Source organism: Panulirus ornatus, chromosome 63 (assembly GCF_036320965.1).
Source record: "Panulirus ornatus isolate Po-2019 chromosome 63, ASM3632096v1, whole genome shotgun sequence".
In the NCBI taxonomy this organism is placed as follows: Eukaryota; Metazoa; Arthropoda; class Malacostraca; order Decapoda; family Palinuridae; genus Panulirus; species Panulirus ornatus.
The window spans coordinates 2,211,264-2,324,543 of NC_092286.1; the positions used below are offsets into that span (position 1 = coordinate 2,211,264).

At 40.2% G+C, this 113,280-nt stretch overlaps 2 protein-coding genes across 2 annotated transcripts; both read right to left on the reverse strand.

Annotated features, from left to right (window-relative positions):
- Positions 1-26,245: 26,245 nt before the first annotated feature.
- Positions 26,246-95,946, reverse strand: LOC139745897 (eukaryotic translation initiation factor 3 subunit G-like). The gene is made up of 9 exons (XM_071656558.1): positions 95,833-95,946; positions 79,987-80,030; positions 79,042-79,133; positions 66,684-66,830; positions 62,483-62,647; positions 49,661-49,820; positions 43,769-43,926; positions 34,656-34,738; positions 26,246-26,363 (listed from the first exon to the last, which is right to left on the reverse strand). Exons 1-9 carry the CDS (start codon positions 95,847-95,849, stop codon positions 26,345-26,347), a joined length of 885 nt encoding a protein of 294 aa, XP_071512659.1. The 5' UTR covers positions 95,850-95,946; the 3' UTR covers positions 26,246-26,344.
- Positions 89,248-90,136, reverse strand: LOC139746034 (uncharacterized; the record flags this gene model as incomplete). Its single annotated transcript, XM_071656846.1, has 1 exon — positions 89,248-90,136. A coding segment is annotated over one exon (672 nt), but the record flags the coding sequence as incomplete, so codon positions are not given.
- Positions 95,947-113,280: the final 17,334 nt, after the last annotated feature.

Below are 113,280 nucleotides of genomic sequence, written 5' to 3' on the forward strand. Positions count from 1 at the left end.
CATTTGCTCTCAACACCTTCCTTTCATATTAAACCTAATTTTGCTTTTTTTCACATTTACTCTCAACACCTTCCTTTCACACCTTCTTCCAGCCTCAGTCACCAACTTCTGTGGTTTCTCACTTGAATCTGCCTCTAGTGCTGTATCATCAGCAAACAACAATTGACTTGCTTCCAAGGACCTCTCATCCTGTACAGACTGTATACTTGCTCCTCTATACAAGACTCACACATTTACCTTCCTCACTGTACCATCCATAAACAAATCAAACAACCATGGTGACATCAGATATTCCTGCCACAGACCAACCTTCACTTGGAACCATTCGCATTCCTCTCTTCCTACTTGAACACATGCCTTACACCCTTGAAAAGAATTTCTCTGCTTCTTGTAGCTTTCCTCCCTCACCATATATTCTTCAGGCTTTTCATAAGACTTCTCCATTAACACTCATATGCTTTCTCCAGATCCACAAGTGCCTTATACTGTTCCCTCTGTTTCTCTTAAGTATTTCTCACACATTCTTTCAAGCAAACACTTGATCCACACAAGGAGGAGGACTTAAAACATTCATCCTTCACACCATCATTCTTTAAAGCAAACACCTGATCCACACAAGGAGTAGGACACAAGACACTCATCCTTCACACCATACCTTTGACCGACACTAATGACACCACAAAACACCTCGCACACAATGATAACACTTTAAATATACAGTCCATGAATATAAAACTTTGCCGTACCAACCACAACATATTCAATCCTCTACATACCTTTACAGATACACTCCCTACTGCAGAATCTCACCCAGCATTCCACATGCCTATCTATGGAGATTTTCAATGCCCACCATTCCACTTGGCTTAACTTATACACACCCATGGTAACACAAGGTGAATTACTCATAAGCCAACTGTAATCTTTCAGTATCCTTAACCTGTGCAACCAGATTCATAACCCACCACTTACAGCAACTAGACATTACATTCTGCTCACCAGAACTACACACAAGGACCAACTGGAGCACACTTCATGAACTTTCAACTGACCACTTGTTCATCTTGATAGCACTCCATCTAGCCCACCCACACAACACATACTCAAAAGAAACTCACACAAACTACAGGAAAGCAAACTGGCCAGTCTTCTTAGTACATAGAAACAAAGTTCAAAAACTTCAGTATGGATTGCTTCTCATTCTTAGATCTTGCAGTCTCATACATCATTATCTCCAACCAAGCCAGCAAAAAGCACATATCTCAAGGAGTCAGAAAGAAATATAACCAAAATTTCTCCCCACAAGTTACATACCTCATAAAGCAAAGAAACCAGCTCATGGCAACCACTTACCCTCAGTAGAAATCAGAAAGCAGATCCCCACTTTAAATAACACTAGTACGGGTACACCACCAATTTTCCGGGTCTCTTGGTTCCAAAGCCTTGCTGGATTAACCATTTTGCCGGACTGACTGTGGTCACATAATAATAATTCATTAAAACACCTTTAACCCACTAATTATACATCTCCCATGTGTCTATAGTATACCATGGACTGTTAGAAATTTAAATTAAACAAATATTAAATGTTTAAGCACCCTAAGATTTGAATCCTGTGGAGTCTTCTTCGTCTTCTGTTGTTAGTGTTTTCCTAGGTGTGCATTGCCAGAATAATGCAGTTTCATCTGCATTTTATACCTGCTCAGGACTGTGTTGCTCGTCTGTTATGAGTTTCCCAAATTCGTCCACATACTTGGCAGCTCCTTCGTGGTTTGCAGACCGCTTTTCTCCTTACACTTTATTTGTGGAAATTCCATGAGTCTTTGAAGCCATCCTTCTCTATAGTTACGCTCATGTTATAATTTAAGTTCTTTATGGAACAACTTAGCCTGGTCCATAATGTCTTCTCCCAAAGAACATGCAGACATGGGAAACTATTCATAAATCAGCCACAGACAAACCTTAAACAGGAAAGGCATCAAAACCATACGCAAAATCTATTCAGAAATATCCCACATTTCATTCCTTCTGATACAAACAATGCCATTAAAACATCAAAGAACTTAACTGCAACTGGCCTTGATAACATGTTGAGTTTTCACCTAAAATGCTATGGCCCATTTGCAATCTAAACACTTACAGATATCTTGATTGGCTTCACAAGAAAATCCCTAATATCTAGAGACTTGCCGACATAATACCAATCCTAAAATTATCCAAGCCACCTTTTCTTACCACTCTACATCGCTTCAGTCCTCAGTATCCGTGCTTTGTGAAAGTAATGATCCACAGTTGATACAAACAAAACTTGCACACAAAACTCTTATCCATGTAGCATGATTTAGCCTAGACACACTAGTCTCCAAGCTTACATGACATTTATAGATGGATTCAGACAACCATAACCTCCCTCCTGAACAGTCCTGGTGGCAGGAGATATCAGCAAAGCATTTTTTTTTGGTTGTGTTACATCCCCAAAAAATATTTGACACTACCTGTCATAGCAGATGCAAAAAGTGGTTGGCTTATTTTATAGCCAGCCACCATGCCAGTTACTCACAGTGGCTTTACCTCTGAAACTCTCAAACTCTACAGTGGAGTTCTCAAAGAGCATTTTTCTCCCAACTCTCTTATGTCTCTTCCTTCATGATCTTCGATTACTTCAGGCAAACCTCTTCATGAAAGTCGTTTTATATGCAGACGACCTCAAAATCACATCATAAAACCCTGCCAAATTTTTTTTTTATTGTTGGCTACTCCAGTCACGGACAAAAGTCCACATCAAGGCCAGGCTTTGATTGAAATATAATGAGGATAGTGAAAGGAAAAAAGAAGAGACAAGGATAAATATTTACAAAATTTGGAGTGAGTGCAAAACCTGACTTTTCAACAGTGCCAGGTCATAGTTACTGGGAAAGGGGTAAATGGTTTCAAAGCTTCAAAACAGCCCTTTTTGAGTTTCCTGTGACCACCCTGTAATCATGTGATGCAGCAGCCTGCTGAGTATTGCATAATCTGACTAATGTTGGGGGCACACAAGCAGCCAGTTATTAGAGCAAAAACCATAGTATGTAATACCTATAGAAGAAGGAAAGTGACAAACATCGCAGTGTAAGGCAAGTGGATTAAGTTTTGAAGGTAGCATGGAAATGTTGATAAGTCGAATTGCTTTCAAGCTAACCCTGTCAGGTAAGGAAGCAGGGCTAGAACCACCCCTGATGTGGGAGTAATACTTTGTATTAAGTGAGCAACTGTCTGGAAGAAGACATTTTGACATCTAAACAAGAATCCCAGTATCTTAGAAGCAACCATTTTTGTGATGTGAGATTTCCCAGATAGTGTGGATGTTACAGCAATACATAGTATGTTGGTTAAGAATTTTTTTTTATTTATCTCACTTTGTCGTTTTCTCCTGCGTTAGCGAGGTAGCGCAAGGAAACAGACGAAAGAATGGCCCAACCCACCCACATACACATGTATATACGTACACGTCCACACACCCAAATATACATACCTATACATCTCAACGTATACATATATATATACACACACAGACATATACATATATACACATGTACATAATTCATACTGTCTGCCTTCATTCATTCCCATCGCCACCTCGCCACACATGAAATAACAACCCCCTCATGTGTGCGAGTTAGCGCTAGGAAAAGACAACAAAGGCCCCATTCATTCACACTCAGTCTCTAGCTGTCATGTAATAATGCACTGAAACCAGAGCTCCCTTTCCACATCCAGGGCCCACAGAACTTTCCATGGTATACCCGAGACGCTTCACATGCCCTGGTTCAGTCCATTGACAGCAAGTCAACCGCGGTATACCACATCGTTCCAATTCACTCTACTCCTTGCATGCCTTTCACCCTCCTACATGTTCAGGACCCGATCACTCAAAATCTTTTTCACTCCAACTTCCCACCTCCAATTTGGTCTCCCACTTCTCATTCCCTCCACCTCTGACACATATATCCTCTTTGTCAATCTTTTCTCACTCATTCTCTCCATGTGCCCAAACCATTTCAAAACACCCTCTTCTGCTCTCTCAACCACACTCTTTTTATTACTACACATCTCTCTTACCCTATTATTACTTACTCGATCAAACCACCTCACACCATATATTGTCCTCAAACATCTCATTTCCAGCACATCCACCTTCCTGCGCACAACTCTATCCATAGCCCACGCCTCGCAGCCATACAACATTGTTGGAACCACTATTCCTTCAAACATACCTATTTTTGCTTTTCGAGATAATGTTCTCGACTTCCACACATTCTTCAAGGCTCCCAGATTTTCGCCCCCTCCCCCACCTTGTGATTCACTTCTGCTTCCATGGTTCCATCCGCTTCCAAATCCACTCCCAGATATCTAAAACACTTCACTTCCTCCAGTTTTTCTCCATTCAAACTTACCTCCCAATTGACTTGACCCTCAACCCTGCTGTACCTAATAACCTTGCTCTTATTCACATTTACTCTCAGCTTTCTTCTTTCACGCACTTTACCAAACTCAGTCACCAGCTTCTGCAGTTTCTCACATGAATCAGCCACCAGCACTGTACCATCAGCGAACAACAACTGACTCACTTTCCAAGCTCTCTCATCCACAACAGACTGCATACTTGCCACTCTCTCCAAAACTCTTGCATTTACCTCCCTAACAACCCCATCCATAAACAAATCAAACAGCCATGGAGACATCACACACCCCTGCCGCAAACCTAAATTCACTAAGAACCAATCACTTTCCTCTCTTCCTACACGTGTAGTACACATGCCTTACATCCTCGATAAAAACTTTTCACTGCTTCTAACAACTTGCCTTCCACTCCATATATTCTTAATACCTTCCACAGAGCATCTCTATCAACTCTTATCATATGCCTTCTCCAGATCCATAAATGCTACATACAAATCCATTTGCTTTTCTAAGTATTTCTCACATACATTCTTCAAAGCAAACACCTGATCCACACATCCTCTACCACTTCTGAAACCACACTACTCTTCCCCAATCTGATGCTCTGTACATGCCTTCACCCTCTCAATCAATACCCTCCCATATAATTTACCAGGAATACTCAACAAACTTATACATCTGTAATTTGAACAATCACTTTTGTCCCCTTTGCCTTTGTACAATGGCACTATGCAAGCATTCCACCAATCCTCAGGCACCTCACCATGAATCATACATACATTAAATAACCTTACCAACCAGTCAACAGTACAGTCACCCGTTTTTTTAATAAATTCCACTGCAGTACCATCCAAACCCACTGCCTTGCCGGCCTTCATCTTCCGCAAAGCTTTTACTACCTCTTCTCTGTTTACCAAATCATTTTCCCTAACCCTCTCCCTTTGCACACCACCTCGACCAAAACACCCTATATATGCCACTCTTATCATCAAACACATTCAACAAACCTTCAAAATACTCACTCCATCTCCTTCTCACATCACCACAACTTGTTATCACCTCCCCATTAGTCCCCTTCACTGAAGTTCCCATTTGTTCCCTTGTCTTACGCACTTTATTTACCTCCTTCCAAAACATCTTTTTGTTCTCCCTAAAATTTAATGATACTCTCTCACCCCAACTCTCATTTGCCCTCTTTTTCACCTCTTGCACCTTTTTCTTGACCTCCTGCCTCTTTCTTTTATACATCTCCCAGTCATTTGCATTATTTCCCTGCGAAAATCGTCCAAATGCCTCTCTCTTCTCTTTCACTGATAATCTTACTTCTTCATCCCACCACTCTGTACCCTTTCTAATCTGCCCACCTCCCACGTTTCTCATGCCACAAGTATCTTTTGCGCAAGCCATCACTGCTTCCCTAAATACATCCCATTCCTCCCCCACTCCCCTTACCTCCTTTGTTCTCGCCTTTTTCTTTTCTGTACTCAGTCTCTCCTGGTACTTCCTCACACAAGTCTCCTTCCCAAGCTCACTTACTCTCACCACTCTCTTCACTCCAACTTTCTTCTTTTCTGAAAACCTCTACAAATCTTCACCTTCGCCTCCACAAGATAATGATCAGACATCCCTCCAGTTGCACCTCTCAGCGCATTAAGATCCAAAAGTCTCTCTTTCGCACGCCTATCAATTAACACATAATCCAATAACGCTCTCTGGCCATCTCTCCTACTTACATACGTATATTTATGTATATCTTTCTTTTTAAACCAGGTATTCTCAATCACCAGTCCTTTTTCAGCACATAAATCTACAAGCTCTTCACCATTTCCATTTACAACACTGAACACCCCATGTATACCAATTATTCCCTCAACTGCCACATTACTCACCTTTGCATTCAAATCACCCATTACTATAACCCAGTCTCGTGCCTCAAAACCACTAACATACTCATTCAGCTCCTCCCAAAACACTTGCCTCTCATGATCTTTCTTCTCATGCCCAGGTGCATATGCACCAATAATCACCCTATGTCTCTCCATCCACTTTCCTTTTTACCCATATCAATCTAGAGTTTACTTTCTTACATTCTATCACATACTCCCTCCACTCCTGTTTCAGGAGTAGTGCTACTCCTTCCCTTGCTCTTGTCCTCTCACTAACCCCTGACTTTATTCCCAAGACATTCCCAAACCACTCTTCCCCTTTACCCTTGAGCTTCGTTTCACTCAGAGCCAAAATATCCAGGTTCCTTTCCTCAAACATACTACCTATCTCTCCTTTTTTCTCATCTTGGTTACATTTAGACACCCCAATCTAAGCCTTCGAGGAGGATAAGCACTCCCCGCGTGACTCCTTCTTCTGTTTCCCCTTTTAGAAAGTTAAAATTCAAGGAGGGGAGGGTTTCTAGCCCCCCCGCTCCCATCCCCTTTAGTCGCCTTCTACAACACATGAGGAATGCGTGGGAAGTATTCTTTCTCCCCTATCCCCAGGGATAGTTAAGAAATGGAACTATAGATTCATCAAAAATGACAGGAAAGTCATAGGAATTTTTCGATTGAGAGATGGGCAGAAACTTGTTCTTTGAGTCATTAAACTTAATCAGATTTTTTTCTACACTATTGAGAGATTTTGTTCAATTCTGAGTTTACTGAGAAAGTTGTGTTAAGATGAGATGCAGATCAAGTGAGAGAAGAAGGAGCATATTTGAAGAATGTGGAGGATTGTAGTGTTGAGTCATCAGCATGTGAGTGCTTTTGGTTATTTGTAGAAGAGAGGAAATATTGATAAAAAGGAGAAAAAGTGTAGGAGGCAGGACAGAACCCTGAAGGTCACTGCTGTTAATGAGGAAAGGGGGAGAGACTGATCCATCAACAACTATGGAGATGGATCAGCTAGAGAGGAAGCTAGATATGAGAGAAGAAAATGAAGGAGGAGGGTTTCAAAGAAATGAGATCCCAATGACAGCCTGTCAAAAACCTTAGAAGACAAGGGCATTGAGATAAGATTCCCCAAATCTTTCAAGGTTGATCACCATACATTTAACAGAATAGGGAAGAATATTACCAGTGGATCTCACCTTATGGAAGCCATAGTGGTGATCAGAGAGAAGACTGTGAAATTCAAGATGGCTAAGGATATGGGAGTTGAGGAGGGATTCAAGGACTTTGGAAAAGTTAGATGTCAAAGCAACAGGAAGATAGAGCATGTAGAACGGTCACCCTACTTAGGAATGGAACAGTGGCTCATAGACTACAAAATGTTTGCATCCCCACAAAGTCTTCAATCACTTGTCAAACCCCAGACAGGCATAAATTGAGCTCACACCTTCCTGTCACCATGAATGGACAGTCCTTCCCCTCTTAGCAAAACATCATTTAGGCATCACAAATGACACACACAGCTTTCATTTCCAACAAGAGAGCAACACACAAGGCAATGCCCTTAGAACACTAACTAGCACCAGATTTGGGCAAGAAAAACCTCATAGCATCCTTTACAAACATTTCATCAGCTCCACTATAAAGTATGCTTCACCTGCCTGGTGTTTCACCCTCTCAAAAGTAGTTTTAACAAAGCTGCAAACCATATAATGTAGTGCACTCAGAACAACCAATGGCTGCCTAGACACCACAAACACTCAACATCTTCACATGCTCCACACTCAGTTCTTTACAACAGCATATGGGCCCTACCACCATTCCACAGTATAAAGACCCACCACCAAATATGAATAATAGGCTTGCCCCTGTATCACACTTCAGTAACCTCAACTCACAGATCCTCCCACTCCCAGCTTATGTAACAGTGACAAAACACATACTGAAATGACTTGACAAGCACTGTACAGTTGACCTCCCAACTCAGTCTTAACTCCAACCCACTAGATATATACCCATCGGAAGCCACACTCCCTAGACAAATGTGAGTCATCCTCTCGCTCTTATGCTGTGGGCATTATCCATCACTATGTAGTGTAACACTACAAGCACTGTTTTGAGTGTATCCCAAGACACTTCATGCCCACAGTGTAATGGCAATACAGAAAGCATGGAGTACTTATTTCTCATTTGCTCTGTACTCTGCCCATAGATGTGCTTAACTTTATGACTTGTGGTCCCAACTGGTGGATGTGGCCAGCTTCATGAAGGCTTCAGGAGCCTAGTGAGGTTAGAAGAGGTTCCTGGAGTAAGTAAAGGCTTACGTGGAATAGGGTGGTTTACTGGGGTTTATATGCTGTCAGTGGACTGAACCAGGGCATGTGAAACATTTGAGGTAAACCATGGAAAGGTCTGTTGGGCATGGATGTGGATAAGGAGCTGTGATTTCAGTGCATTATACATGACAGGTGGAGAGAGACTAAGTGTGAGTAGATGTGGCCTATTTTCATGTTTCCTGGCACTACCTTGCTGATGCACAGGGTAGCGGAGCTGTTTCCTGTGGGGCAGGGTGGTGCTGGGAATGGATGAAGGCAAGTATGAATATGTACATGTGTATATATTTATGTACATATGCGTATGTTGATAGGTATATGTTTATATGCGTGTATGTGCCTGTATGCATGTATGTGTATATATGAGGGGATGGATCTTTCTTTGTCTGTTTCCTGGTGCTACCCCACTGACTTGGGAAACGGTGATCAAGTATAATGAAAAATATGTATAATAATGGTAATAATGATAATGATGATAACAATAATAGTAATATTGATAATGATAATAATAATTATTATTATTATTATTATTATTATTGTTATTATTATTATTATTATTATTATTATTATTATTATTATTATTATTATACTTGATCACCAGGAAACAGACAAGAATGGCCCATCCACTCATATACACATATATACATATACACATATACATATCAACATATGCATGCACATACATAGACATATACATATATACACATGTGCTTATTCATACTTGCTTGCCTTCATCCATTCCTGGTGCTACCCCACTCCACAGGAAACAGCATCGCTACCCCCTGTTTCAGTGTGGTAGTGTCAGGAAAACATACAAAAAAGTGGCAAAAGGCCACATTTGTTCACGCTCAATCTCTAGCTGTCATGTGTAATGCACCAAAACCACAGCTTCCTATCCACATCCAGGCCTCACAGACCTTTCCATGGTTTATCCCAGACTTCACATGCCCTGGTTCAGTCCATTGACAGCACACTGACCCCAGTAGACCACATCATTCCAATTCACTCTATTTCTTGCATGCCCTTCATCCTCCTGCATGTTCAGGCCTCGATCCCTAAAAATCTTTCAAAATCTTTTTCACTCTTCATCCTGCCACCTTCAATTTGGTCTCCTGCTTATCCTTCTTCCCTTCACGTCTGACACATATATCGTTGAGTTAGGGGAGAAAGTACTCTACCTCTGTATTCTCTGCGTGTCTTAGAAGGACAAGAGCTAGGGAAGGAGTAGCACTAATCCTGATGCTGGAGTTGTGAGAGAGATGATAGAGTGTAAGGGGGTAAATTCTTGATTGATGTGGGTAAAACTGAAAGTGGATGGCGAGAGATGAGTGATTATGGCACTTATGCACCTGACCATGAGAAGAAGAATCATGAGAGGCAAGTTTTTTGGGAGCAACTGAGTGAGTGTGTCAGCAGTTTTGATGTGCAAGACCAGGTATTACTAAGTGTTATGAATGGAAATGATGAAGAGCTTGAGGAGTTATGTGCTGAAAAATGACTGGTGACTGGGAATGCCTGGTTTGAAAAGATATACTCAAGTACACATACATCAATAGGAGAGATGGTCAGCGCGCACTATTAGATTATATGTTAATTGATAGGCATGTGAAAGAGAGTCTTTTGGATGTAAATGTGCTGAGAGGGTCAGCTGGTGGGATGCCTGATCACTATCTTGTGAAGGTGATGGTGAAGATTTGTAAAGGTTTTTGAAAAAGATGAAACAATATCGGAGAGAAGAGAGTGGTTAGAGTACATGAGCTTGGAAAGGATACTTGAGTAAAGAATTAGCAAGAGAGATTGAGTGTAGAATGGTAAAAGTTGTGAGAGTAAATGAAGCAAGGAAAGTGGGTGAGTAATGGGAGTTATTCAAAGAAGGAGTGATGGCACGTGCCTGAGATGCATGTGAAATGTGGGAGGTGGGCAGATAAGAAAGGGTGGTGTGTGGTGGGATGAAGATAAGTCGCTAGTGAAAGAGAAAAGAGAGGCATTTGGGCAGTACTTATAGGGAAGGAGTGCAATTGATTGGGAGATTTGTAAGAGAAAGTGGCAGGTCAAGAGAAAGGTGCAGGGGTTGAAAAAATGACAAATTAGAGTTGGGTTGGAAGAGTATTGTTAAACTTTAGGGAGAATAAAAGATGTTTTGGAAGGAGGTAAATAATGTGCAAAAGACAAGAGAACAAATGTGGAACATCAGTGAATGGGGCAAAAGGGGAAGTGATAACAGGTAGTGAAGTAAGGAGAGGATGGAGTGAGTATTTTGAAGGCTTGTTGAATATGTTTTGACGATAGAGTATTGTTAAACTTTAGGGAGAATAAAAGATGTTTTGGAAGGTGGTAAATAATGTGCAAAAGACAAGAGAACAAATGTGGAACATCAGTGAATGGGGCAAAAGGAGAAGTGATAACAGGTAGTGAAGTAAGGAGAGGATGGAGTGAGTATTTTGAAGGCTTGTTGAATATGTTTTGATGATAGAGTGGCAGATGTAGGGCGTTTTACTTAGGGTGATATGTGAAGTGAGAGTCATGGAGAGTGGTTTGGTGAAGGGGGAAGAGGTGGTGAAAATCTTGCACTAGATGAATTGTAGAAAGGCAGTTGGGGTGAATGGTATTGCAGTTGAATTTATTAAGGGGGTGACTGAGTTGTTGATAAGTTGGTAAAGATATTCAATGTATGTAATCATGGTGAGGTGCCTGAGGATTGATAGAATGTGTGTATTGTACCTTTGTATAAAGGCAAGGGGGATAAAGATAAAGTGTTCAAACTGCAGAGGTATAAGTTTGTAGAGTACCCCTGGTAAGTTGTATGGGAGGGTATTGATTGAGAAGGTGAAGGCATGTACAAAGCATTAGATTGGAAGGGCAGTGTGGTTCCAGAGTGGTAGAGGATGTGTGGATCAGGTGTTTCCTTTACAGAATGTGAGAAATATTTTGAAAAATGGATGGATTTGTATGTGGCACCTATGGAACTGGAGAAGGCATATGATAGGGTTGATTTTGTGGAAGGTCTTAAGAATATGTGGGTGAGAAGTATGCAGCTAGAAGCAGTGAGCAGTTTTCATCTGGGGTTTAAGGTGTGTGGACAAGTAGAAAAGAGGAGAGTGAATTGTTTCATGTGAAGTTAGTCTGCGGCAGGGGTGTGTGATGTCTCCATGGTTGTTTAATTTGTTTATGAATGGGGTGGTGAGGGAAATAATTGCAAGAGTCTTGGAGAGAGTGCGAGTATGCAGTCTGTGGAGGATGAAAGGGCCTGGGAAGTAAGTCAGTTGTTGTTTCTCAGTGATACAGCTCTGGTGGCTAATTCGAGTGAGAAACTGCAAAAGTTGGTGACTGAGTTTAGAAGAGTCAGTGAAAGGAGTAAATTGAGAGTAAATGTGAATAAAAGCAACATAATTATGTTCAGCAAGGTTGAAGGACAAGTCATGTAATGCAGTGCTGCACATTCAGTGTCCACACTCAGTCTCTAGCTGTCATGTGTAATGCACTGAAACCACAGCTTCCTATCCACACCCAGACTCCACAGACCTTTCCTTTATTTACCCCAGATGTTTCACTTGCAGTGGTTCAGTCCTTTGACAGCCCACCAACCCTGGTATACCACATCGTTCCAATTCACTCTATTCCTAGTATGCCTCTCACCCTCCTTTATGTTCAGGCCCTGATCACTCATAATCTTTTTCACTCCATTCCTCCACCTCTGGTTTAGTCTCTGCTTCTCCTTGTTCCCTTCACCTCTGACACATATATCCTCTTTGTCAGTTTTTCCTCATTCTCTCTATATGTCCAAACCATTTCAACACACCCTCTTCTGCTCTCTAAACCACACACTTATTTCCACACGTCACACATCTCTCTTACCCTATCATTACTTACTTGATCAAACCACCTCACACCGCACACCTCAAACATTTAATTTCCAACACATCTACCCTCCTCAGTACAACCCTGTCTGTAGTCCATGCCTCGCAACTATATGATATTGTTGGAACTACTGTTCCTTCAAACATACCCATTTTTCTTTTCAAGATGATATTTTCTCCTTCCACGCATTCTTCCCAAAACCTTTGCTCCCTCCCCCACCCTGTGACTCACTTCCGCTTCCATGGTTCCATTCACTGCTAAGTCCACTCCCAGATATCTAAAACATTCCACTTCCAATTTTTCTCCATTCAAACTTCCAATTAACTTGTCCCTCAACCCTACTGAACCTAATAACCTTGCTCTTATTCACATTTACTCTAAACATTCTGCTTTTACACACTTTTCCAAACTCAGTCACCAACTTCTGCAGTTTCTCACTTGAATAAGCCAGCAGAGCTTTATCATTGGCAAACAACTGACTCACTTCCCAGGCCCTCTCATCTCCAAAAGACTGCATTGCATACTCGCCCATCTCTCCAAAACTCTTGCATTTACCTCCCTAACCACTCATCTATAAACAAATTAAGCATCCATGGGGACATTACACACCCCAGCCGCAGACCAACCTTCATTGGGAACCAATCATTCTCTCTTCCTGCTAGTACACATGCCTTACATCCTTGGTAAAAGCTTTTCAATGCTTCTAGCAGCTTACCTCTTACACCATATACTCTTAAGGCCTTCCACAAAGCATCTCTATCAACCCTCTCATATGCCCTCTCCAAATCAATAAATGCTACAAACAAATCCATCTGTTTTTCTAAGTATTTCTCACACATATGCTTCAAAGCAAACACCTGATCCACACATCCTCTACCACCTCTGAAACCACACTGCTCTTCTCCAGGTTGGTGCTCTGTACATACCTTCACTTCAGTCAATACCCTCCCATGTAATTTCCCAGAAATACTCAACAGACTTATGCCTCTGTAGTTTGAACACTCACCTTTATCCCCTTTGCCTTTCTACAATGGCACTATGCGCGCATTCCGCCAATCTTCAGGCACTTCACCATGATCCATACTTACATTGAACTACCTTAACAACCAATCAACAACACAGTCACCCCCTTTTTTAATAAATTCTACTGTAATACCATCCAAGCCCACTGCCTTGCAGGATTTCATCTTCCGCAAAGCTTTCACTACCTCTTCTCCCTTAACCAAAACATTCTCTCTGGCCCTCTCCCTTCACACTCTATCGCGACCAAAATGTCCTACATCTGCCACTATCATCAAACATGTTCAACAAACCTTCAAAATACTCTCTCCATCTCCTCACCTCATCACTGCTTGTTATTACTTCCCCACTTCACCGATGTTCCCATTTGTTCTCTTGTTTTACACACGTTACTAACCTCTTTCCAAAACATCTTTTTATTATCCCAAACTGTTTTATGATACTCTACCATCCCAACTCTCATTTGCCCTCTTTTTCAACCCTTGCACCTTTCTCATGACCTCTTGCCGCTTTCTTTTATACATCTAGTCATTTGCACTCCCTCCTTGCAAGTATTGTCCAAACATCTCTCTTTTCTTTCTCTTTCACTAACAACTTTACTTTTTCATCTCACCACTTACTACCCTTCTTACTCTGCCCATCTCCCGTCTTTCTCATGCCATCTTTTGTGCAAGCCATTACTGTTTCCCTAAATACATCCTATTCCTCACCCACTCCCCTCATGTTGTTTGCTCTCACCTTTTTCCATCCTACACTCAATCTCTCATGGTACTTCCTCACACAAGTCGCCTTTCCAAGCTCACTTACTCTCACCGCTTTCTTTTCCATAACATTCTCTCTTCTTTTTTGAAAACCTCCACAAATCTTCACCTTCTCCTCCATAAGATATTGATCAGACATCCCTCCAGCTGCCCTTCTCGGCATATTAACATCCAAAAGTCTCTTTCTTACACGCCTATCAATTAACACATAATCCAGTAATGCCCTTTGACCATTTCTCCTAGTCACATACGTCTCTTTTTGAACCAGGTATTCCCAATCACCAGTTTTTTTCAGCGCACAAATCCACTAGCTCTTCACCATTTCCATTCACAACACTGAATACCCCATGTATGCCAAGTATACTCTCAACTGTCACATTACTCGCCTTTGCATTTAAATCACCCATCACTAATACCCAGTCTTGTGCATCAAAGCTGCTGACACTCACTCAGCTTCTCCCAAAACACTTGCATCTCATGATCTTTCTTCTCATGACCAGGTGCATATGCACCAGTAATCACCCATTGACTCTCAGTTTCACCCACATCAGTCTAGAATTTACTTTCTTACACTCTATCATACACTCCTACAACTTCTGCTTCAGGAGTAGTGCTACTCCTTCCTCAGCTCTTATCCTCTCACCAGCCTCTGACTTTACTGCTAAGACTTTTCCAAACCATTCTTCTCCTGTACCCTTTGGTTCGTTTCACTGAGAACCAGAACCTCCAGGTTTCTTTCCTCAAACATATTACCTGTCTCTCCTTTCTTCTCATCTTGGTTACATCCCCACACATTCATACACCCCAATCTCAGCCTTTGAGTACTTGTTCCTACTCATTTGCCTTCATCCATTCCCAGCATCACAGGAAATAGCATCGCCACCCCCTGCATCAGTGAGGTAACGCCAGGAAAGCAGACAGAATAGGCCACATTCGTTCACACTCAATCTCTAGCTGTCATGTGTAATGCACCAAAACCAAAACTCCGTATCAACATCCAGGTCCCACAGATCTTTCCATGGTTTACCCCAGACATTTCACATGCCCTAGTTCAGTCCATTGATAGCATGTCAACTTTGGTGTACAGTATCGTTCCAATTCACTCTATTCCTTGCACGCCTCTCCCCCTCCTGCGTGTTGAGGCCCCGATCACTCAGTATCTTCTTCACTCCATCCTTCCATCTCCAATTTGGTGTCTTGCTTCTCCTTTTACCCTCTACCTCTGACACATATATCCTCTTTGTCAACCTTTTCTCACTCATTCTCTCCATATGTCCAAGCCATTTCAGAGAGAGAGAGGACTTGGTGGATGTAGTCAGTAGGAACATTAGGTTGGAGCCTCTGCAAAAAGTATGCTACATTAGCCCTCTGCCAGTGGCATGTTAAAGGTGAGGCACTAAAGGCTAAGAAGTGGTGCTGGAGTTCACAAGTATTGGAGACTATTACAATGGCCACCCCCTTGAGGGAGTTTCAGAAGGGAACATGCTTCAGAGGTATAGATAGTTAGATACAGATATATGAAATGCAGGTATTTGTATGTAATTTTCACTGTAAATATATGTGTTCTTATTTTATTCTGAATTTCTTTTTTCATATTGTAAGGTATGGAATAAGTAATGATGATTTAAAGTAAAAGATTTATTTGTAATAAAGTTTACATGACAAAGATTTTTTACTGAGATTAATGTATACAGATTGCAGTTTCAGAAATTAAGTGTGGAGAGTACAAAATATGTTTTTTCCTAATATCTTTTACAACAGTGTTGTGTAAGAGAAGCTTTTTTGAAATGAAAGTTTAATGCTAATGAATGTGTAATTGCAGTAGAAGTTTTCCAGTATTCTGCACTCCTAAGTTTTTTACTTTGTCCAAGTTTTTTACTTTGTCCTAGCTCAGTATCTTCTGAATGAGTGCATTGTATTACACCCTAGCGTAAGTAATTTTCCCTTTTCACTTGTACAGTGATATGTACGTTAACTTTTACAATATTACATGTTTTCTTTGCATAATGGTCTATGCAGTACTGAAGCCTTACAGTTAGGTAGGGTATCAACAGCAACCTATTTTACTTATGTGGCTTGTTTTACATTGCAGCTTTAGTAGATGGTTCCCTTGCCATCAGCTTCTTCCCTGTTTACTATTAGAAATTTTTGGATGTTTCTTATAAACTTGACATTAACAGTTAGCAGGGAGCAGTTGTAATTTATGCATATCCAGTCTGCTTTTTTATGTGCTTAAAACAGTTAAAAACTATTTACAAAATGTAAAGTTTGGAATTGTGTAAGACATAAAGCTTTTCTGTTTAGTAATGTAATAACCATATAAAGCTTATGCTTAATTTTGTTGTTCTTGCCTATAGGAAGTGTGGTTGTCCAAGAATTTTTCTCAAAAAATATTTGAAGACTTCTTAGTATATAGTGGAGTTCTGTTTTCCATCTCTTTTTTCCTTTGGTTACAGAAATATATTTTTGCCATGCCAAGCAGAAGCGCCTCTATGTAGGAGTGTGTGTGGGCTGTAGATTACAAACAACGGTAATATAGTTTTATGTTGATTTCTAGTTGTTGTAAAGACTAATGGATACTCTGCTTTTTTGTAACTAAAATAATGTTTATGGAAATTAGAGAAGATTAAGAAATATTGGAATATAATTGTACTGTACCTGTTATTTGATAACAATTACTTAAATGAGTCATTTATTATATTTTCCCCTTTCCAGTTTTCCTTTGAATTTTAGGTTTTATAACACCTCAAGACATCAAAACTTTTGCATTATGATTGCATTTAAGATAATTTTGAACTGCATACAACAACTGAATCAGAGGAAGAGTTAGATAAAAGGCTGGGTCAGTTTGATGGTGTATGTTGCAGGAGAATAGGTAAATGCAAATAAAAGTAAGACACCAGTTTTTGAAAGGGACGAGAGATAAGATTGTAAGATACAAGGCAGAGATGTTGACCATTGAAAAGATGGATTATTGAAATTACATTTTTCCATCTCTTTGATGGTCAGCTTCACCTTGTACCTTACACTGTACCACTGTCAACCTTAATGACCAGCGTACCATCTCCTATGCATAGAACTTAGTGAGATTAGGGCCAAGGATGTTTTAGGTGAAGATGGTAGAGAAATTGTAAGAATTAGATACAGTGGAAGCATTTAGTGTATGGAAGTGGTTTGAGGTGAAATAGTGGTCTCACTAGATGTACAAATGGAGAGTGTAAAGTGAAAAAGAAAGATTCACCATCTTGAGAGAGGAAGTCTGTTTCACTTTAACAGATTGTGCATTGGTTGAGAAGGTGTCTTTTTCTGATGTTTAAAGCCTGTATTTACCTGATCTATCCCATTAGATTGGGAATGAAGTAATGATGGTATAAGATAAGTTTGTAACTCCTTCGTTCTGCATGCTGAGGCAGAAAAATGTAAGAGAATGAATTCTGTGTCATCTATGTTATCTTTAACTCTCCTCACTTACATATGGTGGATTAAGTGCCTATAACCTTTCAGTTCTCTAAAGCAAGTAAAAATGAAAAATGGACTTCCATGCAGAATGTAAGCACATAGTAGTTTTCACTATGCATGCAGGATTGATTCACCAAGGAAGAGTAATGTCAGAATAGAAGCATATCTTAGTTCTCACCTTCCATGCTGACTTGTTTCACTAAGGGAGAGTGCTGTCTTCAGTCACACCTTGAATTTTTTCTTCATCAAATTTGAATGCCTCATAATCTTTTGATAGTTTTCTTTGCAGTGCTAAATATGTTCCAAAATGTTACTATATGCAGTGATGACCAAATCATTCTATAACTTTAGAACTACACTGCTCGTAAACATTTGGGAACTCACAAGAAATCAAGAGTTAATAACTTTGGTCCAGGTGTGCTATCCATTGCAGGCCAACTCATAGATGATAGGGATTTGTTTCTTGATTTGTGTTATCCATTGGTTAGATTGGATGGGGTACACAAAATCTTGTTAAATTTAATGCCTCCAAGACCCAATTTCTGTCCCTCTCTATGGAAAACTCCTCACAACACTAATCTCCATTGATGGTTCTATAATTCCACCTCTTGACTTAGTGAACATACTTGGTAATACTGTATCATCCACTCTTTCTTGGAAACTCCACATTACAGGAATAGCTAAGTCTGCCTCTAAGAAACTGGGTGTCCTGTTTAGATTTTGAAACTTCCTCTCTTCTGAAGTTGCTTTGTTTATACAAGGGATTGATTTGTCCTTGCATGGAGTACTGCTGTAAGCTCACATTAAGGGTAGTTCTAGCTCTGTATCCTTACCTGATAGAGTTGAGTCTAAAGTGGTCTGACTTTTAAACTGTCCCAGGATAACTTAGAAACTTGACCCCCTTGCCCTATGCCAGTGTTGTTTCACTTTCCTTCTTCCATAAGTATTACTTAGGTTTTTGCTCCCAAGAGCTGGCTGCTTGTGTGCCTCCACCACTAGCTAAGCTGTGCAATATTTGGCAAGTTGCTGCAGCACATGATTATTGTATGGCCATTGGCCGTACAATAATCACGTTGAATCTATGGAACTCTCTACCATCTCGTCTTTCCGAATAACTTTGACCTAGCACATTTCAAAAGATGTTTTTCACTTTCACAAAAGTTCATATTTTCCATGGTCTTTTCTTTTTGTTTCATAATTCTCTCTATATTTCAGTTAAGGCCTGGCCTTGATGTGGACTTTTGTCCAAGACTAGAGCCTTCAACATTAAAAAAATAGAAAAAAAAAATCTTGGATGTAGTTAGTAGCTGGTAGGCAGCCAATGGTCAGGGAGGAATATTACCAGTACTACCCACCTGGTTATCGGGAGGGTTAGTGACAGCTGAGTAGTGAGCCAGCACTTTGGTGGTTGTTATGTTTCGCTCCTTTGAACCAGGTAGCTGTCTTTCTGCCTCACCCACACGTGGATTACTGGCAGTTTGGTGGTTGTTATATTTCACTCCTTTGAACCAGGTAGCTGTCTTTCTTTCTGCCTCACCCACACATGGATTACTGGCAGTCTGTCCACAAACATATAATCTCTCATTGTCATATATGATACCGGACAACACTTAACTCACACAACTCATTCTTCATTACTTTAAATTTTCATTTTGGCAAAATGGTAGGAGCAATAGATAGTAATTGGTACAGGCATTTAAGTTGGAGTATTAGGTAGTAGTATTAGGTTGGATCATTAGGCAGAAGTATTAGGTAAAAGTAGTCAGTAAGAACATTAGGTGGGAGTCTCTGCAAACACTGCTGGAATAGCCCTCTGCCAGTGGCCTGTTAAGGGCGAGTCATTGAAGGCCAAGAAATGGCACTGGAGTTCACAAGTTATGGAGACTTGTTGTCATGGCCACCCACTTGAGGGGCTTTCAAAGGGGAACAGGCATGAGAGATATTGATATATAGATTGATGAACATTTTGGTTTGTGAATCTGTAGGTAGTACTATCTATACTGAATTCTCAGGATCCACGTAAGTAATTTATGTTTCATAATACTTGGATAATTTTTTGGAACCAGGGTATGAAATGCCTGGGGTAAACCGTTGAAAGGTAAGTGGGGCCTAGATGTGGAAAGGGAGCTGTGGTTTCCTTGCATTTCACATGACAGCTAGAGATTGAGTGTGACGGGATGTGGCCTTCTTTCATTGGTTTCCAGATGCTACCTCGCCAATGCAGGGGATGGTGATGCTGTTTTCTGTGGGGCGGGCTAGCACCAGGAATGGATGTAGGCGAGCAAGTATGAATATGTACATGTGTGTATATATGTAATATGTATGTATGTGTGTGTATGTGAATATGAGTGGACCGGTCTTTCTTCCTCTGTTTCCTAGCACTACTTCGCTGGGGATAGGAGAGAAAGAATACTTCCCACGCATTCCCTGCATGTCATAGAAGGGGACGGGAGCAAGGGGCTAGAGACCCTCCCCTCCTTGTATTTTAACTTTCTAAAAGGGGAAACAGAAGAAGGAGTCATGCGGGGAGTGCTCATCCTCCTCAAAGGCTCAGATTGGGGTGTCTAAATTTGGTTGGATGTAACCAAGATGAGAAAAAAGGAGAGATAGGAAGTATGTTTGAGGAAAGGAACCTGGATGTTTTGGTTCTGAATGAAATGAAGCTCAAGGGTAAAGGGGAAGAGTGGTTTGGGAATGTTTTGGGAGTAAAGTCAGGGGTTAGTGAGAGGACAAGAGCAAAAGAAGGAGTAGCACTACCCCTCAAACAGGAGTTGTGGGAGTATGTGATAGAGTGCAAGTAACCTCTAGATTGATATGGGTAAAACTGAAAGTGGATGGAGAGAGATGGGTGATTATTGGTGCCTATGCACCTGGGCAGGAGAAGAAAGATCATGAGAGGCAAGTGTTTTGGGAGCAGCTGAGTGAGTGTGTTAGTAGTTTTGATGCACGATACCAGGTTATAGTGATGGGTGATTTGGATGCAAAGGTGAGTAATATGGCAGTTGAGGGAATAATTGGTGTATATGGGGTGTTCAGTGTTGAAATTGGAAATGGTGAAGAGCTTGTAGATTTGTGTGCTGAAAAAGGACTGGTGATTGGGAATACCTGGTTTAAAAGAGAGAGATACGTATGTATATGTGTGTAAGTAGGAGAGATGGCCAGAGAGCATTATTGAATTATGTGTTAATTGATAGGCGCATGAAAGAGAGACTTTTGGATGTTAATGTGCTGAGAGGTGCAACTTGAGGGATGTCTCATCATTATCTTGTGGAGACAAAGGTGAAGATTTGAAGAGGTTTTCAGAAAAGAAGAGAGAATGTTGGGGTGAAGAGAGTGTTGAGAGTAAGTGAGCTTGGGAAGGAGACTTGTGTGAGGAAGTACCAGGAGAGACTGAGTGTAGAATGGAAAAAGTGGGAGCAAAGGACGTAAGGGGAGTTGGGGAGGAATAGGATGTATTTAGGGAAGCATTGATGGCTTGCACAAAAGGTGCTTTTGGCATGAGAAACGTGGGAGGTGGGCGGATTAGAAAGGGTAATGAGTGGTGGGATGAAGAAGTAAGATTATTAGTGAAAGAGAAAGATGATTTTTGCAGGGAAATAGTGCAAATGACGGGGAGATGTATTATTGAAAGAAAGAGGCAGGTCAAGAGAAAGGTGCAAGAGTTGAAGTAGAGGGCAAATGAGAGATGGGGTGAGAGTATCATTAAATTTTATGGAAAATAAAAAGATATTTCGGAAGGAGGTAAATAAAGTGTGTAAGACAAGAGAACAAATGGGAACATTGTTGAAAGGGGCTAATGGGGAGGTAATAACAAGTGGTGGTGATGTGAGGAGATTTACTGAGTATTTTGAAGGTTTGTTGAATTTGCTAGATGATAGAGTGGCAGGTATAGGGTGTTTTGGTTGAGGTGGTGCGTGAAGTGAGAGGGTCAGGGAGAATAGTTTGGTAAACAGAGAAAAGGTAGTGAAAGCTTTGTGGAAGATGAAAGCTGGCAAGGCAGCGGATTTGTAGGGTATTGCAGTGGAATTTATTAAAGGTCCATAGCCTTCTTAGGAAGAAAAGAAATTTTGACATCTAAACAAGCCTCCCAGTTCGAGGCAGTTATCTATTTCTGTAAAGTGGAGATCTCCCAGATAAATTGGATGTTACAGTAATAGCAAGTATGTTCATTAAGTCGAGGTGGAATTACAAAACTGCCAAAGGAGAAAGTTGAGGAATTTTTGGTGAAAATAGCTCGTATGTCTGAGGAGTTTAGTTTAGATGAGTGCATGTCTGATGGGGAGGTGTTTAGGACTGAGTGAGGAGGGCATTTGTTATGTGGCTGTCACTATGTTTACGTTTTGTCATTGTTTTGTTTCTCTTGGATGGGGATATCTCTTAGTAAAGGTTGTTGAAGTGTAAAGCAGGGTAATCTTTTTATTTCTTGGGTGTTGGTGGTGATTTAATGGAGTGGTTTGGATGGGAAGGGTCTAGTTCTTCTTCAAAGAATTGAGTACCAAGTATAATGAGGTGGGATTGTATTGGAAAGATCTTTTTGTTGTTGTTATGTAGGTGATGAGTGTTTTTAGGGGCTAAGCAATTATAGCCGCAGTGCACGAATCTGTAGGTTTCATTTTGTGTATATGATATGATATGCATAGAAAACAGTTGTATGTCATTTGAATGGCCAAATATGCAGGCAACAGTGACAGGTACTGTCAGTTATAGTTGATTTTGAGTTTAAAGAGTAAATACTGTCGCAGACTAATGTTTTGTTAATTTATAAGGTCGCTGATTATAATTCATAAGGGGCATGAACACTGCCCTCTGTGGACCAAAGTAGTGCACTAAGTTTGTCTGCTACAGTATTTATTTTCTGAGACTTAAAACTGAGTGAATTAAATGTATTTGTCATTACTGCCTGTATATTTGGCCATTCAAATAATACCGACAACTGTTCCCTATGCGTATCATGTTATACACAATATAAGATGCACTGTGGACTGGGAGGTTGCTAGGGCACGATAATGAAACCTTCAGACGTGTGTTGCAACCATAATACAGTAATTGTTTCAAGTTGCTATGTTCTGTGTGGTATGCAGCTTGTTAGATCTGTTTTTGACAAGGTATGTAGGTAAGGCATAGTTGAGGATGGAGTGGAAGAACTCTTTGTAGAAAAAACTAAGGGGGTTCTTTTTCTTGTCTCTATTTGTTTCAAGTTAATTTTATGGGTATTTAATATGTTTGCTTTTTTGTTGATGTTTGTGTTGTGGGGAGTGAATGTCATTTGTGTCTTAATGTGATGCCCAGAATGGCATTTGGTAAAATAAAAGTAATTGACTATTCAAGATGATTGGAAGATGTAGGCTGGATTTGTGTCTTTCTGGGAACAGATGGGAAACTAAAGAGATGTAAGGATACATTTTGTTTTAAATGAGCCACTATTCCCATTGTTTAGTGTGAATATTTTTTGTTGTTTTTGTGGTACCAGGGTGCTGTGATGTGATTGTAAGGTGTTCTGTATATAAGAGGATCTTCACTTTATTGTTTGGAGAAATCATTGGGAGGTCTTGTAGTAAGAGACTGAAAAGGGTTGGAGTTATCTTAAAAGAAAGAACTGTTCCTTGAAGATCTCCATTGTAGAATGTAAAGGCTTTAGAGGTGTAATGTTTGTCTGTGACTGCTGTGGCAGCCAGCTCTGAAGTTTGCCAACTACATCAAGGTTGCCCCTTCATTGAAATATCAAGAGGATTATGAAAGGGAAAAAGAAGGAAAGTATTTACAAATTTTGGAGGAAGTGAAAATCCTCTTTTAAAATGTGTGGCAGGTCATAGTTATTGGGAAAGATATGAGTAGTTAGAGAGTTCCAAAGCTTTGAAATGTAGGGAAAGAAACAGTTATCAAATGGCCCACCCTTGAGTTGCCAATGGCCACACGGTAATAATGAAACACAGTAGCTTGCCGAGTACTGTGTGGTATAGCTAGTAGTGGGGGAACACAAACAGTCAGCTCTTGGGAGCGAAAACCAAAGTAATACCTATAGAAGAGGGAAAGTGAACCAACGTTGTGGTGTAAAGCAAGAGGGGTCAGATTTGGAAGTTAGCCTGGGAGAGTTTATAAGTCGGACTGCTTTCAAGTCAACTCTGTCAATTAAGGACACCGCAGATGTTAGAGCAGTACACCATACAAGGATGAATCAATCCTTTGTGTAATCAGAGCAACTTAGAAGAAATTTCACCATCTAAACAGGATTCCCAGTTTCTTCGAGACAGACTTACCTATTTCTATAATGTGGAGTTTCCAAGAAAGAGTGAATGTTACAGTAATAACAAGTATATTCATTGAGTCATGAGGTGGAATTACAGAACAGTCAAAGGAAAGATGAGAGTTGTGAGGAATTTTCAAGAGAGATGGTTAGAAACTGGGTCTTAGAGGCTTTACTACTAGATTTTGTTTAACCCACAGGAATATACTATCCCAGTCTGATTTTATTTAGATGCTGTGTCAAGATGAGATGCAGATCAAGTGAGAAAAGGTGCAGAATTGAAGGATGTGGATGAATGCAGTGTTGTCAGCCTATGAGTGCACCTGGTTATTAGTTGGAGAGGAAATCAATAATAAAAAGGAGAACAAGTTTAGGGGACAGTACAGAACCTTGAGGGAAACTGCTTTGTATAGAGAAAGACAGAAGCTGGTCTATCAACAACCACAGAGATATGGCTGGAGAGGAAGCTAGGTGTGATATCCTGATGCCACACCCTGTCAAAAGCTTTGGATATGTCAAGGGAAATACACGACTTCCCAAAATCTTACTACTTGCCTTTAAGTGAGTAGGTTAGTGATGGTTTTGATTAGAGTTTGGATTTGATCTGTGATCTCTAGTGATTGTGAGAGGTTTTGTCTGAGCTGGTTTCTTTGTTTTATGAGGTTTGCAACTTGTGGGGAGAATTAATGGTTGCATTTCTTTATGATTTGGGATACTGTATGTGGTTATTGCTGGCTTTATTAGTGAAGATTGTGCATTATTACTCACTTGTACTGTATAGAGAGGAAATGTTACACCAGTGAGGCCCCATTTCTCTGCTATCATACAGCCTCTTAAATTTATGTATACTGTCTGCATTAACCATGTCCTCAGTCAATCTGTTACCTTCATTTACCACCCTTATACTATAAAAGTATTTCTTTTAATCCTCACTGACAAGTTTCTTACTTGTTTCCTGTTATATCTTCTGATTGCTCTCTCCATCCATTTAGATTCCAACCTTTCCCTATAACTTACCTTTTTTAATTCTGGTTCCATTAATGTTGCCCTCCTCTAGACCATCTCTATGAGCTCTTTCGGCTTCTTTAGGTACAACAACCAAATCTGAGAAGCATATTCAAGTTTTGACCTTATCTAGGATATGAAGAGCTTGCTAAATATTTCCTTTTCCATACACTTGAAAGCTATTCTGATATTTGCGAGCAGTTTATTTCAACTATTCTCCTATAAGGGGCTCTGGTGACAAGTTAGGGACAACGTATGCTCCGAAGTCCTCACTCACAGAATCTTGATGCTTATTTCCTGCTAGGTAATAATCATACTGCAGCCATCTTTCATATTATCCCATCCTCATAACTTTACATATGCTCAGGTTGAATTTCATCAACCATAATTCCGATCAACTTTAGAGTCTGTTTAGGTTCCCTTGTAAGCAGATGTAATCCTTCTCACTTTTCACTTTCCTCATGACCTTTACATCATATGCAACTTATTTAAGTAGAATTCCATACCTTCAGGCAATTCATTAATATAGATGAACAAGAGTAATGGTCCCAGAACCAAACCCTGTGGCACTCTACTAGTCACCTCAACCTTTTTGGGAAAGATTCCTCTGATATGTATCTTTTGTTCCTTCCACTTACATTGTCTTCTGTCCATTGTATGGGTTTTCCCCTTATTCCTGATTGGTGATCCAGCTTCTTAATCTGCATTCTGTGTGGTACTGTGTGAAATACCTTTTGGTATTCCAGATACACACAGTCCATTCAGCCTTCTCTTTTGGCTAGAACTGAGCTCTCACACTTGTAAAACAAGGTATACAAAAGTTCCTATTGTACACACCAATCAATTAGCATGTAATCCTACAATGCCCAATCACCAGTCCTTTATCAAGCACACAACTCCACCAGCTGTTTACCATTTCCATTCACACTACTGAATACCCAGTTATACTCTCAACCACATTACTCACCTATGCATTTGAATAACTAATCACTAATGATCTCTTGCATTAAAACTCCTAACACACTCTCTCTGCTGCTCCATAAACACCCCTCTTTATCTTCTCATGGCCAAGTGCAAAAGCAGTGAAAATCACCCATCTCTCTCCAACATCAATTTTACCCCATCAGTTTTCAAAAGCCAAATTAAGTTTTCAAAATAACAATGTAATGGAACTTACAGACCGCATAGTAATCTCTAATGAAAATGAAGCAACAAATGGAGACAATTTTAAATAAAAGCAAGTTTTAGTTATCAATAACTTTATTTCAAACAAATGCTCAAGAAGTGGTAACACAAACCCTTCCCTGGCATCCTATGGAAGATGGAGGTACACATCTAAGCTCACTGGGTACCAGAAGGCCTGAAAAGTATTAAGTATGTTATCTCAGTTAAGAACAAAGGAATCATGGATATAGGCTGACTGAAATTGAAATACATTTATGTTCATTACTATAAAATCCTAGAAACTCTTTCATGGAGTTCCTACACCTTTAAAGCTGAACTCCAGCAAGCAGGGAAATAATGAATTCCTCTCTACGTGGTTCGATACATTACAGATGTTTGGGTTACACGATTTTTCCACACAGCAATGTATTTCATCTTAACATGTTTGCAGAGAAGCCATCAAGTTCAAATGCAAGTTATATCACATAAAAAAGTAACTGGCAATCTCAAGTCACCATGAAATTGACTTTTAGCCAAGATATCAGTCATTTTTTAATAAATCATACGAGTCACTCGTGAGAGAGAAATGCTTACTAATCAAACAATAAAACTCAAGAAAAATAAATCACTTACAACTGTATGCGAATTATATAAACCAAAATGTTTATACAGTTTGTTATGGGTCCATATCCACAATTTTTTCATGAGGGATGGCAAGTATTATTCTGTAAAACCTACTGCAGTCATGGATGAAATATACATCTGTATCACTGATGAGCTGGAAATGAGATGTTTGAGGACAATATGTGGTGTGAGGTGGTTTGATTGAGTAAGTAATAATAGGGTAAGAGAGATGTGTGGTAATAAAGAGTGTGGTTGAGAGAGCAGAAGAGGGTGTTTTGAAATTGTTTGGTCACATGGAGAAAATGAGTGAGGAAAGATTGACCAAGAGGATATATGTGTCAGAGATGGAGGGAACAAAGAGAAGTGGGAGACCAAATTGGAGGTGGAAAGGTGTGCAAGGAATGGAGTGAATTGGAACGATATGGTATACCGGGGTCAACGTGCTGTCAATGGATTGAACCAGGGCATGTGAAGCATCTGGGGTAAACCATGGAAAGTTCTGTGGGGCCTGGATGTGGAAAGGGAGCTGTGTTTTCGGTGCATTATTACATGACAGCTAGAGACTGAGTGTGAACGAATGGGGCCTTTGTTGTCTTCCTAGCGCTACCTTGCGCACATGAGGGGGGGAGGGGGTTGTTATTGCATGTGTGGCAGGGTGGCGATGGGAATGAATAAAGGCAGACAGTATAAATATGTACATGTGTATATATGTATATGTCTGTGTGTATATATATATATGTATACGTTGATACGTATAGGTATGTATATTTGCGTGTGTGGACGTGTATGTACATACATGTGTATGTGGGTGGGTTGGGCCATTCTTTTGTCTGTTTCCTTGCGCTACCTTGCTAACGCGGGAGACAGCGACAAAGCAAAATAAATATAAATATCACTGTTATAAATGAAACTGACCATATCTTACCTGTACTATGGTCAAAATGCAACAATACTCTCAAATCCATAAGTATGGTTGGTTAACAAAATGTTACAATAATAGTGATCCACCTGGTGCCAGTTCCTCAACTAGTTCTCCAACAATAAAAAAGCCGTTTCAATAACATTATGGTAAAATTATCAGTTACATTTCAAAGATAAATGTAGGCTATGTTTTGTCACCAATACCATAACCACTTCACTCACCACATCATTTCCTTCATTATGGTACATTTTAACTCATGCATCAGTCATAACACATTCGCTGTCTGCCAAGTGATGTGCACCACCTCCACTAACAGCCAAGACACACGGTCAACCCTGTTAAGCCTATGTTTTCCTGAAGTACATTTTCCATTCACAAGCCAAATAAGCAGCGTATCAAAATGATTATGGTGTAATTATCAGTAAGCTTTTACATTCATATCAGTAAGCTTTCACACATGAATGTAGGCTTTGTTAACAATACTATAACAACTTAACTCACCGCATTACTAGTACATTACAGTATAATTTCCAAGCTCTCTGAAGCCTGGTCTGAATTCATTTGTCAGGTTGGGTGCCACATTCGTATCATGTTCCTCAGACACTGGTGGGTAAGGCTAGGAGCCTGGTTCCTTTTAGATATGTTCATATACTTTTAAATAATATTCTTAGTCACATGGAGAGAATGAGTGAGGAAAGACTGGCAAAGAGGATATTTGTGTCAGAGGTGGAGGGAATGAGGGGAAGTGGGAGACCAAATTGGAGGTGGAAGGATGGAAAGAAAAAGTTTTTGAGCGATTGGGGCCTGAAGATACAGGAGGGTGAAAGGCGTGCAAGAAATAGAGAGAGAATTGGAAAGATGTGGTATACCGGGGTCGACGTGCTGTCAATGGATTGAACCAGGGCATGTGAAGCGTCTGGGGTAAAACATGGAAAGTTTTGTGGGGCCTGGATGTGGAAAGGGAGCTGTGGTTTCAGTGTATTACACATGACAGCTAGACTGAGTGTGAACGAATGCGGCTTTGTTTTTTGTCTTTTCCTAGTGCTACCTCGCACACGCACATAGGGGGAGGGGGTGCCATTTCATGTGTGGCGGGGTGGCGTCGGAAAAGGATGAAGGCAACAAGTATGAATATGTACATATGTTTCTTTTCTTTCTTTTCTTTCAAACTATTCGCCATTTCCCGCGTTAGCGAGGTAGCGTTAAGAACAGAGGACTGGGCCTTTGAGGGAATATCCTCACCTGGAACCCTTCTCTGTTCCTGCTTTTGGAAAATTAGAAAAAAAAAATGATGAGAGGGGAGGATTTCCAGCCCCCCGCTCCCTGTTTGATATATTTGTGGTGAAGATACATTAGATAAATAATACTGTAAGGAGGTAATTGCATGCATCAGCAGTATAAGCTACTACCACTAGAAGTCTGTCAGTCACACTGTCATAATTTAATGGTAGTGATTCATAGTTCAGTTTCAGTTTATTCTTCTTGAAATTCTGGATAATAGGCATGCAAAATAATTTGGTTGCGAGGAATGATAACTGAAGTTTGCTGGCAAAGTGAGTTTGAACATCACATATAGTATGTCATTTTTTTGCTAATTGAAAAGTTTTAATGAAAAGGTTCAAAAGAGCTACCCTCTAAACACTGTCAGCATTTGATATGTAGTGGTACATTTCCTACTGACAGTTTCACAAGCTGTTATCAATACTACAGATCTAAAAATTACTGTACTTTTGTCAATATTCTATGGTCATACATTAGCTTAGTGTGTAAGCAATAATATGAGAACTATTTGACTTCTTGGACATTACTGCAAGTTAGGATTTAAATGGGATTAGCTATTTCACCATGTTAATGGTGGTAGACCCACTGTCAAATTGAGATGAGTACACCCTGCAAGCAGCACATTTGTTAGTGGAGGAGAACTTTTTAATGCACGGGACCAAAGTTTTGCTGTCTGCTCAGATCATGCTTAAACCATTTGAGCCTTTTTTGGACATCTGACTACCTGGGGATGGTCTCGCTGGGGTATGTTAACAGGGAATCCAAGTTGCTTCTTAATGTAGCGAGACACCAATAATTGAGGGTATTCCTGCCACTTGTTCAGGGTTTCCTTTGGTGTTGAAACCTGGTCTCCATGAAGGCGATTAAGAAGTGTAACACAGATGACAGCACCTTTAATGCCTGCATGGTGGCACAATGCAGCAAAGCACAGAGACTCCATCTCCATATACATATGTATATATCTGTGTATGTATATGTATATATACATTGAAATGTAAAGGTATGTGCTGGCATGGGCATTTATGTATATACATGTGTATGTGGATGGGTTGGGCCATTCTTTCATCTGTTTCCTTGTGCTACCTTGCTAACATGGGAAACAACAACAATAATAAATAAATAATAATATTCTTTCCTGAAGAGGTCTTGGAAAATAGACAAAACCTTGGGAAGATATTCTTCCTTTTCTCCAATGAAGTGTGAAGATTTTGCATACCCCACATTACCATTGTGGATAACATTATTACAATACACGTTAACTTGTGCATCAGCCAGAACACTTACTAGCTGTCTGTGAAGTAGTGTGCACTACCTCTGCTACCCATCAAAAACACAGCTTCTTAAATGGAACACTGCTTCCTCCCTGGCTATGGGCATGTTATTTTCCTGAAGTAAATTCTCTGTTAATAACCCAAATAATGTATATACCTGTGTAACTATCAAATTTCTGACAAACTTTTTAGTCTACAATTGGGAGGATGACTCACAAATACCATTTTCAAAAGTATGAAATACATAACCAATGACAGTCCACAAAAAAATTTAAATGTGTCCAGATGATATGGAACAATAATAAATGGAAGAAAAGAGAACTATAACCATTACTTAACATTATTAAAAAACCACCACCATTTGAAGTCCTTTCATTACAAGAGCCAAAGTCTAATAGTTCTCCATAGAATGAGATGAATTGCAGTTGATATCAAATAAGACAGATATTTCTTAATCTAATTAATAGTAAATAAAAGTAAACATGGAAACATATTCATTATCAAAGTGTTGCAGTTTTTTCATGAAAGACTAACAGTGAGATGTTCTGCCAATAGGTGGTGGTGGTGCCAGTGTGGAGGTACCATGGATGAGGAATTTGTTTATAAAATGGCTTATGATGTGAGACCGCAACATCAAAGATATACCTTATGAAGTTTCAACAAATGTACACAAAATGTACACAAGTAACTTCCAGTAATTCACATACTTGTTCAAGACTGTGATGACTGTTGCATTAATTAACATGTACCATAATGGATGACTAATGTGAGAGAAATGCTTATGGTAGTGGTGACAAAACATAGTCTACATTTATATTCAAAAGCTTAATAATAACTTTACTGTAATGTTAATGATACACTGCTTATTTAGGTTATCAAAGGAGGACTGTACCTGTGGAAACCAAAAGGCTCATAGCTGGGATGCAAGCAGTGTTCCATTAGAGAAAGTAATGTTCCTTGGAGAATGGCGGAGGTGATGCACACCATTCCTCACACAGCAAGTGTGTATGACTGATTTGCAAGTTAACATATACTGTAATGTATGATAATATGGTGAGAGAAGTGCTCATGTCATTGGTGACAACAGCCTAAGATTATCTTCGAAAGCGTACCAATAATACTACCATAATGTTATTAAAACATTGCTTATCTAAGTTACTAATGGAGAACTGTACTTAAGGAATACAACAGGCCTGTAGCTGGGAAGGAAGAACAACGTTTCCCTAGGGGAAGCAGTGACCCTTGGGAAGTAGCAAAGGTGATGTGGACCACTCCAAACACAGTGACTGTGATGACTATGTGAGTTAACATATACTGTACTGTAATGCATGATTACTGTGGTGAATGAAGTGGTTATGGTAGTGCTGAAAAAACATAGTCTACATATATCTTAAAAAACTTACTGATAACCATAATGAAATCTTAGTGAAACATTGCTTATTTAATTTACTAAATGAGAACTGCATTTCAAGAAAATAACAGGTCTGAGGCCGGAAAAGAATGAGCGTTCCTTTGGTGGAAGCAGTGTTCCTTGGCAGGAAGCAAAGGTTGCCACACTGCTCCACCTAAGTACAAATGTACTTTAGCTTTGGTATGATACCTGAATGATCTTTTTGTTCTTGCCCAAGTCATATTGTGATGAAAAGTGGCAAGCCAAAAGTGTCTATAATAAATGAGTTAGAGGTTTTAGTTGAAAACTTGGCACCATGGGACCACCAGTAAACCATGTAACAATTTATTTTAAGAAATTCGACTGCAATACCATACCCTCCAGCTACCTTGCCACTTTCATCTTATGCAGGGCTTTCACCACCTGTTCTATCTTAACCAAACCACTTCACATATCTCCCTAATTAAAACACCCTAAATCTGCCATCATATCATCACACACATTCAAAAATCATTCAAAACACTCACTTCACCTCAACACTACCTGTTACCACTTCCTCATTTGCACCCTTCACTGATTTTTCCATATCTTCTTTTTTTTCTCACAATTAACCTCCTTCCAAAACATATCATTCTCCCTGAAGTTTGCTGATACTCTCAAACCAACTTTCAAATGCCCTTTTTTTGCCCCTGCACCTTCCTCTTGACCCACTGCTTTCTCTTGTACATCTCCCAATAGTTTGCACTCTTTCTCTGGTAAATGTTGTCCATACACCTCTCTTTTCTCTTGAACTAGCAGCTTTGCTTTGTCATCCCACCACTCACTACCCTTTCTCAACTGTCCACCTCCTGTATTCCTTATGCCACACTTCTCTTGCACTTGTCAGTATTGCTTCCCTAAATACCTCCTATTCCTTGCCCACTTCCCTAGCTTCATTTATTCTCATCTTTTTCTATTCTGCACTCAATTCATTGTGGTACTTCACACAAGTGTCTTTTCCAAGCTCACTTTCACAATCCTCTTCCCACTCATATCATTTCCCCTTTTCTGAATTTTTCCCCTTTTCTGAAAACAAGAAATTTTCACCCCTGTATTCACCAAGTAATGATTAGACATCCCACCAGCTGTCCTTCTCAATACATTCATGTCCAATTCATGTTCACTATCAATTAGTAAGTAATCCTATAATGCCCATGTATCATCTTTCTTACTCACCCATACATACTTATGCTTGTCCATATTCTTAAATTAGTTATTCCCCATCATCAGTCCTCTTTTAGCATGCAACTCTACAGCTATATTCACTTTTTCTGTTCACCTTACTGAAAATCCTGTGCTCCCTTATACCCTTAACTGCAACATTACTCACTTTTGCATTTAAATCACCAATCACTAATACAAGATCTCTTGCATCAAAACTGCTGACACAATTACTCAGCTGCTCCAGAAAGACTTTCCTCTCTTAATTGTTCTTCTCGTGGCAAGATGCATGAGCACCATTAATCACCCATCCTAGTAATTCACTTCCATTTTTACCCACATCAGTCTAGGGCTTACTTCATTACAATCTTTCACATATTCTCACAACTCCTGCTTTAACAGTGTTGCTACCCTTTCTTTAGCTTTTGCCCTCACACCAACCCTTGACTTTACCCATAAGACATCCCCGACCTGTTCTTCTCCCTTACCCTTGAGCTTTGTTTCAGTCACAACACTTAAGTTACTTTCCTCAAACATACTACCCATCTTTCCTTTCTCTTCTTAGTTACATCAACATTCAGACACACTAGCTTGAGCCTTTGAGGAAGATGAACACTCCTTACTTGGCTCCTCCAGCTGTACCATCTTTTAGAATTGATATACACAAGGATGGAAGGATTTCTAGTCCACTTCTCTGGCCCCTCTTGGTTGCTTTCTATTACACTCTGGGAATAAGTGGGTTAAAATCTTTCTCCTCTGTCCCTAAGGATGGTTACATAAAAAATGTAATTACAGTTTTGAAGATATGACTATATCAGTGGAAAAAAAAATCTCAAGTATATTTCACCAACTGCTATCACTGATAGATATGTTGAATTTTTGTGTGTCAGCACAACACACTAAAAAGTGTGGGAGTAAGGCTTGGGAGTCATTTTCTAGTTTATTTCACCTTCTTTAAAAGATTAATTACTGACTGTCATTATGTTTTATCTGATATATCTTTTCTTATAATCAATCTGATTCACAGCTTTGCATGACAACAAAATAATGTTTTTAAAATAACTAGCTACACCAATTAGATGTAGTGTTGTCAAGGTCAGGCTGGCACTGGAAACAATGCTTCCAGTTGTGATAGAAACATCGTCTCCTGCCTTGATTAACTTTTCATGCTGGAGGAGTCGGTGTCCATAAAATCTTTCTTCACACAATCTGAAGACATCATCATAATCAAGTACTTCAAGATTATGCCTGGTCCTCTAAAACCAGCTAAAAGCAACTATATTTCCTTTCTAAAAACTCACAAGAAAGTGTTGTCACTAGTGTGGCTGCAGGATGAATATGTGTGGGGAAAAAAATACTGTGCAATGATAACTCAGTAATTACCCAGGCTCAGCAGGTGGCCTTAAAATGATAACTTGGTAAGTACCCAGGCTCAGCAGGTGGCCTTAAAATAAAGGTGCAAAACTTGAGCTTAAACTTATATCTAAAGGAGTTGCTTACCTTGCACAAATAACCACTTAATGGTGGTATGGGATTAAATAATATATGAGTTGTGGGAAAACAGCTCCACTAAGGAGATATTCCAGGTACTGCAGGAAGCAGGAAATGTTATTCTGGAGGGCCCTTCATACTTAGCATTTTGATACAAAATGCTTTGACTATTTATTCCCACAACAAATGCATGCAGTTATAAAATCAACAACAAACCTACAGTTACTTAGGACAGGCTCATTTCATGTATTTGAAAGAAATAATGTACTTTTTTTTTAATACTGGTTATATGTGTGTGTGTGTACTCACTTGGCCCATTCTACACTGAGAATCAGGTGGTCATAACCATAACCATTGAGCACCTGGATTGCCTTTGCAGCATCTTCCCTTTTCTGGAAAAAAAAAAGAGGATATATGTGTTTATGTATATACATGTGTATGTGGGTGGGTTGGGCCATTCTTTCATCTGTTTCCTTGCACTAGCTCGCTATTGCGGGAGACAGCGACTAAGCTATTTATTTTTCATTTATTTATTTATATTTATCATACTTTGTCGCTGTCTCTCGCGTCAGCGAGGTAGCGCAAGAAAACAGACAAAAGAATGGCCCAACCCACCCACATACACATGTATATACATACATGTCCACACATGCACACGTACATACCTATACACTTCAACATTTACATATATATACATACACAGACATGTACATACATACACATATGTACATAATTCATACTTGCTGCCTTTATTAATTCCCGTCGCCACCCTGCCACACATGAAATGACACCCCACCCCCTGGATGCATGCAAGGTAGTGCTAGGAAAAGACAACAAAGGCCACAATCGTTCACAGTCAGTCTCTAGCTTTGTCGCTGTCTGACATGTTAGCGAGGTAGCACAAGGAAACAGACGAAAGAACTTCCCAACCCACCCACATACACATGTATATACATAAACACCCACACACGGACATATACATACCTACACATTTCTATGTATACATACATGTACACACACAGACACATACATATATACACATGCACATATTCATACTTGCAGCCTTCATCCATTCCCGTCACCACCCCACCACATATGAAATGGCACCCCCTACCCCCCTCGCTTGCGAGGTAGCATTGGAAAAAGACAACAAAGGCCACATTCATTCACAATCAGTCTCTAGCTGTCATGTATAATGCACTGAAACCACAGCTACCTTTCCCATCCAGGCCCCACAAAAATTTCCAAGGTTTACCCCACACGCTTCACATACCCTGGTTCAATCCATTGACAGCACATAGACCCCAGTATACCACACCGTTCCAATTCACTCTATTCCTTGCAAGCCTTTCACCCTCCTGTATGTTCAGGCCCTGATCGCTCAAAATCTTTTTCACTCCATCCTTCCACCTCCAATTTGGTCTCCCATTTCTCCTCTTCATCTCCACCTCTGACATATCCTCTTTGTCAATCTTTCCTCACTCATTTTCTCCATGTGATCAAACCATTTCAATACACCCTCTTTTGCTCTCTCAACCACACTCTTTTTATTACCACACATCTCTCTTACCCTTCATTACTTACTCGTTCAAACCACCTCACACCAAATATTGTCCTCAAACATCTCATTTCCAACACATCCACCCACCAATGGACAACCCTATCTATAGCCCATGCCTCGCAACCATATAACATTGTTGGAACCACTATTCCTTCAAACACCCATTTTTGCTCTCCGAGACAACGTTCTTGCCTTCCATACATTCTTCAACTCTCCCAGAACCTCCATCCCCTCCCCCACCCTGTGACTCACTTCTGCTTCCATGGTTCCATCCCATGCCAAATCCACTCCCAGATATCTAAAACACTTCGCTTCCTCCAGTTTTTCTCCATTCAAACTTACCTCCCAATTAACTTGTCCCTCAACCATACTGAACCTAAGAACCTTGCTCTTATTCACATTTACTTTCAGCTTTCTTCTTTCACATGCTTTACCAAACTCAGTCACCAACTTCTGCAGTTTCTCACTCGAATCAGCCACCAGTGCTGTATCATCGGCAAACAACAACTGACTCACTTCCCAAGCCCTCTCATCCACAACAGACTGCATACTTGCCCCTCTCCCCAACACCCTTGCATTCACCTCCCTAGCCACCTCATCCATAAATTGAACAACCATCGAGACATCACGCACCTCTGCCGCAAACCAACATTCACTAGGAACTGATCACTTTCCTCTCTTCCTACTCATACACCTGCCTTACATCCTCGATACAAACTTTTCTCTGCTTCTAGCAACTTACCTCACACACCATATACTCTTAATACCTTCCACAAAGCATCTCTATCAACTCCATCATATGCTTCTCCAGATGCATAAATGCTACATACAAATCCATTTGTTTTTCTAAGTATATATGCCTTCTCCAAATGCATAATTGCTGCATACAAATCCATCTGTTTTTCTAAGTATTTCTCACATACATTCTTCAAAGCAAACATCTGGTCCACACATCCTCTACCACTTCTGAAACCACACTGCTCTTTCCCAATCTGATGCTCTGTACATGCCTTTACCCTCTCAATCAATATATATTTTTTTTTTTTTATTATACTTTGTCGCTGTCTCCCGCGTTTGCGAGGTAGCGCAAGGAAACAGACGAAAGAAATGGCCCAACCCCCCCCCCATACACATGTATATACATACGTCCACACACACAAATATACATACCTACACAGCTTTCCATGGTTTACCCCAGATGCTTCACATGCCTTGATTCAATCCACTGACAGCACGTCAACCCCGGTATACCACATCGCTCCAATTCACTCTATTCCTTGCCCTCCTTTCACCCTCCTGCATGTTCAGGCCCCGATCACACAAAATCTTTTTCACTCCATCTTTCCACCTCCAATTTGGTCTCCCTCTTCTCCTTGTTCCCTCCACCTCCGACACATATATCCTCTTGGTCAATCTTTCCTCACTCATCCTCTCCATGTGCCCAAACCACTTCAAAACACCCTCTTCTGCTCTCTCAACCACGCTCTTTTTATTTCCACACATCTCTCTTACCCTTACGTTACTCACTCGATCAAACCACCTCACACCACACATTGTCCTCAAACATCTCATTTCCAGCACATCCATCCTCCTGCGCACAACTCTATCCATAGCCCACACCTCGCAACCATACAACATTGTTGGAACCACTATTCCTTCAAACATACCCATTTTTGCTTTCCGAGATAATGTTCTCGACTTCCACACATTCTTCAAGGCCCCCAGGATTTTCGCCCCCTCCCCCACCCTATGATCCACTTCCGCTTCCAGGAATACTCAACAAACTTATTTACTTTTTATTTATTATACTTTGTCGCTGTCTCCCGTGTTAGCGAGGTAGCACAAGGAAACAGACAAAAGAATGGCCCAACCCACCTACATACCCATGTATATACATACACGTCCACACACACACATATACATACCTATACATCTCAACATGTATAGGTATGTATATGTGCGTGTGTGGATGTGTATGCTAGAGACTGAGTGTGAACGAATGTGGCCCTTGTTGTCTTTTCCTAGAGCTACCTCGCACACATGAGGGGGGAGGGGGTTGTTATTTCATGTGTGGCGGGGTGGCGATGGGAATTAATAAAGGCAGACAGTATGAATTATGTACATGTGTAAATATGTATATGTCTGTGTGTGTATATATATATATATATATATATATACGTTGAGATGTATAGGTATGTATATTTGCGTGTATGTATATACATGTGTATGTGGGTGGGTTGGGCCATCCTTTCGTCTGTTTCCTTGTGCTACCTGGCTAACGCGGGAGAAAGCAACAAAGCAAAATAAATAAATAAATAAATAAAACATCTCAACATATACATATATATACACACAGAGACACATACATATATACACATGTACATAATTCATACTGTCAGCCCTTATTCATTCCCGTTGCCACCCCGCCACACATGAAATGACAACCCCCTCCCCCGCATGTGTGGGAGGTAGCACTAGGAAAAGACAAGGGCCACATTTGTTCACACTCAGTCTCTAGCTGTCATGTATAATGCACCAAAACCACAGCTTCCTTTCCACATCCAGGACCCACAGAACTTTCCATGGTTTACCCCAGACGCTTCACATGCCCTGTTTCAATCCATTGACAGCACGTCGCCCCTGAAATACCATATCCTTCCAATTCACTCTATTCCTTGCATGCCTTTCACCCTCCTGCATGTTCAGGCCCCAATCACTTAAAATCTTTTTCACTCCATCTTTCCACCTCCAATTTGGTCTCCCACTTTTCTTCGTTCCCTCCACCTCTGACACATATATCCTCTTTGTCAATCTTTCCTCACTCATTCTCTCCATGTGACAAAACCATTTTAAAACACCCTCTTCTGCTCTCTCAACCACACTCTTTTTATTACCACACATCTCTCTTACCCTTTCATTACTTACTCGAACAAACCACCTCACACAACATATTGTGCTCAAACATCTCATTTCTAACAAATCCACCCTCCTCCGCACAACTCTATCTATAGCCCACGCCTCGCAACCATAACATTGTCGGAACCACTATTCCTTCAAACATACCATAAACATACCCATTTTTGCTTTCCGAGATAACGTTCTCACCTTCCACTTTTTCAATGCTCCCAGAACTTTCGTCCCCTCCCCAACCCTATGACTCAATTCCGCTGCCAAATCCACTCCCAGATATCTAAAACACCTCACTTCCACAAGTTTTTCTCCATTCAAACGTACCTCCCAATTGACTTGTGCCTCAACCCTACTGTATCTAATAACCTTGCTCTTATTCACATTTACTCTCAGCTTTCTTCTTTCACACACTTTACCAAACTCAGTCACCGATTTCTGCAGTTTCTCACTCGAATCAGCCACCAGCGCTGTATCATCAGCGAACAACAACTGACTCACTTCCCAAGCTCTCTCAACCATAACAAAGTGCACACTTGCCCCTCTCTCCAAAACTCTTGCATTCACCTCCCCAACAACCCCATCCATAAACAAATTAAAACAACCATGGAGACATCACGCACCCCTGCCACAACATTTACTGAGAACCATTCACTTTCCTCTCTTCCTACATGTACACATGCATTACATCCTCGATAAAAACTTTTCACTGCTTCTAACAACTTGCCTCCCACACCACATATTCTTAATACCTTCCACAGAGCATCTCTATCAACTCTATCATATACCTTCTCCAGATCCATAAATGCTACACACAAATCCATTTGCTTTTCTAAGTATTTCTCACATACATTCTTCAAAGCAAACACCTGATCCACACATCCTCTACCACTTCTGAAACCACACTGCTCTTTCCCAATATGATGCTCTGTACATGCCTTCACCCTCTAAATCAATACCCTCCCATATAATTTACCCGGAATACTCAACAAACTTATACCTGTATAATTTAAGCACTCACTTTTATCACCTTTGCCTTTGTACAATGGCACTATGCAAGCATTCTGCCAATCCTCAGGCACCTCACCATGAGTCAAACATACATTAAATAACCTTACCAACCAGTCAACAACACAGTCACCCACTTTTTTAAGAAACTCCACTGCAATACCATCCAAACCCACTGCCTTGCCGGCTTTCATCTTCCGCAAAGCTTTTACTACCTCTTCTTTGTTCACTAAACCATTCTCCCTAACCCTCTCACTTTGCACACCGCCTCGACCAAAACACCCTATATCTGCCACTCTATCATCAAACACATTCAACCTTCAAAATACTCACTCTTATCTCCTTCTCACATCACCACTACTTGTTATCACCTCCCATTAGCCCACTTCACTGATGTTCCCATTTGTTCCCTTGTCTTACGCACTTTGTTTACCTCATTCCAAAACATCTTTTTATCCTCCCTAAAATTTAATGATACTCTCTCACCCCAACTCTCATTTGCCCTCTTTCTCACCTCTTGCACCTTTCTCTTGACCTCCTGCCTCTTTCTTTTATACATCTCCCACTCATTTGCATTTTTTCCCTGCAAAAACTGTCCAAATGCCTCTCTCTTCTCTTTCACTAATAATCTTATTTCTTCATCCCACCACTCACTACCCTTTCTAATCTGCTCACCTCCCACACTTCTCATGCCACAAGCATCTTTTGTGCAAGCCATAACAGCTTCCCTAAATACATCCCATTCCTCCCCACTCCCCTTACTGCCTTTGTTCTCACCTTTTTTCATTCTGTACTCAGTCTCTCCTGGTACTTCCTCACACAAGTCTCCTTCCCAAGCTCACTTACTTTCACCACCCTCTTCACCCCAATATTCTCTCTTCTTTTCTGAAAACCTCTACAATTCTTCACATTCGCCTCCACAAGATAATGATCAGACATCCCTCCAACACATTAACATCCAAAAGTCTCTCTTTCACGTGCCTATCAATTAACACATAATCCAATGATACTCTCTGGCAATCTCTCCTACTTACATACGTATACTTATGTATATCTCTCTTTTTAAATACTTATGTATATCTCTCTTTTTAAACCAGGTATTCCCAATCACCACTCCTTTTTCAGCACACAAATCTACAAGCTCATCACCATTTCCCTTTACAACACTGAACACCCCACGTACACCAATTATTCCCTCAATTGCCACATTACTCACCTTTGCATTCAAATCACCATCACTACAACCCAGTCTCGTGCATCAAAACTTCTAACACACTCACTCAGCTGTTTCCAAAACACTTGCCTCTCATGATCTTTCTTCTCATGTGCAGGTGCACAGGCACCAATAATCACCCATCTCTCTCCATCCACTTTCACTTTTACCCATATCAATCTAGAGTTTACTTTCTTACACTCTATCACATACTGTTGTGGATGAGATAGCTTGGGAAGCGAGTCAGTTGTTGTTCGCTGATGATACAGCGTTGGTGGCTGATTCAGGTGAGAAACTGCAGAAGCTTGTGACAGAGTTCGGTAAAGTGTGTGAAAGAAGAAAACAGTAAATGTGAATAAGAGCAAGGTTATTAGGTACAGTAGGGTTGAGGGACAAGTCAATTGGGAGGTAAGTTTGAATGGAGAAAAACTGGAGGAAGTGAAGTGTTTTAGATATCTGGGAGTGGATTTGGCAGCTGATGGAACCATGGAAGCTGAAGTGAGTCACAGGGTGGGGGAAGGGGTAAAAGTTCTGGGAGTATTGAAAAATGTGTGGAAGGCGAGAACATTATCTCGGAAAGCAAAAATGGGTATGTTTAAAGGAATAGTGGTTCCAACAATGTTATATGGTTGCGAGGCGTGGGCTATAGATAGAGTTGTGTGAAGGAGGGTGGATGTGTTGGAAATGAGATATCTGAGGACAATAGGTGGTGTGAGGTGGTTTTTGCTCTCCAAGATAACATTTTGTCATTCCACACATTCTTCGTTGCTCCCAAAGCCTTTGTCTCCTCCCTAAACCTGTGAATCACTCCTGCTTTCATGGTTCCATTCGCTGTTAAGTCCCCTCAGAGATCTCTAAAACACTTCACTTCCTCCAATTTTTCTCCATTCAAACTTACATCCCAATATACTTGTCCCTCAAACCTACTGAACCTAATAACCTTGCTCTTATTCACATTTACTCTCAACTTTCTCCTTTCACATACTTTTCCAACCTCAGTCCCCAACTTCTGCAGTTTCTCACTCGAATCAGCCACTAGAGCTGTATCATGGTCAAACAACTGACTCACTTCCCAGGCCCTCCCATCCCCAACAAACTGCATACTCACCCCTCTCTCCAAAACTCTTGCATTTACCTCCCTAACCACCCCATCCATAAACAACTTAACCATGGGGACATCACGCACCCCTGCTGCAGACCCACATTCACTAGGAGCCAATCACTCTCCTCTCTTCCTACTCGTACACATGCCTTACATCCTTGGTCAAACTTTTTGCTGCTTCTAGCAACTTACCTCCCACATCATATACTCTTAAGACTTTCCACAAAGCATCTCTGTCAACCCTATCATATGCTTTCTCCAGATCCATAAATGCTACATCCAAATCCATCTATTTTTCTTTCTGTTTTTCGAAGTATTCCTCACACACATTCTTCAAAGTAAACACCTGATCCACAACATCCTCTAACACTTCTGGAACCACACTGCTGTTCCCCAATCTGGTGCTCTGTACATGCTTCACCTTATCAATCAATACCTTCCCATATGATTTCTCAGGAATACTCAGCAAACTTATACCTTTAATTTGAACACTCACCTTTATCCCCTTTGCCTATGTACAATGGCACTATGCATGCATTCCACCAATCCACAGGCACTTCACCATGATCGATACATACATTGAATATCCTTACCAACCAATCAACAACACGCTCTTCCCCTTTCTTAATAAATTCCACTGCAATACCATCCAAACCCACTTTCTTGCCAGATTTTATCTTCCACAAAGCTTTCACTACCTCTTCTCTCTTAACCAAACCATTCTCCCTGACCCTCTTACTTTGCACACCACCCACAACAAAAGACTCTATATCTGTCACTCATTAATCAAACACATTCAACAAACCTTCAAAATACTCAATCCATTTCCTTCTCACTTCATCACTACTTGTTATTACTTACCCACTTGCCCCCTTCACCGATGTCCCCATTTGTTCTCGTCTTACGCACGTTACTTACCTCCTTCCAAAACATCTTTTTATTCTCCCTAAAGTGGGGAGGGGGCAAAGGTTCTGGGAGTTATGAAGAATGTGTGGAGGGATAGAATGTTATCTCAGAGAGCAAAGAGGGGTATGTTTGTAGGAATAGTAGTTCCAACAATGTAATGTGGTCTGTAGGGATCAGCTGTGGATAGAAGGTTTCAAAGTATTGTACACGATAGCTGAAGAGAGGGTGTGTGCAAATAAGGCCAATGTTTCCTTGGTCTTGATGCTTCCTAACTGATATAATACAGCACAAGAAAAAATTAGTATACTGTAATTCTTACGCTGCCTGAGCATCACTTTTATGTGACTCCTACAGCTTAAAGGCTATGCTGGTAAGTAAAGTTAGCTCATTTGATGTGGAAAATGTTGTGAACAGATAATGTGGGAGGAGAACTGCTGGTAATGATACAATGTTATCCTGTAGGTGGAGCAAACAAATATGATCTACACATATTCACAATTGCCCCTTTTCTTAAACCATGTATTCCCAATTGCCATTTCTCTTTCACATACAATCTGACAAGCTTTTCCCTCTTTCCACATACATATAGTGCCCCAGACATCCTCCACACTTATACCCTCAACTGCCACATCATCCATCCTTAAATTAAGATTCAACCCCATGTATTAAAACTGCCGAAAAACACACTCAGCTCCTCCTATAAAGTAGCAATAACAAATAATTACCTTGAAATTGATGAAAGCAAAGCCCTTTGAATGGCCAGTATTCTTGTCCTTAGCAAGGAAGATACGACTGATATCTCCAAATGGGCGGAAGAGTTCCTGCAGATCCTGTTCTCTAGTGTTTTCTGAGAGGTTGGTAACACGTACAGTTGCAGTTTCATCTGAAAGTGAAAGGTGGAATGAGTAAAATTCTGCCAAGTTACCGATTTCTTATTTTAAATTTTCTTTTGGTCTTAACTTTTATATATAAAACCTGCTCTATGTGGTACTAAAAACATACAATGATTTATGATTTTCTTCAAGGAAAGCAAACATCTTCCCTAAACAATGTGTTATCAAATTTTTTCACAATATGTATGCACTAATACTTCTCTTTGATCAGGACCTTCCAATTCTTTACAATAATTGTCTGTTAAAGAGTATTCATAGAAGGACTTTCATAGCATTAAAAAGTATAAATAAAAAAAAAACATTTTACTTCTAATTCTTTATATTAACCGTCAATTCAGTGTAATCATAAAAAATCTTTTTCTAGTGTCATAAAAAAATCACTAAAACAAATATACTAAAATATCTAAAAAACACCACTTGCCAAAATTTTTTTTTTTTTTAGAAAACTAAATAACATTATTTTCTTAATACATTTCAAAGTTCATTCCAAGTGTTGCTAGGTTTGTTATGAGAAGTTAAACACATAACCATATGTTCATATAAAATGGTTCTTAACACCAAAATGGCTCACACAGTTAAAGTATATAAAAAAATATATATAACACTAGCATAATGAATGCAGACAAAAAGAAACCATGGTAACATGAAAGGAGAAGCTAACAAAGTATGAGGTTGAAAAGTGAAGTAAGCTGGAACAGTAAAAGAATTATTAACAAATAAAAAGTAATGGTAACTTAAAAGAATATTTGTCAAACCTGCACTAGTCAATCCTCTTAAGCAATTTATGGTAAATGACCAAGATAACTGCTTTGGCCAGTATTCAAGGTCTCAACCATGGGAAATGGCAATAATCAGTCAGTCTGCAGCAGCTGTTAGAAGCCATGGTTCAAAAATCATGAGCCACTATCGGCTCCAGTTAGAAGCCAGTCAGAAGCTACAAGCAACACTCAAAAGTAAGCACTTGTAGTCAGTAAACATTAGCTTGCATCCATGATTAGAAGCTAGAGACAATAACTATGACCAGTAGCTATGGTAAGTAGCCATGGTCAACTGTCAGGGCCAATAACAGTGACAAATGGCTGTAGCTAATAGTAACAGTAAAAATCAGTCTTAGTTCAATGGCTACAATCAAATTTTATGTCATTATCAATAAAGGGCAGCCATGTGAAAGGTGAAAGAATGTGATGGTCTCATAAGCATTCACTTCTGAGGAGAAAAAGAACTTGGGATAAGCTAAACTATAATGGATTTATTTAAACCCTTTTGGTTCAACTGAAATGATCAAAAAGTCACACATCTTCCACCAGCACATCAAGGTGGTATCTTCAAGGGAAAGAGAAAGAGGAAAGGGATGAAGCAAGTGTATAAAAGATGTTGCAATGGGATCTCTTAACTTGCGTAGAAATCATCATGCATAGAGAAGGCCCTCAATGGCCACAATGCAGTACAGCAGAAACCACACACCATAATTCATGAGTAATGAAAACAGGGGAGTGAGAAAGGAGACAACAGATCTGGAAAGGTGAGTTTCATGAGTGAAATAGGAAATGAGATAGCCTAATTTATATATCTGTCTATCTCTATCTCTGATGCCCATTCCCTCAGTGAACTCCTTCAAGGGAGCTACGATGGAAAAAGTCTCCTTAACTGGTGAACTCACGTGTCACTTCTTAGCCCTTAGTGCTTCACCCTTACCAGGCCACTGGCAGAGGGCAACAATAGCACAGTGTTTCCAGACTCTCTATCCTAATGTTCCACTGACTACTTCTGCCTAATGTAGCTATCAACTGTTCATGCCTTATATTCCAACCCATTATTTCTAATAAATGCTCCCATCTCTTGTTCCTACCTACTACATTGACCTAATGCTCCTGCCTTATATTCTTATCCACAACTTCTATCAGATACTCTTTAACATTTTGCCTAAAGGCAGGGCTAGCACTTAGTGGTCACTGCAGGAAAATCTAGTTATGAAGAATGTGTTGTGAGTGAAGTGTTGTAACAGAGACTGTATGTTTGTGGACAGAATGCCAGCAGTCCACAAGTGGGTGAGTCAGAAAGAAAAGACAGCTTCATGGGGAAAAGGATTGCAATTTGACAACCACTGAAGTGCTGGCTCATCACACACCCATCACTAATTCTCCAGATTGCTAAACAGGTAGTACCAGAAATATACATCCCAGTTCAATGGCTGCCTACTACATCCTAATTGCTTTTCATAATGAAAAGCAGTAGTATTACATAATTTCTTTCAGAGAGACTATATCAATTTCAAGAATGTCAAAGACATATAAAACTGCCATTCTGACATTACATAAAGGAGAAAGGTGAGAGTAAATGTGAATAAGAGCAAGGTTATTAGGTTCAGCAGGGTTTAAAGACTAGTTAATTGGGATTAGAGTTTGACTGGAGAAAAATTGGAGGAAGTGAAGTGTTTCAGATATCTGGGAGTGAACTTAGCAGCAAACTGAATCATGGAAGTGGAAGTGAGTCATAGGGTGGGGGACGGAGCAAAGGGTCAGAAAGTGATGAAAAGTGTGTGTACAGAGAGAATGTTATGAGAGAGCAAAAATGGGTATGTTTGAAGGAATAGTAGTTCCAACAATATTATATGGTAGCAAGGCATGAACTATAAATAGGGTTGTACACAGGAGGGTGGATGTGTTGGAAATGAAATGTTGATGACAACATGTGGTGTGAGGTGGTTTGATCAAGTAAGCAATGAAAGGGTGAGATGTGAGGAATAAAAAGAGTGGTTGAGAGAGAAGAGAGTGTGTTGAAATGGTTGGGACATGAAAAAAAATAAGTATACCACCCGGTATATCACATCATTCCAATTCACTTCATTCCTTGCACGCCTTTCACCCTCCTGCATGTTCAGGCCCTGATCACTCGAAATCTTTTTCACTCCATCTTTCCACCTCCAATTTGGTCTCCCACTTCTCCTCGTTCCTTCCACCTCTGACACATATGTCCTCTTTGTCAATCTTTCCTCACTCATTCTCTCCAAGAACCCAAACCATTTCAAAACACCCTCTTCTGCTCTCTCAACCACACTCTTTTTATTACCACACATCTCTCTTACCCTATTATTAATTATTTGATCCAACCACCTCACACCACATACTGTCCTCAAACATCTCATTTCCAGCACATCCACCCTCCTGCACCCAACTCTATCCATAGCCCACGCCTCGCAACCATACAACATTGTTGGAACCACTATTCCTTCAAACATACCCATTTTTGCTTTCCGAGATAGTGTTCTTGACTTCCACACATTCTTCAAGGCTCCCAGAATTTTCACTCCCTTCCCCACCCTATGATTCACTTCTGCTTCTATGGTTCCATCCGCTGCCAAATCCTCTCCCAGATATCTAAAACACTTCACTTCCTCCAGTTTTTCTCCATTCAACCCTACTGTACCTAATAACCTTGCTCTTATTCACATTTACTCTCAACTTTCTTCTTTCACACACTTTACCAAACTCAGTCACCAGCTTCTGCAGTTTCTCACATGAATCAGCCACCAGCGCTGTATCTAAAGCAAACAACAACTGACTCACTTCCCAAGCTCTCTCATCCACAACAGACTGTGTACTTGCCCCTTTTTTCAAAACTCTTGCATTCACCTCCCTAACAACCCCATCCATAAACAAATTAAACAACCATGGTGACATCACACACCCCTGCCGCAAACCTACATTCACTGAGAACCAATCACTTTCCTCTCTTCCTACACGTACACATGCCTTATATCCTCAATAAAAACTTTTCACTGCTTCTAACAACTTGCCTCCCACACCATATATTCTTAATACCTTCCACAGAGCATCTCTATCAACTCTATCATATGCCTTCTCCAGATCCATAAATGCTACATACAAATCTATTTGCTTTTCTAAGTATTTCTCACATACATTCCTCAAAGCAAACACCTGATCCACACATCCTCTACCACTTCTGAAACCACACTGCTCTTCCCCAATCTGATGCTCTGTACTTGCCTTCACCCTCTCAATCAATACCCTCCCATATAATTTCCCAGGAATACTCAACAAACTTATACCTCTGTAATTTAAGCACTCACCTTTGTCCCCTTTGCCTTTGCACAATGGCACTATGCAAGCATTCCGCCAATCCTCAGGCACCTCACCATGAATCATACATACATTAAATAACCTTACCAACCAGTCAACAATACAGTCACCCCCTTTTTTTTATAAATTCCACTGCAATACCATCCAAACTTGCTGCCTTGCCGGCTTTCACCTTCCGTAAAGCTTTTACTACCTCTTCTCTGTTTACCAAATTATTTTCCCGAACCCTCTCACTTTGCACACCACCTCAACCAAAACACCCTATATCTGCCACTCTATCATCAAACACATTCAACAACCTTCAAAATACTCACTACATCTCCTTCTCACATCACCTCTACTTGTTATCACCTCCCCAATAGCCCCCTTCACTGAAGTTCCCATTTGTTCCCTTGTCTTACGCACTTTTACCTCCTTCCAAAACATCTTTTTATTCTCCCTAAAATTTAATGATACTCTCACCCCTCACTCTCATTTGCCCTCTTTTTCACCTCTTGCACCTTTCTCTTGAACTCCTGCCTCTTTCTTTTATACATCTCCCACTCATTTGCATTATTTCCCTGCAACAATCGTCCAAATGCCTCTCTCTTCTCTTTCACTAATAATCTTACTTCTTCATCCCACCACTCACTACCCTTTCTAATCAACCCACCTCCCACACTTCTCATGCCACAAGCATCTTTTGCACAAGCCATCACTGCTTCCCTAAATGCATCCCATTCCTCCCCCACTCCCCTTACCTCCTTTGTTTTCACCTTTTTCCATTCTGTACTCAGTCTCTCCTGGTACTTCCTCACACAAGTCTCCTTCCAAGCTCACTTACTCTCACCACTCTCTTCACCCCAACATTTTCTCTTCTTTTCTGAAAAACTCTACAAATCTTCACCTTCGCCTCCACAAGATAATGATCAGACATCCCTCCAGTTGCACCTCTCAGCACATTAACATCCAAAAGTCTCTCTTTTGCGCGCCTATCAATTAACACGTAATCCAATAACGCTCTCTGGCCATCTCTCTTACTTACATACATATGCTTATGTATATCTCTCTTTTTAAACCAGGTATTCCCAATCACCAGTCCTTTTTCAGCACATAAATCTACAAGCTCTTCACCATTTCCATTTACAACACTGAACACCCCATGTACACCAATTATTCCCTCAACTGCCACATATATATATGTATATGAATAAAGTGTATATGAACGCGCACCTTCATAGAACATACAAAGCTCCATCAGCCAGGATCGAACCTGGGACCCCTTGTGCAAGAGGCAGGCATGCTAACCGCTAGGCTAAGGGACTGTATAATAGGAAACAACTATTTGAAATACTAAGTACTCGAATACCCTTCGTCTCACTATACGTTGAAATGTGTAGGTTTGAATAAGTGTGTGTGTGTGGATGTGTATGTATATACATGTGTAAGTGGAAGGGCTGGGCCATTCTTTCGTTTGTTTCCTTGTGCTACCTCGCTAACACGGGAGACAGCAAATAAGTATAATAAATAAATAAAATAATCCTTAAATAAGTAGAGTCAAGAATGTGAATACAATGCATACTTCCTCTACACTTTTCAGGAGCAAACTATTCTATTTTAGTGAAGCATATAAATAACGGCATACCTCTACCCCTGGCTGACATCATAGACTCTCCTTTCTTAGAGCCTCCATCTCTCATGGATGGTGGAACATACTTTCCCTGAGTTCCACCAGCAATCTTGCTCTTGTCAACTGGAGGCCCACCACCTGGTTGTGGGGTTTCCTCTTCCAACTTCTCTTCTCCCTGAAAAGTCAAAATACAGTAAAGTGCATCTGTACCCATTAAAGATCAATGTTTCTCAGTATAAACAATTTAAAGCATATGGTCATCGACCCCTAAGTATATATCAATCTTTATCTCTCACACCTGCTCCCTCCAAGAACTCGCTTCAAGAAGGTGGCCACAGTAAGAGAGACTCCACTTTTCTTGTCCTTATGTGCTTTCCTTACATACACCATTCAAAGCATTCTTCCCCCATTTCTCTCCCTTCAGTACTCTTCCACTCTATTTTCCCATGTCAATGGTAGTCTTCCTCTCATACCAATTCCTTTAATTTTACTATCACACACTCTCCTTGTGAATCCCAATCCAGCATTCTTTCCACATACTTAATCCACCTCCAAGTAATACATTTCACCCACCACTATAATTACTTATTAACTATGATTCTGGTTACCAGTGTGCTATGAGCAGCCCATTCATGTGTCGCTATGTATTTTGCAACCAGTAATATGATGCACTCTCACAATCAGCAAAAGATCTTATTTACGTAAATGGGAGGCACAATGTATGATATCACGTCATTAATAAAGAAAAGAAAGAAGTTTGTGGACAATAACAAAAGATCTTGAGAAAAAAGGATGAATGACAATATGGGAGAATAACAAGCTACCTGGGGATAAGGAAGTACTTTCTGAAACCAGGAGCAGAAGAGAGAGACAAGCAAGGATTTACTCCTGGAGACTCATGCTAAAGTGTCTGAATATGCTGACATGTAACAAGAATGAAAAGAAGGGAAGGTGCTATGTTTCATGAAAGAAATCTGCAGGTTCTGGTTCTGAGTGAATCCAAGTTGAAGGAGAATGTACCATCATAGGTACCTATGAGTATCAACAATAAGAACATGATTCTCTCATGAGGTAGGGTAGAGTAGAGCACAGCACTCACTTCATGTCTTGTTTGGTGAATACTCTTCCTCTCAGCTGCCATGCACCTTCCATATATGTCAATCTGAGGTTCAAGGAGCAACCTTAACCATGCATCTTATCCTCTTTTGAACGTAGTTGCTCCATTAGTTTTTTGTCTTTTGGTATTGCAATAATATAAATAAACTGTTAAGCTTTGTAGAACACATACAATCTTGTCTATCATTTTGATGTGTCATCAGGATTTACTCCCAAGTTGATAATTCTATCTTCCTTGCTGAGAAGCTTTCACACTTAAAATGTCACTCTTTATGCCTTCTATCTATTGCTATGTATTCATGTAATTCTGTTTTATTCATTATGACCTACAGAAATAAAGTTTCAATTTCTCATAATTCATATGCTCTACACCAATAATTCCCAAACAAAGTGCTCTGAACATTCCCTAAGGGAGATGCCAAGGTTTTGATTCAAATTATCATAATACTGAAATTTTTGCTTTTATATCATAGAAATCTGACAGTTTTTGTTAGTATATGTGATTAAATAATGGTATTGTAAGCCCAACATTCATATGGCATGGATTAAAAATGGCTATCAAACCCAATATATGAATAAAGTTTAAGAAATATAATATGGAAAAGGGTTGCTATAAGTTGTAATGAATATAGGAAATGAGTTCTACTGCACACATTAAATGAGTTTAGGGTGCTTTCAGTGAAAGCAAAATTTGAAAACCACAAATCTAGACAATCACTTTTGTTTTGTGAGATGTCTGTTATTTTGAAGTCTGTACAATTCTATCCTCATAGCTGGTGAACAAACAATACTGCAGTTTTCTACTTTCATTTCAGTCTACTCACAGCATGTTGACCCCATATATCACATGGCTCCAAAATGACTCTGTCCCATGCATACCCATCCTCTTGCACGTCTAGGCCCTAATCACTTAAAACCTTTTTCACTCACTCCTTCCATATATTATCCTTATCATTGATCATTATAATCCTTCATCACTATTTCCTGCATTAGTGAGGTAGCATCAGGACACAGAAAAAAAAGAACATCCATTCATACACGCACATATACATATATATATTTCAACGTATACATATTTATTTATTTAATTTATCTATTTTGCTTTGTCGCTGTCTCCCGCGTTAGCAAGGTAGCGCAAGGAAACAGACGAAAGAATAACCCAACCCAGCCACAAACACATGTATATACATACACGTCCACATACGCAAATATACATACCTATACATCTCAATGTACACATATATATACACACACAGACATATGCATATATACACATGTATATAATTCATACTATCTGCCTTTATTTGTTCCCATCGCCACCTCGCCACACATGGAATAACATCCCCCTCACCCCTCATGTGTGCGAGGTAGCGCTAGGAAAAGACACCAAAGGCCCCATTCGTTCACACTCAGTCTCTAGCTGTCATGTAAATAAAACACCGAAACCACAGCTCCCTTTCCACATCCAGGCCCCACATACTTTCCATGGTTTACCCCAGACGCTTCACATGCCCTGGTTCAATCCATTGACAGCACGTCGACCCCGGTATACCACATCGTTCCAATTCACTCTATTCCTTGCACGCCTTTCACCTTCCTCCATGTTCAGGCCCCGATCACTCAAAATCTTTTTCACTCCATCTTTCCACCTCCAATTTGGTCTCCCACTTCTCCTCGTTCCCTCCACCTCTGACACATATATCCTCTTGGTCAATCTTTCCTCCCTCATTCTCTCCATGTGACCAAACCATTTCAAAATGCCCTCTTCTGCTCTCTCAACCAGACTCTTTTTATTTCCACACATCTCTCTTACCCTTACATTACTTACTCGATCAAACCACCTCACACCACATACTGTCCTTAAACATCTCATTTCCAGCACATCCACCCTCCTGCGCACAACTCTATCCATAGCCCACGCCTTGTAACCATACTACATTGCTGGAACCACTATTCCTTCAAACATACCCATTTTTGCTCTCCGAGATAATGTTCTCGACTTCCAAACGTTCTTCAAGGCTCCCAGAATTTTCGCCCCCTCCCCCACCCTATGATTCACTCCACTTCCATGGTTCCATCCGCTGCCAGATCCACTCACAGAAATCTAAAAAACTTTACTTCCTCCAGTTTTTCTCCATTCAAACTTACCTCCCAATTGACTTGACCCTCAACCCTACTGTACCTAATAACCATGCTCTTATTCACATTTACTCTTAACTTTCTTCTTTCACACACTTTACCAAACTCAGTCACCAGCTTCTGCAGTTTCTCACATGAATCAGCCACCAGCGCTGTATCATCAGCGAACAACAACTGACACTTCCCAAGCTCTCTCATCCACACCAGACTGCATACTTGCCCCTCTTTCCAAAACTCTTGCATTCACCTCCCTAACAACCCCATCCATAAACAAATTAAACAACCATGGAGACATCACACACCCCTGCCGCAAACCTACATTCACTGAGAACCAATCACTTTCCTCTCTTCCTGCACGTACACATGCCTTATATCCTCAATAAAAACTTTTTACTGCTTCTAACAACTTGCCTCCCACACCATATATTCTTAAAACCTTCCACAGAGCATCTCTATCAACTCTATCATATGCCTTCTCCAGATCCATAAATGCTACATACAAATCCATTTGTTTTTCTAAGTATTTCTCACATACATTCTTCAAAGCAAACACCTGATCCACACATCCTCTACCACTTCTGAAACCACACTGCTCTTCCCCAATCTGGTGCTCTGTACTTGCCTTCACACTCTCAATCCATACCCTACCATATAATTTACCAGGAATACTCAACAAACTTATACCTCTGTAATTTGAGCACCCACTCTTATCCCCTTTGCCTTTGTACAATGGCACTATGCAAGCATTCCGCCAATCCTCAGGCACCTCACCATGAATTATACATACATTAAATAACCTTACCAACCAGTCAACAATACAGTCACCCCCTTTTTTAATAAATTCCACTGCAATACCATCCAAACCTGCTGCCTTGCCGGCTTTCATCTTCCGTAAAGCTTTTACTACCTCTTCTCTATTTACCAAATCATTTTCCCTAACCCTCTCACTTTGCACACCACCTCGACCAAAACACCCTATATCTGCCACTCTATCATCAAACACATTCAACAAACCTTCAAAATACTCACTCCATCTCCTCACATCACCACTACTTGTTATCACCTCCCCATTAGCCCCTTCACTGAAGTTCCCATTTGCTCCCTTGTCTTACGCACTTTATTTACCTCCTTCCAAAACATCTTTTTATTCTCCCTGAAATTTAATGATACTCTCTCACCCCAACTCTCATTTGCCCTCTTTTTCACCTCTTGCACCTTTCTCTTGACCTCCTGCCTCTTTCTTTTATACCTCTCCCACTCATTTGCATTTTTTCCCTGCAAAAATCGTCTAAATGCCTCTCTCTTCTCTTTCACTAATAATCTTACTTCTTCATCCCACCACTCACTACCTTTTCTAATCAACCCACCTCCCACTCTTCTCATGCCACAAGCATCTTTTGCGCAAGCCATCACTGCTTCCCTAAATACATCCCATTCCTCCCCCACTCCCCTTATCTCCTTTATTCTCGCCTTTTTCCATTCTGTACTCAGTCTCTCCAGGTACTTCCTCACACAAGTCTCCTTCCCAAGCTCACTTACTCTCACCACTCTCTTCACCCCAACATTCTCTGTTCTTTTCTGAAAACCCCCACAAATCTTCACCTTCGCCTCCACAAGATAATGATCAGACATCCCTCCAGTTGCACCTCTCAGCATATTAACATCCAAAAGTCTCTCTTTCGTATACATACATATACATATATATAAACATGTACATATTCCTACTCGCTGCCTTCATCCATTCCAGTTGCCACCCTGCCACACAGGAAATAGCACCCTCCCCTCCAGCGAGGTAGTGCCAGAAAAAGACAAGAAGGCCACACTCGTTCACACTCAGTCTCTAGCTGTCATGTGTAATGCACCAAAACCACAGTTCCCTTTCCATGGTTTACACCAGACGCTTCACATGCCCTGGTTCAATCCAATGACAGCACGTCAACCCCAGTATACCACATCATTCTAATTCACTCTATTCCTTGCACTCCTTTCACCCTCTTGTATGTTCAGGCCCCGATTGCTCAAATTCTTTTTCACTCCATCCTTCCACCTCCAATTTGGTCTCCCACTTCTCCTTATTCCCTCCACCTCTGACACATATATCCTCTTTGTCAATCTTTCCTCACTCATTCTCTCCATACCTCTGACACATATATCCTCTTTGTCAATCTTTCCTCACTCATTCTCTCCATGTGTCCAAACCATTTCAATACACCCTCTTCTGCTCTCTCAACCACACTCTTTTTACCACCACACATCTCCTTTACACTTATATTACTTACTCGATCAAACCACCTGACACCTCATATTGTCCTCAAACATTTCATTTCCAACACATCCACCTCTCTCTGCACAACCCTATCTACAGCTTATGCCTCGCAACCATATAACACTGTTGGAACCTCTATTCCTTCAAACATACCCATTTTTGTCACTTCCGCTTCCATGGTTCCATCCGCTGCTAAGTCCACTCCCAGATATCTAAAACACTTCCTCTAGTTTTTCTCCATTCAAACTTACCTCCAAATCAACTTGTCCCTCCACCCTACTGAATCTAATAACTTTCCTCTTATTCACATTTACTCTCAACTTTCTCCTCTCACACTTTACCAAACTCAAGTCACCATCCTCTGCAGTTTCTCACCTGAATCTGCCACCAGTGCTGTATCATCAGCGAACAACAAGTGACTCACTTCCCAAGCCCTCTCATCCACAACAGACTGCATACCTGCTCTTCTCTCCAAAGCTTGCATTCACCTCCCTAACAACCCCATCCATAAACAAATTAAACAACCAAGGAGACATCACTCACCCCTGCTGCAAAACGACATTTACTGAGAACCAATCACTTTCCTCTCTTCCTATTCGTACACGTGCCTTACACCCTTGGTAAAAATGTTTCACTGCTTCTACCATTTACCTCCCACACCATATACTCTACAACTTTCCACAAAGCATCTCTATCAACCCAATCATATGCCTTCTCCAGATCCATAAATGCCTCATACAAATCCATTTGTTTTTCTAAGTATTTCTCACATACATTCTTCAAAGCAAACACTTGATCCACACATCCTCTACTACTTCTGAACCCACGCTGCTCTTCCCCAATCTGATGCTCTGTACATGTTTTTACGCTCTCAGTTAATACCCTCCCAAATAATTTCCCAGGAATACCCAACAAACTTATGCATCTGTAATTTGAACACTCACCTTTATCCACTTTGCCTTTGTACAATGGCACTATACATGCATTCTGCCAATCCTCTGGCACTTCATGCTTACACTGAATATCCTTACCAACCCATCAACAACACAGTCATCCCCTTTTTTAATATATTCCACTGCAATACCATCCACACCCACCGCCTTGCCGGCTTTCATCTTCTGCAAAGCTTTCACTGGTAGAGCTATCCTCTCGTTTCGTCTCTACGTCCACCACAGCCACCATCCTATCTTTTAAAATATGTACCATATTTTTCACCCATGACTTACCTCTTCTCTCTTGTTGCAGTAGGTCACAGTGGTGTGTGTGATCAAGCATTTGCTTATAAACACAAGGAAAATGAAACACAATAAGTTCCCAAGTGCACTTTTGTGTAATGGTTACATCATAAAGGGAGATACAAGGACGAAATAGAAAACTTTGAACAGTCAGTTTATAGACAAAAAAGAGGCGAAGCTAAGATACTGTTGGTACACAAATGTTTCGGTTGATGTTGTTTGTGTCTGGCACCAATCCTGTCATAAAATTTTGTGTGGTCAAGACAGGGAACACTACAAATTTTGCCAACAACAAAACTAGCCAGTTTGTAAAGACCTTAACTGACATGCATGTTACAATTCTTTGTGTATTTAATAAGAGAAGATTCACTGATATCACTCTTGGTAAAGGAGCTTCAGTTAATAATGAATTAGTGTTACTCCAATCAATACAATTGTAATGCTAGAAACAAAAAGAAAGGCCACATCAACTCATCCATTTTCTGGCTGTCATGTGTTATGAACTGAAACCACAGCTCCCTATCCGCAATCAAGCCCCACAGACATTCCCATGGTTTACCTTGGATGCTTCACATGCCCTAGTTCACTCCACTCACAGCACTCAACCCCAGTATACCACACCCCTTTTTAAATTTACTCTTCCCATGCATACCATTACACATATAGTGTTAATGAGATGCCTTTAAATTTGGGCATTCATTTTTTTCCAAAGGGCCCTCACAGCCAAAAGAGAAAGAGAGAGAGAGCTCTAGAGAAAAGAATCTTCCCTTTATCTTAAATTCAATGATCCTACTTATACATATAAAGGGAAATTTGTTTTACCCCTTTTTAAATGCTTTTTGTGCAATACCCATTTTTTTTATTATTTTTTTTTTATTTTGCTTTTTTTTGCCATCTCCCCTGTTAGCGAGGTGTGCAAGGAAAAAGACGAAAAAAGGCCCAAACCCCCCCATTTTCACATGTATATACATTCATGTCCAACCCCAAATATTTCATACCTATACATCTCAACATATAAATTTTATATACACACAGGACATATACATTTGGTCTCCCACTTCTCCTTATTCCCTCCACCTCTGACACATATATCCTCTTTGTCAATCTTTCCTCACTCATTCTCTCCATACCTCTGACACATATATCCTCTTTGTCAATCTTTCCTCACTCATTCTCTCCATGTGTCCAAACCATTTCAATACACCCTCTTCTGCTCTCTCAACCACACTCTTTTTACCACCACACATCTCCTTTACACTTATATTACTTACTCGATCAAACCACCTGACACCTCATATTGTCCTCAAACATTTCATTTCCAACACATCCACCTCTCTCTGCACAACCCTATCTACAGCTTATGCCTCGCAACCATATAACACTGTTGGAACCTCTATTCCTTCAAACATACCCATTTTTGTCACTTCCGCTTCCATGGTTCCATCCGCTGCTAAGTCCACTCCCAGATATCTAAAACACTTCCTCTAGTTTTTCTCCATTCAAACTTACCTCCAAATCAACTTGTCCCTCCACCCTACTGAATCTAATAACTTTCCTCTTATTCACATTTACTCTCAACTTTCTCCTCTCACACTTTACCAAACTCAAGTCACCATCCTCTGCAGTTTCTCACCTGAATCTGCCACCAGTGCTGTATCATCAGCGAACAACAAGTGACTCACTTCCCAAGCCCTCTCATCCACAACAGACTGCATACCTGCTCTTCTCTCCAAAGCTTGCATTCACCTCCCTAACAACCCCATCCATAAACAAATTAAACAACCAAGGAGACATCACTCACCCCTGCTGCAAAACGACATTTACTGAGAACCAATCACTTTCCTCTCTTCCTATTCGTACACGTGCCTTACACCCTTGGTAAAAATGTTTCACTGCTTCTACCATTTACCTCCCACACCATATACTCTACAACTTTCCACAAAGCATCTCTATCAACCCAATCATATGCCTTCTCCAGATCCATAAATGCCTCATACAAATCCATTTGTTTTTCTAAGTATTTCTCACATACATTCTTCAAAGCAAACACTTGATCCACACATCCTCTACTACTTCTGAACCCACGCTGCTCTTCCCCAATCTGATGCTCTGTACATGTTTTTACGCTCTCAGTTAATACCCTCCCAAATAATTTCCCAGGAATACCCAACAAACTTATGCATCTGTAATTTGAACACTCACCTTTATCCACTTTGCCTTTGTACAATGGCACTATACATGCATTCTGCCAATCCTCTGGCACTTCATGCTTACACTGAATATCCTTACCAACCCATCAACAACACAGTCATCCCCTTTTTTAATATATTCCACTGCAATACCATCCACACCCACCGCCTTGCCGGCTTTCATCTTCTGCAAAGCTTTCACTGGTAGAGCTATCCTCTCGTTTCGTCTCTACGTCCACCACAGCCACCATCCTATCTTTTAAAATATGTACCATATTTTTCACCCATGACTTACCTCTTCTCTCTTGTTGCAGTAGGTCACAGTGGTGTGTGTGATCAAGCATTTGCTTATAAACACAAGGAAAATGAAACACAATAAGTTCCCAAGTGCACTTTTGTGTAATGGTTACATCATAAAGGGAGATACAAGGACTGAAATAGAAAACTTTGAACAGTCAGTTTATAGACAAAAAAGAGGCGAAGCTAAGATACTGTTGGTACACAAATGTTTCGGTTGATGTTGTTTGTGTCTGGCACCAATCCTGTCATAAAATTTTGTGTGGTCAAGACAGGGAACACTACAAATTTTGCCAACAACAAAACTAGCCAGTTTGTAAAGACCTTAACTGACATGCATGTTACAATTCTTTGTGTATTTAATAAGAGAAGATTCACTGATATCACTCTTGGTAAAGGAGCTTCAGTTAATAATGAATTAGTGTTACTCCAATCAATACAATTGTAATGCTAGAAACAAAAAGAAAGGCCACATCAACTCATCCATTTTCTGGCTGTCATGTGTTATGAACTGAAACCACAGCTCCCTATCCGCAATCAAGCCCCACAGACATTCCCATGGTTTACCTTGGATGCTTCACATGCCCTAGTTCACTCCACTCACAGCACATCAACCCCAGTATACCACACCTTCTCAATTCACTCTATCCCATGCATACCATTACACATATAGTGTTAATGAGATGGCCTTAATTAGGGCATTCATTTGTCCATGCCATCACAGCCAAGAGAGAAAGAGAGAGAGAGCTCTCAGAGAGAGAATCTTCCCTGATCTTAAATTCAATGATCCTACTTATACATATAAGAACTTTGTTCACCCTTTTAACTGCTTCTGTGCAATACCTATTTTTCATTATTTTATTTTATTTTGCTTTGTTGCCATCTCCCGTGTTAGCGAGGTAGTGCAAGGAAACAGACGAAAGAATGGCCCAACCCACCCACTTACACATGTATATACATACATGTCCACACACCCAAATATACATACCTATACATCTCAACATATAAATATATATACACACAGAGACATATACATATAAACACATGGACATAATTCATACTGTCTGCCTTTATTCATTCCCATCGCCACCTCGCCACACATGAAATAACAACCCCCTCCCCCCTCATGTGTGCGAGGTAGTGCTAGGAAAAGACAATAGAGGCCACATTCATTCACATTCAGTCTCTAGCTGTCATGTAATAATGCACCGAAACCACAGCTCCCTTTCCACATCCAGGCCCCACAGAACTTTCCATGGTTTACCCCAGACGCTTCACATGCCCTGGTTCAATCCACTGACAGCACATCGACCCCGGTATACCACATCGCTCTAATTCACTCTATTCCTTGCATGGCTTTCACCCTCCTGCATGTTCAGGCCCCGATCACTCAAAATCTTTTTCACTCCTTCTGTCCACCTCCAATTTGGTCTCCTACTTCTCCTCGTTCCCTACGCCTCTGACACATATATCCCCTTTGTCAATCTTTCCCCATTCATTCTCTCCATGTGACCAAACCATTTCAAAACACCCTCTTCTGCTCTCTCAACCACACCCTTTTTATTACCACACATCTCTCTTACCCTTACATTACTTACTCGATCAAACCACCTCACACCACATATTGTCCTCAAACATCTCATTTCCAGCACATCCACCCTCCTGTGCAAAACTCTATCCATAGCCCATGCCTTGCAACCATACAACATTGTTGGAACCACTATTCCTTCAAACATACCCATTTTTGCTTTCCGAGATAATGTTCTCGACTTCCACACATTCTTCAAGGCTCCCAGAATTTTCGCCCCCTCCCCCACCCTATGATTCACTTCTGCTTCCATGGTTCCATCCGCTGCCAAATCCACTCCCAGATATCTAAAACACTTCACTTCCTCCAGTTTTTCTCCATTCAAACTTACCTCCCAATTGACTTGACCCTCAACCCTACTGTACCTAATAACCTTCCTCTTATTCACATTTACTCTCAACTTTCTTCTTTCACACACTTTACCAAACTCAGTCACCAGCTTCTGCAGTTTCTCACATGAATCAGCCACCAGCGCTGTATCAACAGTGAACTTCCCAAGCTCTCTCATCCACAACAGACCGCATACTTGCCCCTCTTTCCAAAACTCTTGCATTCACCTCCCTAACAACCCCATCCATAAACAAATTAAACAACCATGGAGACATCACACACCCTTGCTGCAAACCTACATTCACTGAGAACCAATCACTTTCCTCTCTTCCTATATGTACACATGCCTTACATTCTCGATAAAAACTTTTCACTGCTTCTAACAACTTGCCTTCCACACCATATATTCTTAATACCTTCCACAAAGCATCTCTATCAACTCTATCATATGCCTTCTCCAGATCCATAAATGCTACATACAAATCCATTTGCTTTTCTAAGTATTTCTCACATACATTCTTCAAACCAAACACCTGATCCACACATCCTCTACCACTTCTGAAACCACACGGCTCTTCCCCAATCTGATGCTCTGTACATGCCTTCACCTTCTCAATCAATACCCTCCCATATAATTTCCCAGGAATACTCAACAAACTTATACCTCTGTAATTTGAGCATTCACCTTGTCCCTTTTGCCTTTGTACAATGGCACTATGCAGGCATTCTGCCAATCCTCAGGCACCTCACTATGAGTCATACTTACATTAAATAACCTTACCAACCAGTCAACAATACAGTCACCCCCTTTTTTAAGAAATTCCACTGCAATACCTGCCAAACCCGCTGCCTTGCCGGCTTTCATCTTCTGCGAAGCTTTTCCTACCTCTTCTCTGTTTACCAAATCACCTTCCCTAACCCTCACTTTGCACACCGCCTCGACCAAAACACCCTATATCTGCCACTCTATCATCAAACACACTCAACAAACCTTCAAAATACTCACTCCATCTCCTTCTCACATCACCACTACTTGTTATCACCTCCCCATTAGCCCCCTTCACTGAAGTTCCCATTTGTTCCCTTGTCTTACGCACTTTATTTACCTCCTTCCAAAATATCTTTTTATTCTCCCTAAAATTTAATGATACTCTCTCACCCCTCACTCTCATTTGCCCTCTTTTTCACCTATTGCACCTTTCTCTTGACCTCCTGCCTCTTTCTTTTATACATCTCCCAGTCATTTGCACAGAGCCCTGCAAAACTCGTCCAAATGCCTCTCTCTTCTCTTTCACTAATAGTCTTACTTCTTCATCCCACCACTCACTACCCTTTCTAATCTGCCCACCTCCCACACTTCTCATGCCACAAGCATCTTTTGTGCAAGCCATCACTACTTCCCTAAATACATCCCATTCCTCCCCCACTCCCCTTACAGCCTTTGCTCTCATTTTTTTCCATTCTGCACTATCTCTCCTGGTACTTCCTCACACAAGTCTCCTTCCCAAGCTCACTTACTCTCACCACTCTCTTCACCCTAACATTTTATCTTCACTTTATCTATCCTCCCAATATCAACTAAAACATTCAAACCACCCATTTCTATGGCTCTTTCTTTACAAAGTAAGAAAAATGCCAAGATATGGCAATATATTTTGCAAAAACTGCAATACTTACCAGCAGTGAAGAACGCAGAGGTTCCAATTTGTCCTTGTAAGGACACTGCTTGGTCCAGTGATCTTCCTTACACAAACGACATTTTACCTGTCCCTTCTGTGCATCCATCAACTTTTTCTTTAGCTCTTCTTGCTCATTCTGTTCTTCCTCTTTATTACTCAGGAACTGCAAAATAAAAGATAATTACTAGTAAGTAACTCTATCTACTTAATAGATAATTACCAGTAAGTAAACTCTATCTACTTATAGATAATTACCAGTAAGTAAATTCTATTTACTTATGTTACTTTGCCTTCTGGTGTTGGTGGATTCTGCTTATGAGTATGAGCACTGCAAGTGAGAAGTCAACTCAAAGAGGCTGTATCATAATGAACAAACAAAAAAGGGAACAGCATCAATGAGGATAAACTCAAGTTGTCCTACTCCTGGGCGGAGCATGACCTCAAAGCTGTAGAAGCCCCATAAAAAAGTCCTAGGATTACATAATAATAACATTATCATTATTAGTTTCTTTCTTTCTTTCATACTATTCGCTATTTCCCGCATTAGCAAGGTAGCGTTAAGAACAGAGGACTGGGCCTTTGAGGGAATATCCTCACCTGGCCCCCTTCTTCGTTCCTTCTTTTGGAAAATTAAAAAAAAGAAATAAGAAAAAAAAAAAAAAGAGAGGGGAGGATTTCCAGCCCCCCGCTCCCTCCCCTTTTAGTCAACTTCTACTACACGCAGGGAATACACGGAAAGTATTCTTTCTCCCCTTTCCCCAGGGACAATTACTGTTATTAGTAATACAATAATATTCCTTCTTTTGGAAAATTAAAAAAAAACTAAAAAAAACAAGAGGGAGGATTTCCAGCCATCCGCTCCCTCCCCTTTTAGTCGCCTTCTACAACACGCAGGGAATACTTGGGAAGTATCCTTTCTCTCCTCTCCCCAGGGATATGGTGAGGATATTCCCTCAAAGGCCCAGTCCTCTGTTCTTAACGCTACCTCACTAACGTGGGAAATGGCGAATAGTATGAAAGAAAAAAATATAATAATGATGATGATGATGATGATGATGAAAATAACAATGATGATTATGATGATGATAAAAAGGATATATGTGTCAGAAGAAGAGAGGACAAGGAAAAGTAGGAAACCGAAATGAAGGTGGAAGGATTGAGTAAAAAATAATGAGTGCTTGAGGCCTGAAAACGCAGGAGAGTGAAAGGCATGCAAAGGATAAAGTGAACTGGAGCAATGTGGTATGCAGGGGGTGATGTGCTGTCAATGGACTTCAGTGAACCTGAGCATATGAAGCAGCCATGAGAAACTATGGAAATGTCTGCAGGGTCTGCTTGTGGATAGGAGGGTGTGGTTTCAGCGCATTACACATAATAGATTCAGAATGTATCTGAGAAAATGTGGCTTTTCTTTGTCTATTCCTACCTAGGTAATAAGGGAAATGACAAATACAAAAAAAGAGAAAAATAAATCATTTTCTTTCATAGGCGTTTGCCATTTCCCTAAATGAGCAACAAAAGACAAATCTCTATGAGATTGAGTTCCATCATGTACAAAAGGGAGGGCTGAGTGGACTGTTTGTATAAGGACGGCCTGAAAGCATATTAAAATGTACTATATAAGAGGCTGATTAAGAAGCTGGATGCTCAGGTAGCAATAAGGGGAAGAGGAGATAGAGTGAGTGTTCTGAAGGACTATTAAGTGTGTTTTGGAGTGAGTGTTTGGAGGGATCGTTAAATGTGTCCAACAATAATACAAGTGGAATATGTAAGGTGTTTTGGTCTGGGTGGTAAGCAAAGTGCAAGAGTCATGAGGAGTGGTTCCATGGAGTAAGAAGTGGTGGTAGAAGCCTTGTGTGATATGAAATGCAGAAAGGTAGCTGGAGTGGATGGTATTGCTGTTCAATCATTAAGAAAGGGGGTTACTGTGTTGTTGATTGGTTGGTAAGGATATTCAATGTATGGATCATGGTGAAGTGCCTGAGGATTGGCAGAATGCATGTACAGTGCTACTGTATAAGGGCAAGGAGAATAAAGGTAAGTGTTCAAACTACAGAGAAACAAGTCTGCTGAGTATACATGGTAAGTTGTATGGGAGGATACTGATTGAAAGGGTGAAGACATGAAGAGAACATCAGATTTGAAAGCAGTGTGATTTCAGAAGTGGTAGAGGATGTGTGGATCAGGCGTTTGCTTTAAAGAATATATGCAAGGAATAATTAGAAATATAGATGGATTTGGCATTATGGATCTGGAGAAGGCACATGATAGGGTTGATGCAGATGCTTTATGGAAGTCATTACGAATATGCAGTGAGGGAGGTAAGCTGCTAAAATAGTGAAAAGATTTTATCAAGAGTGTAAGGCTTTTGTGCAAGAAGGAAGAAAGGAGAGTCAATGATTCCCTGTGAAGGTTGGTCTGTGATAGGGGTGTGTGATGTCATCATAGCTGTTAAATTTGTTTATGGATGGGGGTGACGAGGGAGGTGAATGCAAGAGTCTTGGAGAGATAGGCAGGCATGCAGTCTGTTGGGGATCAGAGGGCCACGGAAGAGAGTCAGTTGTTGTTATCCAACGATACAGCTGATTTAAGAGAGAAACTACAGTTGTTATCCAATGATACAGCTGATTTGAGAGAGAAACTACAGTTGTTGTTGACTAAGTTTAAGTTTGGAAGAGTGTGCAAAAGGAAAAAGTTAAGAGTTAATATGATTAAAAGAAAGGTTATTAAGTTCAGTAGGGATGTGGGACAAACAAGTTGGGATGAAAGTTAGAATGAAGAAAAATTGGAGGAAATGAAGTATTTTAGATATCTGGAAGTGGACTTGGCAGCGAATGGAACCATAGAAGCAGAAGTGGTGATTCATGAGAAGGAGAAAGGGTTGAAGATTCTGGGAGTGATGAAGAATGTGAGGAAAAAGAGAACATTGTCTCAGAGGGCAAAAATGTGAATATTTGAAGGTTTATATGGTTGTGAGGCATGGGCTATAGAAAGGGTTGTGCAGATGAGGGTGGATGTGTTGGAAATGAAATGTATGAGGACAACATGTGGTGTGAGGTGGGTTGATCGAGTAAGTCATGAAAGTGTTGGTAACAAAGATGTGTAGTAACAAAATGAGTGTGTTTGAGAGAGCAGAGGAGGGTGAGTTGAAATGATTTGGACACATGGAGAGAATGAGTGAGGAAAGGTTGACAAAGAGGATATGAACATCAGAAGTGGAAGGAACAAGGAAAGCCAGGAGACCAAATTGGAGGTGGAAGGATGAAGTGAAAATGATTCCAAGCGATTTGGGCCTGAACGTGCAGGAGGGTGAATACATGCACCGTACATAGTGAACTGGAATGATGTGGTACACTGGGTTCGACTTGCCATCAATGAAATGAACCAGGGCATGTAAAATGTCCTGGATAAACAATGGAAAGGCCTGTGGGGCCTGGATGTCGACAGGAAGCTGTAGTTTCAGTGTACTACACATAACAGCTAAAGAATGAGTGTGACTGGATGTGGCTTTTCTTGATCTCTTTCTTGGTGCTCCTTTGCTGATGCAGGGGGTGGTGATCGGGAGAGGGGAAGAAAAGAAAATATACATGTCACCTTTCTTCCTTTCGTTCATGCATTTGTGCTGCGTCAGGAATGGATGAAGACGAGCAAGTATGTATATGTACATGTGTATATATGAATATGTATTCTTTCTTTAGTATGAAAGTGAACACAGTGGCAGCATCTCCTAACTTCACTGGTTATGATTCTGCCACTGCATGAGGCTCTTCATGGTCTCCTGATATGTAAAAATATGATAGTTGGCCATAACCCTCATCTAAATCCCACAAAACCGAGGGGTATGGGCGATTTCCTCCACCAGCACAGTCTTCTCAAGGTAAATCTGTCTTGGGGATATTTCTGTACGCCAGATAGAGCTGTGGGTGACACTGTTATCTACACATGCCTCTAGTGATTAAAGGAACCACTGGCTCCTTTGAATACAGGCAGGAAATTTCAGAATATACAGCATAGGCATTAAACAGTAATCTTCATTCACATGGTTAATGTGGACAGCATAAACAAATTTTAAAGATTGCTTGACAGAATATTCATGAGATGGGGCCCCATGCTGTACAAATAAGTGATTACAAATAGGAAGTTACATGCCATAAATTTTGAATTAAAAAGATTTAACTATCAACCAACAATTCACCTACATGCATAAACACATCCTCAGCAGTGATGGTTGTAGCTGGGTTTGGACCAGGTTTGTCATTCTTACTGAGGCCATACTTGCGCCATGTCTTCCTTTCAGCAATAGTCCTAGCCACACGGTGCTTTTCAATCCGGTAGTGACTAACAATCTGCAATACAGACAATACAGAATTAATGCAAGCAGAAGAAACTATAAAAAAGTAGTGGCAGGCTGACACCATTCTTAAGATGCTGGTTTAACTCTGTCTCTTAAATGAAATATTAATGTACTGTATAACCTTGACCATTATACATTTAACTAATACATTTAACTATACATTTAACTAATTTTGTAGGCTTGTTTCTATCTCTACTGTTTCATCTAGGGGATGGACGCACACGAAAGTTTATGCAACTGCCGGGGGAAAAATATCATTATTAGTATTATTTTGCTTTGTTGCTGTCTCCCGCGTTTGCGAGGTAGCGCAAGGAAACAGACGAAAGAAATGGCCCAACCCACCCACATACACATGTATATACATACACGTCCACACACGCAAATATACATACCTATACATCTCAATGTACACATATATATACACACACAGACACATACATATATACACATGCACACAATTCACACTGTCTGCCTTTATTCATTCCCATCGCCACCTCGCCACACATGGAATAACATCCCCCTCCCCCCTCATGTGTGCGAGGTAGTGCTAGGAAAAAACAAAGGCCCCATTCGTTCACACTCAGTCTCTAGCTGTCATGCAATAATGCCTGAAACCACAGCTCCCTTTCCACATCCAGGCCCCACACAACTTTCCATGGTTTACCCCAGAAGCTTCACATGCCCTGATTCAATCCACTGACAGTACGTCGACCCTGGTATACCACATCGATCCAATTCACTCTATTCCTTGCTCGCCTTTCACCCTCCTGCATGTTCAGGCCCCGATCACTCAAAATCTTTTTCACTCCATCTTTCCACCTCCAATTTGGTCTCCCACTTCTCGTTCCCTCCACCTCCGACACATATATCCTCTTGGTCAATCTTTCCTCACTCATTCTCTCCATGTGCCCAAACCATTTCAAAACACCCTCTTCTGCTCTCTCAACCACGCTCTTTTTATTTCCGCACATCTCTCTTACCCTTACATTACTTACTCGATCAAACCACCTCACACCACACATTGTCCTCAAACATCTCATTTCCAGCACATCCACCCTCCTGCGCACAACTCTATCCACAGCCCATCCATAGCAAATATTTGTCCAGAGTGGGTGGAATTACAGTTGAACTTCTTAAGAAAGGTGGTGACAGGCTAATGATTGGTTAGTACAGATATCGGATGTATATATGGCTAAGGGTGAGGTGTTTGAGGATTGGCAGAATGCCGGCATAGTGACACTTTATAAAGGCAAAGGAAGCAACAGTGAATGTGTGAATAGGGAACTGCATAACTTTCTTGAGTATTCATGGCAAGGCGTAAGAGACAGTGGTAAGAGAGAGTGTAACGACATGCAAAGAGTATCAGATTGTGGAGGAATGGCGTGGTTTCAGTAGTGCTGGATATATGGATTAAGTGTTTACTCTGAATAAAGCATGAGAGAAATAGTTAAGAGAAAGATATGGATCTATATATGACACTTACTGACCTAAAGAAGGTGTATGACAGAGATGGTCTCTAAGGTGTTATAAAAATATGATGCAAGAAGAAAGGTACTAGAAGCAGAGAAAGTTTTCATCATGAGAAGTTTACGTAAAGTGTGTGTGCAGATAGCATGAAAGGACGTAAGTAGTTTTAGGTAAAAGTGGGTCTGTGGCAGTGATGTATATGTTGTTACCATGGGTGTTTAGTCTGTTTAATGATGGGGTGGTGAGTGAGGTAAGTGTGAGGGTCTTAGAAAGAAGGGTGGCCCTACATTCTGTTGAGGGTGGAGGGCCTCCTTGGAGGAGTCACTTGTTGTGTGCTGATGACCCAACTCTACAGCAAACTGAGAAACTGTAGAAGTTTGTTTATGAATATAGGAGTGCATGTAAAAGAACAAGTTGAGAATTAATGTAAATAAATGAAAGCTTCTGAAGTCTAGGAGGGGAAAGACAGGTTGGTTGGAGTGAATTTGAAGCTGAAGGATGTGGGGTATTTCCAATATCTGCTAGTGTATGGAAAAATGGAAGCTTAAGTTAGCCACAAGATCATGGATGGGCTATAGTCCTACGTACATTCAGCTGTGTGTGGAAAGAGAGGTCACTGTCGGTGAGAGCAAAGATGGCTATACTATGCTTGACTTTGTTATTCCTAACAGTGTTGTATGGATATAAGGCATGGGCTTTAATGTTCAGAGGAAGGGGGTGTACCTGAAATGAAATGTTGTGTGAGGAGAATGGACAAAATAAGAACTGAGTGGCTATGAGAGAGGAGTGGTAGTAAGATTATGGTTAGGAGACCCACTGACATTGTAATGAAATGGCTCAGACAAGTGAAGATGATTGAAAGGATATACATGTCAAAAGCGGAAAGGACAAGAAAGGGAAACCGATATGGAGATGGAAGGACAGAGTAAACATGCAGGAAGGTGTGAAGTGTACATGAGATAAGAGTGAATTGGAACAATGTGGTATACAGGGGTTGTCATGCTGTCACAAGGATGAACAAAGGGATATAAAGAAGTAATAGAGAATCACACAAAAAAGACTGTGGGTGCATGGCTATGGATGAGGAGGCCTGATTTTGGTAGATGTAAGCAAATGAGACTAATCTTCATCTATTCCTGGTCATGGGAAACTACATGGGAAATGTTGAACTCACAAGAAAAAAACTTTATCCAGCTCTTCCAAACTGATCAATAATATTTCTGATAAAAGAATGCATGGAGATGAACAGACTATCCATCTATATATCTAACTATATCTCTGATGCCTGTTCCCTTCAGTAACTCCCTCAAAGGAAAGGCTGTAGCAAGTCTCTAAAACTGGTGAACTCCAGTGCTGCTTCTTAGCCTTTCAGTGACTCACCCTAAACAGGCCACTGGCAGAAGGCAACTACAGCAGTATTTCTACCTAATGTTCCAACCTACTACTTCCATCAAATGTGTCTACCTAATGTTCCAACCTACTACTTCTACCTAATGTTCCTACCTACTACTACTACCTAATGCTCCTGCCTAATGTTCCTACCTACTACTGCCATCTATTGCTCTTACCATTTTGCCAAAAGGTAGGGCTAATGCATAGCATTTACCACAGGAAAATCTAGAGTTACAAAGAATGAGTTGTGTGAAGTGAGTGTTGTCAAGTGTTATGTGAGACAAGAAGAGATTGTATGTTTATAGACAAAATGCCAGCAGTCCATGTGTAGTTGGGGTAGGAAGAAAAGACAGCTACCTGGGTCACAGAAATGCAACCTGACAACCACTGAAGTGCTGACTCACTATGCAGCAATGAACAGACTTTGTGCTGAAACAGTTACAGTTTCCTTCTTTGTAACTACCATAACTTTACAACTTACTCAGTTATCTTTGTCTTCAATGTTTACTATTCAAGTGGGAAATGATTTTGCTTCACTGGTTATCTTTGTCTTCCATATCTATCACTCAATAGGTAATGATCTTCTAACAAGTATGTGGAACCAAGCCTGCAACTGTCACTGTGGGTATTATTATAACAATTATCACTATCTTTACTGTAGTATTATCATAAAGTAGCATCAAGAACAGAGGAACAAGCCAATCAAGAATTATCCATGCTGATGGGAACATTTTCATGAGTTTGGTGTTAGATCAATGTACTCAACAATTTGTTCCACTGTCTCCTTAGCTGAACTTTGGGAATGCAAGGTCTTGGATTCACTGATTAAAGTTCCACTCCCGGCATTCTCCTTGATCTTTCCTGCACTATCACGAATTGGCCACAAAGTAAATCAACTAAGTCCAAGGGTACAATTAACATCACCTCTCTTAACATTTAAGCAAATCCATCTCAACATCAATGGTGATAGCCCTATGTTCCTTAGCACCACCAGTGCTGGGAAAACTTGAAAAATGCTTTGATGGCATGATGCAATGGGCAAAACATGTGCAATATACTGTACACTGAAGCACTCCATAACAACAGACTGCATCCATATAAGCATGCTTCTCTCTTGATGCAATGCCTCACCAGCATGCTGCCAGCACAATGACAATGATGTTATTCCCAAGCCCAAATAAATAAAAAAACAAATGTAAATAGACTGCACCCATGATTCTAAAAATGGTGTAAATAAAACGTACATATGAATGCCTACTAGATTTAGGAAGAACGGCAAGGCTAGTGAGAACTGCTCATTGCGAGTCTTGCTTTATGTATTTGTTTTTATGTTGGCTGAGATGGCATGGGCAGTTGGGGCCATAATCAAGACTACCTCACTGAAACGGGGTAGTAATGCTGTTTCCTGTGGGGTGGAGTGCCGCCAGGAATGGATGAGGGCAAACAAATATGAATATATACATATGTATAAGTCCATGTATGTGTATATATATCTGTATGTATATGCTGATATGTGGGAGGTGGGCAGATTAGAAAGGGTAGTGAGTGGTGGGATGAAGAAGTAAAAATGCTAGTGAAAGAGAAGAGAGAGGTGTTTGGACAACTTTTACAAGGAAGTAGTGCAAATGATTGATAGATGTATAAAAGAAAGCAGCAGGAGGTCAAGAGAAAGGTGCAAGAGGTGAAAAAGATTGAACCAGGGCATGTGAAACATCTGGGGTAAACCATGGAAAGGTCTGTGGGGCCTGGATGTGGAAAGGGAGCTGTGGTTTTGGTGCATTACACATGACAGCTAGAGACTGTGTGAATGAATGTGGCCTTTTTTGTCTTTTCCTGCCACTACCTCATTGGAGGGGGGTGGGGTGAGAGGGGGGAGGGATGCTATGTCATGTGTGGTGGGTCGATGACGGGAATGGATGAATGCGGCAAGTGTGGGCGAGGACATAAGTCGGTAGGTTGGGCCATTCCTTGTCTGTTTCCTTGTGCTACCTCGCTGACACGGAAGGCAGCGATTAAGTATAATAATGATGTTGATGTTGATGTGAATGTGTCAATGTATGTATATGTGTGTGTATGGGCCGTTCTTCGTCTGTTCCCTGGCGCTACCTCACTGACATGGGAAATGGCGATCAAGTATAATGAATAAATAAATACTCCACATCCAGGCTCCACAGACTTTTCCATGGTTTATCCCAGACATTTCACATGCCCTAGTTCAGTCAATTGACAGCATGTTGATCCCAGTATACCACATCATTCCAATTCACTCTATTCCTCGCACACCTCTCACCCTTCTGCATGTTCAGGCCCCGATCACTCAAAATCTTTTCACACCATCCTTCCAATTCCAATTTGGTTTCCTGCTTCTCCTTGCTCCCCCCACCTCTGACACATACATCCTCTTTGTCAACCTGCCACTTTTCATCATCCATATCTGTTGATGTGTTTATGTATAAGTACATGTATGTATGTACAGGGCATCAGACTGGGGAAGAGCAGTGTGGTTTCAAAAGATGTAGAGGATGTGTGGATCAGGTGTTTGCTTTGAAGAATGTATGTGAGAAATACTTAGAAAAACAGATGGATTTGCATGTAGCATTTATGGATCTGGAGAAAGCACATGATAGGGTTGATAAAGATGCTTTGTGGAAGGTTTTGAGGGTATATGGTGTGAGAGGTAAGTTGCTAGAAGCAATGTAAAGATTTTACCAAAGATGTAAGGCATGTGTACGAGTAGGAAGAGAGGAGAGTGATTGATTCCCAATGAATGTCGGTTTGCAGCAAGGGTGTGTGATGTCCCCATGGTTGTTAAATTTGTTTATGGACGGGGTGGTTAGGGAGGTAAATGCAAGAGTTTTGGAGAGAGGGGCAAGTTTGCAGTCTGTTGTGGATGAGAGGGCCTGGGAAGTGAGTCAGTTTGTTGTTCAATGATGATACAGCTCAGGTGGCTGATTCGGGTGAGAAACTGCAGAGGTTGGTGACCGAGTTTGGAAAAGTGTGTGAAAGTAGAAAGTTGAGAGTAAATGTGAATAAGAGCAAGGTTATTACATTCAGTAGGGTTGAGGGACAAGCTAATTGGGATGTAAGTTTGAAAAGAGAAAAATTGGAGGAAGTAAAGTGTTTTAGATAACTGGAAGTGGACTTAGCAGTGAATGGAACCATGGAAACAAAAGTGAGTCACAGTGTGGGGGAGGGGGCAAAGGTTCTGGGAGTGATGAAGAATGTGTGGAAGGAGAGATTGTTATCTAGGAGCAAAAGTGGGTATGTTTGAAGGAATAGTAGTTCCAACAATATCATATGGTTGCAAGGCATGGGCTATAGACATTGTTGTACTGGGGAGGGTGAATGTGTCGGAAATGAAATGTTTGAGGTGGTTTGATCAAGTAAGTAATGAAAGGGTAAGAGAGATGTGTGGAAATAAAAAAGTGTGGTTCAGAGAGCAGAAGAGGGTGTGTTGAAATGGTTTGGACATATGGAGAGGATGAGTGTGGAAAGATTGACAAACAGGACATATGTGTCAGAGGTGGAGGGAACAAGGAGAAGCAGGACACCAAATTCGAGGTGGAAGGATGGAGTGAAAAAGATTTTGAGCGATCGGGGCCTGAACATACAGGAGGGTGAGAGGCATGCAAGGAGTAGAATGAACTGGAACAATGTGGTATACCGGGGTTGACATGCTGTCAATGGAATGAACCAGGGGATGTGAAATGTTTGGGGTAAGCCATGGAAAGGTATATGGGTCCTGGATGTGGATAAGGTGCATTACAAATGACAGCTAGGGATTGAGTGTGAATGAATGTGGCCTTCTTATGTATGTTTTCCTGGAGCTAACTCACTGAAGCAAGGGGCAGTGAAGCTGTTTCCTGTGGGATGGAGTAGCACCAGGAATGAACGAAGGCAAGTACGAATATGTACATGTGAATATATGTATATGTCTGTGTATGTACATGTGTATATGTTATGTATACGTATATGTGCCAAATTTTGCGAGTTTAAATGGGGTTTAGGAATGGTAGCCTCCCAGGTTCAATTGAATGAACGAGCATTGTCAATTTGAGTGTATCAACATCTTTTCTTTGTTTTGTTTCCTCTTACGAAAAACTGATTTGATGGAAAGTGAATGAATAACACTGTGAAGTGAAAAGAAAAACCAAGTTAGTGTATGAAAGTGCAGCTTGCCAAAGGGAAGTGAAATTCTTATTTCTGATGTACCCAAAAGGTCACACTCTGGCATTTGAACATCTAAATTCTTCTCATGCTGTAGGATAATTTTCTTCAGTAAGCTTCAATAATGTTACTAGTATTACTTTAAGGGATAATATAAGACCACTATCACTGCCTGAACTAGAAATGGCTTGTGTGGACTCAGTTACAGGAATGTACCAAAGCCAGTCAGTCAAAACTGGATCTGCAAAGAGAAGGCTACAGATGAAAGCAAAAAGAGGCTGGAAATGAAAATACCAGAAAACAAATGTTTGGGGTGTCTTGGGAATTTGCAAAGGGACAAGATCAAGGAATAATACAGCTAAACCTTGAGGTGAGAAAACTGAGGCAGCATTTCAAGGATTATAAAGGGAGTCATGAGGCTACAGAGGAACAGAATCAGTTCAGAGAATACCAAATCAAAGGAAAGATGAAATTATTAAAAAGACAACAAAGTCTGATGTGTCTTCTCTGGATGTACTTGCTGCTGTGAAATCAGAGAAGATGGAAGGCTTAGAAACATACAGAGAATACAGGACTGGTGCTCGTTAGCCAAGAGAGAGTTTGGAAAGAATGTTAGAGACACAAAGGTTAACACAATTAGCTGAAAAGCGGGTGGCACCAAAATTTGAAAGATTAGTAAAGCAAAGGGGTGATAGATGTAAATCACTTTTGGCTTGGAATATATCACACAAAAGATAAGGAAGAAAGTGAATAAAGAAAAGGGAAAATGCATATAAAAAGATTGCATATAAAAAGATTACAGGGTACTGCATGGTACTGCCAGAAGCAATTTCCGACATAGTGGAATGGGGAAGAACTGGAGGATATAAACAAGACAAGGAGGTGACCAGTTATCGTTACCTTCGCCTTGGAGTCATCCAGCCAGGAAGTGCATAGACTCTTAAAGGGCATGGTAGGAATTTAGGCATATATTCATAAAGTGTGACAAATCTAAGGAAAAGAGGGAGAAAAGAAAGGAGTAGAGTCACACAAGAGGGTGGAGCAGCTCTGCTAGAACGGCAGGAAATGCAGGAGTGTTAGGAGACAGTAATGTTAGACTGAAAATAATGTATTCAAATGTTGATGGATTAATAATTGATGGTAATGAACTGGAATTCAAAGATCGTATAATGGAAAGTGCACCTGATATCACCGAAGTCATGGAACATATGCTTACTAAAGATATATGCTCTTACCTGATCTACCCAAAGCAGTAGATAATAGCAAGAAAAGAAAGAAAAGGTAAAGGAATCGGGGGAATAGCTCTCTTAATAAAAGAAAACCAGAAGTTTCAAGAAACAGTGGAAGATGGTCCATTCAGACAGCACATAATGGGAACAGTAACTGTAGGGAAGAAAACCACAGCCATGTTATTAATATGTAATCCTCAAAAGAACTGAAACAAACCAGAATATACAATGATGATGATGAAAGAACAATCAGGATGGTATATGAGGCAGAGAAACATGTACTTCTTAGAGATAGTAGAGATAATGGAAGATTTCAATTATAAAATGACAGACCAGAGGAATCAGATTCTCATGGTGACAGAGAGTCTTTGAGCAACATGTTTTTAGAATGTATCCATGAAAACTGTTTAAATTAACATGTCTTGAAGCACACTAAGATAAGGAGTGATACACCATCATTAATTGATCTTTTCTTCATTCATACTAGCATGGATATTGAGAACATTACATACGATACACTAGTTAGAACAGTAATCTCCCTATTGAAAATTCCTCAAAACTTTCCTCTCTACTCTGACGGTTCTGTAATTCCACCTCTAGACTTAATGAACATACTTGGTATTACTGTAACATCCACTCTATCTTGGGAGCTCCACATTACAGAAATAGTTAAGTCTACCTCAGGGAAACTGGAAGTCATGTTTAGAAGTAAAATATCTTTTTCCGAACACTTTCCGTTTATACAAAGCACTGATCCATACTTGTATGGAGTACTGCTCTCACATTTTTGGGTACTACTAGTTATGCATCCTTACTTGGAAGAAGTGAGTAAAAAGCAGTCAGACTTGTAAACCCTCCCATGCAAACTTCAAAACTTGACTGCCTTGCCTTATTCCACAATGTTGGTTTACTTTCCCACTTCTACAGGTATTACTTTGGTTTTGCACCTGAGAGCTGGCTCCTTGTGTGCCTCCACCACTAGCTAGACATTGTAATACTCAGCAAGCTACAGCACCATATGTTACTGTGGCCACTGACAACTCAAGAGTGGGCCATTCTGATAACTGTTTCTTTGTTCACACCTCAAAACTTTGGATCTCCCTAACTTTTCATGTCTAACAATAACTATAAACTGGCACATTCTAAAAGACAGGTTTTTCACTTTATCCAAAATACATAAATACCTTCTTGTCTTTTTCTTTCTCCCTTTCATTAACCTCTCTACATTTCAATTATGGCATGGCCTTGATGTGGACTTTTGTCCATGACTGGAACCTCCAATAAAAAAAAAAGTAACGCTCAATTTTGAGTATGTGGCAACTCAGGTTCAGGCATGAAATAATAAAGATATAATCATGGAAACTTCATAAACTTAAATAATTTCCATAGTAATTGAGACTGGGAAAAGGAATGCAGTAGCCAGGAGCTGCTTTGTGTAAGAGAGGTTCTGTGAAATTTATAATGGAGTGGAGGCATGAGTGCTTCAAGCCTCTAACACAAAGGGAACAGTAAGAAAGAGGAAGAAAATATCTAATAACAGATGCCACTAGGCAAAAGAGCTTTGAGATGTGTGGTTGCATAAATATAAATCACACTCTAGCCAGCCAGCATTTGCAAGGTATGAGAAAGCAAAGAATGAGCATGGTAGGATAAGAAGAGACGAAAACAGAAACTTTGAAAAGAATACTGTAGCCAAGGCAGATGAAAATTTAAAACTTTTTCATTAATTCATCAGAAGTCAGTTGTCTGTTTAGGAGCAGCTAATCAGGTTAAGATTTTTAAAATGAAAAACTGTAGAGGATGATGTAAGAATATGTGAGGAACTGAGTAATGAGTTCAAAAGACTTTCACAATGAAAAACACTATAGCCAAAGCACCAGTGAGTTGGAGTGAGGAGGTGGTTTTGGAAACTGTTGAGATATATAGAAAAGATGCTAAAAGAATATTCAAACAGGACTTTACCTATACAAAGTTCACGATTCTGATGAAAATTCATCATATTTGCTGAAGAATATGTGTAGATACACTAGACAAAACCCTTGAATTACTGTTCAAGATGTAACTGGAGACAAGCAAAGGAATGGAAAGGGTTAAATGTCTTATTTACTTATAAGAAAGGACACTGGAAAGAAGTGTTGAACTACAGACCAGTTTCACTAAAAAGTGTGGTGTGTAAAGTTCTTGAAGAGATTAACGGATAGTAAGCTGATGACTTTCTACAAAAGATAAATTTCTTAAGTGAGGGACAGCATTGTTTTAGGGAAAGAAGGTCATGTGTAAGTTTGCTCTTAAGAGTTCTTAGAGTAAACCCAGTCCTGGACAAAGGGAAATACTGGGTTTAGTCTGTATCTGGACTGCCAAAAGACATTTGACACTGTGCCACATATGAGACTGATAAATTTAGCTGGAATTGGGGGAGAAATTCCCACAATGGACAAAAGATTATCTCAGTAGGAAGGAACTAAGAACACATGTTTGAGGAATTTTTCCAAATGGGTTGAGGTAATCAGCAAAGTGCCACAGGGTCAGTTCTGAGACAATTATTCTTCTTGATCTATATCAATGACCTGCCTGTACATGTGGAATCCTGCCTGATTATGTTTGCAGGTGATGCAAAAGGTTGTGAGGAAGTGAAATGTGAGCCAAATTTCACCAGCATACTAGGAGACCTAAACAGACCCCTAAAGTTGGTTTGAAACAAGGTTGATGAAATTCATCCTGGGCAAATGTAAAGTAACGAAGACGGGAAAAAGTGGTAGACAGCCTAACTATAATTATTACCAAGCAGGATATAAGATTCTGGATTTTACGTTAAAAGAACCTGGAGTTTAATATCATCCCTAACCTATCACAAGAGTCCTATATCAGGAGAATATTGACAATGTGGACAGTGGATAGTTCTTTGAGGGCTGGAGGGTCAGAGCAACCAAAGGACATGATATGAAATTAAATAAGAAACTTGCAAATAAGGATGTAAAGAAAGACTTTCACAGTATAAGAGAGGTGGATGAATGGAACAGACTGACTGAGGGCATGATTCATGCTGACAGCACACAAATCTAAGAAGTTGTATGATAGCAGAGTGTTCAAGAGATCTAGCTCCACAAGCAAAATAACTACTTCCCTGTAAAGGACAAACAAGTAATTATGAAGAAAAACGCTTAAAACAGGTATTCCATGGAACTCATTGTATTCCCTAAAGTGTGGCTTTGTAACTGGAAAGAAAAATGGGTGAAAATAGTGCTCAGAAACATCAAAACAACTGCATCAAGTTCTGAGGCCAACTTTGTGATTTTCTAAAGATACGAACCAGGTTACATTCCAGAGTAAAATCTTTAATGATGGGCATCAGTCCAGGAAAATTCAAAGCATTATAATGGGTCTTATGCCACTCTTCAGATGATGGAATATAACTGTGTTTGATTTTGACTTCTCAACCTAAAACAGCTATCTTGCATGTTGCATTGTCTCAACAACAATGGATGGGCAGACAGACATATGGACGATGACAGATTAAGTGACCTCTAAGCGTAAGCCATGCTATACATGTAAGACATGAAGTGTTACATGACGTAAGACCATATGCCTAACATCATTCTGCAATCAAAAGAAGAGTACAATGATGCATACAGAGAGAAACAGCATTATTTAATTACATAGTTCCATTACTCAGTATTTCCCAAAAAACAGACTCACCAACTATCTTGAGACCTCTCTCCTATTCTTTTAGGACCTGTCCTACCCTTCCTCATTTTTCATATTTTTCTTTTCATGCAAAACAGTTTACTTCAAGTTTACTGGATGTCAAGACAAGCTATAAATACACATGTAAATATTAAGATATACACAAAAACTATTTCTGTGATATACAAAGCCATAACCCTCACCATTCATTATGAAGAAAATCTCTAATGATTCAGATTTTGTCATTTATAGTTTCTTTCCTACCTTCACTTTCTTTCCTTCTTCATTTAACGTATACTCTGTTATAGTCTTAGAATTACCATCAATTTTCTCAACTGGAGGTGGAAGGTTTCCTCCTGCAAAAAACATTACATTGTAGAAATTAACATATTTTTTTGAAGATGAAAATTTCCATGAACATATAAAAGTCAATATCATTTCACTATGATGATGAGAAAGTATGAGCATATTACACTTCATGAGCTTTTTTTTTTTTGCAAGAACCATTTCAGTTAGACATCTGATATACTTTGACCCAGAAAGGCTGGTTCATTCTCTTCATCATAATATTTACATTAGTAACATTAGTGAGGAGCTACCAGACAACAGGTTCCCACACAGAAAGCATAGTACCATACCTCCAGCCCAACTACAACCTAAAGCAGGAGTTTTTAAATTTGCTCACCTTGGAATACAGAAGACTGAAGGGTAACCTCATCACAATCTTTAAGTTTCTAGGAGGTAAACCAAGTGGTCAGAGGACAGTTCTTTGGGAGATGTAGAGATAGAGCAACCAGAGGACTAAACTTGCAAATAAGAATGCAAAGAAATACTTATATAGTACAAGAGTAGTGGATTAATGGATCAAACTGATTGAGGGTGTGGTTAATGCAAACAACATCCATAAACTCAAGAGGCTGTATAATAGTTGACAGCATTCAAGAGATGGGGCCCAACAATAGGTTATACAATAAATAATTACAAGTTGTCAAAAGAACAAAGTAATACAAAGAAACTGAATCCTTTTGATCCTGTTTATGATTGCAAGACATGTTAAAATGATCACTGAATAAAAAGTAGCATACATGAGAACTACATACAAACATGAGACCCATAAATGTACAAACAATGTTGGACGTAAGCAAAGTATCTATCAAGCCTCCATTAATGCAACTTATGAAAATGATGCCAACCAGAGAGGACACTTACCTTCTACTTCTTCCACTTCATCAGCCCAACTTGATTTCACCACACTGTAGAGAAAATAATTTCTAATTACATAAAAAAATAACTGTATTCAATCTATGCTGGCAAAAACCATGATTTTTAGATAAATACATGATCATTACTGTACTATTCAAAAGCAAAACTCCATGTGTTTTACTTCTGTACTGCTATCTCAAAACCCTTCAAATCCAGTACTGCATATACACTGTAATCATCTGAGAGTGATAAATACATTTGCAAAAGCGATGTCGCTTCCATATTAGATCTTTGTCATCTCTACATCAGCCCTGATTGTCATCTGCAGGCTTCTGGGCACAGCATTGGCAAGGGGCCATGTGGTCTTGATCTCTTGAATGAGGTGAAGCACTGCTGAAGTGTTGCAGGAAGCAGCTGCCTGATTCTGTATTCTGAGTGCCTAATGTGCCTAAAAATCTCACATGTACCTATATTTTCTTGCTTCCAGGCAAGAACTTGGGTTTTCTCCGTAGATAGATGAGCCAACTACCTTGCAGCATAGATGGAAGAAAAACAGCACCCAGAAGAGACATTTCCAACCTGAAGTGGCAGCGAAGAAAAAAGATACATCGTCCTTCCCTCAAGATAGTATGAAGATCACAATGAGGCAGGGAGCTGACACTCACACCATTAGACACACTGATCTCAGCAACCATATGCATGATGATTTCATCCTTAGAGTGTCACATGCTTGTACCTACAATAAACCTTAGCCATGCATTGCCTTTGAAAATATATGAGGGCAAACAATGTTCTGTAACACTGTTATTACAAAAATATGCACTTTTACTTGTGGAACTTATGGATCCGGAGAAAGCATTTGGTATGATGATAGTAAATATTTAAATGAAATGTTAAGAATACAGTATATGGTGTGGGAGAAAAGCTATTAAAGAGAAGTATTTATTAAAAGAATATAGCAGAGGGTGAGTGGTTCCAGGTAAAGGTGGGTCTGTGCCAGGGGTGTGTGATGTCACCAAGGCTATGTAATGTGCTTATGGATTAAATGGTGAGGAAGGTAAATGCAAGGGACTTAGAGAAAGAGCGGGAGGTAGGTATGCATTTTTTTTTTTTGAGCTGGGAGGTATGTGAATTCTAGTTTGATGACAACATGGAGCAGGTGGTAGATCCAAATGAAAAACTAGAAAAGTTGGTATCCGAGTTTGGGAGACTGCATGAAAGGTGAAGCTGAGATAATGAAGGTTATTAAGTTCAGCAATGCAAAGAGACAGGTTAATTGAGTTGTAAGTTTGAAGGAAGGAAACTTGAAGAAAATGAAGTCTTTTAAATAAGTAAAGGGTGGACCAGGGGAGCTGAGTCATGCAGTGCTTGAGGGCACAAAGGTCCTTAGAACACTGAGGATTATCTTAACAGTGATGTATGAATGAAAAACAAGGCTATTGTTGAAAATGTATGGATGAGGGTGAATGTGTTGAAAATGAAATGCTCGATGATGATATGCAGTATGAGTAGGGTGGAACAAGTAAGATATGATAGGGTAAGAGAGAAGTGTAATAATAATTTGAGTATGACTGACAGCTGTCACCAGCTTCTGCAGTTTCTCACATGAATCAGCCACAAGTGCTGTATCATCAGCGAACAACAACTGACTCACTTCCCAAGCTCTCTCATCCCCAACAGACTTCATACTTGCCCCTCTTTCCAAAACTCTTGCATTTACCTCCCTAACAACCCCATCGATAAACAAATTAAACAACCATGGAGACATCACACACCCCTGCCGCAAACCTACATTCACTGAGAACCAATCACTTTCCTCTCTTCCTAAACGCACATATGCCTTGCATCCTCGATAAAAACTTTTCACTGCTTCTAACAACTTTCCTCCCACACCATATATTCTTAATACCTTCCACAGAGCATCTCTATCAACTCTATCATATGCCTTCTCCAGATCCATAAATGCTACATACAAATCCATTTGCTTTTCTAAGTATTTCTCACATACATTCTTCAAAGCAAAATATATATATATATATATATATATATATATATATATATATATATATATATATATATATATTTTTTTTCAAACTATTCGCCATTTCCCGCGTTAGCGAGGTAGCGTTAAGAACAGAGAACTGGGCCATTGAGGGAATATCCTCACCTGGCCCCCTTCTCTGTTCCTTCTTTTGGAAAATTAAAAAAAATTGAGAGGGGAGGATTTCCAGCTCCCCGCTCCCTCCCCTTTTAGTCGCCTTCTACGACACGCAGGGAATACGTGGGAAGTATTCTTTCTCCCCTATCCCCAGGGATAATATATATATATATATATATATATATATATATATATATATATATATATATATATATATATATATATATATATATTATATAATATATGTATATTATATATTTTTTTTTTCCTTTGTCGCTGTCTCCCGCGTTTGTGAGCTAGCGCAGGGAAACAGACGAAAGAAATGGCCCGGCCCACCCCCACACACATGTATATACATGCGTCCACACACGCAAATATACATACCTACACAGCTTTCCATGGTTTGCCCCAGACGCTTCGCATGCGCTGGTTTGGTCCGCTGACGGCGCGTCGGCCCAGGTATACCACATCGATCCAATTCACTCTAATATATATATATATATATATATATATATATATATATATATATATATATATAGGGATAGGGGATTAAGAGTACTTCCCACGTATTCCCTGCGTGTCGTAGAAGGCGACTAAAAGGGGAAGGAGCGGGGGGCTGGAAAACCTCCCCTCTCGTTTTTTTTTTAATTTTCCAAAAGAAGGAACAGAGAATTGGGCCAGGTGAGGGTATTCCCTCAAAGGCCCAGTCCTCTGTTCTTAACGCTACCTCGCTAATGCGGGAAATGGCGAATAGTTTGAAAAAAAAAAAAAAAAATTTTATTTATTTATTTTGCTTTGTCGCTGTCTCCCGCATTTGCGAGGTAGCGCAAGGAAACAGACGAAATAAATGGCCCAACCCACCCACATACACATGTATATACATACACGTCCTCACGCGCAAATATACATACCTATACATCTCAATGTACACATATATATACAGACACAGACACATACATATATACACATGCACACAATTCACACTGTCTGCCTTCATTCATTCCTATCGCCACCTCGCAACACATGGAATAACATCCTCCTCCCCCCTCATGTGTGCGAGGTAGCGCTAGTAAAGGACAACAAACGCCCCATTCATTCACATTCAGTCTCTAGCTGTCATGCAATAATGCCCTAAACCACAGCTCCCTTTCCACATCCAGGCCCCACACAACTTTCCATGGTTTACCCCAGACGCTTCACACGCCCTGATTCAATCCATTTACAGCACGTTGACCCCGGTATACCACATCGATCCAATTCACTCTATTCCTTGCCCGCCTTTCACCCTCCCGCATGTTCAGGCCCCGATCACTCAAAATCTTTTTCACTCCATCTTTCCACCTCCAATTGGTCTCCCACTTCTCGTTCCCTCCACCTCCGACACATATATCCTCTTGGTCAATCTTTCCATGTGCCCAAGCCATTTCAAAACACCCTCTTCTGCTCTATCAACCACGCTCTTTTTATTTCCACACATCTCTCTTACCCTTACATTACTTACTCAATCAAACCACCTCACACCACATATTGTCCTCAAACATCTTTCCAGCACATCTACATACATATATATATATATATATATATATATATATATATATATATATTTCTTTTTTTTTTTTTTTTTTTGCTTTGTCGCCGTCTCCCGCATTTGCGAGGTAGCGCAAGAAAACAGACGAAAGAAATGGCCCAACCCACCCCCATACACATGTATATACATACACGTCCACACACGCAAATATACATACCTACACAGCTTTCCATGGTTTACCCCAGACGCTTCACATGCCCTGATTCAATCCACTGACAGCACGTCAACCCCGCTATACCACATCGATCCAATTCACTCTATTCCTTGCCCTCCTTTCACCCTCCTGCATGTTCAGGCCCCAATCACACAAAATCTTTTTCATTCTATCTTTCCACCTCCAATTTGGTCTCCCACTTCTCCTCGTTCCCTCCACCTCCAACACATATATCCTCTTGGTCAATCTTTCCTCACTCATTCTCTCCATGTGACCAAACCATTTCAAAACACCCTCTTCTGCTCTCTCAACCACGCTCCTTTTATTTCCACACATCTCTCTTACCCTTACGTTACTTACTCGATCAAACCACCTCACACCACACATTGTCCTCAAACATCTCATTTCCAGCACATCCACCCTCCTGCGCACAACTCTATCCATAGCCCACGCCTCGCAACCATACAAAATTCTTGGAACCACTATTCCTTCAAACATACCCATTTTTGCTTTCCGAGATAATGTTCTCGACTTCCACACATTCTTCAAGGCTCCCAGGATTTTCGCCCCCTCCCCCACCCTATGATCCACTTCCGCTTCCATGGTTCCATCCGCTGCCAGATCCACTCCCAGATATCTAAAACACTTTACTTCCTCCAGTTTTTCTCCATTCAAACTTACCTCCTAATTGACTTGACCCTCAACCCTACTGTACCTAATAACCATGCTCTTATTCACATTTACTCTTAACTTTCTTCTTTCACACACTTTACCAAACTCAGTCACCAGCTTCTGCAGTATCTCACATGAATCAGCCACCAGTGCTGTATCATCAGCGAACAACAACTGACTCACTTCCCAAGCTCTCTCATCCCCAACAGACTTCATACTTGCCCCTCTTTCCAAAACTCTTGCATTCACCTCCCTAACAACCCCATCCATAAACAAATTAAACAACCATGGAGACATCACACACCCCTGCCGCAAATCTACATTCACTGAGAACCAATCACTCTCCTCTCTTCCTACACGTACACATGCCTTACATCCTCGATAAAAACTTTTCACTGCTTCTAACACCTTGCCTCCCACACCATATATTCTTAATACCTTCCACAGAGCATCTCTATCAACTCTATCATATGCCTTCTCCAGATCCATATATGCTACATACAAATCCATTTGCTTTTCTAAGTATTTCTCACATACATTCTTCAAAGCAAACACCTGATCCACACATCCTCTACCACTTCTGAAACCACACTGCTCTTCCCCAATTTGATGCTCTGTACATGCCTTCACCCTCTCAATCAATACCCTCCCATATAATTTACCAGGAATACTCAACAAACTTATACCTCTGTAATTTGAGCACTCACTCTTATCCCCTTTGCCTTTGTACAATGGCACTATGCACGCATTCCGCCAATCCTCAGGCACCTCACCATGAGTCATACATACATTAAATAACCTTACCAACCAGTCAATATTACAGTCACCCCCTTTTTTAATAAATTCCACTGCAATACCATCCAAACCTGCTGCCTTGCCGGCTTTCATCTTCCACAAAGCTTTTACTACCTCTTCTCTGTTTACCAAATCATTTTCCCTAACCCTCTCACTTTGCACACCACCTCAACCAAAACACCCTATATCTGCCACTCTATCATCAAACACATTCAACAAACCTTCAAAGTATTCACTCCATCTCCTTCTCACATCATCACTACTTGTTATCACCTCCCCATTTGCGCCCTTCACTGAAGTTCCCATTTGCTCCCTTGTCTTACGCACTTTATTTACCTCTTTCCAGAACATCTTTTTATTCTCCCTAAAATTTAATGATACTCTCTCACCCCAACTCTCATTTGGCCTCTTTTTCACCTCTTGCACCTTTCTCTTGACCTCTTGTCTCTTTCTTTTATACATCTCCCACTCAATTGCATTTTTTCCCTGCAAAAATCATCCAAATGCCTCTCTCTTCTCTTTCACTAATAATCTTACTTCTTCATCCCACCACTCACTACCCTTTCTAATCAACCCACCTCCCACTCTTTTCATGCCACAAGCATCTTTTGCGCAATCCATCACTGATTCCCTAAATACATCCCATTCCTCCCCCACTCCCCTTACTTCCATTGTTCTCACCTTTTTCCATTCTGTACTCAGTCTCTCCTGGTACTTCCTCACACAAGTCTCCTTCCCAAGCTCACTTACTCTCACCACCCTCTTCACCCCAACATTCACTCTTCTTTTCTGAAAACCCATACAAATCTTCACCTTAGCCTCCACAAGATAATGATCAGACATCCCTCAAGTTGCACCTCTCAGCACATTAACATCCAAAAGTCTCTCTTTCATGCGCCTGTCAATTAACACGTAATCCAATAACGCTCTCTGGCCATCTCTCCTACTTACATACGTATACTTACGTATATCTCGCTTTTTAAACCAGGTATTCCCAATCACCAGTCCTTTTTCAGCACAGAAATCTACAAGCTCTTCACCATTTCCATTTACAACACTGAACACCCCATGTATACCAATTATTCCCTCAACTGCCACATTACTAACCTTTGCATTCAAATCACCCATCACTATAACCCGGTCTCGTGCATCAAAACCACTAACACACTCATTCAGCTGCTCCCAAAACACTTGCCTCTCATGATCTTTCTTCTCATGCCCAGGTGCATATGCACCAATAATCACCCATCTCTCTCCATCAACTTTCAGTTTTACCCATATTAATCGAGAATTTACTTTCTTACATTCTATCACATACTCTCCCACAACTCCTGTTTCAGGAGTAGTGCTACTCCTTCCCTTGCTCTTGTCCTCTCACTAACCCCTGACTTTACTCCCAAGACATTCCCAAACCACTCTTCCCCTTTCCCTTGAGCTTCGTTTCACTCAGAGCCAAAACATCCAGGTTCCTTTCCTCAAACATACTACCTATCTCTCCTTTTTTCACATCTTGGTTACATCCACACACATTTAGACACCCCAGTCTGAGCCTTCGAGGAGGATGAGCACTCCCCGCATGACTCCTTCTTCTGTTTCCCATTTTAGAAAGTTAAATATATATATATATATATATATATATATATATATATATATATATATATATATATATATATATATATATTTTTTTCTTTTTATACTTTCTCGCTGTCTCCCGCGTTTGCGAGGTAGCGCAAGGAAACAGATGAAAGAAATGGCCCCACCCCCCCCCCCCATACACATGTATATACATACGTCCACACACGCAAATATACATACCTACACAGCTTTCCATGGTTTACCCAGACGCTTCACATGCCTTGATTCAATCCACTGACAGCACGTCAACCCCGGTATACCACATCACTCCAATTCACTCTATTCCTTGCCCTCCTTCCACCCTCCTGCATGTTCAGGCCCCGATCACACAAAATCTTTTTCACTCCATCTTTCCACCTCCAATTTGGTCTCCCTCTTCTCCTTGCTCCCTCCACCTCCGACACATATATCCTCTTGGTCAATCTTTCCTCACTCATCCTCTCCATGTGCCCAAACCACTTCAAAACACCCTCTTCTGCTCTCTCAACCACGCTCTTTTTATTTCCACACATCTCTCTTACCCTTACGTTACTCACTCGATCAAACCACCTCACACCACACATTGTCCTCAAACATCTCATTTCCAGCACATCCATCCTCCTGCGCACAACTCTATCCATAGCCCACGCCTCGCAACCATACAACATTGTTGGAACCACTATTCCTTCAAACATACCCATTTTTGCTTTCCGAGATAATGTTCTCGACTTCCACACATTCTTCAAGGCCCCCAGAATTTTCGCCCCCTCCCCCACCCTATGATCCACTTCCGCTTCCATGGTTCCATCCGCTGCCAGATCCACTCCCAGATATCTAAAACACTTCACTTCCTCCAGTTTTTCTCCATTCAAACTCACCTCCCAATTGACTTGACCCTCAACCCTACTGTACCTAATAACCTTGCTCTTATTCACATTTACTCTTAACTTTCTTCTTCCACACACTTTACCAAACTCAGTCACCAGCTTCTGCAGTTTCTCACATGAATCAGCCACCAGCGCTGTATCATCAGCGAACAACAACTGACTCACTTCCCAAGCTCTCTCATCCCCAACAGACTTCATACTTGCCCCTCTTTCCAAAACTCTTGCATTTACCTCCCTAACAACCCCATCCATAAACAAATTAAACAACCATGGAGACATCACACACCCCTGCCGCAAACCTACATTCACTGAGAACCAATCACTTTCCTCTCTTCCTACACGTACACATGCCTTACATCCTCGATAAAAACTTTTCACTGCTTCTAACAACTTTCCTCCCACACCATATATTCTTAATACCTTCCACAGAGCATCTCTATCAACTCTATCATATGCCTTCTCCAGATCCATAAATGCTACATGGTTTGGGCACATGGAGAGAATGAGTGAGGTAAGGTTGACCAAGAGGATATATGTGTCGGAGGTGGAGGGAACGAGGAGAAGAGGGAGACCAAATTGGAGGTGGAAAGATGGAGTGAAAAAGATTTTGTGTGATCGGGGCCTGAACTTGCAGGAGGGTGAAAGGAGGGCAAGGAATAGAGTGAATTGGAGCAATGTGGTATACCGGGGTTGATGTGCTGTCAGTGGATTGAATCAAGACATGTGAAGCGTCTGGGGTAAACCATGGAAAGCTGTGTAGGTATGTATATTTGCGTGTGTGGACGTATGTATATGCATGTGTATGGGGGTGGGTTGGGCCATTTCTTTCGTCTGTTTCCTTGCGCTACCTCGCAAACGCGGGAGACAGCGACAAAGTATAAAAAAAAAAAAAAAATATATATATATATATATATATATATATATATATATATATATATATATATATATATATATATATTTTTTTTTATTCATACTATTCACCATTTCCCACAATAGCGAGGTAGCGTTAAGAACAGAGGACTGGGCCTTTGAGGGAATATCCTCACCTGGCCCCCTTCTCTGTTCCTTCTTTTGGAGAATTAAAAAAAAAAAAACCCAGAGGGGAGGATTTCCCGCCCCCCGCTCCCTTCCCTTTCAGTCGCCTTCTACGACACGCAGGGAATACGTGGGAAGTATTCTTTCTCCCCTATCCCCAGGGATATATATATATATATATATATATATATATATATATATATATATATATATATATATATATATATATATCTGTTTCCCATTTTAGAAAGTTAATACAAGGAGGGAAGGATTTCTGGCCCCCGCTCCCGTCCCCTCTAGTCGCTTTCTACGACACGCGAGGAATACGTGGGAAGTATTCTTTCACCCCTATCCCCAGGGATAATATACATATATATATACATATACACATACACACACACACACATACATATGCACATACACACACACACACATACATACATATATATACCTATATATATATGTATAGATATTTGACAATATATCCTCTTGAGCCTGATTGTTCTACATTACCTTAAGCTGGCATTCGATTCTACATTTCATATTTCTGTATAATGTGTTATGTCAATTAAATACACACCTTAAGTCCAAAAGCCACCAACACCCACAGCCAAGTTGTCAGTGTGCTCTCCTGGGATGTACTCAAACTTCCATAATAAATTTGTTACCACAACCATTTGTCCTTCAGTTATAGTATCGAGTAGCTCAGGACAGAAATGATCACATGGCTCCCGAGGAACCAACCTTATGTGGCTCCACCCTCGGACTTGAGCTACCCATAGCAATTCTGTTTGAAAGTCCACCTCTTTATATACTTTGCCCTTAAAGTCTGAGGATATGATGACCCAATTTGAGTCAGAGAAGTCAACCATATGAGGAATGAAGTATGGGCGCCGGTAGATTTGCCGTAAGGCCTTTGCAGCCTTCTTATTACAATTCTCCCAATGACCATACCAGCGGTGTACATCTGGATTATGAATTTTCTTTAGGAACCCTCTCAAGTCATCAGGACGTAAGCGGAGGTTAGAGGTCAACTCACAAGGATATATGCCACGTAACTCCTCACTCAGGTACATTTCTGTAATGTTGTCAAACCAGAACCGCTCAGTATTCATGATAGGCCAATCATCCATGGCATCCGTGACAATAAAGGGAATATCATTCTTCAAGTAATCTTCAGACACAACATCCGATGATGCATTACTCAGTCTGTTTCCTTGCACTACCTCGCAAACGCGGGAGACAGCGACAAAGTATAATAAATATATATATATATATATATATATATATATATATATATATAAATACAAAGCAAAAATATATATACATATATATATATATATATATATATATATATATATATATATATATATATATATATATATATATATATTTTTGCCGCTGTCTCCCGTGTTTGCGAGGTAGCGCAAGGAAACAGACGAAAGAAATGGCCCAACCCACTCCCATACACATGTATATACATACGTCCACACACGCAAATATACATACCTACACAGCTTTCCATGGTTTACCCCAGACGCTTCACATGCCCTGATTCAATCCACTGACAGCACGTCAACCCCGGTATACCACATCGATCCAATTCACTCTATTCCTTGCCCTCCTTTCACCCTCCTGCATGTTCAGGCCCCGATCACACAAAATCTTTTTCACTCCAGTTAAGAGTGAATGTGAATAAGAGCAAGGTTATTAGGTACAGTAGGGTTGAGGGTCAAGTCAATTGGGAGGTAAGTTTGAATGGAGAAAAATTGGAGGAAGTAAAGTGTTTTAGATATCTGGGAGTGGATCTGGCAGCGGATGGAACCATGGAAGCGGAAGTGGATCATAGGGTGGGGGAGGGGGCGAAAATCCTGGGAGCCTTGAAGAATGTTTGGAAGTCGAGAACATTATCTCGGAAAGCAAAAATGGGTATGTTTGAAGGAATAGTGGTTCCAACAATGTTGTATGGTTGCGAGGCATGGGCTATGGATAGAGTTGTGCGCAGGAGGATGGATGTGCTGGAAATGAGATGTTTGAGGACAATGTGTGGTGTGAGGAGGTTTGATCGAGTAAGTAACGTAAGGGTAAGAGAGATGTGTGGAAATAAAAAGAGCGTGGTTGAGAGAGCAGAAGAGGGTGTTTTGAAATGGTTTGGTCACATGGAGAGAATGAGTGAGGAAAGATTGACCAAGAGGATATATGTGTCGGAGGTGGAGGGAACGAGGAGAAGAGGGAGACCAAATTGGAGGTGGAAAGATGGAGTGAAAAAGATTTTGTGTGATCGGTTCCTGAACATGCAGGAGGGTGAAAGGAGGGCAAAGAATAGACTGAATTGGAGCGATGTGGTATACCGGGGTTGATGTGCTGTCAGTGGTTTGAATCAAGGCATGTGTATGGGGGTGGGTTGGGCCATTTCTTTCGTCTGTTTCCTTGCGCTACCTCGCAAACGCGGGAGACAGCAACAAAGCAAAAAATATATATATATATATATATATATATATATATATATATATATATATTTTTTGCTTTGTTGCTGTCTCCCGCGTTTGCGAGGTAGCGCAAGGAAACAGACGAAAGAAATGGCCCAACCCACCCCCATACACATGCCTTGATTCAAACCACTGACAGCACATCAACCCCGGTATACCACATCGCTCCAATTCAGTCTATTCTTTGCCCTCCTTTCACCCTCCTGCATGTTCAGGAACCGATCACACAAAATCTTTTTCACTCCATCTTTCCACCTCCAATTTGGTCTCCCTCTTCTCCTCGTTCCCTCCACCTCCGACACATATATCCTCTTGGTCAATCTTTCCTCACTCATTCTCTCCATGTGACCAAACCATTTCAAAACACCCTCTTCTGCTCTCTCAACCACGCTCTTTTTATTTCCACACATCTCTCTTACCCTTACGTTACTTACTCGATCAAACCACCTCACACCACACATTGTCCTCAAACATCTCATTTCCAGCACATCCATCCTCCTGCGCACAACTCTATCCATAGTCCACGCCTCGCAACCATACAAAATTGTTGGAACCACTATTCCTTCAAACATACCCATTTTTGCTTTCCGAGATAATGTTCTCGACTTCCACACATTCTTCAAGGCTCCCAGAATTTTCGCCCCCTCCCCCACCCTATGATCCACTTCCGCTTCCATGGTTCCATCCGCTGCCAGATCCACTCCCAGATATCTAAAACACTTCACTTCCTCCAGTTTTTCTCCATTCAAACTCACCTCCCAATTGAATTGACCCTCAACCCTACTGTACCTAATAACCTTGCTCTTATTCACATTTACTCTTAACTTTCTTCTTTCACACACTTTACCAAACTCAGTCACCAGCTTCTGCAGTTTCTCCCATGAATCAGCCACCAGCGCTGTATCATCAGCGAACAACAACTGACTCACTTCCCAAGCTCTCTCATCCCCATCCTCATCATACTATTCGCCATTTCCCACATTAGCGAGGTAGCATTAAGAACAGAGGACTGGGCCTTTGAGGGAATATCCTCATATGGCCCCCTTCTCTGTTCCTTCTTTTGGAAAATTTAAAAAAAAATGAGAGGGGAGGATTTCCAGCCCCCCGCTCCCTTCCCTTTTAGTCGCCTTCTACGACATGCAGGGAATACGTGGGAAGTATTCTTTCTCCCCTATATATATTTATCTATTTATTCACTTTGCCCTGTCGCTGTCTCCCGCGCCAGCGAGGTAGTGCAAGGAAACAGACGAAAGTCCGGCCCAACCCACCCACATACACATGCATACACACACACGTCCACACACACCACATATACACACCCATACATTTCAACGCACACATATATATACACACACAGACATATACATATATACCCATGTACATAATTCATACTGTCTGCCTTTATTCATTCCCATCGCCACCCCGCCATACATGGAATAACAACATCCTTCCCCCTCATGTGTGTGAGGTAGTGCTAGGAAAAGACAACAAAGGCCCTATATATATATATATATATATATATATAGAATAAGTGAGGAGAGGTTGACAAAGAAGGTACAAATGTCACAAGTGGTGGGGGCAAGGAGAAAGGGGGGATAAAACTGGATATGGAGGGATCAAGTGAAAACAGTAATGAATGCTCCAGGCCTGAACACAAAGGAGGGTGAAAGGCATGCACAGTTTAAGTGAACTGGAGCAATGTGGTGTACTGGAGTGCAATGTACTCTCAATGGACTGAAACCTGGCGTATGAAACAGTCAGGAAAAAAAAACACAGAAAGATCTGCAGGTTCTGGTTGAGGAAAAGATGTGGATGTGTGTTTTACACATGACAAATGGAGAGCAGATATGAATGAATTTTGCCTTTTCTTTGTCTGTTCTTGATGAAACTGGTCTAGTGCAGGAAATGGCAGGTTCTTATCAAAAGAAATTTCATTCTGAGTATGTATTGATGTCTAATAAACTAGCTATTAATCATAATAATAGTAAGCTAGGATTGCTAGGCTCACATTTGCAGACATTTTGTAGTCTTTTCAATTACATCTCAAAGTGGAACAATTTCTCAAAAAAACTACCGCTGGCTGACCTATATCAAGTGATAATGATACTAACGATAATGACTGGCCCAGATCCACACAGGCCTGGTGAATATCTAGTGAAGCCTTCAAGGATCTTTTAACAGTACGGCCCAGGCTGCCTGGTTGGATAGTTGGTAGACTAAGATGTTGTAAACCACAGCCTGCTGGCCTACGTAGCCTTCACAACCTGGCTGGTCTGGTACATTCTGCTAATACTGTCCAAAGCACTTTTATGATATTCACATTGGCAATATTTTATGCTGACTGCCAGGTATAGCTATAGCCATTCCCTCTTAACTTTGATGCCTGAGGTGCTGACAAGAAGAAAAATGGTTACTATTAAAAAAATGGCAATGCATGAAACTGATGCCAGACCATGACCTAATTGTTTTTAAGTATCTGTGTCAGCAGGAACAAAATGTCACAGGAAATGTACAATATCCTCTTGCTGCCAGGTGATTTTCAACCCTTGCTGGCCCATCTAAATCCTAGGATAGAAAACTGAAGAATTATTGATATACTGAACACAATTCAGTCAGACAACACAGTGAGATAGAAAGTGAAGAAGAAAATGAGGAAATTGAAACAAAAGACAATGACAACTGTAAAACTGGTGATCCAGGTGTCACTCACAGATAATAAAAAAGGATGCAGGATATTAACTGAGAAAAAACGAAATGTATTTACAAATGTATGTCATGAAAAATCTTTGAATGCAAGCTAAAACTTTGGAGTAAAAAAGTGAATAAATAAACATATAGTTTATCATCGCAGGTCCTCCCAGAGTAGCCAGGAAACAGTAACAGAGAACAGTAATTACAAAATAATCATAGCATTATTCATTATATTTTTCTGGCAAATACACTTGTTTCTGTAGAGTCACTCATTCTGTACAATACAATAATACTAGATGTACAACTAAGACTTACATCAGTAAATATGATAAACTGAAAACTTATCTTAAAAGATCTCTGCACTGATTACATATATGTAAACAGTAATACATATTAAACAAATACAGATATTCAGACAAAGTGATCTGAGCAAATGCAAACATTAAAGAACACAAATGTATTTCCGTAATAAAAATAGAAAGCAAATGTGGTAAGGAAAAATTCTAAAGATGGGAATTTTCCTTCAAACATGAGCAAACTTTGATCATTCTACAAGGTCAGGTGAACAACTCGACAGTTTAACTTTTTTCTATGCTCTACCATAAGTGCTCAACTAATTTCCAAACAAAAAATATAAAATATTTCTAGCCCTTTTACTTAAAACGAAATCCCTTTGGGCTAAATTTCACTGTTTATCCCATGGCATTTCTGACAATTACAAGTGTTGAGGAATCTCAGGTCCTATTTTTTTTATGGGTCCTCTATCCACATTACACCTTTGAATATCACAGGTACTATTACAGTCTTTCAAGATCAGCAATGATGAAATTACTAAATACATATGATACCGCGATACTGTATAAGTCACAAATTATCGACACACGCACATTATACATACTGCAACAGGTGCATGGTTAAAAGTGCTTGTTGGCAAAAGCCTTAGTATCGGTTGGTAGGGGCCGAAGTGTTGGCAAACATTTGGGGACAAAATATTAGTTGGGACAATGGAATTGGCTAATGCCTTAACATATTCAGTTTATGTCTGTGTAATTTCCTATAATAACATGGTGAGTATGACCCATACTTAACACTTCCCTTAAAAAATCTTTCAATTTTTCATTATCGTCATTAGCAGCAGCACTGTCACTTTTCAATGTATATGAAACTGTAATTTTAGTGCAATTTTCAGGCAAAGCCCAGCAATCAAGAGATTTCAAAGCAAATGGAACTTCTTAACCTTCTTTTATTTTCTATAACAAAATTTGTAGACTGCTAAAAGACTTGAAAAACTTCATTAAGATTATATAGATCTAAGACAATTTCTGCTACCCCAACAATCTTTGAGAAATGTTTAGCTAAAATCCTTTAAAATTAATTATATCCATTTAGTAAACAAGCTACACTGATAAAAGTGTAACTGTAATTTCTACTTAGAAAAATGAATAACAAACAAAATACCCAAAAGTAACACTGAATCTGATATGGAGCTCAACTGTAAATCAATGTGAAACCATTTTGGCTCATCGGAATTTGTTTTCTGAGAAAATTTTTTATCGATGAGGAGCTAAAGTGGTCGAGCACCACAAATACCATCGTGATACAACGAATATTCCTAAGTGACGGAGATGTAGTAACACTACCAATACTTACCTGAACACACATATGCACGATTTTCAAGAATGGTCAAAGTTACTTATGTCTTTTTACGTGTCTTTATATGATATTTTACTCATCATAATTACAAACTAAAGCAATCAGGAATTCCTTACTTATCACCAGAAGGCATGGTGCCTCAATATTGTGGTGGACGTCTCGTCAACAAATCCTGGTGTGATTTTCGTCTGATGACGACTGGCTCGGTGGTTCATCACATGAATGAAAAACAAATTCGTTTTGGAGGTGATTCCCATGTTAGGTCAGCAGTAATCATCTAGAAATTATGACATCTCTCTAAGCAGAAAACTGGATATGTGAATACTTTGGTTTATTTTTGTCTGTAATATATATCTTGTATAACCCACATACAGTTTTCAACAACAGCCGCATGTCAACCGGAATGAGCACAGAAAAAATATATAAGTTAACCCAGGGTAAGAGATTAACCTTCAAATGAACTTTGCTATAATGGAGACAAAAATAAGAATCAGATTATATACAACACAAAAAAACGAAACAAATTGACATGATAGAAACCAAATTTGAGGTGATAAATGGGCTTAGCATATGGAATAGCACATAGAGTCCTATAGAAACTTTTGAAAACATTTACTGAAACAGCTTATTCAGTCAAATCGCCATTCTAACTGTAAGACAGTAAGTCAAAGTGGAGTACGAGATTATACCAAATAAGGAGTCTCTCTCTCTCTCTCTCTCTCTCTCTCTCTCTCTCTCTCTCTCTCTCTCTCTCTCTCTCTCTCTCTCTCTCTCTAAGTTAATTTTATTTAGTTTTAGTTGATCACCGTTTCCCACGAGAAGAGATGACGAAGAAATGCGTCTTTCACAACCTTTGTCTAGCTGTCATGTGTAACGTATCAAAACCAAACCTTCCTGTCCACAACCAGGCCCCACAGGCCTTTCCGCAGTTTCTTCCGTCTGCTTCATATACTCTAGTTCAATTAACTGACAACATATAGCTCACTGTATATTACATTGCTCAAATTCACTCTATCCTGTCCGGGGCGTACCTAGAGGAAATAGCGCCTATGGCAACCACTGAAATTGCGCCCCTGGCTTGATAATAATGTACATACGGTGGATGTATATAAAAATATATACAGTGTTATTATAAACTGTTGAAGAGTTAGGCCAAACTTAAATCTATATAAACTCTTAAACACTTAAAAACTTATTTGATTAAAATTGTAACTCAGAAGCGGTAATGCAACTGATAGTAGTGAAATATTACTATAGTTGAAAAGTAGGAGTTTATTTTTTATCTCACAAAACCAAACCGTTAAAAATGTCAATTTGGTAGCATATGTGAAAAAAACAAACCTGTTGAGTGGCGTCCCCCTTCAAGTGGCGCCCAGGGCACCTGCCCTACCTGTCATACCCTTGTCATGGCAGGTATTCTTCTCAGAAAATAAGATTTCCTTTAAAAACTCATCATAAGAAATGTTTTTCATGCTGAATACAAATCTGGTGTTAAAACAACGTATAGTCCCCTTAATGACACCAACTTAAACTGTTAAATGAAGTCAATTTTGAAATACTTCTGTTCCTTTGCATCTTATTTAATGAGTATGTATCGGTAACTGGGAGCATCATGATATATTTTTCATGATTATTTCACCTACAAATTTGTTTGAATATCTTATCTTTCAGTTTTGAAACAAAAGTTTTTTTTTGAGCAGAAATACCCTGAACTTTTGGCATTTTCCTCAAAAAATATATTTCTTTAAAAAGTCATTATAAGAAGTGTTTTTCATGCTGAATACAAATCTGGTGTTAAAATATCGTTTAGTCGTCTTTATGACATTTAGTTATGTTAAATGAAGTCAATTTCAAAATATTTTCTGATCCTTTGCATCGTATTTACTCGGTATGAATCGGTAATTGATTATGACATATGTTCCATAATTATTTCAAGCACAGAAATGTATGAATATCTTGTCTTTAGATTTTGAAACAAGAAGTTTTTTTGTACTAAAAATCGCCTGAATTATTGGTATTTTCTCAGAAAATAGATTTCCTTCAAAAACTCAACATAAGAAGTAATTTTCATGCTGAATTCAAATCTGGTGTTATAATAACGCTTAGTCCTCTTAATGACACTCAATTAAGCTGTTAAACGAAGTCAATTTTAAAATATTTTTTGTTCCTTTGCATCGTATTTACCGAGTACGTATCAGTAACTGAAAACATTATGATATATTTTCCATGATTATTTCAAATATAGAAGTATTTGAATATTTTATCTTTCAATTTTGAAACAAAAATCTTTTACTTTAAAAACTTATCATAAGAGGTATTTTTCATGCTGAATATAAATCTGGTGTTAAAATATCGTTTACTCCTCTTAATGACACTCAATTAAGCTGTTCAATAAAGTTGATTTTAAGATATTTTCTGATCCTTGGCATTTTATTTTCTAGGTATATGTCGGTAACCGAGAGCATTATGATATATTAACCATGATTATTTCAAGTATAGAAGTGTTTGATTATCTTATCTTTCAATTTTGAAACAAAAAGGTTTCGGAGCTAAAACTTACCTTGAACTATTACGTTCAATTTTGGTATTTTTCTCAGAAAATCATATTTCATATCAAAACTCATTGTAAGAAGTATTTTTCACGCTAAATATAAATCTGGTGTTAAAATAACGTTTAGCCGTCTTAATGACACTCAAGCTGTTAAATGAAGTCAGTTATAAAATATTTCTGTTTCTTTGCATCGTGTTTACTGAGTATGTCTTGGTGACTGAGAGCATTATGATATATTTTCCATGATCATCTTAAGTGTAGAAGTATTTGCATATCTTATCTTTCAATTTTGAAAGGAAGTTTTTTGAGCTAAAAAAATACCCTGAACTGTTACCGACAATTTTTGGTACTTTTCGCAGAAATAGATTTCCTTTAAAAACTCATTATAAGAAGTATTTTTAATTCTGAATACAAATCTGGTGTTAAAATGACCCTCAGTTGTCTTCACGACATTCAATTAAGCTGTTAAATGAAGTCAATTTAAAGATATTGTTTTTTACCTTGCATCGTATTTACTGGGTATGTATCGGTAACTGAGACCATTATGACATTTTCCACCATCATTTCAAGTATAGAAGTATTTGAATATCTTATCTTTCAATTCTGAAGCAAAAATTTTTTTTAGGCTAAAATAGATTTCCTTTAAAGACTCAATATAAGAAGTATTTTTCCTGCTGAATACAAATCTGGTGTTAAAATATCGTTTAGTCGACTTTATGACATTCAGTTAAGCTATTAAATGGAATAAATTTTAAGATATTTTCTGTTCTTTTGTATCCTATTTACTGAGCATGTGTCGGGGACTGAGAGCATTATGATATATTTTCCAGGATTATTTCAAGTATAAAAGTGTTTGAATATCTTATCTTTCAATTTTGAAGCAAAAAGTTTTTGGAGCTAAAAAATTCCTTTCAATTTTTGGTACTTTTCTCAGTAGATTAGATTTCCCTGTAAAACTCATTATAAGAAGTAATTTTCATGCTGAATGCAAATCTGGTGTTAAAATAACGTTTAGTCCTCTTAATGACACTCAAGCTTTTCCATCAAGTCAATTTTAAGATATTTCTGTTCCCTTGCATCGTATTTACTATGTATGTACCGGTGTCTAACATCATTATGAAGTCAGTTATACTTAATTAGATTAAGATTATCGAAGCCTTTGCTAATTTGAACATCTGTATAAGATCACCTCTTAAACAGATCTTTTCTGCGGTAAAAAGTTTGAAGTCGTTTAGTTGGCTCTCATACGATTTGTTTCTCAGTCCTGGAGTCATTTTGGTTGGTCGCCATTGCACTCTTTCTACATTTTTTCAAGTATGGTAACCAAAAGTTAACATTCAAGTCTATGACGCACTTGTGATATGTAGAGAGTAAGGATAATTTTTTGGGACAGAAATTCGTTAGCCCTACTTATGAATCCAAAAATTTTTCTGCTTTTTACTTTCTTCTGCGCACTGCTTAAGCTCACCAATGATTACTACACCCAGGTGTTTTGTCCTCATTTATCTTTTGTACTCAAGAGAGTTCATACTGTAACTTGCCTTTTCGTGTTTACTGCGGATACATGAAATATTGCATTTTATCGATATAAATCATTTGCCGGCTGTGGGCCCGATCCATCAGTTTGGCTATGTCCTTTGGAAGCTGCTATAGATTTACATCCCCATTAGGTACCGCCTGCGAATTTCGACATTTTACAGTGCAAGCCATTTCCAGTATAAACCATAGGATTATCCTTGAGTCACATCACTTATTACATTTAACCTTTGTAAGGCTTGACTACTCTGTTTCAGGCCTATCATCCAGTGTGCTACCAACCGAAGCACAACCCCCATCACTATCATGCAGTGTGTTACCAACCGAAGCACAACCCCCATCACTATCATCCATATCATGCGACTTGACTTTCCTTACATACTTTTGACGTGGAACTTTATCGAATACTTTTTTTGAAACCTATATGAATGACATCTGTTCTTTTACTTTCAAGCACGTTGATTACATCACGAGAAAAATCAAGATTTGTCAGACATGAGCGATTTCGTCGAAAACCATGCCGAAAATCGTTTATCAAATGGGGGTCATCTAAATGATTTACCAGTTACAGACGTTAAGCTAATTGCACGACAATTTCTGGGCAGTGACTAATTACCTTTTTTGAAAATGGGAGTTACATTTCCAAGCCGCCATTCATCTGTGATTTTCCCCGTAGGAAGTGACTTACTGAAATGAGCAATTTAAGGGTTTAACTTCGCCTCTCTCATTGTCCCTCGATAAGATTTAACAGGATTTGCCGTTTTAATTTACTTTCATTCCATTCAGTGCTGATGATATATCCTCAACTCATGTCAGTATGTCGCAAAATGTTATTCTTTCTTAGCAATATAACGAGATTCGGAACGAAAAAAACTGAAAAATCTTTGCCTTGTCGTTTTCTAGATCCACGTTACCATTTTCTGTTATTGATGAACCAATAAACTGAGTATTGACTTTTGCTTCTAACATATCCATAAAACTCCTAAGGTTTCTTTGGTTATTTTCAGCAATATACGCTTCATGCTGATGTTTACTTTGACGCATGTCTCTTAATTTCTATACGCAGATTTACATAATTTACTTTACCATGATGGTCATCTATCTAAATGAGTTTCTTATGTGCTACCTTCCTAGACAACAGACACTGCTTTGTGTCATCATTCCGCCATTCGCGTTGGAAAAAAAAAAAGTATATTACGCTTTGGGTCATATGTTCACTCCACTGTTTTGAACGTTTTACAAGTTTACAAGTTTACAAGTGGAACAAGTGAGGGCTTAAATTCTCCTTTCCTCCTAGCAATTGTATGGGAGAACCACTCCCTACGATGAACGTTGAAATTCCCGTAAATGATTTGCGGGTCAGGGGATACCACAGTCTCATGGCAGGAATTTAGATAGACGAAAAAAAATACAAAATTTGTAGAATTAGGAGAACAGTAGACGAAACGAAGGAAAAAATATGGTAGTTGGTAGAGAGACCTTGAGGCGAATAACATCAGAAATTGGGAAGTCAAGGTCCTCGCGGCGTGGAACAGGTGTGTTGTTGGACTAAGCACAGACATAATTTCTGAACCGGAATGGCGAGAGGAAATTATAACTGAATATGAAAAAGAAGTGAGTGAAGATATCACCGTGGGTTCCTGTTCAGATGTGTGTGGAAGTCGATGCAAAAATGTCAGAGACTGTGTCATTACACTTTAAACGTAACACTCGGTTATATTGAACTGAACTATCAATACTTTTCGTTGTAGTTGTGCAAGAAAGTTATTGATGGACTCGTGGATTCACAGCTAAGTACACGGTAACCCTCACAGCAAAAAACTTACTACTTTTTGGTGGATACAATTAAAAAATTGGCTTGCACTACTTGACCCTCTCACAGTGGATCTAACAGTAGAATTAGATGACCTGGTGTTTCGGACTTTATGTATATATGATATTTGAGTTAATGTCTGTCAAGTACCGAGCAGTCACTTAGCCAGGTATCATTACATCCAAGGTGAATAAACATATGGTTACATAATTTTTTTTAAGTGATGTCTCTGGGCATTCTTATAAATACACACGTTTACAAAACATGATGTGGTACAAGAATGTGCTAAGAAAACCCGTTTCATTAGAATATTGTCACTAAAATTTTGGTATAATACGAGAATCTGCTGACCAAACATGATACGACATAAGAATAACTGATATGGAATGTACAACAACCATGCAATAGTATAATGCAATCACTGGCGTCTAACGCGCCGAGTGACGTCACACTACATCATCTTGTACAATCATGTGAGCGCGATATATATATCCCTGGGGATAGGGGAGAAAGAATACTTCCTCCGCATTCCTCACGTGTCGTAGAAGGCGACTAAAGGGGACCGGAGCGGGGGTCTAGAAACCCTCTCCTCCTTGTATCTTAACTTTCTAAAAGGAGCAGAAGGAGTTACACGGGGAGTGCTCGTCCTCCACGAAGGCTCAGATTCGGGTGTCTAAATGTATGTGGATGTGACCAAGATGAGAGAAAAGGAGAGATAGGTAGTATGTTTGAGGAAAGGAACCTGGATGTTTTGGCTCTGAGTGAAACGAAGTTCAAGGGTAAAGGGGAAGAGTAGTTTTGGAATGTCTTGGGAGTAAAGTCAGCAAGGGAAGGAGTAGCACTACTCCTGAAACAGGAGTGGTGGGAGTATGTGATAGAGTGCAAGAAAGCAAACTCTAGATTGATATGAGTAAAATTGAAAGTGGATGGAGAGAGATGGATGATTACTGGTGCATATGCACCTGGGCATGAAAAGAAAGATCATGAGAGGCAAGTGTTTTGGGAGCAGCTGAGTGTGTTGGTAGTTTTGATGCACGAGACCGGGTTATAGTGATGGGTGATTTGAATGCAAAGGTGAGTAATGTGGCAATTGAGGGAATAATTAGTGTACATGGGGTGTTCAGTGTTGTAAATAGAAATGGTGAAGAGCTTGTAGATTTATGTGCTGAAAAAGGACTGGTGATTGGGAATACCTGGTTTAAAAAGCGAGATATACATAAGTATACGTATGTAAGTAGGAGAGATGGCCAGAGAGCGTTATTGGATTACGTGTTAATTGATAGGCGCGCGAGAGAGAGACTTTTGGATGTTAATGTGCTGAAAGGTGCAACTGGAGGGATGTCTGATCATTATCTTGTGGAGGCGAAGGTGAAGATTTGTAGAGGTTTTCAGAAAAGAAGAGAGAATTTTAGGGTGAAGAGAGTGGTGAAATTAAGTGAGCTTGGGAAGGAGACTTGTGTGAGGAAGTACCAGGAGAGACTGAGTACAGAATGGAAAAAGGTGAGAACAAAGGACGTAAGGGGAGTGAGGAAGGAATGGGATGTATTTAGGGAAGCAGTGATGGTTTGCGCAAAAGATGCTTGTAGCATGAGAAGCGTGGGAGGTGGGCAGATTAGAAAGGGTAGTGAGTGGTGGGATGAAGAAGTAAGATTATTAGTGAAAGAGAAGAGAGAGGCATTTGGACGATTTTTGCAGGGAATTGATGCAAATGAGTGGGAGATGTATAAAAGAAAGAGGCAGGAGGTCAAGAGAAAGGTGCAAGAGGTGAAAAAGAGGGCAAATGAGAGTTGGGGTGAGAGAGTATCATTAGATTTTAGGGTATTCTAGAATAAAAAGATGTTTTGGAAGGAGGTAAATAAAGTGCGTAAGACAAGGGAACAATTGGGAACATCAATATAGGGGGCAAATGGGGAGGTGATAACAAGTAGCGGTGATGTAAGAAGGAGATGGCAAGGTAGCGGGTTTGGATGGTATTGCAGTGGAATTTTTAAAAAAAAAAAAGGGGTGACTGCATTGTTGACTGGTTGGTAAGGTTATTCATTGTATGTATGACTCATGGTGAGGTGCCTGGGGATTGGCAGAATGCTTGCATAGTGCCAGTGTACAAAGGCAAAGGGGATAAAAGTGAGTGCCTAAATTACAGAGGTATAAGTTTGTTGAGTATTCCTGGGAAATTATATGAGAGGGCATTGACTGAGTGGGTGAAGGCATGTACAGAGCATCAGATTGGGAAGAGCAGTGTGGTTTTAGAAGTGGTAGAGGATGTGTGGATCAGGTGTTTGCTTTGAAAAATGTATGTGAGAAATACTTAGAAAAGCAAATGGATTTGTATGTAGCATTTACGGATCTGGAGAAGGCATATGATAGAGTTGATAGAGATGCTCTGTGGAAGGTATTAAGAATATATGGTGTTGGAGGCAAATTGTTATAGGCAGTAAAAAGTTTTATCGAGGATGTAGGGCATGTGTACGTGTAGGAAGAGAGGAAAGTGATCGGTTCTCAGTGAATGTTGGTTGCGGCAGGGGTGCGTGATTTCTCCATGGTTGTTTGATTTGTTTATGAATGGGGTTGTTAGAGAGATGAATGCAAGGTTTTGGAAAGAGGGGCAAGTATGCAGTCTTTTGTGAATGAGAGAGCTTGGGAAGTGAGTCAGTTGTTGTTCGCTGATGATACAGCACTGGTGGCTGATTCGGGCGAGAAGCTGCAGAAGCTGGTGACTAAGTTTAGTAAAGTGTGTGAAAGAAAGCTGAGAGTAAATGTGAATAAGAGCAAGGTTATTAGGTATAGTAGGGTTGAGGGACAAGTCCACTGGGAGGTAAGTTTGAATGGAGAAAAACAGGAGGAAGTGAAGTGATTCAGATATCTGGGAGTAGATTTGGCAGCGGATGGAACCATGGAAGCGGAAGTGAATCATAGGGTGGCGGAGGGCGCGAAAGTTCTGGGGGCGTTGAAAAATGTATGGAAGTCGAGAACGTTATCTTGGAAAGCAAAAATGGGGATGTTTGAAGGAATAGTGGTTCCATCAATGTTATATGGTTGCGAGGCGTGGGCTATAGATAGAGTCGTGCGGAGGAGGGTGGATGTGCTGGAAATGAGATGTTTGAGGACAATATATGTGGTGTGAGGTGGTTTGATCGAGTAAGCACTGAAAGGGTAAGAGAGATGTGTGGTAATAAAAAGAGTTTGGTTGAGAGAGCAAAAGAGGGTGTATTGAAATGGTTTGATCACATGGAGAGAATGAGTGAGGAGAGATTGACAAAGAGGATATATGTGTCAGAGGTGGAGGGAGTGAGGAGAAGTGGGAGGCCAAATTGGAGGTGGGAAGAGGGAGTGAAAAATATTTTGAGTGATCGGGCCTGAACATGCAGGAGGGTGAAAGGCGTGCAAGGAATAGAGTGAATTGGAACGATGTGGTATACCGGGGTCGACATGCTGTCAATGGATAGAACCAGGGCTGAAGCGTCTGGAGGAAACTATGGAAAGTTTTGTGGGGCCTGGATGTGGAAAGGGAGCTGTAGTTTCGGCGCATTATACATGACAGCTAGAGAATGAGTGTGAGCGAATGTGGCCTTTGTTGTCTTTTCCTAGTGCTACCTCGCGCACATGGGGGGGGGGGGTTTCATTTCATGTGTGGCGGGGTGGAGACGGGAATGAATAAAGGCAGACAGTATGAATTATGTACATGTGCATATATGTATACGTCTGTGTGCGTATATATATGTATACGTTGAGATGTGTAGGTATATATATGTGCGTGTGTGGACGTGTAGGTATATACATGTGTATGTGGGTGGGTTGGGCCATTCTTGTGTCTTGTTTCCTTGCGCTACGTCGCTCACGCAGGAGACAGCGACAAAGTATGATAAAAGATATATATATATATATATATATATATATATATATATATATATATATATATATATATTTTTTTTTTTTTTTTTTTTCTTGCTTTGTCGCTGTTTCCCGCGTTTGCGAGGTAGCGCAAGGAAACAGACGAAAGAAATGGCCCAACCCACCCCCATACACATGTATATACATACGTCCACACACGCAAATATACATACCTACACAGCTTTCCATGGTTTACCCCAGACGCTTCACATGCCTTGATTCAATCCACTGACAGCACGTCAACCCCGGTATACCACATCGATCCAATTCACTCTATTCCTTGCCCTCCTTTCACCCTCCTGCATGTTCAGGCCCCGATCACTCAAAATCTTTTTCACTCCATCTTTCCACCTCCAATTTGGTCTCCCACTTCTCCTCGTTCCCTCCACCTCCGACACATATATCCTCTTGGTCAATCCTTCCTCACTCATTTTCTCCATGTGCCCAAACCATTTCAAAACACCCTCTTCTGCTCTCTCAACCACGCTCTTTTTATTTCCACACATCTCTCTTACCCTTACGTTACTTACTCGATCAAACCACCTCACACCACACATTGTCCTCAAACATCTCATTTCCAGCACATCCATCCTCCTGCGCACAAATCTATCCATAGCCCACGCCTCGCAACCATACAACATTGTTGGAACCACTATTCCTTCAAACATACCCAATTTTGCTTTCCGAGATAATGTTCTCGACTTCCACACATTCTTCAAGGCTCCCAGAATTTTCGCCCCCTCCTCCACCATATGATCCACTTCCGCTTCCATGGTTCCATCCGCTGCCAGATCCACTCCCAGATATCTAAAACACTTCACTTCCTCCAGTTTTTCTCCATTCAAATTTACCTCCCAATTGACTTGACCCTCAACCCTACTGTACCTAATAACCTTGCTCTTATTCACATTTACTCTTAACTTTCTTCTTTCACACACTTTACCAAACTCAGTCACCAGCTTCTGCAGTTTCTCACATGAATCAGCCACCAGCGCTGTATCATCAGCGAACAACAACTGACTCCCTTCCAAACTCTCTCATCCACAACAGACTTCATACTTGCCCCTCTTTCCAAAACTCTTGCATTCACCCCCCTAACAACCCCATCCATAAACAAATTAAACAACCATGGAGACATCACACACCCCTGCCGCAAACCTACATTCACTGAGAACCAATCACTTTCCTCTCTTCCTACACGTACGCATGCCTTACATCCTCGATAAAAACTTTTCACTGCTTCTAACAACTTGCCTCCCACACCATATATTCTTAATACCTTGCACAGAGCATCTCTATCAACTCTATCATATGCCTTCTCCAGATCCATAAATGCTACATACAAATCCATTTGCTTTTCTAAGTATTTCTCACATACATTCTTCAAAGCAAACACCTGATCCACACATCCTCTACCACTTCTGAAACCACACTGCTCTTCCCCAATCTGATGCTTTGTACATGCCTTCACCCTCTCAATCAATTCCCTCCCATATAATTTACCAGGAATACTCAACAAACTTATACCTCTGTAATTTGAGCACTCACTCTTATCCCCTTTGCCTTTGTACACTGGCACTATGCACGCATTCCGCCAATCCTCAGGCACCTCACCATGAGTCATACTTACATTAAATAACCTTACCAACCAGTCAATAATACAGTCACCCCCTTTTTTTTAATAAATTCCACTGCAATACCATCCAAACCTGCTGTCTTGCCGGCTTTCATCTTCCGCAAAGCTTTTACTACCTCTTCTCTGTTTACCAAATCATTTTCCCTAACCCTCTCACTTTGCACACCACCTCGACCAAAACACCCTATATCTGCCACTCTATCATCAAACACATTCAACAAACCTTCAAAATACTCACTCCATCTCCTTCTCACATCACCACTACTTGTTATCACCTCCCCATTTGCGCCCTTTACTGAAGTTCCCATTTGCTCCCTTGTCTTACGCACTTTATTTACCTCCTTCCAGAACATCTTTTTATTCTCCCTAAAATTTAATGATACTCTCTCACCCCAACTCTCATTTGCCCTCTTTTTCACCTCTTGCACCTTTCTCTTGACCTCCTGTCTCTTTCTTTTATACATCTCCCACTCAATTGCATTTTTTCCCTGCAAAAATCGTCCAAATGCCTCTCTCTTCTCTTTCACTAATAATCTTACTTCTTCATCCCACCACTCACTACCCTTTCTAATCAACCCACCTCCCACTCTTCTCATGCCACAAGCATCTTTTGCGCAATCCATCACTGATTCCCTAAATACATCCCATTCCTCCCCCACTCCCCTTACTTCCATTGTTCTCACCTTTTTCCATTCTGTACTCAGTCTCTCCTGGTACTTCCTCACACAAGTCTCCTTCCCAAGCTCACTTACTCTCACCACCCTCTTCACCCCAACATTCACTCTTCTTTTCTGAAAACCCATACAAATCTTCACCTTAGCCTCCACAAGATAATGATCAGACATCCCTCCCGTTGCACCTCTCAGCACATTAACATCCAAAAGTCTCTCTTTCGCGCGCCTGTCAATTAACACGTAATCCAATAACGCTCTCTGGCCATCTCTCCTACTTACATACGTATACTTATGTATATCTCGCTTTTTAAACCAGGTATTCCCTATCACCAGTCCTTTTTCAGCACATAAATCTACAAGCTCTTCACCATTTCCATTTACAACACTGAACACCCCATGTATACCAATTATTCCCTCAACTGCCACATTACTCACCTTTGCATTCAAATCACTCATCACTATAACCCGGTCTCGTGCATCAAAACCACTAACACACTCATTCAGCTGCTCCCAAAACACTTGCCTCTCATGATCTTTCTTCTCATGCCCAGGTGCATATGCACCAATAATCACCCATCTCTCTCCATCAACTTTCAGTTTTACCCATATTAATCGAGAATTTACTTTCTTACATTCTATCACATGCTCCCACAACTCCTGTTTCAGGAGTACTGCTACTCCTTCCCTTGCTCTTGTCTTCTCACTAACCCGACTTTACTCCCAAGACATTCCCAAACCACTCTTCCCCTTTACCCTTGAGCTTCGTTTCACTCAGAGCCAAAACATCCAGGTTCCTTTCCTCAAACATAATACCTATCTCTCCTTTTTCACATCTTGGTTACATCCACACACATTTAGACACCCCAGTCTGAGCCTTCGAGGAGGATGAGCACTCCCCGCGGGACTCCTTCTGTTTCCCATTTTAGAAAGTTAAAAAAATACAAGGAGGGGAGGATTTCTGGCCCCCCGCTCCCGTCCCCTCTAGTCGCCTTCTACGACACGCGAGGAATGCGTGGGAAGTATTCTTTCACCCCTATCCCCAGGGATAATATACATATATATACATATATATATACATACACATACATACGCACATATATATACACACACACACATATACATATATATACATATGAAAAATGTAAGAAATAATTCAGAAAACTGAAACTTTTTTTCGGGGATCACCAGTACTGACATCAGTACCTAGGACATGGGTTTGACAAGTGGTGACAAACAGGAAGTGGTGCTGCGGTCAGTGTCGCTTACCACGTTTCATGCATTGGCCAACTAGGTTCAAATCCTCAACAACCAAGTGGTCCATCCTCGCCTCAGGGCTGGTCAATAAATGGGTACCTAGCTTAGTGAATTGACATTTGTAGCACAAAAAGTGAAGAATGGCTGCTCTCAACCATGGTCACAGCTTAAGCGTCGCGTCATGAGAAGAACCATCATAATGGAGTTGCACGGACTGTGATCCTTGCTGTGGTTACAAGAATGTTCTTCCGCCCACCAGTGATGCTACTATGTTTGTGAATCAAGAACCATTGCAACACAAACCTCGCCAGGTGGTAGAGTGTCCCGCAGTGTATCGAGACAGACTTCCCCAGAACTTTTTTAAAGGGGAAGTAAATGTTTATAGTTGTGTTACTGGAGTGATAGTTTTCATATATGGTGCTTTGACAAGAAAATAGTGAAACTGGAAAAAATGTAACTTAGACATTGAAGCTTATTGATACAGTGGTTAAATTGATGAGAACTACTATTGACGTTTGTGTAAATAGATTATACATTTCCCTTTTCCATAGCCAGAGGTTGAACCATTATGTGACATTCATTTGTTCATTTTTTTTTTTTTTTTTTTTTTTAATTTTCCAAAAGAAGGAACAGAGAAGGGGGCCAGGTGAGGATATTCCCTCAAAGGCCCAGTCCTCTGTTCTTAACGCTACCTCGCTAACGCGGGAAATGGCGAATAGTTTGAAAAAAAAAAAAAAAAAAAATATATATATATATATATATATATATATATATATATATATATATATATATATATATATATATATATATATATATATATATATATATTCTTTGCCCTCCTTTCACCCTCCTGCATGTTCAGGCCCCGATCACACAAAATCTTTTTCACTCCATCTTTCCACCTCCAATTTGGTCTCCCTCTTCTCCTCGTTCCCTCCACCTCCGACACATATATCCTCTTGGTCAATCTTTCCTCACTCATTCTCTCCATGTGACCAAACCATTTCAAAACACCCTCTTCTGCTCTCTCAACCACGCTCTTTTTATTTCCACACATCTCTCTTACCCTTACGTTACTTACTCGATCAAACCACCTCACACCACACATTGTCCTCAAACATCTCATTTCCAGCACATCCATCCTCCTGCGCACAACTCTATCCATAGTCCACGCCTCGCAACCATACAACATTGTTGGAACCACTATTCCTTCAAACATACCCATTTTTGCTTTCCGAGATAATGTTCTCGACTTCCACACATTCTTCAAGGCTCCCAGAATTTTCGCCCCCTCCCCCACCCTATGATCCACTTCCGCTTCCATGGTTCCATCCGCTGCCAGATCCACTCCCAGATATCTAAAACACTTCACTTCCTCCAGTTTTTCTTCATTCAAACTCACCTCCCAATTGAATTGACCCTCAACCCTACTGTACCTAATAACCTTGCTCTTATTCACATTCACTCTTAACTTTCTTCTTTCACACACTTTACCAAACTCAGTCACCAGCTTCTGCAGTTTCTCACATGAATCAGCCACCAGCGCTATATCATCAGCGAACAACAACTGACTCACTTCCCAAGCTCTCTCATCCCCAACAGACTTCATACTTGCCCCTCTTTCCAAAACTCTTGCATTCACCTCCCTAACAACCCCATCCATAAACAAATTAAACAACCATGGAGACATCAAACACCCCTGCCGCAAACCTACATTCACTGAGAACCAATCACTTTCCTCTCTTCCTACACGTACACATGCCTTACATCCTCGATAAAAACTTTTCACTGCTTCTAACAATTTGCCTCCCACACCATATATTCTTAATACCTTCCACAGAGCATCTCTATCAACTCTATCATATGCCTTCTCCAGATCCATAAATGCTACATACAAATCCATTTGCTTTTCTAAGTATTTCTCACATACATTCTTCAAAGCAAACACCTGATGCACACATCCTCTACCACACATATATGTATGTGTGTGTGTGTGTATATGTGCGTATGTATGTGTGTATATATATATATATATATATATATATATATATATATATATATATATATATATATATATATATATATATATATTCGTCTGTTTCCTTGCGCTACCTCGCAAACGCGGGAGACAGCGACAAAGTATAAAAAAAAAAATATATATATATATATATATATATATATATATATATATATATATATATATATATATATATATATGCCCCCCCCCTGGGGTTAGGGGAGAAAGCATACTTCCCAAGTACTCCCTGCGTGTCGTAGAAGGCGACTAAAAGGGAAGGGAGCGGGGGGCTGGAAATCCTCCCCTCTCATTTTTTTTTTTAATTTTCCAAAAGAGGGAACAGAGAATGGGGCCAGGTGAGGGTATTCCCTCAAAGGACCAGCCCTCTGTTCTTAACGCTACCTCGCTAATGCGGGAAATGGCGAATAGTATGAAAGAAAAAGAATATATATATATATATATATATATATATATATATATATATATATATATATATATATATATATGGGAAGTGAGTCAGTTGTTGTTCGCTGATGATACAGCGCTGGTGGCTGATTCATGTGAGAAACTGCAGAAGTTGGTGACTGAGTTTGGTAAAGTGTGTGGAAGAAGAAAGTTAAGAGTAAATGTGAATAAGAGCAAGGTTATTAGGTACAGTAGGGTTGAGGGTCAAGTCAATTGGGAGGTGAGTTTGAATGGAGAAAAACTGGAGGAAGTGAAGTGTTTTAGATATCTGGGAGTGGATCTGGCAGCGGATGGAACCATGGAAGCGGAAGTGGATCATAGGGTGGGGGAGGGGCGAAAATTTTGGGAGCCTTGAAAAAAGTGTGGAAGTCGAGAACATTATCTCGGAAAGCAAAAATGGGTATGTTTGAAGGAATAGTGGTTCCAACAATGTTGTATGGTTGCGAGGCGTGGGCTATGGATAGAGTTGTGCGCAGGAGGATGGACGTGCTGGAAATGAGATGTTTGAGGAAAATGTGTGGTGTGAGGTGGTTTGATCGAGTAAGTAACGTAAGGGTAAGAGAGATGTGTGGAAATAAAAAGAGCGTGGTTGAGAGAGCAGAAGAGGGTGTTTTGAAATGGTTTGGGCACATGGAGAGAATGAGTGAGGAAAGATTGACCAAGAGGATATATGTGTCGGAGGTGGAGGGAACGAGGAGAAGAGGGAGACCAAATTGGAGGTGGAAAGATGGAGTGAAAAAGATTTTGTGTGATCGGGGCCTGAACATGCAGGAGGGTGAAAGGAGGGCAAGGAATAGAGTGAATTGGAGCGATGTGGTATACAGGGGTTGACGTGCTGTCAGTGGATTGAATCAAGGCATGTGAAGCGTCTGGGGTAAACCATGGAAAGCTGTGTAGGTATGTATGTTTGCGTGTGTGGACGTGTGTATGTACATGTGTATGGGGGGGGGGGGGTTGGGCCATTTCTTTTGTCTGTTTCCTTGCGCTACCTCGCAAACGCGGGAGACAGCGACAAAGTATAAAAAAAAATAAAAAAAATATATATATATATATATATATATATATATATATATATATATATATATATATATATATATATATATATATATATATATTATCCCTGGGGATAGGAGTGAAAAAATACTTCCCACGCATTCCTCGCGTGTCGTAGAAAGCGACTAGAGGGGACGGGAGCGGGGGGCTGGAAATCCTCCCCTCCTTGTATTTTTTTTAACTTTCTAAAATGGGAAACAGAAGAAGGAGTCACGCGGGGAGTACTCATCCCCCTCGAAGGCTCAGATTGGGGTGCCTAAATGTGTGTGGATGTAACCAAGATGTGAAAAAAGGAGAGATAGGTAGTATGCTTGAGGAAAGGAACCTGGATGTTTTGGCTCTGAGTGAAACGAAGCTCAAGGGTAAAGGGGAAGAGTGGTTTGGAAATGTCTTGGGAGTAAAGTCAGGGGTTAGTGAGAAGACAAGAGCAAGGGAAGGAGTAGCAATACTCCTGAAACAGGAGTTGTGGGAGTATGTGATAGAATGTAAGAAAGTAAATTCTCGATTAATATGGGTAAAACTGAAAGTTGATGGAGAGAGATGGGTGATTATTGGTGCATATGCACCTGGGCATGAGAAGAAAGATCATGAGAGGCAAGTGTTTTGGGAGCAGCTGAATGAGTGTGTTAGTGGTTTTGATGCACGAGACCGGGTTATAGTGATGGGTGATTTGA

Coding starts and splice junctions, on each gene's coding strand:
- LOC139745897 (XM_071656558.1), bottom strand. Junction 66,831..79,041: donor AAGAAGGAAAGAAAGTGAAG/GTAGGAAAGAAA, acceptor TCTGTATTGCAG/ATTGTTAGTCACTACCGGAT. Junction 34,739..43,768: donor TTGCTTTCATCAATTTCAAG/GTAATTATTTGT, acceptor TTTTTTTTCCAG/AAAAGGGAAGATGCTGCAAA.